General features: G+C 40.0%; 7 protein-coding genes and 3 pseudogenes across 10 annotated transcripts; 7 read left to right on the top strand and 3 right to left on the bottom strand.

Annotated features, from left to right (window-relative positions):
- The first annotated feature begins 13,644 nt into the window (after positions 1-13,644).
- Positions 13,645-21,318, top strand: LOC149118048 (rhotekin-like). The gene is made up of 2 exons (XM_089288673.1): positions 13,645-13,830; positions 16,544-21,318. The coding sequence occupies exons 1-2, from the start codon at positions 13,669-13,671 to the stop codon at positions 16,766-16,768; spliced, it is 387 nt and encodes a 128-aa protein (XP_089144799.1). The 5' UTR covers positions 13,645-13,668; the 3' UTR covers positions 16,769-21,318.
- A 1,956-nt stretch (positions 21,319-23,274) lies between these two features.
- LOC110047378 (rhotekin-like) lies at positions 23,275-89,739 on the top strand. Of its 2 annotated transcripts, XM_020753156.2 has the most exons (10): positions 23,275-23,460; positions 26,174-26,382; positions 34,422-34,486; positions 34,970-35,023; positions 35,781-35,898; positions 37,415-37,623; positions 70,118-70,269; positions 77,587-77,715; positions 84,762-85,050; positions 87,001-89,739. In XM_020753156.2, exons 1-10 carry the CDS (start codon positions 23,299-23,301, stop codon positions 87,183-87,185), a joined length of 1,572 nt encoding a protein of 523 aa, XP_020608815.2. In that variant the 5' UTR covers positions 23,275-23,298; the 3' UTR covers positions 87,186-89,739. The 2 variants fall into 2 exon arrangements, with proteins under 2 accessions (XP_020608815.2, XP_020608887.2); XM_020753228.2 differs by lacking the exon at positions 77,587-77,715.
- On the bottom strand, positions 44,915-45,876 carry LOC149118047 (uncharacterized; annotated as a pseudogene).
- Positions 53,899-58,890, top strand: LOC149118046 (uncharacterized; annotated as a pseudogene).
- LOC149118045 (uncharacterized) lies at positions 59,151-59,952 on the top strand. The gene has a single exon (XM_089288665.1). The coding sequence runs from the start codon at positions 59,159-59,161 to the stop codon at positions 59,645-59,647; it is 489 nt and encodes a 162-aa protein (XP_089144791.1). The 5' UTR covers positions 59,151-59,158; the 3' UTR covers positions 59,648-59,952.
- A 7,817-nt stretch (positions 89,740-97,556) lies between the features above and the next one.
- On the top strand, positions 97,557-113,272 carry LOC110049916 (uncharacterized). Of its 2 annotated transcripts, XM_089288634.1 has the most exons (4): positions 97,557-98,001; positions 100,562-100,685; positions 101,758-101,842; positions 112,854-113,058. In XM_089288634.1, the coding sequence occupies exons 1-4, from the start codon at positions 97,592-97,594 to the stop codon at positions 112,919-112,921; spliced, it is 687 nt and encodes a 228-aa protein (XP_089144760.1). In that variant the 5' UTR covers positions 97,557-97,591; the 3' UTR covers positions 112,922-113,058. The 2 variants fall into 2 exon arrangements, with proteins under 2 accessions (XP_089144760.1, XP_089144753.1); XM_089288627.1 differs by lacking the exon at positions 101,758-101,842 and having other exon boundaries at positions 112,854-113,272.
- Positions 101,849-107,814, top strand: LOC110058016 (uncharacterized). Of its 2 annotated transcripts, XM_089288620.1 has the most exons (4): positions 101,849-102,997; positions 103,139-104,104; positions 104,616-105,106; positions 105,534-105,669. In XM_089288620.1, exons 1-3 carry the CDS (start codon positions 102,880-102,882, stop codon positions 105,050-105,052), a joined length of 1,521 nt encoding a protein of 506 aa, XP_089144746.1. In that variant the 5' UTR covers positions 101,849-102,879; the 3' UTR covers positions 105,053-105,106; positions 105,534-105,669. The 2 variants fall into 2 exon arrangements, with proteins under 2 accessions (XP_089144746.1, XP_089144747.1); XM_089288621.1 differs by lacking the exons at positions 101,849-102,997; positions 103,139-104,104 and adding an exon at positions 106,794-107,814 and having other exon boundaries at positions 104,967-105,106; positions 105,534-105,927.
- LOC149118044 (uncharacterized) lies at positions 107,793-110,445 on the bottom strand. Its single transcript, XM_089288642.1, has 2 exons — positions 109,419-110,445; positions 107,793-109,248 (listed from the first exon to the last, which is right to left on the bottom strand). Exon 1 carries the CDS (start codon positions 110,441-110,443, stop codon positions 109,961-109,963), a length of 483 nt encoding a protein of 160 aa, XP_089144768.1. The 5' UTR covers positions 110,444-110,445; the 3' UTR covers positions 107,793-109,248; positions 109,419-109,960.
- On the bottom strand, positions 107,793-110,579 carry LOC110058109 (uncharacterized). Its single transcript, XM_020764697.2, has one exon. It carries the CDS (start codon positions 109,823-109,825, stop codon positions 108,950-108,952), a length of 876 nt encoding a protein of 291 aa, XP_020620356.2. The 5' UTR covers positions 109,826-110,579; the 3' UTR covers positions 107,793-108,949.
- Positions 113,273-113,335: 63 nt separating the features above from the next.
- Positions 113,336-115,352, top strand: LOC149118043 (uncharacterized; annotated as a pseudogene).
- The last annotated feature ends 14,648 nt before the right edge of the window (positions 115,353-130,000 follow it).

Below are 130,000 nucleotides of genomic sequence, written 5' to 3'. Positions count from 1 at the left end.
AGCCTGGGGATGAGTTTTTGCAAAGGTGGCATGAAAGAGTTCGTCATTGTGGTAGTATTCCGTGTAACGAGGGGCCTTTGGGTCTTCTGTGACTGGTCTTGCTTCAACATTGTTTTTTTCCTTTTCTTCTTTTGCTGCAAGGCTCTTCGCCTGCATTGGTGCGGACTTTCTTGAACATAACTTTCGATGCCTTGTTTTCTCTGTTTTGGGACACAAATTCAACCAACAGTTTCATTTTCTCGGCTACAAATACCACGTGTTGGCAAAAACCATCCGTTGACAGAAAATGCTTACAGCAGCAGCGATATAGTATCGGGGCTGTCTGCTTGACAGTGTTACTTTCATGGCGTTCAGTAACACAGAAAATGGAGTTTTCGAGTTGAATGACGTTGTACTTCTCCAGGATGATATTCGCTTGGGCCCAGACATCTTTAACAACAGCACTCGGTAGATCTTCCAAGTCACATCCGCTGATAGGAATGGACATGCAGTTAGCTTCACCAGCAAATCTATGCTAAATTACGTCATGTAGCTTCACGTGAGTCAGGTGGTGGACACTCAAGGAGATCTAAAGCCCCTAACCTGACGTTGTGAACACACCACCGAGAAAAAGCTAAAATTAAAGCTACCAAACTAACCTTAAGGATTCACAAAATTTCTAGCAGTCTAGCACATACTAACGACAATCCGAGCATGCGAGCAGTTCAAACATTTTGCGAGCACGAGCAAGCGAGCACTCATCTAATTTTTGCGAGCAATTCAAGCAAAGGCCAAATTTTGCGGGCACTTTTCAATTGAATGGGACCATTCGATACCCCTACTAGACAGGACAAAAGTCGAAAATATAAAAATAGTTGGCGAACCTTGTTTCGTCGATTACCAATCAACCAGTATTGATATTTTGCGAAAGGCAAGGCATCTAGCGAGAACAGTTTTTGAAAATTTCTCGCGTCTTCTGTAAGCCAGCATTTTCTTTATCGAACAGAATAATTTTCGAAGGCAGAGCGCTAACAAAAAATAGTTGTCGAGCCTTGTTTCGTCGATTACCAAACGACCGGTATTGGTATTTTGCGAAACAAGGTGTCTAGCGAGGACAGCGTTTGAAGGAAGGGAATAATTCTTAGTGCCATAGTGTCATGGTGCACTTTTGCATATATGTGTAATAAATAACTTTTCGTTTCATTTCGTTTCGTTTCCCTGAATACCGTAAGCCCCTCAATAGGTATATTGAGGAAGGAAATATAGAAAATGAAACACATTTGGGCGCCAACTATTCCCTAATTTGCGTTAATAAAACTTCGGGCGAACTAACTTTTGGTCGAGGGGAATCGACTTTTGGTCGGGACGAATCGCCTTTTTTGGGGGGCGAAACGACTTTGAGTTGGGCCCAACAGCGCATGTCCAAATTATGTTTCTTTTCAAGGATAAAAAAATGCAGGGTATTTGAAGACATTTTTTCCGGGACGTAGATGAATAAACAATCAAAGAAAGTCGAACTCTCTGTGATATAACACGCTACATTGAAAAATAATCGAGCTTATTTGTTGCGCACGGAAATTACCAAAAGTCACCTAAAAAACCGTATTTGTCAGCGTTGTGGCGTGAAAACGAACACAGTGACCCCCTCGTTTTACTACGTTTTTAATATCTCCTTGTCCTGGAACAACAGCATACCAAGTTTCATTTTTGAGTTATTTTTTTGTAAAAAAAATACCTCTTAGTCGGCGCGTCGGGTATGTTATGGACGGGTCAATGGGTGAGTGAGTGAGTGAGTGAGTGAGTGAGAGATGTATGTATGTCACACCAATCAGACTGGATCTACTATGAACAGCCAATCAAATTTCTTGTTGTAAAGGTAAATGGTACGTGAGAAACACAAGGTATGTATAAACACAAGGACTTTGGTAATTGAAAAATAAAGAGTGACGTGTATGTTGCCGGTTTGTGATTTTTAGTCCGGTTTGGAGGGGAGTGTGACAGTTACATACGTACATTGGGCTGTTTTAGAGTACATAATTTTCAGTGTAATGGTGGCTAGTTATGAACGAGATGAGTCTTGAGTTTTGAAGCAGTTCATGAGTAGTAGGCAAATGGCACGAGACATTTTTATTTTTAATTACAAAGGGTAACTTGATACTTTTGTTTTTCACAAGGAGTTAATTCAATTAGAGGTCACGAATCGTCGGTTCTAGTTCTTAGGACATGTTTTAGAGGAGACGAGACTATTTAGATTTGAAGCAGTTCTAACGTTTACAATAGTAAGTGCAGGTAACGATTGTTTTGTTCTTATTGCATGCAAATATAACGAGATATTTTTATTTTTTAGTTACAAGGGTGATTTGACACTCTTGTTTTTCACAAAGTAGTAAATTCAATTAGAGCTGACGAATCGTCGCCACTTGTTCCCACGAGATGTTTGATATTTTTAGTTACAAATGGTAACTCGACACTTTTGTTTTTCATATGGGAGTAAATTCAACAAGAAGATCTGTTAGATCTTAAAACCGCGCTTTTAAAATTTAACTATTTTCTTAGCACTACAGTTGCAACGCAGTGTACATTCGAAAGTAATCCTTGATGATTCATTGATTACTGTAGACATCACATCACTTGATCAACACAGACTGTATTATTATTATTCCCTTTGAATCCAACGCTTCGATAAAACCAAAAGAAAATATATTTTACCCACAACAAAGGAAACAATATCCGTAAAATTATCCGTGTATTAATGTTTTAACAGCTTCTGGCGGAAAAAACATCACACGTTGCGTGACTCGGAATTTGGCCGAGCGGAGGTCTGCGTCTGGTCACCGACAAAAAAAAAACAAGAAGATCTGTTAGATCTTAAAACCGCGCTTTTAAAATTTAACTGTTTTCTTAGCACTACAGTCGCAACGCAGTGCACATTCGAAAGTAATCCTTGATGATTCATTGATTACTGTAGACATCACATCACTTGATCAACACAGACTGTACTATTGCACCATCAGTCGTAGCCGTTGCGAAATCTCCGATGACGTAATAGTGTTAATCTGGAACTTTCTTTGGGATATGTATGGGCATGAAGATACGAACACTATTAACAACAGCTTTCTTTCTTAAAAGTCAAGTTTAAATTTAATTTTTTCCTTGAGTAAAGGGCTAGCAAAGAAGTCACACGAGTCACATTATTCAAGAATTGCGTTATCTACGGCTATCTTTAGTACGGTGGATATTTCCCTACCAATGACGTAATCATTGCATGTCCTGACATGTTCTTTGCTTGGCTTGCAAATATTTCATTTTCCTTCCGATCTATGAACTCGCTGCGATGAAAGAGCCAAAGAATTTACTTCATTTGCCTAAAACCACAAGAAATACTCGCAAACTTGCAAATAAATTGATGACCGTCGCTTCTGGCGAAATAAACTTCCAAAGTAAACACGATCTTATTAGTCACGTAGCGAAAGTGAAAGCTGCAACGTCAACGCATTCCATGGCTGACGTAATACCTTTTTTTTAGCGTATTTATTATTCCCTTTGAATCCAACGCTTCGATAAAACCAAAAGAAAATATATTTTACCCACAACAAAGGAAACAATATCCGTAAAATTATCCGTGTATTAATGTTTTAACAGCTTCTGGCGGAAAAAACATCACACGTTGCGTGACTCGGAATTTGACCGAGCGGAGGTCTGCGTCTGGTCACCGACAAAAAAAAACTAGAAGATCTGTTAGATCTTATAACCGCGCTTTTGAAATTTAACTGTTTTCTTAGTACTACAGTCGCAACGCGGTCCATATTCCAAAGCAATCTTTGATGATTCATTGATTACTGTAGACATCACAGCACTTGATCAACACAAACTCTATTATCGCACCATCAGTCGTAGCCGTTGTGACATCTCCGATGACGTAATAGTCTTAATCTGGAACTTTCTTCGGGATATGTATGGGCATGAAGATACGAACACTATTACAAACCGCTTTCTTTCTTTAAAGTCACGATTAAATTTAATTGTTTTTTTCCCTTGAGTTAAGGGTTAGCAAAGAAGTCACACGAGTCAAATAATTCAAGAATTGTGTTATCTACGGCTATTTTTAGTGCGGTGGTTATTTCCCTATCAATGACGTAATCTTCGCACGTTCTGACACGTTCTTTGCTTGGCTTGCAAATATTTAATTTTGCTTCCGATCTATGAACTCGCTGCGATGAAACAGTCAAAGGATTTACTTCATTTGCCTAAAACCGCAAGAAATACTCGCAAAATTACAAATAAATTAATGACTGTCGCTTCTGCCGAAATAAACTTGCAAAGTAAACACGATCTTATTTGTCACGTAGCGAAAGTGAAAGCTGCAACGTCAGCGCATTCCATGGCTGACGTAATACCTTTTTTCAGCGTATTTATTACTCCCTTTGAATCCAACGCCTTGATAAAACGAAAAGAAAATATATTTCACCCACAAAAAAGAAAACAATATCCGTAAAATTGTCCGTGTATTTATGTTTTAACAGCTTCTGGCGGAAAAACATCACACGTTGCGTGACTCAAAGTTTGGCCGAGCGGGGGTCTGCGTCTGGTCACCGACAAAAAAAAAAAAAAAACAAGAAGATCTTTAAGATCTTACAACCGCGCTTTTAAAAGTTAACTGTTTTGGTAGCATGAGTGACCCGAAGAAAAAAAAACGAAAAAAAAATATCGGTTTTGAACCTATTTCCAGCAAATTTGGCACACTGGAAGCTGAGAAAATTACTCTATTTCCGGTCATCATTTTTCAGCTCTTTTCGTCATATCCCCCCCTCGGGAGGGTTTTGTAAAGTTAGCGAATTAGTTGCAAGCCACCGTAATGGTGATTGCTGTCGGCGAAATGTTTATTTGCTAAAAAATTGCGGCCAAATCTTTCGGAGATGGAAGTCAGGACATTTGTAAGGATACAGAAAGTAATTTGGGACCAGTTGCTGACTTGTAAGGCTGAAATTATCCAGAAGTAAGGTTTTTTTATCGTGAACGTAACGAAGGCCACGCGGTGAATAAATTATCGGCTCTTCTCACTGTCTCGTTCTGTTTTTTGTTTCGTTCTCTTTTGGAGTCCGCCGAGGTCATTTTTTCGTCTAAATAACTTGAGAAAAGTTCGAAAAAGATGTTCCTCTTGAATTTTCAGCTTTCAGGCAATAAACCTGGATTTTTTTTTACCGAAACGTAGGTTCACTGGTTATGTTAATGTGTTTCGGTGGCTATGGGCGACCGTCGCTTCCTTTGTCGACTCACGCAATGAAGCTAGGTTACAAAAAAAATCTAATAATATTTAGTTCTGGTTTTGTTCGATTTCGTTGAAATTTTAATATGATGAAGCTGGATTGTCAACGAATAGATTTTAATACTGCCGATATGAGGTAGCTATTAACGCTAAAGTGATATATCGCTTTGATGTCAGGGTTTTGAAGAGATTTTTTTGCAACGTGTAGGTTCGGCGTGATTTTGTAATCTGAGATTTCTGTTGACCCTGAAGAAACAAGGTTTGGCGAGTAAACATTACAGATTGCGTAATTCAAAGTTGGCCGAGTGGAGATCTGCGTCTGGTCAAAAAAAACAAGAAGATCTGTTAGATCTTATAACCGCGCTTTTAAAATTTAACTGTTTTCTTAGTACTACAGTCGCAACGCAGTCCATATTCCAAAGCAATCTTTGATGATTCATTGATTACTGTAGACATCACAGCACTTGATCAACACAAACTCTATTATCGCACCATCAGTCGTAGCCGTTGTGACATCTCCGATGACGTAATAGTCTTAATCTGGAACTTTCTTCGGGATATGTATGTATGAAGATACGAACACTATTACAAACCGCTTTCTTTCTTTAAAGTCACGATTAAATTTAATTGTTTTTTTCCCTTGAGTTAAGGGTTAGCAAAGAAGTCACACGAGTCACATAATTCAAGAATTGTGTTATCTACGGCTATCTTTAGTACGGTGGTTATTTTCCTATCAATGACGTAATCTTCGCACGTTCTGACACGTTCTTTGCTTGGCTTGCAAATATTTAATTTTGCTTCCGATCTATGAACTCGCTGCGATGAAACAGTCAAAGGATTTACTTCATTTGCCTAAAACCGCAAGAAATACTGGCAAAATTACAAATAAATTAATGACCATCGCTTCTGCCGAAATAAACTTGCTAAGTAAACACGATCTTATTTGTCACGTAGCGAAAGTGAAAGCTGCAACGTCAGCGCATTCCATGGCTGACGTAATACCTTTTTTCACCGTATTTATTATTCCCTTTAAATCCAACGCTTTGATAAAAAAAAAGAAAATATATTTTACCCACAAAAAAGAAAACAATATCCGTAAAATTGTTCGTGTATTTATGTTTTAACAGCTTCTGGCGGAAAAACATCACACGTTCCGTGACTCGAAGTTTGGCCGAGCGGAGGTCTGCGTCTGGTCACCGACAAAAAAAAAAAAAATAAACCACGGGTAAACCTAGAACCGCGCTCGGCCCATGGCCGCGCGGTTAAAAATAAAAAAAAATAAACCAAGGGTAGAACATGAACCGCGCTCGGCCCATGGCCGCGCGGTTAATAAACCACGGGTAAACCTAGAACCGCGCTCGGCCCATGGCTGCGCGGTTAAAAAAATAATAAACGACGGGTAAACCTAGAACCGCGCTTGGCCCATGGCCGCGGGGTTAATAAATAAACCACGGGTAAACCTAGAACCGCGCTCGGCCCATGGCCGCGCGGTTAATTAGAGCTTACAAGTTATCGGCTATTGTTCTCAGGATATTAAACAAAAAAAAAAAGCTTTCCTTTCTAGAGTGTTTTTACGTCTCTGCAGTAGCAGTTTAATATTTTTATTTGATGGGCATTTTATGACATTCTTTTCAGTCCGATATTTTTAAAGGTAAAAAGTATGAAAACTGTTCAAATGTTCTTTGAAGACTGTGTGGCACCAAGTTAAAGTGCAATTTAATTAAATCAGACTTTCAGCGTGTCAGAGAGGTTTTTTTTCTCTTTCTTTAAATTTTCGGCGAAGTAGTGTTGTTGCGTTGTGTTGTGTAAAAAGAGTAAACTTACTACTCGTATAAAATGCGAAAAGTTCTATTAACTTGAGTATTTTTGAGCAAAAATTCCTCTTGGGGGCTGGAAGGGCTCCCGAGGGGGTACTCCCAGAAAAATTGGTTGGGGGTGTGCGGCCCGCTTCCCAAAACCCTTACCCTATTTATGACCAAAATCTGCGATATTCCTTACCCTATTTATGACCTGACCAAATACTCGAAACCCTATTTACGACCTGACCCTCAAATCAAAACCCTGTTCCAGAACTGCGTTATAATTAGCTCCCTAGTTCAAACCAATGTTAAATTACCGTAAACATATAAATTTGTGAAGGGCTTTTGTTGATTTTCTTTTCGATAATGATGAAAAAGTGGCTTCTTCTTAAAGCATACCCATATCAAGGCTAGAGTGCAAAAACCGTACCCTATTTATGACCAAAATGGCCAAAATCAGCTAAAATCGATACCCTATTTATGACCAAAACGGCTGAAAAACCATACCCTTCGGGGCCGCACAGACCTATATAGCCCATATAGAGGAGTCTCCCCCCTCCCCCGGGGGAAGGACTACGTCATCGGTGAGTGAGGGAGTTATGCATGTGCGCGTGTCAGACCAATCACAGTGTGGGTTGTATCAAAAAACGAGTAAAATTGCCTGTTAGAAAATAAGATGGTATCTACATTAATCTGGAGACGTGTCAGATTACTGTAGTTTGTTCGGTCAAACATTTTATGGCTTACTATTTAGTTATCTTACCATTACCGATGTAACATCGTATGTACATCATAAACTCCCAGTTTCTTTCTTGCTGTACATCGCAACCAAAAAAAACTTGTCAAATCAACCAAATCATTACTGTAAACAGTTCCACGAATGCTCCTATCTCCGAGACTTATAGTTCACAAAAAAATAACTCTTACACGCCTTGCGTGCCTATGTTTAATCTATGGGGGGTTCTTTTACTAGGGAATCACCTGAAGTCTTAAAAAGTGGGACAGCATATAATCCTTCTTAAATCCGCAAGCACGCGAAACTACTAATGGTTTGAGCTAAACAATTTATTGAGTTATTTTTGAGTTATTTTTTTGTAAAAAAAATACCTCTTAGTCGGAGCGTCGGGTATGTTATGGACGGGTCAATGGGTGAGTGAGTGAGTGAGTGAGTGAGTGAGTGAGTGAGTGAGAGATGTATGTATGTCACACCAATCAGATTGGATCTACTATGAACAGCCAATCAAATTTCTTGTTGTGAAGGTAAATGGTATGTGAGAAACACAAGGTATGTATAAACACAAGGACTTTGGTAATTGAAAAATAAAGAGAGACGTGTATGTTGCCGGTTTGTGATTTTTAGTCCGGTTTGGAGGGCAGTGTGACAGTTACATACGTACATTGGGTTGTTTTAGAGTGCATAATTTTCAGTGTAATGGTGGCTAGTTATGAACGAGATGAGTCTTGAGTTTTGAAGCAGTTCATGAGTTAGTAGTAGGCAAATGGCACGAGATATTTGTATTTTTAATTACAGAGGGTAACTTGATACTTTTGTTTTTCACAAGGAGTTAATTCAATTAGAGGTCACGAATCGTCGGTTCTAGTTCTTAGGACATGTTTTAGAGGAGACGAGACTATTTAGATTTGAAGCAGTTCTAACGTTTACAATACTAAGTGCAGGTAACGTTTGTTCTGTTCTTATTGCATGCAAATATAACGAGATATTTTTATTTTTTTAGTTACAAAGTGTAATTTGACACTCTTGTTTTTCACAAGGTAGTAAATTCAATTAGAGCTGACGAATTGTCACCACTTGTTCCCACGAGATGTTTGGTATTTTTAGTTACAAATGGTAACTCGACACTTTTGTTTTTCATATGGGAGTAAATTCAATTAGAGCTTACAAGTTATTGGCTATTGTTCCCAGGATGTTAAACAAAAAAGAAGCTTTCATTTTTAGAGTGTTTTTTACGTCTCTGCAGTAGCAGTTTAATAGTTTTATTTGATGACATTAATTTTAGTCCGATATTTTTAAAGGTAAAAAGTATGAAAACCGTTCAAATGTCCTTTGAAGACTGCGTGGCGTCAAGTTAAAGTGCATTTAATTAAATCAGACTTTCAACGTGTCAGAGAGGTTTTTTTCTTTCTTTCTATTTTTGAGTTATTTTTTTGTAAAAAAAATACCTCTTAGTCGGCGCGTCGGGTATGTTATGGACGGGTCAATGGATGAGTGAGTGAGTGAGTGAGTGAGAGATGTATGTATGTCACACCAATCAGATTCGATCTACTATAAACAGCCAATCAAATTTCTTGTTGTAAAGATAAATGGTATGTGAGAAGATTTGATCCCGATAGAGTTCAGAACAGCCATATTTATTCTTCCATAAAAGAGGAGGAAATATTCATATATTGGGTTTATTTCGACATTTTCTGTGGGTTAGGCTGAGGATTTTAGTTATGAACGAGATGAGCCTTGAGGTTTGAAACAGTTCGTGAGTTAGTAGTATGCAAATGTACGGGATATTTTCATTTTTAGTTACAAAGGTAACTTGATACTTTTGTTTTTCACAATGAGTAAATTCAATTAGAGGTCACGAATCATCGCTTCTAGTTCTTAGGACATGTTTTAGAGGAGACGAGACTATTTAGATTTGAAAGAGTTCTAATGTTTACAATAGTAAGTGCGGGTAACGATTCTTTTGTTCTTGCTGCATGCAAATATAACGAGGTATTTTTATTTTTTAGTTACAAATTGTAATTTGACACTCTTGTTTTTCACAAGGGAGTAAATTCAATTAGAGCTGACAAGTTATCAGCTATTGTTTCCAGGATATTAAACAAAAAAGAAGCTTTCATTTCTGGACGGTTTTTACGTCTCTGCAGTAGCAGTTTAATAGTTTTATTCGATGACATTCATTTCGGTCCGATATTTTTAAAGGTAAAAGTAGGAAAACTGTTCAAATGTTCTTTGAAGACTGCGTGGCACTAAGTTAAAGTGCAATTTAATTAAATCAGACTTTCAACGTGCCAGGAGAGGTTTTTTTTTCTCTTTCTTTCTATTTTCGGTGAAGTTGTGTTGTGTTTTGTAAAAGGGTAAACTTATTACTCGTATAAAATGCGAAAAAGTCTCTTAATTAACTTGAGCATTTTTGAGCAAAAATTCCTCTTGGGGGTTGGAAGGGCTATGTGATCGGTAAGTGAGGGAGTTATGCATGTGCGCGTGTCACACCAATCACAGTGCGGATTGTATCAAAGAACGAATCAAATTGCCTGTTAGAAAATAACATGGTATCTAGATTAATCTGGAGACGTGTCAGATTACTGTAGTTTATTCAGTCAAACATTTTATGGATTACTATTTAGCTATCTTACCATGACCGATGTAGCATCGCATGTACATCATAAATTCCCAGTTTCTTTCTTGCTGTACATCGCAACCAAAACAACTTGTCAAATGAACCAAATCATTACTGTAAACAGCTCCATGAATGCTCCTATATCCGATACTTAACACAAAAAAATAACTCTTGCACGCCTTGCGTGCCTATGTTTTTGTCAGTCGGCGCGTCAGGTATGTTATGGACGGGTCAATGGATGAGTGAGTGAGTGAGTGAGTGAGTGAGTGAGTGAGTGAGTGAGTGAGTGAGTGAGTGAGTGAGTGAGCGAGAGATGTATGTATGTCACACCAATCAGATTGGATCTACTACAAACAGCCAGTCAAATTTCTTGTTGTAAAGGTAAATGGTATGTGAGAAGATTTGATCCCGATAGAGTTCAGAACAGCCATATTTATTCTTCTATAAAAGAGGAGGAAGTATTCATATATTGGGTTTAATTCGACATTTTCTGTGGGTTAGCCTGAGGATTTTAGTTACGAACGAGATGAGCCTTGAGGTTTGAAACAGTTCGTGAGTTAGTAGTATGCAAATTGAACGAGATATTTTCATTTTTAGTTACGAAGGTAACTTGATACTTTTGTTTTCACAAGGAGTAAATTCAATTAGAGGTCACGAATCGTCGCTTCTAGTTCTTAGGACATGTTTTAGAGGAGACGAGACTATTTAGATTTGAAAGAGTTCTAACGTTTACAATAGTAAGTGCGGGTAACGATTCTTTTGTTCTTGTTGCATGCAAATATAACAAGATATTTTTATTTTTAGTTTCAAAGGGTAATTTGACACTCTTGTTTTTCACAAGGAGGTAAATTCAATTAGAACTGACGAATCGTCACCACTTGTTCCCACGAGATGTTTGCTAACTTTAGTTACAAATGGTAACTTAACACTTTTGTTTTTTATATGGGAGTAAATTCAATTAGAGCGGATAAGTTATCGACTATTGTTTCCAGGATATTAAACAAAAAAGAAGGTTTCATTTCAGGACGGTTTTTACGTCTCTGCAGTAGCAGTTTAATAGTTTTATTTGATGACATTCATTTCAGTCCGATATTTTTAAAGGTAAAAAGTATGAAAACTGCTTAAATGTTCTTTGAAGACTGCGTGGCACCAAGTTAAAGTGCAATTTAATTAAATCAGATTTTCAACGTGTCAGAGAGGTTTTTTTAATCTCTTTCTTTCTATTTTCGGTGAAGTAGTGTTGTGTTGTGTTGTGTTGTGTTGTGTAAAAAGGGGAAACTTACGACTCGTATAAAATGCGAAAAGGTCTCTTATTTAACATGAGTATTTTTGAGCAAAAATTCCTCTTGGGTGTTGGAAGGGCTATATGATCGGTGAGTGAGGGAGTTATGCATGTGCGCGTGTCACACAAATCACAGTGTGGGTTGTATCAAAGAACGAATCAAATTGCCTGATAGAAAATAGTATGGTATCTACATTAATCTGGAGACGTGTCAGGTTACTGTAGTTTGTTCAGTCAAACATTTTATGGCTTACTATTTAGCTATCTTACCATGACCGATGTAACATCGCATGTACATCATAAATTCCCAGTTTCTTTTTTGCTGTACATCGCAACCAAAAAACTTGTCAAATGAACCAAATCATTACTGTAAACAGCTCCATGAATGCTCCTGTCTAGGACACTTCACAACAAAAAAAACTCTTGCACGCCTTGCGTGCCTATGTTTAATTGCGCAAGCATCACAACGAATAAGTTGAGATTTCATTGTTTTGAACCGGACATTTGATTGGCTGGGTTTGAAAACGCTGGAATCTATTGTTTCAGTTCTGCCATCTGATTGGTTTTCATTGTCTGGGTGGTCCCGGTTTCAGTAAACGCACTGTATTTGCATAATTAAGCTTAAAGTTCTTGTTCGTAAAAGTTCTCATTTCCAGCAATGTGTATAATATTTCTGTTTGCTCGGCCCGTAGCAGAATATGTGAAAAGGTTTTTGTTTTGTGAAAGCACACTGTACTCCGAGCATAAGATCGCAGATTTCATTCCTAGCTTAAGCATAATATTTTGTATAATACTCAAACGGAATGATCATTTTTACTGCTGATTCCTCAAAATCATCTTCAATTACAATGTTTTCCTATACGTATAGGCTATTCTGTGACCAAGTTTCACGTTTGTTTAAGTTACCGATCACTGAAAAAGGCAATTTTACAGGGCGAATAGTCAAACTTTTTTCCCATGCACACAGTGCGATGACTATTACACTTAAAATACACCTTATGCACGATTTTTCGGTTATAATTAAAATCAACTTACCTCTCAAGAAAGAACAATGATAATTATTCCTTGAGATTCAAATACAATATCATTTGAAGCTGGAATAGCTGGTTTTTACATGACGTCACTAAAATTCAAACTACAAAACTATTGATCTTTCTGAGATTTTAATTTAATGATATATAAGAGCAACTGAAAGCATACAAATTTTCGCTCCGAATGGGTTCTTGGTTTTGTGATACACTACGCTTGAATTTCTAAGCTTTTGCGTGACGCGGCATTTACATGACAGCGTAGAGAGCTGTCATGATGGTTAAAAAAAGTGACTTATTTCGGGGAATTTGGCTATCTGAACAGTTCATGTCTTGGAAAAAAGTATTATTTTAATGTTTTAGAGTTCCTCGAGGGATAAATTCAAGCTTTTGTAGCAAAACTCAGTGACAGATGTTTCTGTTGGTTTCCGTCTGCCATGTTGGTGCTCATACGGATGGGCACCAGCATGGCTTCTCCATACAAATCTCTATAAATTTGGGTTAAAAATTTCTCGCATATCTTGCATAAGAAAAACTGCTGTGACCAGAAACTTGGCGAGAGTCTTTGCATATTTACCTTCTTTCAATTCCCAGATTCTGAACTTTATCTATTGCACGGTTTTGATTTTTATTTTGATCTGTTTTGAATGGCGTGACACTGAAGACCAGTCATAATCGGAGAAATCCGCTTGGAAAAGTTGTTTCTGCGAGAGGTAGCGACGTCATTTTCGAAAATTTTGTGCGTAGTATTTGCACGCTTCGCTCTCCTTCACGTCACGATGGCCATGATCATCAGGACAGCCACCTCTCCCTGGTCGAGATCGTCGTCGATCGTCGGGACGGGCCCCGTCGACCCCGTCGACCCCGTCGGGGTCCCCGTCGGGATGATAGAGTTCGAGAAGCACCGCTTCTTCCTGAATGCCGGTATCGCGGGCACCTGGTGGTAATTTATGTACAAAACATGGCCACCCGAGAGGTAGGTAATAAATTAGATAAGCAGAGACAGTATCGAAAGGGCCGCGACCGGTACGAACGAAATGAGACAGAGCCCGGTTCTTCGGTGAGCAAGAGAAGAAGAATGAACTCAGAGTTTGTTGAGAAATGGGATGCCGCCGCTTTAAAGGTAATTTCACATATAGTTTTGGTTTGAAAGTTTTTGGGCGGGCTTTAATTTGGAGAACACCGAAAACGATATTTGAATGAAGACGACCTCGTTTGACAGGTTCATGAGTGAAAGTGACCTTTTTTTATAGCATTTGAAGCTGAAATATTTAGAGAGAAACAATTCATTAATAACGCCAGAGTTGGTGTACGTTGTATTTGACTAATCCAAAATTCAAAAGTGTCAGGGTCGCCAGTTTAGGTCGATTAAGCATGAAAAGAACATCCGCTTCATTCGCGTGACATGGGGTCTCAAGGGATCACAGAAAAACTTGGTTATTAGAAACAGTACTAAAAAAAAAACTCTTTGCTTCACCCTTTGTCGAAGACATTCGTGCGAGAGGGTAATGATTCTTTCCAAAGCTCTTCGCGCTTGAATAGCCGTTTTTATGCTCAAGTGGTCTGTAAATTGTTATTGTTAAACATCGCTTTGTGTAAAGTGAATCCCCTGTAAGAACAAGTTTTTGGGACTTCCGGTTCAAAAGATAGTCCCATACTTTGAAGCTATGTTTGTAAAAGTTAAGCTGGGTAAAAATCGACGCATGTTGTTGTGGAGTTTCGACACGTAAGGGTTCGTGACAACTCGTGTGATGATCTCAAAGACGCACAATATCTGAATATCTGAATTAAACGAAAAAGGTAAGGTTATCGATCCAGTTGTAGCTGTAACGCCAAGCGCTTGTTTTAAACGTTCCATGTTCTTCTTGTGTTTTTAACACACCATGCACATTTTGTGATGCAAGTTGAATTTTGTATACCATAGAGTATTTTGCTATCCATGCGTTAGTCGTGAATTCGTCTGAGTTCCAGTTAAGCTTATAGTCCGCATCTTACTGGTTGTGCTGCGATCTCGAAAGGGATTTTATTTTAGACAAAGTTGATCTTGGAAGCCCGTAGAAGCCCTTTTGATCGTTTCAGCACTGCTTGTTTATATTGTAAATCTTTTCGCCGGCCGGTATATTGTTTTCGTGTAAACTACCAGTTTTGCAGTCAGTAGTTTAAGTGATTTATGTCTTTCTCTCAGGAAATATTTTGCGAGTATTTTGATTTTCTTTGATCAAATTACAGATATTAAAATATAAGCGTATGTTCAGTTGTTAAACCTGTGAAAATATGATGAACTGCAAAGATGCAGTGAAGTGATATTTGAATAAGTATATTTCGGGTGTTGTCATGATCCGTAGGTATGTAATATCTTATCACTACCACATTTTTGCCACTTATGTGGCTCGTATACGTTGAATGGTCTTAAAGCGCAAAAAAATGAGCATTACTATCAATATACGTGGTCAAATAGAAACTCTGCCTCTTAAAAGCAAGTGTTCAGCAGGCCGCAAATGACTGACAGCATGCTGCTAATGCATTATCAGCCCTACAGCTGATTGATTCTTGCTTCATTATCTGATGGATTTTAACCAATTAGAGTAAGCGTAGTGTTGATGGAGGAAAACCATTTACTTGCAAAACTTTAGTTTTCAACTGCAGTTTTTTCACTCGCCGAATTGTCGCCAGATGAAAACTGAAGTAATGGAAGAAATTAGCGGTCAAAACTCAGATTTGGGGCTGGAGCCTTTAGACAAATTAGAAGCAAAAGCTCAGGCGGAAAATAGGACGAGAGCCACTTCGTGGGTGATCAAAAAATTCAAGAAGTGGTGCGACGACTGAAAGCTGAAAGTGTAATACTGGTTGAGCTAAATGAATTACTGTGAAAATTCTATGCTGAAGTGAAATCAGAAAAAGGCCAAAAAAAGTCATGTCATTTTCATTATTATTAATATACAAGTATGCAAGGCCAAATCATGTCAAGAATGTTAGTTTTAATAATATACATTCAAGTGAATAACAAATCCAAAATCACTTCATATCATCGTGTAACTGTTGATTCAACAAGCTATTAAAGAATCAACACAATCCTGTGAACTTCTTAAAAATTACAGAAAAAAATGTTTAAAATTGTCTATAAATAAAAGACACATGACAACGTTATCCTAAAGAATTTTATGCTGGTAAGAGATGCAAGAGAGACGAATTGGCAAGTTCATGTCCTCACAGAAATAGATTTAATCTCAAGTTCTTTCGAATAACATAACATGTGAGTAATGGAATGGTGTGCGCTATGGCACACACATACCTTTGTATTCGTATTATATGGCCTGCATTGTCAGTTAACTGTCATTTGCTAATGTTACCTGATGAGTGTGGTCATTCTTGGCCATAGGAAACAGAGCTGTAGCAATAAAGTGATGAGTAACATCATGACCTAACCCTAAGTTACCGCTCCTTTTATGTCAAGCACTCTTGAAAAATTGTTCTACCCAGCTATGTATCCAGAATATGTATGTATGTATCTACCCCCGTACTCTCCTAGCTATGTACCTACCTATATAGCTACCTGCCCTCCGACCTACTACCTATCTACTTACCTATCTACATGTACCTGCCTAGTGAACTATTTATACCACAAACACCTTTTACCCATTTATCAATACCACACACACCTCTGACCCACAAGGAGTTAAAACACTCTCCTAATCAAGAATGGAAACAGCATACAGGAATTAAGCTATGAAACCTACACTGCTTTACTTGTTTGGCAAGCTCTCTTGCTGGCCTGTTGTAGTAGAAAATAGGCCATGGTCACGAACTCTGTTGGAATCTTTTTGTATGATCCTCAGGAACTAGATGACTCGGCAATTCAAGAAAAGATTGACCATGAGGCATGTATACGAGATGGAATTGTCAAGTTGTTGGCTGCTTGCCATGAAGAAGTCCAGGCACTTGAAGCATCTAAGAATCTTCTCACAATAAATGCTCGCATCTTAGCACTAATGGGGCTGCTACAAAGACACAGAGCAAAATCAGTGATGAGACGAAAAGGATCTAGGTACAGTACACTGTAGTGTCTTAATTGTTTTAGTTGAACACTGGCACTAAATTTGGGATGTGTGTCTGTACACATTGACGAGTTAGGGGAATAACCACATCATGGTGGATTTTGTACTATTTAGTTTGCTTTTCTAAGGAGTGAAAGAAAAGCTAAAGAGATGAAGATCTTTTCATCCAGTAAGGCTAAAAGATATCACTTCACTTCAAGCTTGACAGCAAAGATGTACATTTAATTAACAGAACATGAAAATTTGATTGGGACAGGAATAAATGAGTTGCCTCTCCAGTAGAATACCGATGTGACTATGTACTACATGCATTCTGTAATTTATGAAACTAGACCACTTCTTTAAAAGGGTACTGGTATTAAGTTTGTTAGAAATAAGGGCTACAGTAATGTATATAACGTTCATTTCTAAACTTGGAAAATATAAAGTTGTAGTGGTGGGATGATTTCACTCCATCACTCCTTCACTGGGTCACTTCCTGTTAGACATTTGGAATCATGGAACGGGGAGGGGGGGGGGTGAGAACTCCCATATGATAAGGTCAGGGATGATTGTTGGAAAATTTGAATTTAACTCCTAAAGACGACTAATGTGGGCATTGCTCAAGCTTCAAATTAATAATCTTAACATAATCTTGGCAGTGTGTATGTTTCATGTTTGTGTTTTCTTTCAAGGCCCAAAAATAACTTACAATTACTGTTTGTCAAGACGGTTTTAAATTTATTGTGGTATTTAATGTTGAGTTTTGTTCATTTTGTAGCAAATGTGACAATTTTACTTTTCATGCCAACGTTTGTAATTTGATACTTTTGTTTTCCTCACCAATGAATGCAACAAGATAGCTTTGTCTCCAAGAAAATAAAAGAAAGACGTGTATTCTTTTTTACTCATTGCATGAGATAAATGGAATATAAAAGTGAAATATCTGCTGAAAGGTCAAAGAGGAACCATTTTGTTTTATTCAAAACGCAAATTTTACAAGAACTTATCAAATTATCAAATAGTCATGTCGCGGAATAGTGCGTTCTTATTCTGTCGCCAGCTTTGATGTTAACAATAAAACCACGTCAAACTAATACACAATGCAACAAGTAATACATCTGAGGAACGTTTCAACGAGAAGTATTGAAGGTAGAGATCTTCATTTGACCGAAATTATATCCCACATTGGTGAGCGAGTCATCTCATTGACTGATGAAATGAATTGGCGGTTTCAGTAAGTACCACAGAGTCTGTAGCAATAATAACGAAGTTTCTTATGTCACAAATTTACTAGTTTTACTTGTGACTAATGCGGGAAAGTTTCAGCTGAATATGAACTTTTGGCTCTCTTTCATAGAAGAGGAAACAAACAAGCTGCTAAGGAGAACCAATTTTTCTATTCTTTATTTGAAGCCTGGCAAACACACTATAGTTATGAAACAGCAGACAACATTCCTTGAATCAAGCTAGGGAAGAGTCCAGAAGACATGCAGTCACAGTAGTGTTCTTATCACTAAAAAAAGGAGAACTGACATTACCTGAAATATACCTGCTATCCCCGGCCAAAATGAGAGTGTGGTATCTCTCATTACAAAAAATAAAAAAAGGGTGCCTCTGAACTCGAGAGCTGAGTTTATCACACTAGCGATGCTAGAACGCATATGTCTTACATGTTATGTTCTACAACAACGAAAAGCACTCAACGTTCGTGGGTAGTCCTGCATGAAATGTATCTTTCACCTAACATATAGTCGACTTTGACACTAACTAATCTGCACATGCGTTTGGAGCAAATTGCTTTTGTTCTTAAGAGAATAGCACCACAAGGATAGCATGAGTTTGCAAAACCATATAGGTATATATTTGAGTTATTTTTTTTGTAAAAAAAATACCTCTTAGTTGGTGGGTCTGAGGTTTGTTAACATGGATCATTGTATCAGTGAGAGATGTATGTATTTCACACCAATCAGATTGGAGCTGCTATAAACAACCAATCAAATTGCCGCTTGTTAAGGTGAATCATGTGTGTGGAGTTTTCATCCTGATTTTAGAATGGCCATCTTTGTTTTTCTACAAATAGAAACAGGTATTCTTCTGACATTTCCGATGCTTCATTTACTATGGTTGAGCCCAGGACTTTATGGATCAGTTTCAAAAGAGTTCAGAATTCGATAATCAGCCAAAGAATCATAGTCTTTGGAATACACTAACATGTCATCAAGGCTTTACCCTGGGAAATTTCGAATGAAACGAGTCTTACCCGCTCGGTAACTTGGTGAATTCTAGGACAGGAACGATTGTTTTTAGTGCAAAATGCACTATTGGGATAGTGAGAGGGCTTTCGTCCGTGATGGTATTCGCCAGGCTCCCATCAATATTATTATTTTGCATGACGTGCAGTTCACGAAAAAAGAATTAAGTCCAAACCATTTATGTTTGTGCAAAATTTTTCAGTTTCAATTAAGTAACGCTGTTCACGGAGCAACACTGTCTTCTCATTGAAATGTTCCTTGGAATCGATACTGACACTCATTTGAAGTGGTTTTCTTGGTCAAAACCAAAGACATTACAGATGGCTAGTTATGAATGAGAACACTGCTGAATTTTGAAATCTGTTTTTGTTGCAGGTAAATGTAACAAGATATTTTTATTTGTTAGCTTCAAATGGTAACTTGATACTTTTGTTTTTCACGCACTAGTGGTTGCAATTAAAACTGACAAACCAGTGACTCTTGTTCACACAGTCAGAACAAACAAACAAGAAGCCAATCTAGCGGCACGTCCGGAAACTTTAACTTGATATAAATGTTTGGAGGTCTCTTTTCTTAGTGTCTTCAGCGGCATTTTGATATCTGCCATTAATGGCAATTCTTAAAAACTGGGATTTTTAACAGAGATTTTCTTAAAGGTTTGTGGCATGGAACCTCCACGATGGCAAGTTAAACCATACATTAAGTAGATCAGACTAGGAGGCAACACAGTGGTTCTTTCAATTTGAAACAGATTCCTTGCGCAGTTCAAAAAGGTTAACTTATGTTTCCCATAAAGTGACAAAATGTTTTCTCTAACTGACTTCTTGTAACCAAAAAAACTCTCAGGCGTTGGGAAGGGTAATGTGACAAGGAAACGTCCCAAACTCTTTAGATTTCATAGGGTCTTACAAAATTAACACAGCTTTTCATGTGTCTGATTGTTTGAAGGGGTTTCATTGAATATCAAAACCGAAAAAACTATGATCATTGCTGGTAAGGGAGTAAGACTATGCTAAATTGGGTCTTGTTATAAAATGAGTTAAATTCAACAATATGTTGACCAGCAAACATGACCATTTTACTTTTCACACCAACGTCTGTAACTTGATACTTTTGTTTTCCTCATATAGGTATACAACATGAAACTCTTGTTTTCTCGAAAACAGGGGGATGTGCTTTTTCTTCATTTCTGGAGAAAACTGGTATAAAGTTAAATATCTAGTGAAAAAAAAATTTGTCATTTCAAGGATAAACGAAAACTAATCAACAATGATTTAGATAAACATATACAGGCAAAAACTAACGATAGATAAATCCGACGTTTCGGTGAGATCTTGGCGCCATTGTCAAGGGAAACTAATTAAATATGCGATTTCAAGAGTAAGAGTTCAGAGTTTCTAATTTGCATAAGTTAGACAAAGACTTTAGCGCGAACTGAGTCTGATTGTACATTTAAACACGGTCGTAATTGTTTAATGAGTAACATCTCATTAATGAGACAATCAAACTTGTTGTGGCATTTTTTCAACACGCTAAAACAATTGCGAAGGTCATCCGGAATCCTGCCTGCGTGTCTATTATCATAGTGATTGCGTACTGACGAGGTCTTGCTTCTATGTCCATCAACGCGTACGAACAGATGGCCACGGGTGTAACCGACATAACTAACGAAAACTAATCTAATTATTAGATAGTCACATCTGACATGTCGAGTAACAGAATAGTGTGGTCTTATTCTGTTGCTGCCTTTGCCGTTGACAATAAAAGTACTTCAAATTAATATACAACGATACCAATTAATACAACTGAGAAGTGTTTCAACGAGAACCTAATTTACAAACTTTTTTCAACCACTGACTCTGGAAAGCTGGTACACTAACTTGGGACAAACGCCGATGTCAACAACTACCGGCACCTTACAAATGACTTTATCGACATTGTAAACAAAACCAACAAATGGACCTCTAACAGGCAAACTCAAATTGACTAACAGTAGAACTGATTTGACTTAAAATAGATGGATCAAAACTAATCAATGACTGATGACAACTTTACACGAGTCTTACAGCCAATACCATAATGGCTAAACTGACCAATCACTTTCAACGGAGCAGATTTATAACACCATCGACTGACAAACACTATTCACTTGACTCTGAAGATGACTTCTGCTCAAGTTGTCAAAACACCAGTTACCAATAACAGTTCTTTTCAGAACCTTCGCGAACAGCAGCCCCCTAAACCATCCCAATAGTGCACTCTGCACTAAAAATCACTGATATCGCCTGGGAAAATAAAGAATGAAAAAAATAGGAATGAAAATGAGAATCTGATTATATTTGCCTTGCTGATCATACAAGAAGCCGGGTTTGAGATTTTAGGGTCTGAGTTTTCAAAACCTCCATGGGAAAGTCTGAGTTTTTGAAACACCATCTTAGAAATGCGTTGACAAATGCAAAGAAACAAATTAAATATGATTGAGGCTGATGAAGAACTCGTCCTCGTAGGTCACAACAAAAAACGTGTGTCATGGTCATGTTGGAGACAGGAAGGTTTGGAGATGCTTCAACAACTTTTCATGAAAGTACAGATTTTTCATTCCACAACATGCAGGTTTTTCGTTTTGTACAGTACATTTCGTTTCGCAAAGTACATAGTTTTCGTTTCGCAAAGTACAGATTTTGCATCTCACAAAGTACACATTTTGCATTTCGTAACAGATTTTTCATATTACAGAGTGCAGATTTTTATATTGTTTTGTTTCGTGTTGCAAAGCACCATTTTGCAAAGTACAATAAGCCCTTGGTCACCACAGGTAACTGTTATCTGGGTATGGTACTGGGTCATACCATGACTTGGTCTTGGACTGGTGCTGGAGCAACAGGACCGTGTCATTGACTTGTATATTGTGGGGCTTAACATTTGCTTTGGAATCTTTGTAGCCCTTTTGCCTTCCTTTGGCTTATGCATTTTGTTGATGTATTTAGGGGTCTGTACTGGGACCTATAGCTCTGGTAGATGCACTGTGTATTTGTGGTTGAACAGGAGCTGGGGCCTTGCTGGTGGTTGTATGTGGTGTCACCATGTAATAATAATAATAATAATAATAATAATAATTATAATAATTTACAATAACTTCTAGAGCGCTATTTACATTTACTGATCAACAGTGCTTTACAACTTAAAATACTACAGTAATATTTAAATGTGGCATAGAATGAACTTTTATCTCTCTTGTTTAGCATTCTTTCTTGCAATGTGGGCAGTTTGCCACACTTTGCTGAGTGGTTTCACAAAGTTCTCAGCCAGACAAAAAGGTTCAGGGTCCTCCAGGTTGACAACAACGGTTATGAAGCCAGCCCGCTTCATGTACAGTTGGTTTTGTGGCTGCCAGTGGTGGTCCTCCATCAGTTTTGACAGATTCAGGGAACCCTGTCGATGTGTGGTATGACAGTTCTGACGCTGGTGCTGTTGATGAACTCTACTTCTGGGTACTTTGGTATATTCATCAATCATTACAAGCAGGTATTCTCCATTGAGTAGTGGCACCCAAAAGTCCATATCAATGTATGCTGCCAGGGGCAATCGGGAAGTTTAGTTGGCTTTAGTGCGTCTCGAGTGGTAACATGTGGTGGCTTGACAGGCGAGGCAGTTCTTGACTTTTGTGTCTACCATTTTGTAAAGCTGTGGGAACCAAAGGAGGTGCTTCCATGTAACTGATCCTTGGTGCACTTCACGTACAATGTCAACCACATGTTGAAGGGTCCCTGTGTTTGGTGTCAGTTCTGTGTTTGGAATAAGTAGTGGTTCCCCTCGTAATATTACTGCTTGGTAGTAGCCAAGCTCCTGAAATAGCTGGCAGTACTCTCTGAGCTCAGGGTCATTGGTTAAGTGGCCTTTCTGTCTTTGCATATTTACCTTCTTTCAATTCCCAGATTCTGAACTTTATCTATTGCACGGTTTTGATTTTTATTTTGATCTGTTTTGAATGGCGTGACACTGAAGACCAGTCATAATCGGAGAAATCCGCTTGGAAAAGTTGTTTCTGCGAGAGGTAGCGACGTCATTTTCGAAAATTTTGTGCGTAGTATTTGCACGCTTCGCTCTCCTTCACGTCACGATGGCCATGATCATCAGGACAGCCACCTCTCCCTGGTCGAGATCGTCGTCGATCGTCGGGACGGGCCCCGTCGACCCCGTCGACCCCGTCGGGGTCCCCGTCGGGATGATAGAGTTCGAGAAGCACCGCTTCTTCCTGAATGCCGGTATCGCGGGCACCTGGTGGTAATTTATGTACAAAACATGGCCACCCGAGAGGTAGGTAATAAATTAGATAAGCAGAGACAGTATCGAAAGGGCCGCGACCGGTACGAACGAAATGAGACAGAGCCCGGTTCTTCGGTGAGCAAGAGAAGAAGAATGAACTCAGAGTTTGTTGAGAAATGGGATGCCGCCGCTTTAAAGGTAATTTCACATATAGTTTTGGTTTGAAAGTTTTTGGGCGGGCTTTAATTTGGAGAACACCGAAAACGATATTTGAATGAAGACGACCTCGTTTGACAGGTTCATGAGTGAAAGTGACCTTTTTTTATAGCATTTGAAGCTGAAATATTTAGAGAGAAACAATTCATTAATAACGCCAGAGTTGGTGTACGTTGTATTTGACTAATCCAAAATTCAAAAGTGTCAGGGTCGCCAGTTTAGGTCGATTAAGCATGAAAAGAACATCCGCTTCATTCGCGTGACATGGGGTCTCAAGGGATCACAGAAAAACTTGGTTATTAGAAACAGTACTAAAAAAAAAACTCTTTGCTTCACCCTTTGTCGAAGACATTCGTGCGAGAGGGTAATGATTCTTTCCAAAGCTCTTCGCGCTTGAATAGCCGTTTTTATGCTCAAGTGGTCTGTAAATTGTTATTGTTAAACATCGCTTTGTGTAAAGTGAATCCCCTGTAAGAACAAGTTTTTGGGACTTCCGGTTCAAAAGATAGTCCCATACTTTGAAGCTATGTTTGTAAAAGTTAAGCTGGGTAAAAATCGACGCATGTTGTTGTGGAGTTTCGACACGTAAGGGTTCGTGACAACTCGTGTGATGATCTCAAAGACGCACAATATCTGAATATCTGAATTAAACGAAAAAGGTAAGGTTATCGATCCAGTTGTAGCTGTAACGCCAAGCGCTTGTTTTAAACGTTCCATGTTCTTCTTGTGTTTTTAACACACCATGCACATTTTGTGATGCAAGTTGAATTTTGTATACCATAGAGTATTTTGCTATCCATGCGTTAGTCGTGAATTCGTCTGAGTTCCAGTTAAGCTTATAGTCCGCATCTTACTGGTTGTGCTGCGATCTCGAAAGGGATTTTATTTTAGACAAAGTTGATCTTGGAAGCCCGTAGAAGCCCTTTTGATCGTTTCAGCACTGCTTGTTTATATTGTAAATCTTTTCGCCGGCCGGTATATTGTTTTCGTGTAAACTACCAGTTTTGCAGTCAGTAGTTTAAGTGATTTATGTCTTTCTCTCAGGAAATATTTTGCGAGTATTTTGATTTTCTTTGATCAAATTACAGATATTAAAATATAAGCGTATGTTCAGTTGTTAAACCTGTGAAAATATGATGAACTGCAAAGATGCAGTGAAGTGATATTTGAATAAGTATATTTCGGGTGTTGTCATGATCCGTAGGTATGTAATATCTTATCACTACCACATTTTTGCCACTTATGTGGCTCGTATACGTTGAATGGTCTTAAAGCGCAAAAAAATGAGCATTACTATCAATATACGTGGTCAAATAGAAACTCTGCCTCTTAAAAGCAAGTGTTCAGCAGGCCGCAAATGACTGACAGCATGCTGCTAATGCATTATCAGCCCTACAGCTGATTGATTCTTGCTTCATTATCTGATGGATTTTAACCAATTAGAGTAAGCGTAGTGTTGATGGAGGAAAACCATTTACTTGCAAAACTTTAGTTTTCAACTGCAGTTTTTTCACTCGCCGAATTGTCGCCAGATGAAAACTGAAGTAATGGAAGAAATTAGCGGTCAAAACTCAGATTTGGGGCTGGAGCCTTTAGACAAATTAGAAGCAAAAGCTCAGGCGGAAAATAGGACGAGAGCCACTTCGTGGGTGATCAAAAAATTCAAGAAGTGGTGCGACGACTGAAAGCTGAAAGTGTAATACTGGTTGAGCTAAATGAATTACTGTGAAAATTCTATGCTGAAGTGAAATCAGAAAAAGGCCAAAAAAAGTCATGTCATTTTCATTATTATTAATATACAAGTATGCAAGGCCAAATCATGTCAAGAATGTTAGTTTTAATAATATACATTCAAGTGAATAACAAATCCAAAATCACTTCATATCATCGTGTAACTGTTGATTCAACAAGCTATTAAAGAATCAACACAATCCTGTGAACTTCTTAAAAATTACAGAAAAAAATGTTTAAAATTGTCTATAAATAAAAGACACATGACAACGTTATCCTAAAGAATTTTATGCTGGTAAGAGATGCAAGAGAGACGAATTGGCAAGTTCATGTCCTCACAGAAATAGATTTAATCTCAAGTTCTTTCGAATAACATAACATGTGAGTAATGGAATGGTGTGCGCTATGGCACACACATACCTTTGTATTCGTATTATATGGCCTGCATTGTCAGTTAACTGTCATTTGCTAATGTTACCTGATGAGTGTGGTCATTCTTGGCCATAGGAAACAGAGCTGTAGCAATAAAGTGATGAGTAACATCATGACCTAACCCTAAGTTACCGCTCCTTTTATGTCAAGCACTCTTGAAAAATTGTTCTACCCAGCTATGTATCCAGAATATGTATGTATGTATCTACCCCCGTACTCTCCTAGCTATGTACCTACCTATATAGCTACCTGCCCTCCGACCTACTACCTATCTACTTACCTATCTACATGTACCTGCCTAGTGAACTATTTATACCACAAACACCTTTTACCCATTTATCAATACCACACACACCTCTGACCCACAAGGAGTTAAAACACTCTCCTAATCAAGAATGGAAACAGCATACAGGAATTAAGCTATGAAACCTACACTGCTTTACTTGTTTGGCAAGCTCTCTTGCTGGCCTGTTGTAGTAGAAAATAGGCCATGGTCACGAACTCTGTTGGAATCTTTTTGTATGATCCTCAGGAACTAGATGACTCGGCAATTCAAGAAAAGATTGACCATGAGGCATGTATACGAGATGGAATTGTCAAGTTGTTGGCTGCTTGCCATGAAGAAGTCCAGGCACTTGAAGCATCTAAGAATCTTCTCACAATAAATGCTCGCATCTTAGCACTAATGGGGCTGCTACAAAGACACAGAGCAAAATCAGTGATGAGACGAAAAGGATCTAGGTACAGTACACTGTAGTGTCTTAATTGTTTTAGTTGAACACTGGCACTAAATTTGGGATGTGTGTCTGTACACATTGACGAGTTAGGGGAATAACCACATCATGGTGGATTTTGTACTATTTAGTTTGCTTTTCTAAGGAGTGAAAGAAAAGCTAAAGAGATGAAGATCTTTTCATCCAGTAAGGCTAAAAGATATCACTTCACTTCAAGCTTGACAGCAAAGATGTACATTTAATTAACAGAACATGAAAATTTGATTGGGACAGGAATAAATGAGTTGCCTCTCCAGTAGAATACCGATGTGACTATGTACTACATGCATTCTGTAATTTATGAAACTAGACCACTTCTTTAAAAGGGTACTGGTATTAAGTTTGTTAGAAATAAGGGCTACAGTAATGTATATAACGTTCATTTCTAAACTTGGAAAATATAAAGTTGTAGTGGTGGGATGATTTCACTCCATCACTCCTTCACTGGGTCACTTCCTGTTAGACATTTGGAATCATGGAACGGGGAGGGGGGGGGGGGGTGAGAACTCCCATATGATAAGGTCAGGGATGATTGTTGGAAAATTTGAATTTAACTCCTAAAGACGACTAATGTGGGCATTGCTCAAGCTTCAAATTAATAATCTTAACATAATCTTGGCAGTGTGTATGTTTCATGTTTGTGTTTTCTTTCAAGGCCCAAAAATAACTTACAATTACTGTTTGTCAAGACGGTTTTAAATTTATTGTGGTATTTAATGTTGAGTTTTGTTCATTTTGTAGCAAATGTGACAATTTTACTTTTCATGCCAACGTTTGTAATTTGATACTTTTGTTTTCCTCACCAATGAATGCAACAAGATAGCTTTGTCTCCAAGAAAATAAAAGAAAGACGTGTATTCTTTTTTACTCATTGCATGAGATAAATGGAATATAAAAGTGAAATATCTGCTGAAAGGTCAAAGAGGAACCATTTTGTTTTATTCAAAACGCAAATTTTACAAGAACTTATCAAATTATCAAATAGTCATGTCGCGGAATAGTGCGTTCTTATTCTGTCGCCAGCTTTGATGTTAACAATAAAACCACGTCAAACTAATACACAATGCAACAAGTAATACATCTGAGGAACGTTTCAACGAGAAGTATTGAAGGTAGAGATCTTCATTTGACCGAAATTATATCCCACATTGGTGAGCGAGTCATCTCATTGACTGATGAAATGAATTGGCGGTTTCAGTAAGTACCACAGAGTCTGTAGCAATAATAACGAAGTTTCTTATGTCACAAATTTACTAGTTTTACTTGTGACTAATGCGGGAAAGTTTCAGCTGAATATGAACTTTTGGCTCTCTTTCATAGAAGAGGAAACAAACAAGCTGCTAAGGAGAACCAATTTTTCTATTCTTTATTTGAAGCCTGGCAAACACACTATAGTTATGAAACAGCAGACAACATTCCTTGAATCAAGCTAGGGAAGAGTCCAGAAGACATGCAGTCACAGTAGTGTTCTTATCACTAAAAAAAGGAGAACTGACATTACCTGAAATATACCTGCTATCCCCGGCCAAAATGAGAGTGTGGTATCTCTCATTACAAAAAATAAAAAAAGGGTGCCTCTGAACTCGAGAGCTGAGTTTATCACACTAGCGATGCTAGAACGCATATGTCTTACATGTTATGTTCTACAACAACGAAAAGCACTCAACGTTCGTGGGTAGTCCTGCATGAAATGTATCTTTCACCTAACATATAGTCGACTTTGACACTAACTAATCTGCACATGCGTTTGGAGCAAATTGCTTTTGTTCTTAAGAGAATAGCACCACAAGGATAGCATGAGTTTGCAAAACCATATAGGTATATATTTGAGTTATTTTTTTTGTAAAAAAAATACCTCTTAGTTGGTGGGTCTGAGGTTTGTTAACATGGATCATTGTATCAGTGAGAGATGTATGTATTTCACACCAATCAGATTGGAGCTGCTATAAACAACCAATCAAATTGCCGCTTGTTAAGGTGAATCATGTGTGTGGAGTTTTCATCCTGATTTTAGAATGGCCATCTTTGTTTTTCTACAAATAGAAACAGGTATTCTTCTGACATTTCCGATGCTTCATTTACTATGGTTGAGCCCAGGACTTTATGGATCAGTTTCAAAAGAGTTCAGAATTCGATAATCAGCCAAAGAATCATAGTCTTTGGAATACACTAACATGTCATCAAGGCTTTACCCTGGGAAATTTCGAATGAAACGAGTCTTACCCGCTCGGTAACTTGGTGAATTCTAGGACAGGAACGATTGTTTTTAGTGCAAAATGCACTATTGGGATAGTGAGAGGGCTTTCGTCCGTGATGGTATTCGCCAGGCTCCCATCAATATTATTATTTTGCATGACGTGCAGTTCACGAAAAAAGAATTAAGTCCAAACCATTTATGTTTGTGCAAAATTTTTCAGTTTCAATTAAGTAACGCTGTTCACGGAGCAACACTGTCTTCTCATTGAAATGTTCCTTGGAATCGATACTGACACTCATTTGAAGTGGTTTTCTTGGTCAAAACCAAAGACATTACAGATGGCTAGTTATGAATGAGAACACTGCTGAATTTTGAAATCTGTTTTTGTTGCAGGTAAATGTAACAAGATATTTTTATTTGTTAGCTTCAAATGGTAACTTGATACTTTTGTTTTTCACGCACTAGTGGTTGCAATTAAAACTGACAAACCAGTGACTCTTGTTCACACAGTCAGAACAAACAAACAAGAAGCCAATCTAGCGGCACGTCCGGAAACTTTAACTTGATATAAATGTTTGGAGGTCTCTTTTCTTAGTGTCTTCAGCGGCATTTTGATATCTGCCATTAATGGCAATTCTTAAAAACTGGGATTTTTAACAGAGATTTTCTTAAAGGTTTGTGGCATGGAACCTCCACGATGGCAAGTTAAACCATACATTAAGTAGATCAGACTAGGAGGCAACACAGTGGTTCTTTCAATTTGAAACAGATTCCTTGCGCAGTTCAAAAAGGTTAACTTATGTTTCCCATAAAGTGACAAAATGTTTTCTCTAACTGACTTCTTGTAACCAAAAAAACTCTCAGGCGTTGGGAAGGGTAATGTGACAAGGAAACGTCCCAAACTCTTTAGATTTCATAGGGTCTTACAAAATTAACACAGCTTTTCATGTGTCTGATTGTTTGAAGGGGTTTCATTGAATATCAAAACCGAAAAAACTATGATCATTGCTGGTAAGGGAGTAAGACTATGCTAAATTGGGTCTTGTTATAAAATGAGTTAAATTCAACAATATGTTGACCAGCAAACATGACCATTTTACTTTTCACACCAACGTCTGTAACTTGATACTTTTGTTTTCCTCATATAGGTATACAACATGAAACTCTTGTTTTCTCGAAAACAGGGGGATGTGCTTTTTCTTCATTTCTGGAGAAAACTGGTATAAAGTTAAATATCTAGTGAAAAAAAAATTTGTCATTTCAAGGATAAACGAAAACTAATCAACAATGATTTAGATAAACATATACAGGCAAAAACTAACGATAGATAAATCCGACGTTTCGGTGAGATCTTGGCGCCATTGTCAAGGGAAACTAATTAAATATGCGATTTCAAGAGTAAGAGTTCAGAGTTTCTAATTTGCATAAGTTAGACAAAGACTTTAGCGCGAACTGAGTCTGATTGTACATTTAAACACGGTCGTAATTGTTTAATGAGTAACATCTCATTAATGAGACAATCAAACTTGTTGTGGCATTTTTTCAACACGCTAAAACAATTGCGAAGGTCATCCGGAATCCTGCCTGCGTGTCTATTATCATAGTGATTGCGTACTGACGAGGTCTTGCTTCTATGTCCATCAACGCGTACGAACAGATGGCCACGGGTGTAACCGACATAACTAACGAAAACTAATCTAATTATTAGATAGTCACATCTGACATGTCGAGTAACAGAATAGTGTGGTCTTATTCTGTTGCTGCCTTTGCCGTTGACAATAAAAGTACTTCAAATTAATATACAACGATACCAATTAATACAACTGAGAAGTGTTTCAACGAGAACCTAATTTACAAACTTTTTTCAACCACTGACTCTGGAAAGCTGGTACACTAACTTGGGACAAACGCCGATGTCAACAACTACCGGCACCTTACAAATGACTTTATCGACATTGTAAACAAAACCAACAAATGGACCTCTAACAGGCAAACTCAAATTGACTAACAGTAGAACTGATTTGACTTAAAATAGATGGATCAAAACTAATCAATGACTGATGACAACTTTACACGAGTCTTACAGCCAATACCATAATGGCTAAACTGACCAATCACTTTCAACGGAGCAGATTTATAACACCATCGACTGACAAACACTATTCACTTGACTCTGAAGATGACTTCTGCTCAAGTTGTCAAAACACCAGTTACCAATAACAGTTCTTTTCAGAACCTTCGCGAACAGCAGCCCCCTAAACCATCCCAATAGTGCACTCTGCACTAAAAATCACTGATATCGCCTGGGAAAATAAAGAATGAAAAAAATAGGAATGAAAATGAGAATCTGATTATATTTGCCTTGCTGATCATACAAGAAGCCGGGTTTGAGATTTTAGGGTCTGAGTTTTCAAAACCTCCATGGGAAAGTCTGAGTTTTTGAAACACCATCTTAGAAATGCGTTGACAAATGCAAAGAAACAAATTAAATATGATTGAGGCTGATGAAGAACTCGTCCTCGTAGGTCACAACAAAAAACGTGTGTCATGGTCATGTTGGAGACAGGAAGGTTTGGAGATGCTTCAACAACTTTTCATGAAAGTACAGATTTTTCATTCCACAACATGCAGGTTTTTCGTTTTGTACAGTACATTTCGTTTCGCAAAGTACATAGTTTTCGTTTCGCAAAGTACAGATTTTGCATCTCACAAAGTACACATTTTGCATTTCGTAACAGATTTTTCATATTACAGAGTGCAGATTTTTATATTGTTTTGTTTCGTGTTGCAAAGCACCATTTTGCAAAGTACAATAAGCCCTTGGTCACCACAGGTAACTGTTATCTGGGTATGGTACTGGGTCATACCATGACTTGGTCTTGGACTGGTGCTGGAGCAACAGGACCGTGTCATTGACTTGTATATTGTGGGGCTTAACATTTGCTTTGGAATCTTTGTAGCCCTTTTGCCTTCCTTTGGCTTATGCATTTTGTTGATGTATTTAGGGGTCTGTACTGGGACCTATAGCTCTGGTAGATGCACTGTGTATTTGTGGTTGAACAGGAGCTGGGGCCTTGCTGGTGGTTGTATGTGGTGTCACCATGTAATAATAATAATAATAATAATAATAATAATTATAATAATTTACAATAACTTCTAGAGCGCTATTTACATTTACTGATCAACAGTGCTTTACAACTTAAAATACTACAGTAATATTTAAATGTGGCATAGAATGAACTTTTATCTCTCTTGTTTAGCATTCTTTCTTGCAATGTGGGCAGTTTGCCACACTTTGCTGAGTGGTTTCACAAAGTTCTCAGCCAGACAAAAAGGTTCAGGGTCCTCCAGGTTGACAACAACGGTTATGAAGCCAGCCCGCTTCATGTACAGTTGGTTTTGTGGCTGCCAGTGGTGGTCCTCCATCAGTTTTGACAGATTCAGGGAACCCTGTCGATGTGTGGTATGACAGTTCTGACGCTGGTGCTGTTGATGAACTCTACTTCTGGGTACTTTGGTATATTCATCAATCATTACAAGCAGGTATTCTCCATTGAGTAGTGGCACCCAAAAGTCCATATCAATGTATGCTGCCAGGGGCAATCGGGAAGTTTAGTTGGCTTTAGTGCGTCTCGAGTGGTAACATGTGGTGGCTTGACAGGCGAGGCAGTTCTTGACTTTTGTGTCTACCATTTTGTAAAGCTGTGGGAACCAAAGGAGGTGCTTCCATGTAACTGATCCTTGGTGCACTTCACGTACAATGTCAACCACATGTTGAAGGGTCCCTGTGTTTGGTGTCAGTTCTGTGTTTGGAATAAGTAGTGGTTCCCCTCGTAATATTACTGCTTGGTAGTAGCCAAGCTCCTGAAATAGCTGGCAGTACTCTCTGAGCTCAGGGTCATTGGTTAAGTGGCCTTTCTGTATGCAACTGATATGTTTCTGTAGCTGTTGGTCCTACTTTGTAGCCAACTGTACCATTGGCAGGGCTACTGCATCAGGTAGGTCATCCATTACTATCCTGCTGATGCAGAGTTCATCACCTTCATATATGACTATATCTGCTAGTTGCTGTTTGGAGTTGCTGTTTAGTAGTTTTGCCACTGTTTGAATGAGAGTAGATGTCGAGGGCCCTTAAGCTGATGCTGATGCAAGTTCAAGTTCCCAGCATTTCAACCATCCTTGTCTCAGTTATTCAATATCCAGTTCCTCAGATTCCAGTTGCCCAGCCTGCCATCAGTCAGATTCAGGATTAACCATCCGTAATTGTTCTCATCCACTGTCTTGGCAACCTGGTGGCCCAAGTACTTGTTCCATGATAGGCTGAGGCAACCTCTCACTCCATATTTGCATGCCCACAGCCTTCCCAAGCAAGCCGCTCTTCCCTCCATTCCTCCTCACCAGGATCCTTCCCTTTCTTTTCTCCAGTGCACCCTCTGGCTGTTTTCTCACCCATCAAAGTGGAGAAGTTGGAATTAGAGTTGCATTGCTACCTAGACCAGGATATGGTAGAATATGTTAAATTACCATTCATGTGGTGGTTTCCATTTGGGGTTTGATTCTTCGTCTGTCTCTTTAAAATCCGTGGCAAGTAGCATGTCCTCAGCTCTGCTTCAGCCTTCCATTACTGACTCCTACTTGCAGAATGAATTGGACAAAAGGGACTAGCCAGTCCCTTCCTTAGCCCACCACTCCAGTCTTCATATCAGTTGCTCTGGTATCCTACCCAAGAAACATCAGCCTGGCAAATGGGATCTTATTAGGAAAATTTTACGTTAAGAGTTCATACTTTATTGTGCCAGTGCACCCAGATCCCTGCTTTCTCATGGGAATGCAATGGATGGGGAAATTTTTTCACTGATTTAGCCCTCCCTTTTGGCCTGTGATTGGCACCTTATATTTTCACAACCTTTGCAGATTTATTGTAGTGGACCATAAAGCTTAATTACAGGGTTGTTTTTCTTGAGCATTACTTGGATGAATTTCACACTTTAGCCCACCAAACTTGTCACAGTGCAAACACAACCTTGCTGCTTGCATTAAACTTTTCCCAGGCGAGGGTTCCTGTAACCAACACACCGGCAATAATTTATGTTGTAAAGAAGTTTAATACAATTGCGAACAACTCGAATTCTTAACTTAATTTCACATGACGTTGCCAGTGGTTTCTAGGATAAAGGTAACAAACATAATACACTGAGAGTGGAACAACTAATTACAACAATGGAAATAACATATAGGACATACGAATAACATAGGAAATACGAGACAAACGAAGTCATCTTAGCAAAATTTACTTCCCATTACCCTATAAAGGTTGTAATCAAAACTATAACAAAATTCTCGAACGTGATTGGCTATCAGCAGCCCGATTTGAGCATTAATTGAACAGTGTATGCGTCATGCTTGTAATTGGACAGTACTCGTCATTTTGCGAGCACTGTTGCGATGCACTTTGTTGAGTTAACTGCTGTGTTTTTCAGCATTCATAACGATGTTTAATCGTTCAGCACTCAGTTGATGGTTTGTTCGTTTCTCAAATTTTGTCATACTTTTGATTAATTGGTAACAGGACATTATGTCGTCCAATTCAGTCTGTAATCATACTTGTGATTAACAAATCGGACTCCTGCTTGCAGTCGTCCGATTTTGTTAATCACTTGTATGATTACAGACCAAATTGGACTCCACTCAGTCCTATTACCATTATTAATGACTGTATTTCAATGCAGTTTACCAGATATGTACATGTATACTCTAACTTATTACTACAGGTGGCTTCAAATGATAGTTGTTTGAATATTTTTCTCTAGTTCAACTTGCCCATTTGACTTGGATGATAATGAAGCACCTTGTAAAGGAAAACTTTCACTTTCAGGTAATTCTTCTTACCGGTAAGCCTAACTTTTTTAGTCAGTTTTAATTGTGCGGCTTACTATGGAAGCCCACTTACATTAAAAAAAAACGAGACAAATACAATGAATGGATTAGCTTAAATTGTGTAGACATTGTATTAGGACACCAAGAGAAGGTACTGTAAACCCGCTGGCCACTGATTGAACAGAATTATTCAAAGGATTTTTTCTGCCCAATCAGAAGACAGCTTTCATAGAGCTGTTAGGAAATGGTGCAGTAAGACTTTGTCCCCCGTGGCTCCTTGCTTTCTTTCCAACATTTCTTTGCCAATTTTTCCCCACCTTTTTGATTTTCCCTCACCCTACTAACTGCTGCTGGGTCTTTGAGGATGGTTGATAGGTACCATTGATGATTAGATATAATTATACTTTGCTATTTCATCTTCCCTGATTAGCTCATACTTGGGTTTTATGTGGCTAAGTTTGTGGGTTAATTCTTTCCTTAGACATTCGTGTTCCTTTGATGTGGACCCAAGATGATCACAATAAAACCAAGACAGGTCTGTGTTTCACCCCAAAATCCAGCAGCACTGTAATGTATCAATAAGGGTCATGCATCAGTTTATCCTTGATGTACATGTATCAAAATGTCAGTTGAAAGTTTCTTTAAAAATACATACATGTATGGAAAATACTTGATACAAAACTTTCCTAAAGTGGGCATCCAAAATAATACCTCTGAAGATAGGTCATTTCTGGATGCTCTTGGTACTGCAGGCCAACATTTTTTTCTAATGGTGTGGGAAACATTTATTTTGAGCCAGTATCTTTATCAGTATCGCATGATTTACAATAAATGACTTTGGTTTTGTCTGATATAAAACTGAAATAAAAAAAACCCTGATATGTTAATGTCACTAAGATTTTTTTCTTTTTCTTCTTTTGTACCTTTTTTTATTTGTACTTTTTCCTTATTGTAATCACAATAATGTACAATGACGGTGGTGCAGTAACATAATTCATGTCATTAAGTTTTGTTGTTGTGCAGCGCAATAGTAATTTTTTGTAATGTAATGAAGTGTGAGTGAAATAAATATCAGTCTAAAAAAGGAAAAAAGATCTTATAACACATCAGTTGTACAATAAAAGTCTTTAATTTGTGTCATCACAACCATGGTGTCTCTGGGTTCTCAGTTTTCAAGGTCTTAGGGCCTTGGTTTTTATGACAACCACTAGCTGGTGGCTATTTATCATTATCGAACTAAACATAGTCATACCTTACTGACTGTATTTTTTTGTGTCTCTCCAAAATTGTAGAGCAACATATTTACTATGTGTTCTGCTTGTTAAAGCTTGATGGTCAAGTGCTGGACACAGCTCTTGTAGAAACTGACGAGTCAGAAACAGATATTTCCTTCGACAACATTATTGTCTTGTAAGTGTTTGAAGTCTTGAAGTCTTAGTCAGTGGTATTTCATTACAAACGATGCGCACAAGCAAAAGTATCCATGCATAACATGTAAAACCAGTACTGTAGCTTTTATTTTGTGCAAAAAAGGTTGAAATTGGCTCAATTTTGATTTTTTTTTACAAATTTTCTTTCATATTTGTAATTTGTGGTTTCTCGACTTCCAAATGTGAGGGAAAGGCAAAAAAATGCTAAATATGCAGAACAATGCCAGTTTCTTTACCTCGATATAAAGAATGTGTCATGTTGTAGCCGCTTGCCAAGTTTTATGTCACTCAGATAAGTTTGAACTTTGGTAGTCACGATTGCAGCCAGAACTAATTGGTCAACCTTCCCCTCCCCTTTGTACCATAAAACACTCTTGCCAGCCCATGATAAGATGGTTATTTCTTTCAAAAACTACTTAGATTACTCCCCTTATTAAAACCATTCAAACACACCAAGCATTTCTTTTCATGAAAATTGCCAATTTCTTGCAGCGGCTTTTCTATTTTCTTTTGTTGTCATGTTATTTACAGGTCAGAGTGGGGCTGAGAGAAAAAAAGCAAAGTCAAAATCACAGTGGCCTCAATGCAAAATACATTTTTGAAGATTAGCAAGTGAATATGTTTAAAAGAACTACTGTGATTGCCTTTTTACAAGTGCAGCTGTCTAATTGGCTGATTGACAGTTGTGAAAAATGTTCCTTGTAGAAATCTAACTTGTTTGAGGTGTCTGAATTTCAACTTTCGTATCTGAGAAACAATTTCATTTAATAAAGCTTTAAAAACATGAAAGGTTGTCTGTTTAAATAAACGTTTGAGAAATGGGAAGAAAAAAATCGCCACTAAAGCACTTTGCTAAATAGAAACAATTTTTTTTATTAACGAAAGGTAGACTGTCCCCTTGTTTTAGCCACTTCCAACTCCAGTTTCTAGGCAACAAAAAGGCTTAACTTTGTCCAATGTACTGAAAGTCTATCTCTTTAAGAGTTCTAGAAGACTGCAATATAGCTTATCTGATATACCTAAAATTAAAACTACTGGAACCAATTATATGCCAATGAACTTCGTGCACAGTTTGAAGTTTAAAATTTCAGCTTGTGTTATGAATTGACAGCAACACCATATCTTTACAGTGGACATCCTTGTGCCAAATCACACTAACTTGCTGCATAGATAGCATGCATTAACAGCATTGCAAGATGTCTGTTTGAATGTAGAAATTTATGAAAAATTGTCCAAAATTAGAACATGACATAACCAGACAAAATTATCACACTAAGAATTCAGGCGTCTCTTGCCCGGGAAATAGGCTGAGGACATGAGATGACTTACATTTCAGGCTAGGCACTTCATCAGCTGGTTGTGACATTTTGAGGGACTTATATTACTGTACTTATATATACCTTATTAAGGCTTGTGATTATTTGATCCAACTTGTGATCATGAGTGCACATATATACAGATAGTAATAGTTGCTCTTTTATTTCATACATTTTCAGTGAAAATGTGAGTCATGACTTCAAGTTGGACATGGAGATTTACTACTTGGTGTCATCAGATAATGCAGCGAACAGAGCTTCTGGTTTAATGAGACCCCTAAGGAGAACTCCATCAGGGCATGAAGTTCCCAAATTTATACTTGCAGGGCACACTCAGTTAACAGTGGATCACTTACATGAAGACATAAAATCACATGACCTCAAGACTGGTAAGATGGCTAAAAGACTGCTTAATGTGAAATTAAATTGTATTCTTTTTAAGTGGTACTCCTTAAAAAAGATAAAGTATCAAATTAATTAGCAGTTGTATGTGTGCATGGAGACATACTGCTGTAACCCAACTAAAGCATTGGTCAACTACACTGCAAGTATCTGCCAGCACAGTTCATATGTTTGAGAAACAACTATTGCAATTGAGTTATATAATTATCAGCAGAAGTGTTTATTTGCTTTGACTGACACATTGCTGACAAACAACTGAGGTGCCCCCAGTGCCGATCATATGCAATGACTGACATACTACTAACACACAACTGGGCCCTATATGAGCCAAGAATCCTGCTAACATTTGCAGATTTCGGGAGTATGTTGCAATTCTTCATTGCTTTCCACCAATTTCTTTGTTGTTATCTTCCTGAAAACAGGCTTGCTTGTAATTTTTTCTGCAGCAATTGTGCTTTATTTTAGAAATTAAACAAGGCCTACCTGCATGTTGAAATCTAGCTGATTGAGTTTCAGAATGCTAGCAGATCACATGAGATAGCTTTGGCATGCACTGATCAGTATTCAAAGACTTTGAAGGGTTGGTGGGTTTGGCCTGTGATCCTCAGCCGGCATTCTGTAACTCGAAGTCTTGTTTAGGAGGCTGGCAACAGTTTCCAGCACTGTTGCAACAGCACTACTTTGAAGGATGAATACTACTCCTCTTTAACAAGTGATGATACAATAATGGTTGTACACAAAAAAAAATGCCTAATCATTGCTTTGCAAGTTGCTGTCATCCTTTTTATAAAACGGGTTGCCATACCAACAATACAATCTCTTAAAAACACCTTAATTTAAGCTTTAAGTGCTTATAACTCAAAAATGACCTTGGTGACCCCCACTTTTTTTCCTCAAATTGCGATAAAAATGATAAGGAGCAACTTATTGCAAAGTTTAAAAACCAGAACCACCATAACCATAAAGTTTATTGCAATACCGGCCTGACCGATGAGTGTGGACAAGCTGAATGTTCTCCAACAGTGCTGTTCCAGGTCAGAGTCACAGTGTGTGGCATCATCAACACAATCTTCTTGTGCTCAAAGGTTGATAGAACAGCATCGAAAGTAGCAATTGGAGCTGTCTCCTGATGAGAGGAACCCTAATGTGGTGCTCCTGTGTACTGCTAGCGGCCAAACATCAAGATAAAAGTGGTCAGGGGTGATCTGATGGGCACAATGGAACACTGTGGTAGCTGTTCGAAGCATCTGTGACTGTCTGATGCATTCTGCAAGACCAAAGGGAGACTCCATAGCAAAGGTCTCCTGTTGACCATGCTTGTTGAGCAGTGAGAGATCAACAGTGCGACAAGGAGCCATCATGCTTTTGTGTGATCACCATGTGGTGGCACCAGGTTTGCCATATGGCACAAGGTCATTGATGCCAAGAGCTTCATCACAAAGGAGATCGTCATATACTCGCTGCTGTCATTGTAGGGGTGTAGGAGGAGTATGACTTGCATTTGGTTGACCAGTTGGGTCAATGTTAATCTCTATGAATGTAGTGGAGGCATATTTGTCAAGCGGCCATACTTTCATCTGCCTATTATTTTTCTGGTGTGCAGGGGAGAGAGGGGCATAGTAGCACTGCTTCGTGCTGAGGGCATCAGCATGTTACGATGTATATTTTGATTGACTGCCGTAGCATCCTGAGATCTTCTTTTTGAATCCAAGCATCTACTTCTGGGACTTCTGATTTTGAACTGGAAAGGTGGTTCTGCTGGCAACTAGCACTAACACTAATGGAGCATATTACTTTATCATGCTTATTTTTATGTTGGTCCAAATAGCAAGGCCAGTGAAGTACTAGAAATCAACTTTTCCGCTTTTGATTCTTCCGCACATTTGGAATATTAAAACTATCAACTTTTGCAGGGAAATTACAGCTTGGTTAAGATTGAGAGCAAATTAATTGATTTTTGACAAACTTACCGTTTTCAGATTTCACCAAATAAATTTATTGAATTAACAAGCAGTAAACATTACATAAAAACTAAATTTTACAGACACTGTTTTATATTGCAATTTACGGGGGCCTTCAGCCACATGTGTAATCAAACCTATTTTGCAACATGTTTACCTGATATTTTACACATTTCAGGTTGATGTATTTTCCATTTTTTAAACGCACCTGCATTTCTTTACAAATCAGATATGAAATTTGACCTATCAGCGATTGGCCCAGAAACGCTGAGAAATGGCAGCCTTGTCACTTTGCTCAGTTTATTTTTTTGGAAATAGATTCGCAATGCTTATGAATAAATACACCATTGCAACATACTGAAATCCTTCTCCGCTTTTTATAAAGCCATCTAGTATACGGAATTCAGTGCAAAGTGCAAGATTTTAGAATAATTTATCCGTGGCTGATAGGCCAAGGCGGACAGGGAGTATGTCATCACATGAAAACCCACTAGCTAAGAACTCAGCCGGTTACCATAAGTCGGACTGTACGTTGGTGTGCACACCTTAGTGTGGCTAGGGTGTGTTTATGGTGATGTCGTTGTCGTACCAACTAGATTGAAATGCTGCAACTTAGGATATCGGGTCTGTTCTCAGGGCCTGACTGGTAGGTTGGAGAATGGGGCTTTATGCTGTGGGTGCTTTGTGCACCAGAAAGCTCTCTAACAGCTGAGGCAGGCTTGATAAGGTTTGGTGTGCCAGCCTCTGGTCCACTCTGTGAAAATCTTGTAGAGAAGTAGTATGTGTGGTATTCTACAAATACTGGCAAAATTGTTGACACCTCACCGCCTTGGCGTCAACAATTTTCCAGTATTTGTCAAATACCACATATACTACTGTGGGCGTGCACCTTTTGAACATTTCTGGTATCTTAGAAAAGGGATGTATCAAGCACGCCACAAGAAACATTTTATTAAGAGCCCCTTTCGTAATAGAGTGGCGCGCCACCCCCCTGGCTTATTGATCTACAAATTGAGGCCTTGGAGCAGTACATCGCCCACGAGGGGGTGGAAGAGGGGGAGGAAAAAAGGGGCAGGCGGTTTATCAGATGGACTTTTTCTAGGAGGCTGGGCGCCACTCAAACACCTTCTATTATGGAAAAGTTAAGGCAACGTGTCTGCTCAGCATTTTATATTCGCTACAGATATGCTTATGTCATTGTGAATGTCGAAACAGGGTTTAAAATGGTCTATTATAAGCAGCGCAGGGGCTCGCCTTGGATTAACAGATTTGCAAATGCAGAAACCTGGCTGAATGCGCAGGAAATCGAGCGGCTAAATCCCAGCAACATCGAGCGCCCGAACACCAAATGGGCATTTGTTAAGTTTTCAAATGTCCAAGTGAAGGTTGTGCTGGACAGGCAGCCAATGTTAGGCACAGGCCCCCTGCTAGACTGGTTGCACAACCTCACATATGGGCGCCAAATGTTGGCGCTGGACACCTTTGATGACAACTTGTGCCTCTGGCACTACATAACCATGCATCGGGGAGTGCACCCCAATCGGAGCACACAGGCAGTGAGAGAGCTAGCCCAAAGTTTTTTGAAAAACCCGCAAATCTTGAAAACGTTGCTAGATGAGTTGGAAAAAGTCAAGATGTTCCTCAACCAAGGGAAACCTGTTGCAGAGTGGCTTGGGCTCTGAGTCTATGGACCAGAGCGCCAAGAAAACAGTGAAACTGTATGGCATTTAAGAAAGAACCCTTCAGACAAGCTGCAGAACATAACGATTGGAATTTATGATGGGCACGTGTTTTTGATCAAAGGAATCAAGAAGCTAGCCAGGTTGTATGCATGCGCCGATTGCCAAGCGCGCTTTACACAAGCCTGCAGCCTTCAAAAACATACCAAACATGCTCGCAAGAGGGGATGGTTATTGTTTGCCCGAACGAGAGAGTTGAAGCCCTGCAGACCGCTTATGACACAGTTTTCTATGGCAAACTGTGTGCTTCACCGTCATTGATTCACTGGCTAGAGCAAGCAAGCAAGTAGCTGGGTCGTTATATTCACCATGCATTATGCGGCCACAGTGGCGAGCGGTGGATCAAAGGCTTGCCGGTTGATGGATATGATTCCAAGACCAACACGGTGTTCCAATTCCACAGCTGCCGCCACTGTTTTCCAAACAGCTGAGACGAGATTATCAACCACGGCCACACGTGAGAAAACTGTTTCCTCGCCACGATTGCAAGGATGCGATTGCAAGGAGCGATGTGCAAAAAACACACGAACCCTGCCACAGCAGGAAACAAAAACATACCCACACATGATTTTGTATGGTTTTGAATCGTACTTTATCAAAGCCCAGAAACAGGTGGTAACAGATGGGCTGACGTACGAAAGTGTGCACATCCTTATTTCAGTGAGCATCGCCAACACGCTGGAATGAGAGCCCACACACATCTGCAAAGCAAACAAAAAAGAGCTCATCAAAAAATTCATGGCAGAGCTAGAGAGGCACGGTGCAAACATCCGTGCCTGTGTAAGAGGGCAGTTCATGCCCGAAGACGGCCACTTGTTAAAAGGAAAGGGGCGCGGCGCGATCGCAAAATGGTGCGACCAGTTCCCCATTCTCAGGTTCAACAGCGGGCATTATGATTTGAATCTGATAAAAGAACATTTTGTTGAGCTGCTGGCTAATACAACGGCCAAGATGCTATGGGGGAAAAAGGTGAACCGACGATGTTCGTGAAAACCAGCGGCTTGTGCTTGGTACACCTCATCAACTATCTGGGGCGGTGCACGAGCTATGACAAGTGGGTGAAAGTGTACTGTGGCACTGATCTTAAATCTCACATGCCTTATGAGTGGTTCGACTCTCCAGACAAACTAGATTTCCAAGGGCTGCCGGATTACCCAGCCTGGTCTTTGCGTCTGAAAGGCAAGTTCATTCTCAAGCTCTCGGAATGGAGAGAGTGCAAAAAGGCCTTCAAAGAAAAAGGATTGCACACGTTTGCTGACTGGCTCCGTTATTACAACAACCTCGACGTGGGGCCGGCATTGGAAGCCCTGGAAAAGATGCGCACCTTTTACATAGCCAAAGGCATTGATATCTTAAAAGATGCTGTCGACCTCCCTGGCATGAGCCTGCATTACCTGCTGAGAGGCACGATCGAGCGCAGCGCCGAACTGTACAGCCCCAGCAAAGAAGCATACAAAATGTTGAAAGAAGCGGTCGTGGGTGGACAAAGCCTGGTGTTCACGGGGTACCACGAAACCGATGTGATGCTCATGTGATAGCACCGCTACTGCAGCCCGCGACTTTGCAAGCGGCTCATAGGGTATGACACCAATGCGCTCTATCTCTCGACAATGTTGAGAGACATGCCATGTGGAAAAGAAAAGGTCATGCTTATGGTTTGGTGGCCTGGGGCCAAGCATATAAATCACACCTTGAAAAGCTTCTGAAGCTCCAAAAGCGAGCTCTTCGCTTTATTTATTTTTCTGAGCGAAATCAACATACGATTCCTTTATTTATTGATGCCAGTGTTTTACCGTTAAAATTTTTGTATTATGAGCCTTTAGCTAACCTTATGTTTGAAATAAGACACAGAAATGCTCCTGGAAACATTCAAGATCTCTTTCAAGACATTTCTGATATTCATTCTTACAATACTTGATCCTCTGTGTCAAATAATTTTTACACACAAAGTTCTAGACTCTCAATTCAAGTGAATTCATTTTCTAGAATCGGAACAAAAATTTGGAATGAAATGCCTATATATTTAAGAAAGCTTCCAAAAAATGTCTTTAGGAGGAAAATAAAACAAATACTTTTTGAAATTCTAGCTTCAGAAGACTGTTATATTGATCTTACAGAAATCGTTCAAAAAGTAAAGCTGAATTTATTTTCCTCCTAGTATGTATTCATTAATACTCAATAATTTCGCTTTAGTGTATCTGTAGTCTCTCGTCGTAACTGTTGTTAATTATTATTTGTAATATCGTTAGTTTATTAGTTGTTTTTAGTCATTGTTGTCAATTCTAGTCTCTTTAGTTCTCTTGTTACCTTCAGTTGTATTTAGTTCTACCTAGTTGTATGTTGTAATAACTCGTCCAAACATGACCCGCCTAGATTAGCTCAGCTATCCGCGGGCATGTTATAATTGTAATTTTAATTTGATAACAAATAAAATGTATGTATGTATGTACAACGAGCATTACGCTGTTGAAGCCGTGCCAAGCTTCACAGAATGTCCGAAAACCGGAACGTGGTTTGGCTTCGCAGAAGTGGACATTGAAATCCCAAAAGATCTGTGCATGAAGTTTAAAGAAATACCGCCCTGCTTCTTCACCAAACAGATCCCCGAAGAAGCGGTGCCCTGACACATGAAAGATGACACCGCTCGCACCGGCAGAACAAGAGGCTACAGGAAAAAGCTGGTGGGAGCATTGTCAGCGCAAAAGCTGCTGCTGTATGCACCACTGTTGCGCTGGTATGTTGCACATGGGGCAGTCATCACAGCCGTGCACCACTTGATCATCTATCAGAAGACCGAAATCTTCCCCTGGTTCGTGGAGCAGGTGACCGAAGCCTGCTGGACCAGAGACGCCGACAAGAGCAAGGCCCTGCTGGCCGAGGTGTTCAAGCTGCTGAGCAACAGTGCATACGGCGAGCTCATCAAAGTGCTAGAGCAGCAGATACGGGTGATGTACACAAGGATGAGAAGGTGGTGGACAGGGCCCTGCAAAGCACGCTTTTCAGCGATCTGGATGAGATCAAGGGAACCTATGAGCTGGAAAGCAGGAAGGCTCATGTCAATATCACTCGCGTGTTCCAGATCAATATCGCGGTGTATCAGCTTGCCAAGCTGAGGATGCTCGAATTCTATTATGGCTTCTTGGATCAGTACCTCAACCACCACAACTTTGAGCTCATTCAGATGGACACCAACAGCAATTACATCGTTATCTCTGCCAATTGGCTTGAGGACATCATTTGGCCAGATCAGAGGGAGGAATTCGAGGCAAAAAAGGAAAGAGTGGCTTGCATGGGACAAGTGGAGCGGGCACACGCCAGGACTTTTCAAACTCGAATGCGAAGGCAGCTGGATGATCGCGCTCGAAGTGCTATTTTGTAGACGAACAAGACAGCGAAAAAAAGAAGTTCGGCACGAAGGGCATGTCAAAGATGCAGAATCTCAAGACCTGGCAGAGTTTCAAGGCGGCCCTCGACGGCACCATCAACAGCGCTGAAAATAGAGGATTCCGTATGGTTCACTCTGCTCGAGCAATGCAGATGGCCACTTATGAGCAGCAGAAGCTGGGGCTGAGCACGTATTATGACAAACGCTGGGTGCTGCCAGATGGAATCCACACGGAGCCAATTGAATTTTGCATAGCATAAGCAGGTGGATGCTGTGTGTTTGGTGGGACAACCAACAGCTCTTTGTGCACAAAACCCCGCTTAGGGCCCTCATGCAAATAATATAAAACAGGCTCATCTGACCTGGTCACAGACCTTTCAAGCATGTAGACTTTCAAAGACCAGATTGGATCTGTAGCTCTTTTAGAACGACCTTCGAGTTGACCGGGCTGGTAGAGATACTGAACATTCATGTTGGAAGGAAGTTTTTTTTGGTTCAGACCGACAGGTCTTGAGTATGGAGTGGAAGGTTTTGCTGAAACAACCTCGGCTTTGATTGCCACAGCAGGCTTTTTGCCAGTCAGGTGAATGACCTCATTGTTAAGAGCAGCAACAACGTCGGGGAGCCTTTTGACCCAGGCAGTCGACCGCTGACCCAAAGGCAGCAGCATTTCTATGGCATACTGATGCCCAAACAATCGCTTGGCGAGCGTGCAGTTAAACTGTTCCACGATAGCCTGGTCTCTGTGAATTTCAGACCGCCCCCGACAAATAGCAGTTTTATGGTTTTCCATTTCTTTGGTCACACTTCCCATGAACTTGCGCCCAGGGTCGACCTGCAGCAACTGAGGCCACGTCAAAAGGCTGCGCTTGTAAATCGAATGAAAAGCTTTCGCAACCTCTGCAGAGTCTTTGGAGGTCAGAGGCTCTGCCTCTTTGTAACGGCTGGTCATGTCGACAACGGTCAGCGCGTATTTGTAAACTTTACGGCCACGTGGAAGCTTGTCATGAGGCAAAAAAAGAAGGTCTGCTTGGTGGACCGCGTTAGGCAATGATACGTCGAATTTGGGCTGTGGAACGTATCGCGGCTTGGGAAGATAGATCTGCCAGATAGCCTGTTTAACAAGCCAATGCTTAGCTGTTTCTTCAGGGACATTTGCGGCGTCCGCTAATTTTTTGATTGCAGAGATGCCTTTCCAGTAGCCCTGGGGACTGTAGTAGATTTTTGCAAGCTTGGTGTCCATTACAACACCTTCACCTTACTTCAAATTCAAAGAAAACGGAAAGCTGCGTAACCTAGAGTGAGCATGCTGCCACCCACAAAAAGCAGCTCGCCTTGTTTCTGCTGCTCACTGGGCTGATAAAAGTCAGCGAAGCGAGGCCCTTTGATTGTGATCTGCTTGTCTGGGTGGGCCTGGTAATAGAGTTTGAATACTTAATCGGTGTTTGTGAAGTTTTGCTTCGCCTGTTCTTTGATTTCTCTGTTGGTTTTGATCCAATCAAGAAGCATCGTGCGGTCGCACATGTATTTGGCCATAAGCTTCAAGGGCTTTGTTGTAATGCGTCTTCTCCGCCAACGTGGCCTTCCTGCTGTCGCCAGAAAGATATTTGGCAAGATAGTTGCCACCAGTGAAAGCAGCCACATTAAGAATTGCACCTCCAATCATCAAGCCAATGCTCGCCATTGTATGTGTTGTAAAAATGTGTTTTCAATTATCATATGGCGGTGGGGGTTCGTGCGTAGGAGGTGTAGGGCATTTGTCCATTAATGGAAAGTGTTCAGTATCGAGATCCTCAAAATCAGAGTCTTCATTATCGGAATCATCGATAACATCCAACCAAATAAAATTTAAGGCCTCAGCGGAATAATAAGATATCGTGTATACAAATTGTAATACGGCAACAGTTGAGAGGGCTCTGAGATAGAAATAAGAATGTGCCATTGGTATTATGACAACATTCTTTTTTCTAAACCAAAGTTGGAAGAATTTTTTGGTCTTCAAGGTATTTTTTGAGTGCGATTTTTTGAGTACAGCCATGAATTTTGCATAGTTCATGGTGCTGCTGCTGGGGTCAGAGGTAAAGTTCTCTTTCACCACTTTTTTCGCAATCCAGCTGTTGCTGGTGGTTAAGCTGGTGAGAACGGCCGCATCCATGATCGTATTAATGAGCTTGTTGTCTGACATCGTATAATGTGCGTCTTTTTTATTTTCAAATATCAATCCATATGCCATAGCACTCTTCTTTGGACAGGCATTGCCTCAACCGGTCGAGTATAAACAGATGGATGAGGCGTAGCAGGCTGTCGATTGAAACCTTTTTTGTCTCTTTGCATTTGTATTAAATTCCAATGATGGAAACCACAATGCTGACTATACCAATCCACTGAGTCATGCTTATAGTGTTTTTTTGTGTCTTCCTTGGGCGCCTCATCAACGTTTTTTGTGTCTTCCTTGGTGTCTGATGAACATTTTTGGTGTCTTGGGCGTCTCATTGATCGAATCAACGCGTACCGCAGCTAAGGCAGCTTCAGCTTTTTTTGTACTTCGTGCGCCGCAGCTAAGGCGTCTTCTGTGGCTTTTTTTGTTCTTCGTGAGCCTGTTTTGTTTTCGCAGCGACGTCTTTGCCCACAGCCACCCTGTTCGGGTTTTTTTCTTTCACAGGTGCAGTATGTGGTGTTTTTGAAGTTACCTGATCTCGTGTGTCAGGTGTGGTTTCTGAATCTGCCATTATTTCATTCAACAAAAAATATTTAATTGAGAAATTGCTGAGCAATGCTTACTAATTATTCAGCAGTTTGCTCAACAACTTCTTGGCAATTCTTAGCAGGACTGAAATCGATATGTTTAGTTGTGATCAGCGCTGTGTTGGCTACCATGAGCAGCCGGCCACATTTCAAAGCAAGACTTCTGACAAGTGTGGACAACTCTTTGGTGATGACAATCTTTTTTGAGATCTTTCTGCAGAGCTTCAATGTCTTTAATCGACAAAAACATACCAACCCCCCTGGTGTAAACCGAGATAAAGCTATCGACAAAGGTTTCAGTGGTCTTGACGTCCACGTAAGTCTCATACCTTTTGTAGTAATTTTCAACATCTTTAGGTTCTAATCGCTTAACCTGCTCTTGTGTCAGCTGCACTGCGATGGCTTCCTTTGATTTCCCTGTAGAAACCAGAATTGCAAGCTCTTCTTGGAGGGCTGGGATATCTGGCTGAAAAAGAGTGGGGGTGGGAGAGTTTGAGGGCTCGGTTTTGAGCATCTGAGCAACTTCTTCCATAACTTTCATATGGTCATCTGTAATGGGTGCCATTTAGTTAACTTTTTTCTTTTTTTAATTTGAAAATTTAATCTTGAATCTTGTACGGGTAGTGAAGAGAGAAAACAAAGTGAGAGAACTTTCTCTCTTTAAGCCTCGCAATCAGCTGCTTGAGGTCATCCTGCAAAAGCTTTCCTGCATATTCTTCAAAAATTGCCTTTGTGGTCTTGGCCGAAGGGGTGTAGAACAGCATGATAGCCGCTACATTTTCACAGAATGGCTTCGCGATGCTTTAGAGCTGCTGGGTCAACACCCACACGCTGATGCTCGCGTGGTGGGTAGAAAAGCCGAGTTCAACGAGCTCGCCGGTGCGCCCTTTCACATCTTTGGAGGCCGTGCAGTCATCAAGGACAATCAGCGCGTTAGCGCCTTCAAAAACAAAACTCGCCCTTTTCAGCCAAAGTTCCGCTTTGTGCTGCTCGCAGATGACCACAAAAAGCCGCGGATCTCTTTCAGCGAAGCGGAAAAGCGTCTTGTTTTGGGCAAACGTCGGGCAGATGAGTGCGATGTAATCAAATTTGCCACGAAAAGGGCCACAGAGCTGGTTCACGTGAAACTGCGTTTTGCCTGAGTTGGTAGGGCCCATGATGAGTTTGTTAAAGGGGATGTTGCCAGGGTCCATTTTAGTTTTCAGATTTTTGTTCAATCAATTTAGTACAGATTCGAGCTGTCTTCCAATGGTGTTAAATTTGGCGTTGCAGATCAAGAAGATATGGCAATTCTCAACGCTTGAGCTGGTGGTCTTCCGCTCAATTTCCAGCTGGATGCCATCTGTGGTGTTCATAAGCCGCGTGCTGCTGCTGTGCATCGTTTGGTCGGCCATGGAGTGCAGGTCGATCAGCAGCCCAAACCGGTCGCCGGTGTAGAACTTTTGCAGCATCATGTGTTCGGTTTTGCTTTTTTCTTTCGCGAAGAAGCAGCTCGCCTATTTCCACATGTCCTTGCTTTCGATGCCTTCATTATACAGCATGCTCGGCAAGCCGTTGATGGTGACGCTGACTTTGGTGATGTCAGGGAAGATGTATTTTTCCAAGTCCCAGGCACCTGCGACATAAGGCTCCATGAAAAGCAAGAGGATCCCTTTCAGGGACTGTCTCTGAGCATCGACTTTGAATTTTCAGCCGTGAATCTGCTCCTCTTTCAAAGGACACGGGTTTTTGGTGCATCATGTGGTTGCAAGCCAACTCTTTGCCAGCCTGATACATGCTGATCGCCTCAGCTCCGAGAAACTCACTGCTTATCATTTTGTGCTCGACCTGGATGTTGGTCAGCTTGTATTTCAGCTTGGTGGCGTCTGAGCCTCTGACCACCTGTGAAGAAGGGGCGAGCGTCACTTTGTTGTACAGCGCCTTGGGGTAGAAAATGCGTGGTCGGTTAAGATCTGGTGGTCGAGCCTGATGTAGCATTTGCTTCCGAAGATCTCATTGAGCTTGGTTTCAGCAGGGTCGCTTGCCTTGTCGCCTGCGTTTGAGCGTATCTTGCTCAATTTATTGCTCTGGATCCCCTCCTGAGTCATGTTGTCGCGTTTTTTGACAGAGAGGAACAGGTCTTCGAACGTTTTGTAGATGTCGTACCCCACCGTGTCTTGAAGGGTGGTCCCCGCAAACTTCATGATGAGCTTGTTGAGCAGCGCCTGTGTAACGTTCTGAATGAGAAAGTTAATGGCATGCCCGCCCTCCAGGTCGGTGTCAAAGTGCAGCGCCAGCAAACCGGGCACCAGCACCTTGTTTTCGTTCAGCTTGGGCACCGAAACTTACAGGGTCTCACCGGGGGCGGCTTTGGATTTATCGAAGGTAATTTGTTTGACGGCGCATGGCCCCTTCATGGGCCCCAAAGATTTTGCCGTGTATCTTGGAAGCAGCACGTCCGGGATTTCACCAGGAGGAGCGGAAGGCAGAACGTTCACAGACGACACGGTATATTAAGCCTTGATTATTTTCTAATTTAAAAAGAACATACATGGAGTATATATTGCGATGGCAGAAGGCTGCGGTGATTTTGGTTACAATGACCAAGACCTTGACTATCAGATTGAAAACGATGATGATGACGATGACAAACAAGAAGTCAACAGAACACAACCCTTTCAGCCGGGCGCGTTGTCTACTCCCTACCACGGAGGCAAAGAAATAGAAATACAATTGAGGCAACATGAGAGGAGCAGCCTGCCTGACACTTCTTATGTTGAAGAAACCTCTCTGTTGGGGGCGTAAGCTGAAAGTCAAACTTCATGGGATGCTTTAATGCATTTTCTTCCTGAGGCAAGCGTGACAAATCTAGAATCTTCTTATAGCGAGACAGGGCGCATACAAGTCAAAATGGTTGTTGGATTTGTTGAGGGTTGGGTGGTCTGGCAAAGCGCTGATGCTCTGAATTCTACCAAGCTGGTACAAAATTCGTCTTACTGTGAAATATAGGTGGAATTTATAAAAAGCCCTGATTTGTGGCGGCATTGCCACCCCGCTGTCAAAGATTTCTCTCGAAATTCCACAGCCCTGTGTTGCACAAAACACAGCAAAGTTGAGCTGCTGTGGCCAATATTGCATGTGAGGGCCACCCAGCCACTGCCTTGATTCAGCTGCCATTCTGTGCATTAGCTTGGTTTGTTGAAAGATTTCTCTGAATTTGTCACAAAGAATACGTCTGTGGTCACGTAGAAGGTAATGAGTTTGTTGAAGAGTTTTCCCAGGCTTGCGGGCGTTTCTTCAAAATTTACTGGGGGGATTGGCAGCGCTTTTTTTGTGTTCATCGGTGACCATTGATAAGGGAAGCCTGCTGTGCTTGCCAAACCAAGAGCAGATTTCATTTTTTGGCTCCAGTAACGCCTGTCTGACCCAAACACGCTTTGGAGAGAGCCTTTCCCTGCCTTGAAAAACATTTCTGCCGTAATTTTGTGCTTTCCATCGATGTTGATTTGTGCCACAAATTGGTTTTTATTAGCATTCGGGAACTGTTTTGTGAATTCAGCCCACGCGTTTGTCTGTTTGTCTAGAGAAATAGATCCGCGACAAAGTTGAAGCCAAATTCATAAAAAAAATAACCAACCCCACGGCTTCGAACTGACATTTGAAAACACATGATGCCATTTGCATATTATAAAAACATGACGGTGTGTTTACACTTGATTGCGTTTCTTGTGAAAGAATATTTCACGCCAGAGTGGCCAAAAAATGTGAGTGATATTGCATGCACACACTGTTTTCAGCTGCTGAAACGACCCCCCACTGTTAAGGCGTCACACAAGGCTCAGCTTTAACGGTAGGGGGTCGTTTCAGCAGCTGAAAACAGTTATTTGTTCACATGCTGTACCCAGAACCAGTAGTCTCTGTGTGTGTTACACAACATAAAAGAAAACAAAGCACGGATGTGACACCGAAAATGCCTGCACTGATTATATACAAAAGTGGCCCAGAAATATTTCCTATTGAAGAAGTATCCGCACAGTATATACGCCGAGATGGCTGCTGAACAATCAAGCAACTGCCAACTTTCCGATGCCATAAAAAACCTCCCTCCAGATCTTCGTGAGATAATTTACAAGGATTATGTCGCCAAAAAGATTTGCCAGCGAGCAGATTTGGACTGGGACAAGGTACACGAGCATATTTCAAAACTACCTTTCTGCCAATACATGCAGCAGATTGTGCCAATGATAATTTGCTTTGAATATGCAAACTGCCGTTTCGAGGGATGTTTCCCCTGTTTCGAAAGGGAGGGAACTCTTCATAAAGCATCGCTAAGCCCGCCGATGGAGTTAATACCTCTCATAAAAAACAGCCCAGAGTACAAGAATTTTTTAAAAGTATGCTCCTGGACCTATGATTGGCACGAGTGGTTCCTTTTTTGCAGGGAGCATTAGCGAAAAGGGTGGGGTGCCCTAGTAAAAAACCTCAGCGTCATCACACATAGCAGCAATGATCTCTCGGGTAATATCGCGAACATTTTTTTGCCACTCAGATGTGAAATACTCGTGGGCGAGAAATGCAATCAAGTGGAAACTGACGAGCTGTTCTTATAATATGCAAATAAAACCGTCTGTTTCTAAAAGTCAGTTCAAAGTGGGGGGGTCTGTTATTTTTTTTATCAGTTCAGCTTCAAGTCTGCCGCGGATGTCTTTCTCCAGTTTCCAAACATCAACATCAGCAAGCTTTCTCTTTGACGGTTGGCGAAGCATCTTTGCTTGGACTTTTTCCTTCAGTGAGTTATATTCTTGAAACTTGGAAAGGATGGTGTCAAACTCGTGGGAAGACACTTCGTTGTTATTCAAAGCTTTGGAGAGCAATCTGTTGATTGTATCCTGCTTGGCAATGGCAAGCGTGGTAATCTCTTGATGTTTTTTTATTTTCGAATCAAGTTTTTTGCTGGCGATTATCAGCCCCGAAGAAACGAGAGCGAAACACCCCCCAGCGCCGCCTAAAGGAACTGTTGCCGGCAGGCCAACCACAGACAGAGCAGACCAAAAACTAGCGCTGGAAAACGCTGCGGAGAGAACACTGGAGCCGGCAGCACTCCAATTAACGAATTTTCTTGCCCGTTTGTATTTTTTGGCAACGAGGCGATAGTGGCCGACCTCACAGTCCAAAGCGTTGGAAATCTCGTTTATTCAGAAGGCGCCGCCAGTACTGGATAGAGAGGCACGGCAGGAGGAGCGGAAGGCAACAGATTTACTGAAGACATTGTATATAAAGAAATTTAATTTAACTCTAATTCAAAAAGAAGCAGGAAGCCTTTGAAATCAAAGAGTTTGCCATTTTCATCTTTGATTCTAATAGTGATGCTTTTTATAAACTTGTCTGTAGAGCAGTCACGCAAAACCTGGTAGCTTTTCTTTTCAAAAGGCTTCCCTTTCACATGAAACAGGGCTAAGATATCTGACCTTTTGCCATTGAACAGATTCCGTTCTTTGTCGATCAAATCACAATGAATAAAATATGTCATTGGAGAATTAAGACTTTTTACGAAGGTTATAGGCAGCAACTTTCTCCCAATACCAAGCAAATTGGCTAAATCGCAATCAAGTTCAATAGGTTTTGCCCCAGTTCCAAAATTTCTGATTACAAGCTGGCCAACAGGTTGATTTATTGCTGTTCCCAAATGTTTATAGCCATATTTGTCGAAAAGACTGTCTATTTGTGTTGCCAATCTTTGTAAACTATAATGCCCTGGGAGTAATTTACTAATTGATAAAGCATTATCTTTGTCTTTATCTCCCAAGGGGGGTGAACCTTCTTTTTTCAGTGTCCCAGCTGTTGAATAAACTACAAGATATGAGTTTCATGAAATGGACTTTCGGTATCCGCTCTTCAAAATAGATAGTCTTTCCGTTCTCTTGTGTGACAATAGTGAGAACAACCATTTTATATTTAACAAACAAAATTCTGTTCAAATACAATGGCGAATTTGTGGAAAGATCTTGAGTTTGTGAAAAAAGCGGCAATCACAAAGGAAAAGGCGTGGACAAGTTTTTTAAACCGCTTTCCAAAAGTGGAAAAAAGCCGGTTCGTTTCACAAGAAAGCATCAGCGAGAAAAATAACGCAACCGCAGAGGTGTTTTTCAAAGAAAGCGAAGGCTCATTACAAAGCGTCTTCGGCTCAGACAGGTGGTATGGGAGTGCGGAAATGAAACAAGCGCTTTGTTTGGGAGACAGCGAGGGTTTTCCTTATCAATTGTCGCCACTTGGTTCAAAAGTTTCTTTTGCACTCCCTGCGGAACCTTTCGACGGGAAAGCGCCAAGCTTGAAGAAAATATTCAACGACGCAATCCAAATCTATGTCACGCCTGACCAATATTTCACGACAAAATTCAGAGAAATATTTCAAAAAACCAAACTCAGGCACACTTCTACAGTCGAATCAAAACACTGGTTAGGAGGGCCTGACATGAAATATTGGTCGCAACAGCTCAACTTCGTGGTTTTCTGCGCGACACAGGGGTGTGGAGTTTCTCGTGAAATCTTTGACAACGGAATAAATCTGCCCCCGCAGAGAAGAGCTTTTTACACATTCCACGTGTATTTCACCGTCAGGCGCACTTTGTACCAGCTAGGACGAATTCAGAGCATGAGCGTTTTGCCCAGAGACCCTCCTTTCAACCAATTCAACAATCATTATGACTCTGTTTCGTACAAAAGGCTATGCAGTGAGTTCGGGATAGACCCCTCGAGCGATTTTCACTTCACTTATGGGCCAAACCACGGTCTGGGAAGTGTTTACGTCTATGCGAGCGGCGCCACAAAAACTGATTACCTATACCCGGGATGGAACAAATTCAGTGATGAAGGAGGGAAAGCGATAAAAGGAAACCTGATTTATTACATCGAGCCGGGTCCCGCTTCTGATACCCAATAGGACTGGTTCACGCCAAACACAGCATCTGGTTTGACGCAGGCGGGCTTGTCGAGAATCAACCAGTCAATCGAGGTTTTCGTTTACTGCATCCTGGGCGTGCAGGTGAACGTGAGAAGTAGCATTCTCGGCTCTGGCGGCCGGGCGAGAGAAGCCCAGAGAGAGTTTCTTGTTCTGGTGGAAGACTCGATCAGACAGACTGACCTGGCCAAGAGCGTGCAAAGGTACCAGCTCGCGGTAGATCAAGCGAAGGTCAGGTTCAATCTTGCTGTAGCCTCCGTGGCCTGGCTTATGCCCGCGCAAATGATAATCAACACCGAAAGCACAATCGGTTACAACAACAAGCTGAAACAGGCGGTCTCCGGGTTGAAACCTGGGGTCAACTATGAGGTAAACCCAGAGACAAAAAAAGCTGCGCTCAAACTCATGGCAGGCGTCCCGTCAAAAATTAACCCTCCCAACAGCCATCCTTCCAACCCGATACACAAAGCCGCAACAGCAGAATCTCGAAACTCAGCAAGCACAGCCAACGGTGCAAAAAATTGAGCCAAAGGCTCTAGATAAAACACTGCAACACGAAATAAACAAAACAGCTGTCATTGCCGGTGTAGTAGGATTATTGGCTTTGCTGTTCATGGCTTGGCGGTAAAGTTAACGCTGCTTTTTAAAATATGCTTCGAACAAAAAGGCCACCGTGGCAAGAGTAAGCAGCCAGGTGTGCTTGGCCAGAAACCTGATGACTTGGCCAGCGGCTTTGAATAGAAAGCTCACAATCGAGTCAATCAGCCCAGGCAGAATAGAAGCAAGTTTCGCGCCAATATCTTTTAGGCCTTTCCCCAAAGCCTTACCGGTGGCTTTCAAACCTCTGGTGAGGGCTGCGATGACAGCTCCGATTGTGGCCCCCGCAGCAAGAAATATTGCTGTTACTGTCACCCCATATTTTTTGCAGATGTGTTTCACTCTTTCCCAAGGGGTCTTCTCTCCATCTTCAAGCTGAGTGGCATCTCTCCTGATTTCTTCAATCCGGGCATCAACTTGACTGATCTCTTTTTCACACCACTCCACTCTTCTGCTGCATCTTTTTCGTAAGGTGCCGCATCTTTATCGTTCATAATCTCAAGGTCTTTTTCCTGCGACTTTTCCAGTTCTTCTTTATCAATTTGTAGAAGTTTCATTTCTCTTTCCATGTATTCATTTTTCACACCAAGTATTGCTTGGAACTCTTTTTCTTCTTCGTTCAGTCTTTTTCTTTCTTGATCAATATCTGAAATTTTTTTTTCTGCTTCTTGTTTTCGTTCGGGTGTAAAGTCTGTTTCTTCATTATCCAACAACTTTTTGAATTCAAACTTCCTTCTCTGCTCAAGTGCTTCTTTTCGTTTCTTTATTGCTTTCAGAGCTTCACGCACATCTTCCTTTTCTTTTTCTGCTATATCTACTGCTTGTGAATCTTCCAGCACCTGAATATCTTCCTCCAATATTGATCTATCTTTTTCCGCTTGAACACTTCCCTCATATGCGCTTCTTGCCTTTTGATGTTCTATTTCGAGACTGCTCACTTCTCTTTTAAGTTTGTCAACTTCTTCTTGTGAACCACCAGCATTTTCAATATCTTCTATCTGTTGATTTTTCTTCCTCATGACTTCTCTTATTTCATCCATTTTATTTTTATTTTTTTCTTTCTGTGAATCCTCGTATCGCTTCTTTTTGAGCTCTTTTTGTTTTTTTGTAACTCCTGTTGATCCTGCTCATATTTGGAAGCCCTGAGAGCTTTTTTTATTTCTTTCGAAAGTTTTGGATTAATCTGATCTCTTCCCGTCTTGTCTTTGGTAAACAGGTCATACGTTTTTTTGCCAGCTCCAAACATTTTGACTTGGAGCTTATTCTTTGAGCTGTATGAAACCTCAAGCTCGCTTGAGCTCATGTCTGGGAAGAGATCTTTTGCAGCAACCCACACATGTTCACTCAGGGCCTGAGCTCCGGTGAAAGGGGTTTCCGCATAAGAAGTTTCAGACATCCCGCTTTTTTCATTCTGCATTGTCTGCATTGGAATTTCTTCACCAGAAGGGCCTGTTGAAGAAGCAGAGTTTGGATGAAAGGATTCGTTTTGTCGGCATCTCTACTTTCATCATCGTCATCCCAATAGTCTGGGTCAAAAGAAGGGTTTTCAAAGCCAGTCCCTTCACGTTCCCCCATAGCAATATATTCCAATTATGTTTTTTTAAATTAGAAAAATAATCGCCAGTGTATTAATACAATGTCAGTGCCAGAGAACCTTCGCCCAAAGTACACAAAAAAGGAATTACGTGCCATGCAGGCCGAGTGCGCGGTCAAGCGAATCACCTTTGCTCGCTCTGAAGCCAACCCCGGCAATACGCTGTTTGTGTCAGTGCCCAAGCTGAACGTGAACGAGGTTCTGGTGCCGGGCTCGCTAGCGCTTGTCTTTGACATCGACCTTTCTGGAGGGCACACCAACAACTTCCTTGTCCAGAATGTCACGCGGGCGCTCGTTGATAGGCTGGTTGTGAAGTTTGGAGGCAATACCCTGCAAGACACGGTTGGCTATGGCATCTACAAAATCTTTGATGACCTTTTCCTTTTGCAGGAAAAGCGAGACGGCATGATTCTCGAACGGATTCAGAGTGAGGATCTATGCAAGATCCGCTCAGGCACAGGAGACAAGAAAACCTCGGGCGTCAACGCTGAAAACAGGCTGAAAGAGGTATACGGAAGCAAGTATCGGATCAGGCTAAGACCATCAGATCGTATCTGACCCCGGTGTTTTCTACCCCCAGGCCCTTTACAACGACCTCGTATTCGAAGTAACCCTTGCTGAAGCTGAACATGTGGTCAAAGGCTCTGAAAAAACCGAACTGAAATATAAGCTGACCAACATCCAGCTCGAGTACAAAATGATCCGCTGCAAGACTCTGGCAGATGAGGCGTGCAGTGTTTACTCTAGCGGCAAAGAGTTCGCCTATGACCACGTGATGCGTTCTGAAGTGGTGATCTTCAAAAAAGACACCGACACAAGGATGAACATCAAAGTCAACGCCCAAAAAAGGTCACTAAAAGCCATCCTGCTACTGTTCATAGAGCTGTATGGTGATGGCACCAGAGATTCAGAAAAATACGTCTTCCCGGATCTGACGAAAGTCAGCGTCACGATCAACGGCTCGCCCAACATGATTTACGACAATGGCCTCGAAGGCAAGGACATGTGGGAAGAGGCCCACCGCTTCTTTGTGAAAGAAAAAAATAAAACCGAGCACATGAATTTGGAAAATTTTTACACCGGTGATAAGTTCGGGCTTGTGATTGATATGCGTTCCATGTCGGATCAGTCAATGCATGGAAGCAGCACGTGCCTTGTGAACAGTACAGACGGTGTCCAGCCGGAAATTGAGTGGAAAGCCGAAGGCTCGGGCAATGTGAACTGCCACATATTCGTCATTGCCGACTCCCAGTACAACATTATTGACAGACAGTTTGATTCTGTGCAGAATTGTATATGAACATGGACCCAAGCAAGATACCCTTCAACTTTCTCATTGTGGGGCCGACTAATTCAGGCAAATCAAGGTTTGTGGTGGACCAGATCTACAGCACTTTCCGCTTCAAGTTCGACTACATCATTCTAATCTGCCCAACATTCGCGCACAACAAGACCTACCACAGAATTGGTGAAAATGATCCAAGAATGAATGTGATAGTATGCGAGCAGCACGACGTGGAAAAGTGGTTGGAGCTAGTGAGATGGCTTTTCGAGGGCACCAACGCTCTCATAATACTCGATGACTGCACAGCCTCCAAAGATGTGAAAGGCCATACAGGCGAACTGGTGAATCTCGCCTTTTCTGCTAGACATATAGGCATCAGCGTTTGGGTGCTGACTCAGAAGATGACCGGCATAACAGCTTCCTTCCGCGAGAACGCGGCGGCAATCGTTCTCTTTTACACCCCCTCGGCCAAGACCACGAAAGCTATTTTTGATGATTATGCTGGCGAACTCTCTCAGGATGAGTACAAAGGTCTGATTTCCAAACTGAAGGAGCGAAAGTTCTCTTATCTTGTGTTCTCGCTTCGCCACCCCTACAGGGTAAAGTTATTTTGAATAAAAAAATGAAAGTTGAATATAGCCTTGAACAATGGCTGAAGAAGAGGCCGCATTAGCAGAAGTTATGAACCTTCATCAAACCGAGCCCGATCCGCTGAGTGGTCCAGCAGGTGGCCTTGTTCCAACCGCCCCCGGACCTGACATTCCTGCTCTTCGTGAGCAGCTGGCCATGCTGGTATCCACAGGAAAAGCCAAAGAGGCCATCAGAGTGCAGTTAACCCACGAGCAGGTGAAGCGCCTGAGTGACAAAGATGTCGAGAAATACACCAAATGCTACGAGACGTACATGGGCTCAAAGACAACAGAAAGCCTGATCGACAGCTTTATTTTTCTTGTATCCAAAGTGGTCGGAATGACCCTTAACATCAAAGACATCGACGCTTACCAAAAAGAACTCAGAAACGGCTACATCATAAACAAAGAGCTCTCCAATGTGGCCTGCAACCTTGCTTTGAAGTGCAGCCAGTTTCTTGCTGCAGCCAACGTGGCGCTGATCACCACAAAACATATTGATTTTAACTCGCATTTGGAGAGAAGGGACGAAGCAAAATTGGAAGAAATTCCTCAACAGCATCCTCAACGCCCGCTGAGTGATTGCAGAACGACAGCAGAGTAATTTCTAAGCATTATTATATTTGCTCAGCATACGCATTTGTTTCAGAATGTCTACCGAACAATCTGAGACTGCACCTCAGGGCGAGACCCAGACAGCACCTGCCGTCGATATCACACAGCAAGCAACAACTCCGACTGCAACAACGACAACGCAGCGCATAAAAAATCCCAAGCGTGTGGCTGCTGGAAAAATTTTTGCTGAAAGAACGCAGCTGGCCCGGGAACAACAGAAAAAAGCTGCTGAGGCTTATATCGCAAGTAATAAGGCGAAAGCCACCACAGCAGCCCCTAAGCCAGCCCCGACTACAGAAGGCGAAAGCCCAAAGTGCAGCGGAGAAAAAAATAGCAGCCTCGGCACCACCCAATGGCTTGCTGTTGGCAGCTTAGTCGTTTCACTGGTCAGGATTTATTACAAAAGGGAAGAGCTCAAGGCCGTATTTGCCAAAAAAACGCCTGAGCCCATGCCTGAGCCCGCTTGTGTTGAGCCAGAACCTGCTCACGCGACACAGCCAAAAGGTTTTAAAAAAATGATTTAAACTTTTCCGAGTGGAATATAAACATGCTTAAAGTTGACGTTCCCCAGATTCTCATCTCTTCAGCCGCAATTTTTGGCATCTTGTTGTTATGGCACGACTTAACCATAAAGGCCTATGATACAATCATCAATCTTCTGAGTGCAGCATTTATTGATAAGGATGGAGAGGAAAGAAGAAGAATAGAAGAAGAAGAAGAAATAAGAAGAATAGAAGAAGAAGAAGCCGCGGGAAAGACAGATTAATTTTATTTTAAACTTTTGTTATTTTCCTAATATCGAACGCACCATGTCTGAAAAAAACAATAAGCTTGTCAAGACCATCATTGACGCCGCTACTATCACTGGATTAGCTGCTGGCATCGGCTGGGCCGCAAAAAAAGTTGTAAAAGAGAATTTTACTTCTGATCCCAGCAGTAGTGCGATGAATTACTTCAAGTCCACCGCCGTGATGGCGGGTAGCATCGCGCTCAAAGAGTACCTAGAGGACCAAAAAATCCATCCCACCAGCATCTGAAATTAATGATTTGAAGAAAAAAAATCTCTTATATTGCACCATGGCTATTGTAAGCATCAGGGATAATGTTTACAAGGCTGTTTTGAGAGACGTGAGAGAAAAAGAAAAGAGCTACGATGAAGCAGTCAAGGATTTTCTAGAGGTTTACGATGAATTACTTCTCAACCGCCAAAAAGAAGTTTTCGGCTAGGCTGTGGCAAACATGCATGTAAATGCAGAGTCTCTTGAAAAGAGCTACGATCAAGACGTCGAGGCATATCTAAAGGTTTGAGAAAAAAACAAGACTGAACCCAAAAAACTTCTCAACTGGATTTCGACCAACGTGCAAATGCGTGCGGAAGACAAGAAGAACCTCGAGGATCAAAAAAAGATCTTTCCCACCCCACAGCATCTGAAAAAAGCTTCCAATATATATAACCATGGCAAGCATCGCGATTATGGTTGGCGGGGCTCTATTGAACGCCGCGGCTTTTATCGGCGGAAATTATCTGGCGAGGTCGCTTGGCGGGGGCGACAAAGCTGCACTTGAAGAAAAAAAGCGCCATGACAAAGCTCTCGAGGCGTACCAAGCGGCCTATGCCAAATACACGCGAGACTGCACTGGATTGCAACCAACACACAAATAAAGGCAGAGGCCAAGCAGAACTTCACCAACACTGACTATGCGTTCAAACTCTACAACCAGGCACATCCTGATGAACAAATGATACCCCCCAAAGAGCCCAAGTTCTCAGATTTCTATCAGCCAAGTGAGCAGCAGAAAAATGGTGAACTCATGTTCGTGGGCACCGGGGTGCTCGCTCTGGGCTACGCAGCCTTCCGGTTCCTTTAAACTTTTTCACACATACTTATAGAACGCTATGGACTCCAAACTCGCAAAGATATACTACGGCCCCGGGGGCTACTGGAAAGGTATCGCCACGATCAAAAAATTAGGCGAAGCTGCCAAAGTACCTGAAGAAACTGCAAAAAGGTGGCTGATCAAGCAAGCACTCTGGCAGATATTCCTCCCCGCGCCGAGGCGAATTCCTCGGCTGAAATTCGACGTTCCCACACCCAACAAGGTCCACCAGGCGGACCTTCTTTTTCTGCCGCATGGCAAACCGCCCCAGAGGCGCAAAGTTTTCAAATACGCTGACCGTTGTCGACGTGGCCAGCCGCTACAAAGAGGCCGAACCCCTGACTTTGAAAAATTCTGATGAGGTCGCCCAGGCCTTTCAGAAGATTTACAAGTGCACGCCTCTGAAATGGCCTCAAATGCTGCAGGTTGACCCCGGGCGCGAATTCATGGGCGCTGTCACAAAAGAGATGGAAAAGCACAAAACATATATCCGGCGCAGGCGTGTTGACATTCACCATGACCAGGCCATTGTTGAACGTTTCAACCGCACCCTGGCTGAGCGTTTTTTCAGGCACCAGTACGCTGTGGAAATGCGACTCCCTCAGGGCCAGCGGTCCACTGCCTGGGTGAAAAGACTTCCAGAAGTTGTTTTGGCTTTGAACAACGAGGTAACAAGCCTTATCAGCAAGAAACCCGCCGTTACCATCAAAGAAAAAGCTGTTTATGCAAGGCCATCGACATCTTATTCAAGGCCTGTTGGAAAAAACGAAAAAATACTCCCCTCTCTTGTCCAAGTTCGTTATTCCTACCAGCCCAGAGAGCTTGAAGGCGGTGTAAAAAGAGCCACAGATCCAATCTGGTCTTTGAAGGTTTACAGCATTGAAAGATCTTTTATGAAACCGGATCAACCCCTTCTGTACTATTTACGTGATGGTCCCCAGCGCGGCTTCGTGCATGAAGAACTGCTCGTTGTCCCTCCAAACACACAATTACCCCCTGAGCAACTTTGAAACTTCGGTTTCCAACTCTCTAAGTTCATCATCTGTGAATGAAGGCAATATATCCATGTAGATGTTGTACCAATAAGCTTTTGTACGGATACCATCATCACTTATCCATCGCTTCGAATCAAATGGTGAAAGGGAAATTTTGTTTAGATGCATGTCATAGATCTCGTGTCCCTTGCTTTGAAGAATGTTCATTCCATGCGTTAGCTGCTTCGCACCAAAAAAGCATTTCCTTGTACTGTTCATGCATTATTTGTTTCTTGACAACGTTCTTTTTTACACCCTTTGCTTTTTTGATATTTTTTTCGTCCGCCTTCAGGATAGAGTACATTTTCGGTCTCAGACACACACACTCTGCTATTGGGGTTCCGGCACATTCGTCTTTCATTTTGCCCAAGACCTTTTTGTTGGTGTTTGAGTGGAGTGGATGCTCCTTCGGATAGTCGCTCGTATCATACAGATTTTTGTTCGTTTCGATGTCTTTGTAGACGTCATCCGTTTTGATCTCAAACAGAAGGCTGTCAGTGTCTGTGTACAAGAGCTCGCACCTTGAGCCGTATTGTTTTTAGCTTGTAAAAGAAGTCGTACATCAGGATCTTGCTGTTGTCAAGGATCGTCATCCCCGTGTAGACCGGCTTGTTGAGAAGGAGCTTGCTTTTTTGCATGTCAATTCCAACCAGGTCATTTGAAAAGAAAACATGCCTTGAGAACAAAGGGCTGACAACCAATTTCCTTATTTTCTTCGTCTCATTGGTGCGCACTATTTTTATGTCAACACGGTTACGCAGGTTTTCCATGGTTTTGCCGAAAACTGAGTTATTCATGAGCTTGTAAAAGTTCTTTTCAAAGTCACTCTTTGCGTTTTTTTCTGAATTGTGTATTCATCCTGATGTACGGCTCCATCCAGCATTGTTGTTCGAACTCCAACACCCTGTGCACGTGCTTCAGTTTCATGCCCTGCTTCAGATAAAACTGCAAGTTTCTGTAATGCACGACGTAGTTGCTTTTGTCTTCAAGTGTCAGCAGCAGCTTCTTGCTGTCCGGGGGTTTCAGCTCCAGGTCTTTCATCAACCTCTTTTGGTAGGCCGACATCCATTCCTTTTTCATGGCCTTTTTCTCCGGCGCCAGGGGATAGCTGTTGTGCTCCTCATGCAGTTCTGCTGGATATTCAAGATGAACTTCAAGAATCCACCCATTCTTTGCATTTTCTTTTTTCTTCAGGATCTCCTCCTCTGTGGGCATAACACGTTTCCATTTGAAATCTCTTTTTGGGAGGGGCTTGCTCATTGCCCATCCGTAAAGGTTGTTTGCATCGAGATACATGATGTATTTTTTTGGCTTGCTGGGGTCGTATCCCGGTACTAGCGGGTTGTTTGCATTTGCGTATCTCTTGCTCACCATGGAGATTCCGCCCTACATTCCCCTTTCCACGAATAGATGCATTTCAAGGTCTGAATAACTCAAGCTCGATCCCCGTCTTTTTCAGGAGCACGTCCCAGCTCAGGCCTGGTGACGTGAAATAATGCGCTGGTTCTAACCCATACTGCTCTTGGCACAGGTTTCGGAAGTTCTCAAAAACATCCGCAAGAAGTGCGACATCCGTTTTCACATAAAGGTCGTGATAATCGCCCAGCGTTTTGCATTCAAAAGCCTCCCAGATGGTCTGCGCGTGCGCGTACTCTTCGTCTGTTATGTGCTCGTCATTCAGCTTGCTGTAAAACTTCTCTTTGTCCGGAAGCCTTGTCTCGCTAAATCTTTCCCATGAGTCCATGTACTCGTAAGGGTAGATCCCTTTTTTGTAAAGGATGCTGTCTTTTGAAATCGTTGATGTTATTTTCAATGACTCCTTCAGTGTTGTGCTTACAAGTGAATCAAGGCTTCCTTGCAAAAAGTTCAAGCTGTCGATGAAACGCAGACCTCCGACTGAAAATGTGATATATTTCTCCATGTTGTTGGCGACGCATTTCACCTCTTTCTGCAGCTGCAACATCGCTTGCATTAAATGGTGCACGTCGTAGCCCCTCAGGTTGTGAAATACAACTGGTATTTGGTCCGTCTTGGGATTTATTCGCAATTTCTTTTTGCATTCGTTGTGCGCGGCTCTGCAGTACCTGCCCGTTATGTGGCAATGGTCCTTTACTGCGTCTCTGAAGTTTTTCTGAAGTAAAGGGTTTCCACAGTACTTACAATTTTCCTGTGATTTTGCTTCCAACTCGTCTTTTTTGTCTGCCAGTCTTTTTAGCCTTTGAACACCCCATTTCTGCTCTTTCTGTGCCATGTAAAAACATTTTTTGTGGCCTTAGCCCCAATATGCATTTTTCACTGCCTTCTTCACCGGCTTCTTCGATGTTCCAAACAGGCAAAGAATCTAAGAATTCGTCTTTTGTCAGACTTTTGTTACAAATGTGGCAATCAGGTGCTTTTTTGAATTTTTCCCAGTCTTCATCCGCCATCACCATCGGCTTTGGTGCGGCCAAACTCTCTCTTTTTTTCACCTCTTCCTGCAGAATGTTGCTTAAAAACGTTCCCACCGCGTTTTCGCCCCTGTAAACCTTTGACCCTGAAACCTCTCTGTCGCTTGTCACCACCATGTAAGAATACCCGCATGCCTCGTGCCTTTCAGACTTCTCTGTGTAGGTTGTTTGCTCTCTCTGGCCCACGCTCACAGCCGGGAATCTTTCTGACTAAAGCCTTGAAGTCCGCATAAATAACGTAGGGCATCTTCATCTGTTTGTGATGATTTTGGAAGGAAAGGGTGTTTTTCCCCTCCTCTGGCATCTTGATCCTTGTCGGCCTGCCATTCACACCATTGCAATATTTTTTGTGGTCCTCAAGCAAGTTAGCTTTTGTGAAATGCGACAAGCACATCAAGCAATAGTGAGTTTTATTATTCAATGACTTATCAAACAGCGGAGCGCTCACCCATTTTACACAACAGTAGTGCTGTATTTCCCCTGACTCAATTAGTATCAGGTTTACCTGCTTCACGTTCTTTTCTTCTCTTCTGCCACTAAGCCTGAGCGGGAACACATTTTTGTTTTCATAGCCAAATAAAGTTATTGCGAGGTTTTTGTTTTGAGCCTCAAGCTTGTCTATCTGTTTTACCGGTGTTGGGAAATTGATGCCTTCGTAGTTAATACCGTTGTTAACCGAATATTTGCTTGTTCTTTCCGCGTGATTCCCATCTTTTGGAGGAAATAAAGCAGCTCTGATAGCCCACTTCAGGCATTCGTTGTCTCTGTTTTTCACGTTGATTATTGCCTTCTTGTTTGCCAGCCAAGCTGGAAGAGGCAAATAGGTTCCTCCAGGAATTGGTATATAGATTTCCACATCCACGTATGCGATCGTTATCCCTACTAATACCCATCCTGATCCTCTCGCTGACCAGTGCTCTACTTCTCCTTGTGTGATTCCGATAAACTCGTCGAATTTTTTCTCCATCTCCGCCTTATCTGCCCTAATGAAAAGGTACGGTTGGTTATTTTTGCCATGAAAATAGTGCATTATTTCTTGCGTTTTTCCGTCTCTTTCTATTGAAAACTTTGCTTCTAACGCAAAGCTCACTTTTGCGCTTTTTAACCTTTGTAATTCTTGTTCTACCAAATCCGCGAACTTTTCTTTATTTTCTCTTGCGAACACTAAGATATCACTCCTGTCTGGATTTCTTTCGGATACATCCATTCTCCATGTACGAAGATCTGGGGAATTATATTGGTATGTTTGGAACCCGCTGAATAATGGGTTTTTTTTCTGGTTCTAATGATTCACGTTGGTTTCTTTTTTCACTCACAGGTATTGGGCCATAAAACATTTGCAGAACATCGGACGAATATCTTTCGGCAGCCATCTCGACGTATATACTGTGCAGATACTTCTTCAATAGGAAATATTTCTGGGCCACTTTTGTATATAATCAGTGCAGGCATTTTCAGTGTCACATCCGTGCTTTGTTTTCTTTTATGTTGTGTAACACACACATAGAGACTACTGGTTCTGGGTACAGCATGTGAACAAATAACTGTTTTCAGCTACTGAAACGACCCCCCACTGTTAAAGCTGAGCCTTGTGTGAAGCTTTAACGGTGGGGGGTCGTTTCAGCAGCTGAAAACAGTTATTTGTTCACAGCTGGCCCAGAACCAGTAGTCTCTATGTGTGTCATGCGAGGTCGTCGATGCCTTGTTTGAAGCAGCTAATTAATACCCGGCAACAATTACATCTATACAAATTAATTTGTCATTTTTCTGCGCATGTGCAACGAATGACAGAGAAAGAGTACCATAAGTATGCAAAAAGCCTGACCAAGCCATACAAATATGTGATTTGCATAACCAATTATTAGGGAAGCAAATGGCGGTGCTTTTGGATGTCAGGGTGGCCACCTGTGATTCCTAATACGGCATGTGAAGGCGCTTTTTTAGGAGTAGTGGGGGATGTCTTCCAGTAGATGGTACCCAGGTGAACCCGCTCTGGCCCTACTGGCAACAGGGGTGCTCAGAGATCCCTCGCTATTTCGAACCTCTGTCCCAGAGGTTAAATGGGAATGACAGTTGCCTTGTCAGTGGCAGGAGAAGTCCTAGCCAGGGCTAGGCAACAACAGCCACTGAGCACCCCCAACGAGGGTTTTGCCACCTTTGTTGGTCTGTCACACAACGTCAAGCGTGACAGTAACATAACTACAGGGTAGATAAAAAAATTTTTGCTCAAGGTATCTTTATATTTTTTTTGACAAGAGAATATTGGCTGATTATTTCAAAAGTGCCTTGACCGCTTCTTGTGGGTCTAAACTTTGCATTAATTCAACCGACGACTTTTCCAACAGATAGACCTCCTGTTTGCCGCTTTTCTCTTTATGTATTTTTACCAAGCCCCAGTAAGGCCCTTCTTTCCTTGCCTTTTTCAATCTTTTGTTTTTCATCTGGCTTGCATTGAGAAAACCATTCCTGCTGCGTCCCATTTTGCTAAATACTTGCAAAGCTTTAATTGCTTTGTCTTAAATAGGGATAATGTATAATAGTGGTGTTTAATAAGTCCTCAAACAAAGACCCTCCCCCAAAGAAGGCAAGAAATGCTTCTTTTTCATTATCTTCCATCTCTCCCATATATGCTGTAATAATGGCGTACAAAATTCTTGAATATCTTTCAGAACAATGAAGACCTTCAAGATACTCTTTCCCAAGAGCAGCAAATTTTCTTAAAAATTCTTTAGGACCTTTATACCTTTTCAAAAGATTTTTCATTAATATGAGTTCTTCAAACTCATTGACATGCGTTTCTTGGCCCTTGTTCACTGACCTTGCATTTGCAATAATACCAGCTTGCATACAAAGACTTGGTTTGTCCGTAGTTGTTTTATATTCCTCTTCTGAAAGATTATTCATGTTTTCAGATGACTGGTTGATAATATCTGCCATCACTATACAATTAACTTGCAAACCTTCAATTAACTTTTTTCGGACAGCCTTTATTTTTTATGCTTGTAAACGGTCATTTTATGCAACATTTTACCACATCCTGGGCAGCTTTCTTCAGGAAGCATTTCTGTTTCCAAATTTTTACAACTATATTTTCTGTGCCTTTTAAGCGAGTTCAATTGAGTAAATCTCTTGCCACAGGCGTTGCAGCAATAATTTTTCTCTTTTTCTTGCTGTGGTTCAGGTTCAAGTTCGACTTGTTGATTTGTCGTAACATCGGGTAGATTTTGTTTGAGTTCTTGAAAATCCTCTTCCATGAGTATGTTGTTTGCAAGCGACATCGTTATTCTACCTTCTGTCTTAAGTTCAAATACTTTTTTTCTATTGCGCATGTTAGAAAAAAGGTCGCCTTTAAGTATTATGTCTGGGGTGAAGAGCCTCACCCCCACCGAGTTCAAGCCTCCAGACATTCCTCCTCTCGACTGATTCGAAAAAACTGAGTAACTCTTTAAGTTCAGACAATGTCTTTTCGATTTGTTTTATATCAATAGACATATCTTGGAAAAGCTTGACGTCAATTGGGCAGTTTTCAATAAGCTTCAGCAGTAAATCACTTGTGGTTTTGAGTCGTTTTACCAGTTCCATTGCTGTCTCCATATACAAAAATATGAAACTGTTCAAAAGGTGCGCGCCCACAGTAGTATATGTGGTATTCAATAAATACTGGAAAATTGTTGTCGCCAAGGCAGCAAGGTGAGCGTGAGTCAAGCCGAGCCGTGGCGAGGCGTCAACAATTTTGCAGGTATTTGTCGAATACCACATATACTACTAGAGATTTATCCAGTTTGGGCATGGTGCTTGTTTGGCCTAATCCACTCCCAGTGTTCAAAACACAAACATGACCGACTTACAATAGTCCCCAGTCAGCAGGTTTACTTAAGGGGAGTCCTGGGACCAGGAGTAGACTCTGCAATGCCAGCTTATGCGGTGAACCTGTAGAGGTGACAAAATTAATCGATTTTCTTGGGTAATTAGAAAAGAGCTGGTCTATTTCCCCCTTATTCACTGATTGTTTTGCTGTTGTTCATAATTATTCATTCCATCATCTTGTTCATGTAAAACAACATGACAGATATAGTGGCAAGAAGATGGCACAAAGTACAGATTGTTCTTGATGGGAAGCAAAGCGCATGGCACAAATTGTGGTTGCAGAAACGGAGAAATCTCCAATAAAAAAAATGGTAAAATCAAGCACACCAATGCTCAAACTTTTGTAACAAGTAAGGGTTGTAACTATAGCCCAGTTGTTCCTTCTCTATTTCCAAGGATTGTGCACTGACTCTGCAACCACAGCTTTACAAGGTTTTCATTTCTCCTAGGCTGTCTTCTGGTTTAGTCCTTGTCAGCATCACTTGATGGATGTAATTTATGTAAATAAAATCTTAAATTAAAGTACATAAATATCTAAAAAACATGACAATGAATCAGAGAGAAGTTATAAATAATTATAGAAACACTTAACACCAACAGTAATTACTGTGATGGAAACAGATTTTGTTTCTACCAACACTTTTGTCTAAACTGGTGACCTCTTTAGTTGAGAAAATGATTGGTGTGACCGTGGTGTGTCTGAGTAAATGATTGAGGGTCTTTAAAAAGCCTACAGGAGCTTTCCTAGTGCTACAGGAACAAGACATTCCTACTATTGTTCATGTTTATAACATAATTTCATTTCTTATGATTGTCTTTATTCTTTCTACTGTATGTTAACCATTTCCCCTTTGGGAACTCTGAAGACCTAATGGCTACAAATAAGTAGCTTACACTGTATTCCAGATAAAGTGATCTGGGGTCAAGCCCTGGCTGGGGTTATTGTCTTATTCTCATGCAAGGTACTTAAGTTTCAGGGCCTCTCTTCACTCAGGTGTACAAATGGGTATACTGGAGAATAAATTCTGGGAGGTACATGTAACTTGCACACTTTCATCAAATTAAAGGGGAATTAGAACAAATGCTCGTAGTTGCTTCATGTTGAGGAAATTGCAGATAAGGGCTACCTTGTTAGGTTACTCTGGAGCTGTTCAGTAAGCAAGGCAAAGGTTTGTGGCCCAAATTATGGCATTGTTTTTCCAGTCTCCAGGACCAGTCACATGACCTGAGTATGATTAACGCTATAGTAACAGTCTGTAATAATTATTATCAGTTCACCACAGGGTGATTGTTTTCACCCTTTTTGAAAAAAACTAGTAAGTAGTAGTACTATACATTGCAAGTTATACACAAAAACTAGTGAAAACCAGGACTTGTGGAACTTCAAATGAAACTTAGCTACTTGTTGAAGCAATTTGAATCCAGTATGCTAGTTGCCTGAGTAACTTTTAAACAGCATGCAATGGAACACTGTTAAGTTGAAGAGGGAAGAACTTATTCTTGTTTTGATGTTAAGTGCCAGTAAACACAATTAATTCATATGATATGACTGACACACTACTAACAGAACAACTGAAGTGGCTGTTTAACTATATGTGAGTTAAATGTGAGGTAATTTCAAGGTTAGTTTCAAGGTTTTTAGTGCTGTTTTTAATATTGAGTGCTTGTTTGTGTACTTACCAAGTCGCTTGCAATTTAAGTAGGGTTCAGTTATTGTAAGAGTTCTAGTTTCACATTTGAATCAATGTTGATACCATTTTATCATTAGGTTTGGTTGGGGCTAGTCCCCTAGCGACCACTGTATATACTGAGGACTCAAACATGCCATTGTTAGCTCTGTGGGGTCAGATTTGCTGTCGTCTAGCTGCTAGACCAACTTGTGTGGAACAAGTTCAGATGAGTGGGTTCCTTGAAGTACAGGTACAGTTGTGCAGATACAGATCGCCAACAGATACGAGCCAACCTTTTCAACTTGTGAATTGCAAGTTACAGGTTGTAGTGGGGGATCAGACTATGCAAGTTAGAGTATCATTTGTTACTTTTTTCGCAATTCCACTGTTTTGCAGGTCATGTATAATTTGACATCTCTAGGGCAAAGTGTTACGTTTGAGCATACATCATGTACAGTGAAAAAGTTGTTGCGAAGGAGATTAGGAAAGGGTCAATTCAAGTTACGAAAAGGTTGGCTTAGATCTGTCAACATTATCTTACAGTGTTGGGAACAGTTTTTAAATAACCTTTCTGTTGTGATCTTGAAGTCCAGAGGAAAATCTTTGTGAAAGTTTACTTTCAGAAGCATTATTTTCAGCAACAGAAGCTTTGGTTATTGCTTATGTCTAGTTCACAGTAATTACATAATGATATCAATAACTTGGTAACCAATCGATCTCAAAAATTTTGGTTGTCACGTGACTGTCCGTACGTCGGTACGCCAGGCCCCATTTCTTGAAAAATAAGAGAGTAGCACATAGTACATCTTTGATATTGGACATCCATGTTATGATTAATTGATAGCTGTCAAAACTTGGTATCCGCTGACCAGTATCACGCGACTTTATCACGAGCTCAGGTCAAAAGCTCATCGAGGTCGCGGGTTTTTTAAGTTGACCGCTGACCAGGCACTGGGTTTTCGATTGGATCGCGGGCTCAAGCCAGGTTATTACTCTGGAGGAGAGGGAGGGAGTACATGCAAAGGCAAAATTGCGGCGCAAATTAAAACCCTGACGCGTTGTTGACTTTTCTTCCGACATATTCCTTGCACAATCGTCTCTTGGAAAGTCCCTGGTATATTGCATACGTAATTTCAACGATCTTGGGCACACTCACTAGGTATGGTTTGTCAAAATGTAACTAGAAAAAATAGTGAAATCACACACTGAACAAGCACATGCTCACAATTGATCATTTTTCTGATCCAGAGGGGAAAATTCCTCTTTTCATCTATGGTTATTTATTGTAATCAGGAGCTCCGCTTTTTGGCTTGGCTAAATCTATATATTAATGAAAAAGAAGGATGTTGTGTCATTATGTTTGCAGTGTGAACATACTGACGTAATAGTATTATTAATAACAGCATGAACATGACGACATAAAAAAAGGATCTTTTCCTTACAATGTATGTCGTTACATATTTTTTGTGTTCACATTACTCACATAAGTTTTGGCGAATTTAAACGATTCGACAGCAGCATTTATCGCAATCTGAGGGAACTGTCCTTGTTTATTAACACGACCTGGCTTTGGGATGATAACCGTGGGAACAGCTACATTTTGATTGCATTTGTTGATTAGTTCCAGTCGCGACAGATAGCTCAGTCTTTATCCGGTCGAAATTTTATTGTTTGGAATCGGTGGAAAAGTACTCTGAAGGCAAGATCCATAAGACTACTTTATTCATCAGGGGAAATACTCAAATTAGTCACGAAACGAACACGCGACTGCAAATGCTAGCTTAGAATAATGTACGTAATTTAAATATTCAATGAAACTTGAGAGACTACAGAAACTGGCAGCGTCACGCAACGTATCAACAAATCGTGACCTCTTCACTAGCATGGACTTTGACACTATGCGTATCTGACTGTAAAACCTCGGTTGCTGCTGAAAAATGTTGATTTTAGTAATAGACAAAGGTTGAAAGTCAGCTAGTGAAATCATTCATTTACGATATATAATTATATATTAAAGTGAGAGCGTCGAACGCGCTCTCATAATCTCTGATCACTACTAGTATATTTTTTATGTTCACATTACTCAGATAAGTGATAACGTTCTTATGTCATTATGTCACTAATGTAAACCAGGCCTTATTGTGATAATATGGGACCCTGCTAATTTGCACTCACTTATTTAAAATTCCCCGTTATTTCGAACTCAAAACCACTGGAATCTACTTTTCAGGCATTTACGTTCAGTTATTTTGAACTTCTGCTATTTTGAACTATTTTCCCCGGATCATGAGAGTTCAAAATAGCGGGGTTTGACTGTCTTACCCTTTGAAACATCAGTGTTCTTTACAAAATGAGTAATTCCATATTTTATGCAAAGGTTCGCTCATATCAATCATCACTTGATTAATTCCACTTTTGCGAACGTTATAATCAGACTCAGTTTCAAAACTTTAATCTACCACAGACAAAGGTTAAAAAGGATTCATCCAGTTTTCTGTTAATGAACATGTTCGTGCCTACTGACATGTTCACAGGGCTGTACAATCTTTCCAATCAAGTGACTTCTATTAAAGAAATAGAGCAAAACAACACAGTGGCAGACGAAAGTGAAGAATGATCATTGCAGTAAATTTTCCAATTTAAGCAATTGGAAAGAAGAAGCCTGAAAAAAAAAATCAGGGCTTCAACGGGATTCGAACCCGTGACCTCTGCGATACCGGTGCTATGCTCTACCAACTGAGCTGTGAAGCCACACATTGGGAGCGAGGTCAATTAATTGAGTTCATATCTTCCCTTGAGGAGTGAAATGATGTGAAGTATATATGAAATAATTAACATATGAACTGCGGTTGTAGATGAAAGTGAAGAATGATCATCGCAGTAAATTTTCCAATTTAAGCAATTGAAAAGAGGAAGCCTGAAAAAAATCAGGGCTTCATCGCAGTAAATTTTCCAATTTAAGCAATTGGAAAGATGAAGCCTGAAAAAATTCAGGGCTTCAACGGGATTCGAACCCGTGACCTCCGCGAGACCGGTGCGATGCTCAACTAACTGAGCTATGAAGCCACACATTGGGAGCGAGGTCAATTAATTGAGTTCATATCTTCCCGTGAGGAGTGAATGATGTGAAGTATACATGAAATAATTCATATATGAACTGCGGTTGTAGATGAAAGTGAAGAATGATCATCGCAGTAAATTTTCCAATTTAAGCAATTGGAAAGAAGAAGCTCTGATTTTTTTTTCAGGCTTCTTCTTTCCAATTGCTTAAATTGGAAAATTTACTGCGACGATCATTCTTCACTTTCATCTACAACCGCAGTTCATATATGAATTATTTCATATTTACTTCACATCATTTCACTCCCCACGGGAAGATATGAACTCAATTAATTGACCTCGCTCCCAATGTGTGGCTTCATAGCTCAGTTGGTAAAGCATCGCACCGGTATCGCGGAGGTCACGGATTCGAATCCCGTTGAAACCCTGATTTTTTTTCAGGCTTCTTCTTTCCAATTGCTTAAATTGGAAAATTTACTGCGATGATCATTCTTCACTTTCATCTACAACCGCAGTTCATATACGAATTATTTCATATATACTTCACATCACAGTAGCAGACGTTACATAAAAAACAACCACAATAATTGAGTGCATTAACATTCATTCAAAATTCCTGTGAAGTACGTATCAAGGCTTTTTGTATAAACTGTCCCACATACCTGCAGTTAAGTGGTTGTGTGAACAAAAAAGGTTGATTTCATTTAAACTGACAGTTCTCAATTTTACAAGAGTGCTTGAACTTAAACGTCGCAGACATTATAACCAGTGTCGTGGGCGTTACACTGTAAATCACCGCCAAGTATAGAACATAAATCAGCTTTTCTGCATTGTCTTTGGTCATATAAAGCAAGATAGGTTAATTGCATTCGAGAGAACACAGTTCTAATCAGGCAGTGCGGAAAGATTCGAATTTTTGTGTATGTATCTTTCTATGGATACCAATTTGGGCCCCCAAAAAATTCTTCAGGGGCGAATGACATCATCTCCATGTTCGTCCATGTGCTTTCTTTCGATTGTTGTTCGATATTGCGGACTTTCGAGTGTCGAGGCAGCTTATTGTGGACTGTAGCGGATAAGCTGTTTATTTAAATTTCGAAGTCATTGTTAATGGTATTTAAAAACCTTGCAGACATGTCTTCGCGAAACGTGTACAACTTTTCGTACGAACAGAAAGCTGTGGTTGGGCTGCATGTTGTGAACCCTCATCTCTTCGACCAAAACCAAAGCTGCTTTCTACTGAATAAATCAAAGGAGGAAATGTGTAGTTTCACTTCGCTGGCCTAGATTGCTGTGTGCAAAATATGTAACAAAAACCAAACAAAAGTGTTTACATAGGAAAAGAGTTCAACTCCCACAGGATTGCTTTGGTACGCTAACGTGTCCTCTGTTTCATTGTTTCGGAAGTGAAAATGCCCTGTAGCTGTTCCCCCAAAGCCAAGGCGATTCAAAGTCATGTTCGTAAACAGAATAATTGTCCTAGTTTTGGTAATACAGGCACGTCGTCTCGCATACCGACGGAACAGGCATCGTTTGTGTTGATTTACACAGTCAGTATAAAACACGAACTGCAGACTGCGGACTGCAGACTACGGACTGTAGACTGCGGACTGCGGACTGCGCACTACGAACTGGGTATAAAACATGGACTCGGGTATAAAACGCGAACTGCGGACTAAATGCAGCCTACCAACTGCAGTCCGTGTTTTTTACTGACCGGTCGTAACTAATATTACGTAATACATGTGTAAGCGAGAACAAACCATGCATGTGCTTTCGATCAATTCATTTGTTTTTGCCCCTGCTGGAGAGAGGCCAATTTCACGCCTACCTAACAGCTCAGGCCCAAAATGCTGTTCCTAGAATTTCTGCTTTTTTAACATACTGAACCTACCAAAACTTGAACGCACTCTTTAATCTACGATTACTGCTAGTATTTACTGTTGTTACGGATGAAACTGGTTACTATTTCATGTAAAAGCCATGAATTATCACAGCACAGTTTGGAGGACACAACATGGCTTTTACATAAAGTACCAGCTGCATTTGAGCATGCTCTTTACATTCTGAGCCTGGAAACATCTGCTTGTCACCAGAATAATAAGTTTTTTTCTGTCAGAGAATAGACGAAAATGGCAGTTTTGTTGAATTCAAGGTCCCTTCACAGAGTTTGCACAACTACTTATCATTGGCCTAGACAAGGGAATACAAAAGAGACCACTTTTCAAACATTTTTTCTGCTTCTGTTATTGATCCTCACTTTATCAGTTGACCATTTGAAATTCTAAAGCAACCAGCTGTGGAAAAAACTCTTGAACTTAAAAGGAAACATGAAAGGGTGTAACAACTGTTGGAAATGACTGTGTTCATCAGAAATATAGCAGAACCTCTTCTATTGCTGAAATTTGAGAATAGTTCCCAAGCGTCTTGAAAGCCGTTATTTGTGTCAAAATGTTTGTCACGTGAAACTAGCATGTCTAGAAGGACATAATGGTCTTGGGGTGTAATGTTTTGGCTTTTAGGATCCATTTCAAAATGTTTTAACTCAAAGTTCAAGAAATGTAACGTCCGCGATGTAACATCCAGAACAGTGTTTTACTGTCATTATTTGGTTGAAGGGAGTCATTTGCATGACACTCAAAATGAATAAGTTCAACCACTAGCTATCTTCAAATCCACAGCACAGGAATGGGTACTAAATTGGCTCCTACTTGTGCTATTTTTTTTGTCATTATTGTTATTATTTTGAAGCCAACGCTTTGGAAAATGCCCCATTTTAACCCCACACTTGCCTACGATATGTCAATGATATTTTTATCTGGACTCAAGGTCTGGATTAGCCAAAAATTTTCATTGATTGTCAACAACATTCACCTGCCATTAAATTCACAAGTTCACACACATCTACTAATGTAACTTTCCTTGACGTTAATGTCTCTTGAACTAATTATGGTAGCATCTGTTCTGACCCCTACACTAAACCCACAGACAAACACCAACATCCACTCTATTATTCATCTTGCCATTCCTTTCAGTCTAGCACTCTGTCTACAACATACTGGTTCTACATAGGCAACATTTAATACCCATGCAGCTCAACTTGACGCTCAACTTACCGCTTAACCTCCTCAATCGAGGTTACAACTGTAACTTCCTCACCAAGCAAATACAATGCGCCGCTGACATCCCCTGCAGACTCAATCTACAAACCAAAGACTTCAACAAACCTAAACATGTACCATTTATAACTACTTTTAATCCATCACTTCCCCACATTTCTAATATTATCAAAAAACATTTCAATTTGCTGCTAACTTCTAACCGTTGCAAACGCGTTTTTTGGTATAATTATGCCTGTTGTGGCCTTCAGACTCTCTCCCAACCTTGGTGACTTCATATTCGACTGAACCCCAACTCACCTATGGGTCTTTCCATTGTGGTAAAAACTTTGCTACTTGTCCCCACAAGTAACTAACTTCCTACACCTTCTTTTCTACTGGGAAAACTTGCCCCATCAAATCTAACCTGACTTGTGACACTAAAAACCCCATCTACATGATTCATTGTAACCACTTTAATTTAGGGGAGACTAAACAACGACTTAATGAACACCGCTGTACTATTAGATTGTCAACAGCCCTCCATTTTCAATCGTTGAAAGGGTGGATAGAATCGGGAGAGAATTGGACACCAGTGTAAAATGGGAGACTTGACAGGGTAGAGGGTGGGGACCAAGAAATATATAGGGACTGTGACCGTGGAGTGTGGACATCTTAGGAAAAAAGTGAATTCCCTGTTTCTCCAGAAGCAAGAAATTCCCATTGGTTGAAATGCAACAAACGTATCATCACCTTGACAATGGCTGATCACGGTTGCATCCAGGCGTGTTTTGTTGTTTGCAGAAGTTGTTATCACTGACACATGCCATGCTTCGTAATAGAGCAGTTGTTAGAATCCTGTTTAGAGAAATTTCCACATGTTGCTTAGCTCGGCGATAAACAGAAAGAAGCTGTTGTTCATCATCTTTGGTCTAAGCACGTTGTCACGGGATATTTTTTGCCTCGCCAAAGATCTACGAGGTGAATTAGACAATCTCTTAAATCGCTCATTGCCTTACCTTTATGGTGATTCTACGCCTTCTGTTGGTACGCACTGTGGACCTATTTTTGAGCCATCTCGTGATTATGCACCCACCATTGCACCCGCCTTTGCTGTATATCAAATAGTCTCTATTTTTGGGGGCACATATATTTGACTCCAAACATGAAAGAACAGTTTGATCGCTTTGACAGCCAGTTTGTTCATCATGATCGGGCATGTTGCCCCTCTTACAGAAGGCTATTGTTTATGAACTAACAACTGACTGACTGAGCGAGGGAATTTTTTCCTCAACTAACTGCTACATGTATACACCCCCCTATCTACATGTATGCTATCACTCGTTAACAGTGATGTATTTTTCTGTCATTTCTTTAATTGCTTGGTTTTTCATGTGCATTGTTTTTAGAGAATGATTGGCAACCAGTCTTCATGGTGTCGACTTTGGTGTGTTTTGAGACATGGGAGAATTAAATGCTGGAAAAGTAAAGAGGACTTTGATGAGAACGAACTGGTGGAGTGTATAGAAATCAAGCCAGTAAGACTTGCTTTCTGCTTTTTAGTATCAATCATTGTTTAACTCTGTCACACAGAGATTGAATATTGAGCAGAAGTGGTGGAAGCTCAAAATTATTTGTTCTAATTTATTTGTTTTTTATCACCCTTAGTTATTGCATCTAGCTAAAAGAAGACATCTATTCAAAAATCTGTCCCTGAATTTTACTTGAATCATTCCCCCCATGACTGCAGAACATGGCTGCAAAAATATTAATAAGTGGAAACGAGAGCAAAACGAGAGCATCCATGGACATAATGGAGCTTTTTTTTTTAAAAAGTAAAACTTGCTCCAGGATAGTTCTACTTCAAAGTGGTCTACACCCTGATACAGCTGCAGCACTGCTCAAATGTAAGTTACCACCTTTGGTCTCGTTTCTCTCGAGATATAACTTGTTTCTCTCGAAGATCACTGAAGCATTTAGTTGCTGCCGCAGTGACTGAGCCTGGAGCGAACGAACGAGGCAGCTCTCTAGTCGGGAATAGGTCACATTGTAGGGCCTTAAACACGTTTTTGCGAAATTCAAGGGATTGTGGTTGCGGTAAGATCAAAGGCGCCAGGTTCAACCTCAACATTTTTCAGACTGTCAATATTTTCCTTGAATCTCTTCCTTATTGTCTTCAATGTCGCAATAATCCCACTGAAAACGAGTGGGCAGCCTTTGCAATGATATTTATTTAAAAACTCTGCATAAGAGAGGAAACAGGTCTCGTCTTTTATAAGAGACTCGATTGTCAAAATTCCTTTTGCAAGCCATTCTCGAAAATAAACAGGTTTGCGATCAATTCTTTCAAAGAATTATTCCAGAGACGCTGTGCTTTATAATGCTGTAAGGAACAAATGTTGTTATAATTCACCTCGGCCCAAATCAGCAGTATTTCGTTAACGAACATATCAGAAGTTTGGAAGTGGGTTTTGGTATCTATTTTCTAGGTTACCCAAAAAAACAGCTTCCCCACCGTATCTGCCAAGTTCTAGGTCAAAGAAGAGTTCCCACTTTCTCATCTTTGTTTTATCAAGATATTTTTGGATCCAGATAGTTTTTAAAGATTTATTGAATGAGAAAAGATCAAAGATTTTAAGCCCACCATCGCTGTACTCGTTAATTATAACGTTTCTTTTAATCTTATCGGGTTTCCCGGCCCATAGGAAATGATAGAAAGCTTCATTCAATTCTTCGATAGCTTGGTGGTTTGTTTGAAGAGGAGAAAAGACATTAACCAGCTGGGAGCCGACTAGGCTTTTTAATATAGTGATTTTTCCAAGTACGCTTAATCTTCGTTACTGCCGGTTTTTAAGTACGTTCTGGACTTTTTCCGTTTTTTCTTTGAAATTCAGATTTATAGTTAGTTCAGGTTTTATTGAGAGCCAAACTCGTATTGTTTTAATTTTGAACTCTTGCTATTTGAAATCTTTTTCTGGACACAAGAGTTTGAGCTTCTCGCCTTTGAACCTGTCCATAACGCTTCCGTTTTTTGTTATTAAGTCTGAGACCAGATATCTTGCTGAATTTTTCTATAACGTCTAGCGAGGCTTCAAGCGTGTCTTTTGAGCCGTCTAAAATTAGTGTGGTGTCATCTGCATATTGACTTAATTTGAATTCATTTTGACTGATTGAAATGCCTTTAATGCTAGGGTCGTGTCGAATTGCGTAAGTTAGAACTTCAACGGAAAGAACAAATAAATATAGAGATAGAGGACAGCCTTGTCTCACACCTCTTTCAATTTTAAAACGTTCGCTCATCCACCGTTGTTTATTGCGCAGCTTTCAATATCACAATAAAGAGTTTGTATCCATTTTTGGATCGAGGGGCCGCAGCGATAGTGTTGTAAGGTTTTTTCAGTGAATGGCCACTCGAGTATGTCAAAGACTTTTTCGAAGTCTAGAAGCAGAATCAAACCAGTGATATTTTTGTCAGCGGTGTAGTTAATGATGCTATCGATCAGACGTATCTTTTCACCAATAAACCTGCCTTAAATAAATCCTGTCTGGTCGTGGTTGATGAGGTTTGGGAGAGTAGCTTGGATTCTATATGTGATTGACTTTGCGGCTATTTTGTAATCGCAATTTAAAAGAGAAAAGGTCGCCAGTTTTTTAAATTTTGAGGTCTGTTTCTTTCTTGGGAATAAGTTTATTACTCCTCAACTCTGAGTTATTGGTAGTTTACCGATCTCGTGTGCAAAGTTAATCGCGGCAATAAGAGCGTCTGAAATGTCGCACCAAAACATTTTATAGAACTCTGCTGGTAGTCCGTCTGTTCCAGGAGTTTTGCCGTCAGCTATTTGCTTCAAGGAAGAGAGACATTCTGTTTCTGTAAGTGGGCCTTCACAGGAAGTTTCTTCTGCTTTTGAGAGATGTACATCCTATTCTTCCGGAAAGAAAGATTTGATGATGGATGGATCTTGCCGATCAGTCAGTTTTTTTGTGTATAAACTTCTATAAAAAGAAAGGCATTCCTTTAATATCTGGTTGTCCTTTGTAATAAAGTTATGCTTGTTTATTCTCAGCTGGCTTACTGATGATGATGATAATAATAATAATAATAATAATAATAATAATAATAATAATAATAATAATAATAATAATCGATATTTAAACAGGGTGACCCCGTCAGTCGCAGGACTGGTATCAACGAGGGCCCTGTATAACGTAAAATAAAAAGAGCATGTATAAATAATATATATGTATAAAAAACTAACTACTTTAAAAGATACGCTGAAATTGTTCCTTGTTTATAATGTCTTTTTTCCAGATTAAGGAAATATTTGGTATTTTTCTGGCCTTCGTTGTACCATCGGCTCCGCGACCTCAAAATAGCGCCTTTTGTTCCATATTCTATCGTCTTTTCGTGTTGTTCTTTTTTGCTCTTCAGTACATCTAAAAGTTTTTCCCGTAATTGTCCTTCGATAATTTGGTCTTCCAGTGTTCTTTCGAGCGTGGCTATGGTCTTTTCTATTTTGTCGCCTGGTCGAATCTTTCTTTTTTCCTTTGTTTTACATAATTTAGTGATGTTTCTCTCACCTTTAGTTTTATCATTTCTCATAGGAGAGGGGGAGACACAGAAGGGTTGTTTGCACATTCACTTTTTGTTTCTTGGATCGTATTTTTGATTTTGGTGACATCATTATCTTTTGATAGAAAGACTGTATTTAATTTCCAGAATCCCGGGCCCTTAGGGTTTGAATTTGTCGCGATTTGCATGGTTATCATTGAATTTGGAAAGAAGGTGATAGTAGCTGCTTCCCTCATGTTGTGAGCAATTTCGTGCCATTGGCTGTTGTTGCCAAAATTCTTGGATCAATAGTTTGGCTCTTCTGGTTACTTGGACAGGAGTCCTATAGGTTTATAGCACTTCGACGATACTTGTAATACATTTCACTTGGTAACCAACTGCTGTGTGGACTATCTGTACTTGCGGTCAGGGTAAGAATATCCAGAAAAGGATTCCATTTCAAACCAAGAATGATCACAATTTCATTTGAATCAGATGTGCCATCCTTTGCAGCTTCCTCTCTAAGTGACGAGCTATTTGAGGACCAGGAGCGCAAGTTGAAGTGGGCTTCATTCATGATTGAGTGGGCTTCCTTGTAGTAGGCAACTGTTTCTAGGTCTTGATTGCAACCTGAGATGACATTGTTGACATAGATATTCCCCTTCATATCTTCAGCCACAGTTGTGTTGTAGCTGTCTAGGTGGTGGTATACTTGGAACTTGCTTTCTGGCTCCTCAGGGTTAGATAACCAGAAAAATCTGGTTAAGTCTCTATCACCTTTGTCAAGGCCAACGTGGAAGAATGCCTTTTTGATGTCTGTCGTCAGGCCATAAGTGAAGGTACGGAGCTGCAGAATAATCAAGCATATGTTGTTAAGGAATGGTGGGCCAACAAGGAGACAATCATTCAGGCAGGGTGTGTCAGGTGAAGAGTGGAAGCTGCAGTCATAAACAATTCTGATTGCGGTTGTAGCTGAGTCTTTCTTAACTGTATGGTGAGGGACATAGTGGGCTTAGTGTGTGGGCTGTACAGCATCAACTCTCTCAATGAATCCTTGTGCTTCATGTTCAGCTATAATGTTCTCTTAGGTAGTCAGGAGTTGGGGTGTGGCAGCAAGACAAACCATTTGGTGTAGTTTGTCGGGAGAAAGGGGGAGTCATAGTTCCAAGGGAATTGTGTGTTGTAACTACCATCTTGATTTCTTGTGATCGATTTGTTGATGTAGTTTTCCAAGAACACTTCATAATCATTCTTCTCTGATGGTGGGGAGATGCCCAGGGCTTCTAGAGACCAAAATTTTTATAGGTCAAGTTCACAACAGCAGTGGAAGGTAGGCAGGATGGTGTTTGCAATGGTCCTGAAAGGAGGTAACCCAGTTTTGATTCAACAGCTGTTGGTTCATGGCCAAGGATAACTTCATCTTCAACTAGATCCCAGAAGTGAACCAATAAGAAGTGACACTTCAAAGCTCTTGTCAGACGTAATTGGATGTGCAAGTCTCAGTCCCCTAAGGCGAGGGAGGTTTTCCACACTTTGATGCCTGTGAGTTTGAAGTGGTGTGGCTATCTTTGCTACTAAAACATGGAGGGGGATTTTTTTCACCGGAAGGTGTCACAACATTTATAGTAGCCAGAGGTAGGTGTCTGACAGCTTATGTTTGTCCTCTAAAGGCTGATAGATGAACCTCTTCCTTTTCTGAGGTTTCTAGGCCCACTTGACTGGCTAGGGTGTGAGCGATGTATCAAGGTTGAGCCCCTTCATCAAAACGAATGTTGGCTTCACAAGCTATGTAATCTGTGTACACTGTAACTATAACTTGAGTAGAGGAACACTGAGGGGTTGATATTGATAAGTACCTCTGAAATTGGGGTTGGTTGTGATAGGGGGTGGCCCTGTGTTGAGCCTGGTGTGGTGATTTCCTCGACATTTGAGGCATTGGTATCTTGATTGACAGGCATTAGATTTGGGACCTCCAAGACAGTTTTTCCCTTTTGACAATAGGCCACGCTCGCTACGAGACTTTCAGGACAAACCTCTATCTTTGATGGTGTTTTCTTTGTTTCCAAGTCTCTTTTGGGAATTGTAAGACAAAAGAAACTTTAAAAATTTACCATTTGACCCAACAATCAAATTGCTGTACATCATCATCTGACGAACCACAGAATTGCCTGGGACTCTGGATGACTCTGGAAAGCTGGTAAACTTAACTTCCAACAAACACCCCTTAACAGCAACAACTGCCGGTACAAAAATCTTATTGGGGACTAACAAACCTGACAACTGGGCCTCAAACAGGCAGACTTAATTTGACTAATTATTGATGGACCTCAAACAGACCAACTTTATTTGACTAACATCAGGCGGATCGAAACTTCCAAGAACTGATCAGTGACTGCTGAGAAACGTTAGTGCCCTCCATGTGGCAGAAACATAAATTTAACCTGGAACGAAGATACTTATGCTCGAGATAAATAGAAAAACTTTGGGTTCCTAGAACGTAAAATGCAACATTTTCATCATTGCAGGCGGGCGACTTAATATCATCAACAATTTTTTTATTAGAGTGCATTATTTTGTCAATTATTTTGTGGCCCACAATTTTTGTAATCATCTGTGAGTAGCCCGAAGTTGAAAAGTGGTTGAAGGTTGCGAGCTTGACACCAACACACTCATTATCCTCGACGACTGGGACGGACCAGAAGATTTTAAATTATCTTATATCATATTATGATAAAACGGCCATGGAATGCCGCTGCTTTCATCAGTGATAACTGCCTCACTTGTTCTTTGTTCTACAGATTTTATGTTATTAACAGAGCAGATTAAACCATTTTCCAACAAATCGTTCAAGTTTTAGATAGCCTTTTCCATCTGTTGAATTAACATATGCTAAGATCCACATTTCTCTAATAGGAAAATTTAAATCCTTCATACTTTTTTCCAAAACTCTGCTCTCTCGTAAGTAATGTGTGACGCCCACAACCCATACACACCTTATACGTATTCTTGATGCCCTTCCGACAATTCTTACATGGCTCTGTTACTGGTCCTTTTCGCAGTCTAGCAAGGTGTATGTACCAGGACTCCACCATACAACTTTTGTCACAAAGCTCTTTTAATTCAGTGAGTTTATAGTAAGCCACTTGCATCTGTTTTTCTTTCATTGTTTCTCTCTAAATGGGTACACCCAAAGTTGCAGATAACAAAAACATTCCCCAATATAATGGCAGCAATGACGGCTGTATGATACTGCGGCATTGATGAGTGGCGTGCCCGTGAGTTGAAATTTTATAGTATGCTAAAGCTAAGGGAATTCGTCTACTACAAAACCAAAACATTATTTAGAATCGCGGGGCATTTCTGAACAAATACCTGCAAGAAACTTGTGCTGTACGTCTGTAAGAAATAGGACTTCCTTCTCAAAATCGCCTAAATTACAATTTCTCATGTTTTAAACATTTCAAACAAAAAATAATTTAATATAAATTCTACCGAAAACCATTCCATGTTTGTTCTTTAACAACAATTCAGTACATCTACATGTATATATAAAATACTTGCTAAACAACCATTATCCTCATAATAACAGTTCATTCGCTCGTGATCTAGGTACAACTAGTTTTACCAAAAAAAATAACTCAAAAATTGTTAGGCAGCCACAGTGAGCCACATCGCTGTGCAAGTAAGCATTGAAGCTTGGGTTTGGTAAAGTTTGAAATAAAGTTATTGGGTCCCTTACCCTGCCATATTGAAAGAAATATTGTCCAGGTGTATGATGGCTTATATTTTGCCCAAATAAAACCACATAAATCACCTCTCGAACTGCCACAACACCAGCTTGGTTGTCCTTACTCAACTAATTTCATTCAGGGAAGAGGATTCTAATTGCAGTGACCGAGTATATATATAGTTAGTTTTATTTGCTAGTTTTGGGTCTGTTCTAAGGTTTGACTGTTGCGTTGGTTTATACGAACTTGCATGGTAGGCTTAAAAGGTTAAATGTGTTAACGATGTTTTCTCTTGATTTATAATCAGCATATGGAGATAACAGACACAATCAGTCCTACCTTTCAGCACCGGCACATCCTTATTCTTACAAGTACAAGTTTAACGCCTGAAAAGGAGCCAGTGTTGGCATGTGAGTCAGATGAAGAATATGCATGCTGGAGGGATGCCTTGCACCAAGCTATTTTGGATGTTACAGCATGGAAAACAACCTGCCAACAAGAGATGAATATAGTTTATCCATCTCAACACAAACGTTCCTTTGTTGAGAACAAAACCTTATATGATTCAGTTGAGATTCCACTGTCATCTTTTGCTGGTGAGTTGCAACATTGCTCTTCTAGTTTTGTGGGTCTCCCATAGGCCCATAAGGAAAACCAGGAATCCGGAAACAGAAACAGAAACAGAAACAGACCTAGGGTAACCACCAAAACTTAGCGAGAGACAAATACCTTCTATGGTTCCGTCAATTCCAAGCCTGCTCATCTTCTCTCCCTCCCCCTCTCCCTTTCCCACACCCTGGCATTTGACATTTTGTTTTTATAAATTTGCAAATGTCCCATCGTGGGACAGCTGGCGCATGCAAAATGCCTATCGTGGGGCCGTGGGAAAAGTGTTGTTCAAAAGACTAGATACCCGGCAGTCAAAAATTTTGAACCATGAAGTTCTTGACTACAATGAACGATTTATTTTTTAAATTTATATCTATTATAAACACACTTTTTTAAAACTGGCCAACAGTTCTAAGAACTGCAAACTCCGCCTTCACTCAGTAGTTCTCGGTATCAACAATGTCACGCAACCTGTGGCTAACTTTCGTTGTGTTACAGTTATGTGCTCTTATGCCGAGACAAAATGAACAATTCAATGTAGACGCCTGATGTAATGTAATGTCATGTCATGAAATGAAATGAAGTGTAATGTGATGGGATGGGATGGGATGGGATGGGATGGGATGGGATGGGATGGGATGGGATGGGATGTGGATGTGGATGTGGATGTGGATGTGAATGTGATGTGATGTGAATGTGATGTGATGTGATGTGAATGTGAATGTGAATGTGAATGTGAATGTGATGTGAATGTTACTGATAGTGATCATGCACTTAGCTATACAAGCACTAAGCTTAGCTAGTTTACAGGCATGCCACTGAAACAAAGGAAACAAACATTTCAAATAAACGTAATGTAGTTCAAAATGCCGAGTGGCAGGAGGCAGACCAGTTGGCTATTTAGAAAGCGTGACCGAGGATTTGAACTCGGGAATACCGAGAAACAAATCGCGCTAGTGGCAGCGTGGAGGCCTTGAACCTGGGACCTCCGGATTACAACACCAGCGCCCTAAACCACTCGGCCACGCTGCCTCCTGTAAAGTTCGGAAATCCCTTGGTATTTCTACACAGAGGTTGGGCATTCTCAGCAGGGTCGAATGGAAATTTTGATGGGAAAACGGAAAGAATTTCTGACTGCCGGGTAAAAAATAGTTTTTTTGAAAAACCGTGCCCGTGAGCCACATAAAGTTCGGACAATTTGTGACTTGCAAACCCAAAGTATTTTTCAAAAATACATTTCCTCGTCAGTAATATAAGTCAAACCAGATATCAAAATAAGCTTGATTTTTCATAACTAACCTCTCTATAAAGAGGTCTCTTTTAATCTGTTTAATACGTGCTAATTTTCAGTACAACAGTATAAACAGTACTCTAAATAGCTCTAGGACTAAGTCAACAGACAAGTTAAACATAAAGTAATAACCACCAACAATGTGACAAATGAAGGCACAACAAATCTTAACTTACAATCCTCGGAAACATAATGCCCATGACATGTTTTCAGCATAATCCTAACTATTTGCATTTCTCGCTAGGCCCTTTTGTCTGAAACAACGAGTCACAAATTCAGAACTCTTCCCACAAATATTGTCAATCGTGCCATCCACCATCGCTGCTCACCTCGATTTTCTCGCACACGGAAGACCAGCATGAATTTATAGGATTGTTGATGGGGCACGAGCTAATTTCCAGTGGGTTAAATCTTGGAAAAAGAGTTTACATCTACGCTCTTTACTTGGAGTAAATCCTTCTGCTGTTTAGTAAAGCAGGCTTACATTTTAAAAAAAGTCGTGAAGTGTAATCCTTCGTTTTTGACTGAATTGTTAAATGCCCCACCCCTGGGCAGCCTTTGCAACCAAATGCCACATAGTGGGGACCTACAACCTACACCCATAATGACCTACACATAATGTGATAATGTCCTTTTGACTCGACAGAAACCGTTATAAATGATGGTAAACGTCAACCCCTGTGCGAACTGAAATCAATTCCGGCAGATTCCCCAAGCATTGAATGCACATATGACATCTGGCAAAAAAGAGACCCCCTAAACAGAAGCTTCAGAAAGGGAAAGAAGAAAGGAGCTGATGAGAATGTGTTAAATTATGAAACTACAATTTAACTCTTTATTCATGGATCCGGGAAGTAATCGTCGCAGAGAAAACAGTCGCACTAAAATAGTGTATTAGTGACAGCACCCCTCACCTCTCACCTCCTTGTCTTCTCTGTTTTCCTCCGTCAAGAGGTACGCCAGTCTTAGAGGAAATCACGCTCTAGCTATACGTGAAGGAGCATGACTGTATATAGAATTAAGTGTAACCCATGTTCTTAAGTATTGGACTGAGTGTGCACATTAGTTGCAGTTTTAACTGTAGACTGGAAGCAACCTTCGAGTTGATCGTTCGCATGAAGGCAAGACTGCAGACTTTCTAACTGTCTAGATAAAATTTGATTTGTGATTTTCGCCGCGTCGGAAAAAGAATTCTATCCCAAAAAATTACACTTTACTGAAGTAGATTGAAAATAGACCAATTTCGATATATTAAAATTCAGCCTAAAACGATAGACCTCAGTACGAGGCTCTGGGGAATAACTATAGAGTTTGTGGGGTTTATTCCCTCGTACTGAGGTCTATTGTGTTAGGCTGAATTTTAATATATCGAAATTGGTCTATTGCGGCTAAAATGTCAGCGGAAAATAAGCATCTTATATAGCACGTAGCCTGAGAGAATTTTCTGGATGTATCAATCACTGTTCTCCTCTGTGTTATTGCACTACAGTAAAACTCCGCGTGTAAGAACCTACATTTATTAAGTATGGCAAAATAGGTTCTTGTATTTTGGGGTAGTTATTGGTAATCTAGGCTAAGTAGGTCCTTAATTAGGTTCTTAATTTCTATAACGGAAATGAAGTTGTTGATTAGCAGAAAAGTAACTACACTTGCGTTTGGTCCTTAAATACAGTATTTATTCAAAGCTGTATTATGATAAGCCAAATTATGACACAAATGATTACAGAATGCACAGGTAGTGTTGTCTCTATAACGAGTTGTAAAATGAGTTGTAAAATGTAAGTGATAACCCTCTGTATACGAACCTGTTTGATCATGCTTGGCTAAACAGGTTCTTATATTTTTCGGTTTTTAAATTGCAAATTTCTACCAGCAGGTTCTTAAACTACTAGGTTCTTACATGCTAGTTTTTACTGTATCTCTTCCGGGGGACCAACCGCTGACCGGGCCCTGTTCACGGGCTAATTTAACAGCTTTGATTCAACTGTCTCTTTGCACCATGTGTAAAGGCGTGGAAAACTAGTCGTGGAAGTCATAAAAAGTCTGAAGGTTGCGTGATCACACTTATCTTTCAGCTAGCTGGCCATTTCCCTAGCAGTGACGTAATCCTCCAAGTACCTTTATCTTAGTTGCAATATATATAATTCTACTGAACTTGCTTGAATGACGCAATAAGAGAGAGAATTATTCGGAAAACTGTAGTGAGATTCATGATTGTGGCGACTGGCGAAATAAGATTTCAAAAGAAGAATGACTTGATTTAGCGAGCTGCCTGAGAAATGTTGCAAAGTTGACACATTGTATGAATGACCTGGTCGTCTTTATTTCAAAGTCTTGCCCGGCCAAATAAGTTTGGTTTTTACAACGTAAATTATTAGTACTCGTTCTAGTTTTAGTAGTTTATACGCTTCAACAACTCGAAAAGGTAGTATAATCACACCAAAAGCAAATTTTAGCAGGACTCTTGCAAAGTATAGAAACGGACAGCGGATAGCTGAAAATAATAAGTAAATTAATTAATTAATTTTAAATTATTAAATTAAAAATGAAGGAATGGATTGTAGGCACACGGACAAGACTTTTTACTGGTTTATTGTGTCAACGAATTTTTCTGTAATACCCCGAGGCCGAGAAAATAAAATTATTATTAGATAGAGCGTTGCCTTTGGAATTGTCTTTGTTATGTCGATCGTTTCCCGCAAATTTCGCCATCCTGCCACATGTTCCAACCACACCAAAACCGCTGACACAACACACAATAAAAGCATTATTACATACTCTTCATTTCCTATGTATTGTTATTTTATTTTTTCAGTCTATTATTTTTACGTAATTATACAATTAACTATTCAAACTCGTTTATATATTGGATTTATTTTTTATCGTTTTGTGCCATCCGCCATCCGTTTCCTCGTTTTGCAGAGTCCCAATGTTACCAGCACTCCATTTAGCGTCCAGACTCATTCAAAACAGCAGACTTCAACAATAACTTAATTTAGTGTTACTGCTATGAGAAATAAAGATATTGTTATTCGTGGTATTGAGGCCTTTTAAGGCCTAAGAAAAATAATAATTGAAATTGTAAAATCAATCACAGTATTCTTCTCCACAACATGCCGCTTGTGAAGCTCGGAGAAAACTTGAAGCTTCGCATAAGAAAATGAAACAATCTAGAACTATGAAAACTACCAAATCTCTCAGAATGACATCAAAATATATGTTAACAGCAATTCATTTGGACCGTCGATAAAACCAGGAACATGGAACATCCCGGAGCATTCCGGAACATCGAATAATTATGTAAAAAATATGAAAAATATGTAAATTAAATTTTCAAAACTAAAATAAACAAAAAATAAACTGGTGTCAGCTCGAAATATGAAAAGATATTATTGGGGATAGGGGAGTCGGTAGGGGAGGGGTAGGGAGCGTTGGGTATTCATTCAACTGACTACAATGAGTGCAGGTTCCTCTAATTTACCTCGGTCTGTACTCACGACCTCGGTCAAGATTCTCCCATACAGACCTCCTGCTCGGTTAATGAGAGCTAAGTAATCAATGATTAGAGCAGCGCGGTCACGCGCGTACTTCTTATGTCTGGTCTACTTCGGTGGTGTTCGAATGACTCGTTAGAAAACTAAGTTTGATCGAATGTCCCATTGTCAGATAACGATTTGCACGTGAAGTTGAACTAGCGATGAATAGATTATAGCCTGCGGTAAAAGCATTTTAAATTAATTAAGTATTAACTTGTACTGGACAAAACGTTTTCCGGGAAATGCATTTGAATTGTTGGCGACACTTAGAATTCAATTTCAGATGGCCAACACTTGTAACAAATATTTCTTGAGACAATAGATCGTTTTCATGTGACTCATTATTTTTTAAAATCGAAAACTAAAGAGCCACCAAAGTTTTTATCCCCATCAGGCATAAGAGGGGGTAAATTTATATCTGTATACAATGTCACAGCTCAATGGTGTGCTTCGTTTGAGAACCAGCGCATTTTGAATTTCAGAGTTAAGGCGGTGCGTGACACAAAGCTGCAATCGCATTTGTCGAAAAATATATACCTGTGTCATGATTTTTAGCTTTTCTAGAAGTTAGATCATTAGGAAAAGTGCTTATGTAAATGTTTGTTTGTTCAATACAGATAATCAGTCGCCTAGATAGCCATTGTAAGTTTCAGATGTTTACACTATTTTCTGGCCGCCATATTGGTGCACCACAGAGGTGCACCTGCGAAACATTTCGACAAATATCTGCAGTATGGGAAAATGCACAAACCTAAAACTTGGAGAAGTGTCCTCTCTATCTATTTCCTATAAAATCAAAATTTATTCACTTTATCCACCGAATAGTTTTCGATTTATTCTTTTTTTATTGCGTAACAGTGAAAACGATCTATAAAGTTTTGACCAGCGACCCTGCAAGACAGTGCGCGCGTCGCCAAATGTTTGTAAATTTTGTGTTTGTATTTGTTTACACTGTCATCAGAGCTCGAGCAGTCCGAGCTAGTTTACACAAGAGACTCAGTGCCGAAGAATTTCTATTTCTATCTCATGGAAGAAACTATTTCTTCATCAGAAATCGTGTATACGCATATCTTTGTATTGACGTAATGAATTGAATAAAGAAATCACAATCGCGTGTACCCATATTTCTAGGTCTGATTAAGGAGTTCGGACGCCACCACCTTGGTTTTTCTGTGAAGAACGAAGTCAAGGAATAAGGGACAGTCACGTGATTAAACTGACGGCGAACGACTGAAAGGAATGGGTTACTCTTCTTAGTTGCTAGCCTTCACTCATTGCAATCACTTTCGTTTTTCTTTCTTTTTTTTCCTGTTTTTTTGTTATGTTGTTGTTTTGTTTTTATTTTCCGAGCTGATACCAGTTTATTTTTGTTTGATTTAATTTATAAATATTTAATTTTACATATTTTTTGCATAATTATTATAATTATTTGATGTTCCGGGATGTTCCGGAGTGTTCTGGAATGTTTCGGAATGTTCCATGTTCCTGATTTTATCGTTAACGGCCGTCGATAAAACCAGGAAAAATGGAACATCCCGGAACATTCCGGAACATCGAATAATTATGATAATTATGAGAAAAATTTAAATTTAAATTTTCGAAAATAAAATAAGCAACAATAAACTGGTGTCAGCTCGAACTATGAAATGATATTTTTGTGGGTAGGGGAGTTGGTAGGGGAGGGGTAGGGAGCGTTGGGTATTCCTTCAACTGACCACAATGAGAGCAGGCTCCTCTTCTTTCCCGCAAATAGCGTCGCGTGGTTTTAGAGCACTCTGTTTTTCAAAACAAACATGGACGATTCGGACGATGAATGCCAGGTAATTCATTGCGTTTCCTTTGTTGATGCCTGATTTCTTCAACATCTGAGGTGTTCGTATCATACAGTTGCTTGTAAAGTCAGTAGCCATAGTTTTGTCACTGTTCCGTCTTCACGTTGCAATTATCATCCCAGTTTCGCGCTCTCCGCTAGGAACGTCTGGCACTATGCCCACCAAGTGCAGACTCAGCCGGTCAAAGATTAGGGTAGTGCGTTCACGCGCGTACTACGCATGTTTGGTCTACTTTGGTGGCGTTCGAATGACTCGATAGAAAACTAAGTTTGATCGAATGTCAGATACCGATCCGCACGTGAAGTTGAACTAGCGATGAATAGATTATAGCCTGTGGTAAAAGTGTTTTTAATTAAATAAGTGTTAACTTGTACGCGAGAAAACATTTTCCAGGAAAGGCATTTGAACTTTTGGCGACACTTAGAATTCAGTTTCAGATCGCCAACACTTGTAACAAATATTTCTTGAGACAATAAAGTTTTGACCAGCGACCCTGCAAGACAGCGCGTCGCCAAAAGTTTTCAAATTTTGTGCTTGCATTTGTTTACTCTTACATCAGAGCTCGAGCAGTCTGAATTAATTTACACAAGACACTCCGTGCAGAAGAGTTTCTATTCCTATCTCATGGAGAAACTATTCGTTCATCAGAAATCGTATGCACATATATCTTTATACCCATATTTTTCGGTCTGATTAAAGAGTCTTGGTTTTCTATGAACAACGAAGTCTGGAAATCAGGGACAGTCACGTGATTAAACTGACGGCGAACGACTGGAAGGAATGGATTAGTCTTCTAAGTTGCGAGCCTTTACTCATTCCAGTCATTTTCATTTTTCTTTCTTTCTTTTTCTTTTTTTGTTTTGTTTTTTTATTTTCCGAGCTGTGATCAGTTTATTTTTGATTAATTTAATTTTTGAAAATTTAGTTTTATTTATTTTTCTCACAATTATCGTAATTATTCGATGTTCCGCGATGTTCCGGAATGTTCCTGGTTTTATCAACGGCCATTTTTAACTAGATTAACAAAGGTACATAATTTGTATACGTAATTACGTCTTTTTATTGTGTATAAACATGACAAAATCATGTGATGCAGGAGATATTGGGGTGTAAAACTTTGTCACTCACTCTCCTGCTAATTTGGGACAAAGCTGGAATCCTTGGTATTTGTACAATGAGGTTGTTCCAAATTAAAGTAACCTTTCAAGTTGTGTAGAGGCGTAGTTCCCAACCCGAAGATTGAATTTTTGTTTTGTTATTTCCCGGGTGCTAATGCTTATCTGAGCAAAATCGGACATGAAACGTGGATTTTCGCGTATTACCTCCCAATTCCCTCAGGCGGCAATCAGAACTTGTAGAGACACAAGGCTATCAGAAGTTGTAGAGAGACAAAAAAAAGCTATTTGGCTCGAAAGCGCATCCCTGAGCGAAATCGGACAGCCGATTTTCCCTTTATACCCCCCAATTGCCTTAAGGACCATTCATTTTTTATAAGGTAGTGGGGCTGGTGGGATTTATGGGGGAGCCATGCCAAAAAAAAATATGGTTTAAAAGGGGGCAGCAGCAGAAAAATATGATGTTTAAAGGGGGGCCACTCAAAATATTACCTTATTGACGGCTTCCACAGTAGTCCTGCCAGAATGCCTGAAATAGCGTTCCCGAGGGTTTAAATGCCCCCGGACCCCCTACTTTGTTAGGTACCCTGCACTAGGAACTAAGTCCCTACTAGGCATTTGGTTTCTAAATATATCTCAAACTCCACAAATAACTTCTTTTTGGTAAAAGAGAGGCAATGTCACCTTTTCATTCCTTTGTTTATTTTACTTGAATATAAGTATTGTAATGACAGCATCTGTAATAGTGCAAATATTCTGTCAGAATACCTAAAATAGCGTTCCTGGGGTTCTGAAAGTTCAAGATTTTCTGGGGGAGCATGCCCCCCTACCTCCTACTATGCTAGGTACCCTGCAGCAGGAACTAACCCTCTAGTGCTTTTAAGGATTTGGTTACTGGACATAGCTGGACCTCCACGAGTGACTTACCTTAAAAAAAGAGGCAATGTCAGCTTTTTTTAATTTTTTATTATTATTATTTTGTCGTTTATTTTGATTTGAATATGGAAGCTGCGATGACAGCGTCTATAATAGTGCAAGCGTTCTGCCTGAGTGCTTTAAATAAGCACGTTCCTGAAGTTCTAAAAGTTCAATTTTTTTGCTGGGGCGGACCCTCTGCTTTGAACCCTGTAATTACACTCAAACCTTCACCAACAACCATGTAACTCACTTTCATAAAACAGTAAAGACAATATCAGCCCCGATCTAGGTGCTCTTTATGTATTTTTTATGACTTGACAGGCATAACTGGTGCAGTGTCAAAAACTGCTTAAACTGGCTTAAAATTGGTATATTGTTCTTCTATGTTTTCAGACTGCAACGATTTTACTTTTTAATTTTCTTGCATGTGGTCATCCCAAACATTTAGGGGTATGGGGAAGGGAATCAGGAAAAAAATTGCTGATGAAGAGTGGGGTCATTATATATAACGGGGACTAACTATCAAATCCCACCAGCCCTCCGACCCCCCCCCCCTTATCACCACCACCCCCATAAAAAAATGAACAGTCCTTCAGAAACACAGTTACAGCTATCAGAAGTTGCAGAGAGTTATTTTACATGTGCTAACCGTAAAAAAGTTTGTGCTCCATTCGGCTGCCGAATCTCTTTGTGAACAAAAGTATTCTATGTTTTGGACACGGCAGAAATAATGTAGCATTCTTAATCAGCAAAATTCGACTTTGAACCCCGATAAGGCGGGTAGTTTATTTTATAGGTTATTTTACATGTGCTAACCGTAAAAAAGTTTGTGCTCTATTCCGCTGCCGAATTTCCAAATTGCTGCCGAACCTCAAGTAAGCAAAGTAACTCTAGTAAACAAAGCACCTCAAGTAAGCACCGGGGTGGGGTACTCCCTTATATGGGCTACATAGGTATGTGCAGCCCCAAAGGGTAGGGTTTTTTAGCCGTTTTGGTCATAAATAGGGTATCGATTTCGACCATTTTGGTCTTAAATAGGGTATAGTTTTAGCACTCTAGTCTTGAATTGGGTATTTTTCTTAGAATGAGCTACTTTTTCATCATTATCAATAAGACCGTCAACAAAAGCCGTTAGGGCAACGGTGCAATTCGCAATGTTCGAAGTTAGGGTATCGAATTTTTGTTCATTTTGGGAGTTTATAGGAAGGCAAAGTCGGTATTGAGTCCTCCTCCTTAATACCGACTTTGCCTTCCTATAAACTCTCAAAATCTACGCGCGCTAGTAACATCGAAATTATGTTTGTTTTGAATGTTTACATGCGCGCTCTTTTTAGTCAGCACGCGCAAATAACTTCAAATCCAAATTTTTCGTTGTGTCACGCGCACAGTTTACAGTTGCTTTTTATCCACTGATGAAGAGGCAGCAGCCTCGAAACGTATGGATGTTTACGTACTTTTCGCGCAATAATGAATATTTACTAAGTTTCTTTATCTAACAAAGTTTGCGCAACACAGTTTTCTTCTTGTTTTGACTTTCTGTTACCTTAAGGATGGTGCCTACTTTTGTTAGTACGCATACTTTCTGCGCATTACGCAAGGCATGGTTTAAGCGCCACGCGCGCACTGGGATTGACATGGACGCAATCAACTACGCTACCAAGTACACGACTAAAAGAAAGCAAAATTTTCTTACTGTGACCAAATCAAGTTTATAATGAACCTGTACTTAAACCAGGAACACTAAAATAGCAGCATATCGCTAACCACTGACTGTTAACGTCTTCCAGCTGGAAAACTAGCTGTTATCTGGCGAAAATTATACTGAAATCCAACTGTAAACAAGTACCTGCAAATGGCGTAATGCGCGCGCAAAACAAGTGCGAAATACGCAAATGTGTTAGTTATTGGGGAAGTGACAGGAAAAAATGTAACGGGCACCGGAAAAGTTTTCAAACCCGTGGTTACCCCTACATTTTGTGTTATAGAATGGAAGTGGCAAGTCCATTCAGCACGTGATTAGTTTCTGGTTGTGAGCAAAAGGTATTTACACTGTATTTTGGCTGAACCAGAGGAAGGCTGTCCGAGACGCTAAAAGCGCTATTGCAACGATTTTGTTTTTAAAAACATACCAAAAATGGTTTTTATGTTACCATTTACCATGCAGTTTTAAGATCTTTATAAATGAGTTTGCTTTTCTGTTTGTTAGGGAGAATTCGAAGGAAATCTGTGAAGAAATACCCTTTCCTTCTTTCTTCAGAAAATGCTGATGTCAGCATTTTTGTTGAGATTCAAGGCTAATTATCTCGAAAAAATGCGTGACTACCCCAGTTTTTCTTTGTGGATTCCAATGGCCCTTTCAAAGATCTACTTTTTCCGCGTAACCCTTAAGGGCCCATTAAGCGATCTTTTCGAGCCGTTGCTAAGGAAAATTTATTCTCATATAACCTCATCATTCCTAGTTAGTTCAGAGTTATTTCCTGTGTTTTAGCTTTTTCATGATCAGTAACACTAGTGATGACGTCATCAGGCCACGTCCATGATCACATGACTAATACAGAAAAAATGCAAAGGCTCCCAGGCAAATTACTTTATCGAGATTTTTTCATTGATTAAATATTTTAATTTAAATCCTCATTACGCTATGCATCGATTTTGTTTCATTTCTACAAGGTCAGATTTTGAGAGCATTTCAAAATATTGAAAAGTTCGTAATTTTCAGGAAAAAAGGATGATTTCGAAAAAGGAATGCATAGCTATGTTTCCAAAGTTAGCTTTAATCGAAAGTCGAAAAACCGCGTTTCCTTTAGCATTTAAAGAAACCGGAAGTGCGCTCGATATCTATTGGAAGTTACCCTATCAGCGCGTGCGCGATTTACACTACCAGCGCACTTCGCTAGATCAAACAAAGCCACACGGAGTTAGTTTTTCTCTTTCTATTGCTCTTGTTTTTCTGTCTTTCTCTTATTTTGTCTTTGCTTGTACTTTTTTTACTTTGCATTTTGTGAAAAACAAAGAAAAAAATCTAAAATGTAAGCGAATTTGCAAGTTATTGAGTTGTTTTTATTTTCCGCGCTCAGGCTGACGTAAGTAACCGGAAGTGAAATTTCACCTCCTTAGCAACGCGCGCATAAATTGATTAATGGGCCCTCAAGGGCGTCATTAGCGCGCGCTCGTGCATGCGCATATTGAAAACATGACGGATTTGCCTTGATATTGAGCTCTGTCAGTTGAAAAATGGCTCTAGCTCACCAACGAGCACTGGCACCCCAATTTTTTTCCAGTCATTGTAATCAACTAATCATAAGATTTGCGTGAGAAAAGACTGATCTAATTTCTATTGCTGAAAATTGAATAAATAAGAAAAATAGCAGATACACTATGGTCTTTTCTATTTTGGTTCAAATTTTTAATCAAGGGTTTAGCTTTCTGTCTGAATCAAACTTAAAATGTTTATTTGTGTCCGACACAACGTATTGACTGTAGTTTAATGCGTGTTCATATGAGTCTGGGCTCACAAAGATTCTACTATTACTGAGAATGCGTTCTTATAATAAGCGTTAAATAATGTCAAAATGGGGCATTTTCAATGCCTCGCTGCTCCTTAATGAGCATGGGCACCCCCTTTTTATTTCAAAATTGAAGTTATCATATGACAAATATTCAGTGGACAAAGTTTGAACAAAAATCTATCGTCACTTTTATTTCAGAGGAATTACCTTAAGTGATATGCTTCCGGCACGGAATGGTCTAATGTTTGTCGGTACAATTGATGTCCCCATACACCCCGTACCTACGTTCCATTGCTCTTGACTGCTCTTGACTGCTGACCACCCGATATGGCCATTTGTCATGGCGGTTTCAAGATGGCGGTCGCGATAGCAGCCAAATCGCCGTTGAGTTTCCTCTGGAACAGGTTATATTCTAATCATTCCGCTTGTCCTATTTTATACCTGAACCTACGTCGGATCTGCGTTGCTACAACGGTTGAAAATGAGGTAGAAAAACTAACAGCGAAAGAGGAAGAGGAGAAGATAAGAAAGAGGGAGACCGGGAAACAGCTGCATGCCGTATATCACCTCAAAGTGAACGAAATTGCCGAAGAGTTCCGCGTGAATCGGCTTGAGCAGGAAAAGTATCTCAACGATGAGAAGCGCAAGAAAGGCGAGCTTCGACAACTGGAGAAAGAGATACATGACAGGGTTATCGAGAGTGTCAAACTAGAGAACGAGAGAATTCAGAAATTAAGGTGATTTAAGCTTATATATTGATAAATTTCCTGTATACGCAACAACTGACACAACTCTCGCGCGCTCATAGCTCGATGAAGATAAAATTACCTGCAGTCTTTACAGCATGTCTCGGTTGATATACGCACAGCGGTTTTTACCTTACCTGTGAGGAAGCCCCCCACCCCCCTCGAAACAGAACACAGAGACACTGTAGCATAAGCTATCAACTTAATTCCAGTCTGGATCCGCGCAGATCCAGACCTTGAGCTAAGAGGAGGGGGGGGGGGGGGGAGGGGGTGTTGTTTTACTTGCCCTGCTGGCTTTTCTTCCCTCTGTCATGTCTTCTTTTTTTACCGAAAATAAGGTGGGAAGGGGGCCCAGGCCCCCGAGTTCCTCCCCTAGATCCGCCACTGAATTCAACTTTGCATATTGACACCTGTGGTGGCCATAGCCAGACTACTAAAAGCGACACCAGCGTGTGGTCAAAGCCAGCCATGAACCCATGAACTCTAGACCTCAAATTAAGTTTGGTTCCCTAACCAGTCAGCCCTGCTGCATTTTTGTTTCATTGTTTTATAATAACGTTTTACATCTTCAAACAAGTTGACCCTTATGGCATGTACAGTATATTATGGAGGACTGTAAGTGACCTCCTCAACAAAATGTCTTCATTCTTGTTTTGCAATTTCCTTTCAACCCATTGACACCTCATTTCACACTCAATTGACTCTATCACTCTGATCTGGTATCATTGGAAAGATGTTTTCCTGCTGCAAAACTTGAGTGTAGGTGATGCCACATTTTGCCAGCAGTGGAGCAGAGGCTAACACTCGTCACAGCTGGTTACGGCCGGCAGAGGCCTCAATGGGTTAAAGAGTATCTGAATTCCTTCACCAGAAACACACACCTCATGGTAAGGTAAAGATAAAATCTGCATGCTGGCCCATACCCTCTCTTCTGTTTATTTGCTGTGATACTGTTGTCATTGATCAAGCTCATAAATAGCTACATGTTCATAGATAGCTACAACCATGGACAAACTGTGTTGGAAAATGCCAAAAACATAAACTCGTAACCGTAATGTAGAGAATAAGTGCCAGCACCCCCATTCCCCCTTTCAATGTTGGAAAATGGTAAAATGAAAACTTGTGTGTAGGGAGGGGCAAAATGTGTATAAAATGAATTTTTTCAACCCTTGTGACCAACTCTGTCAACGCCTTTTCACTTGACTAATCACAACGATATTTGGCTTCTGTAACAGCCAGAAGCTAAATATGAATTAGGGGTTAAATGGAGATCATGTGATCAACGGGTGACATCACAATGATGTCAGTCAATTTCACAGAGTAGCATTGGTGTGACATGTAAGACATGCTGGCTTTTTGAAATTGATTGCCATCTATTTTAACACAATTCTCACCAGAACACAACGAATACATGTCGATCTTTGTGTTCTTTTCAAAATCCAATGAGCGGCACAAATTTGCACTGTTTTACCAACGTGTTACAGTGTTGTGTGACGCTTTTGAAACAGAGTACCATTGAAAAGGACATAATGACGTCACAGCTCAGTTTGTGAATCATTTTGATGGCGGCATTCAACTACGCACACAAAAGAACATAAAATTACAGACTCTTGCTGATTGTAACATAAATTGCATGGTTTACAACTGCGTTATAAAGAAAAGGTAAAAGATTTCTTTTATATTCAAGGGTTTAGCATTTGTAAACCATTTGAAATTTGTGACAGACAAGTTATAAGTACAGCAAAAGATGTATTCTTATACAGGTCGGTATCCTGTTTCCAATTCCTTAAACAATTTTTTCTAACCATATTTATGACGTCGCAGTTGCATCATAACCACTTGTTCAAAAACCAATGTAAACCGTGCCTTCTGACCCTAAAAGGTGTGTCTGGAATGACAATAGCCCATAGCAACACCCTTTGAAAGATCTTAAAGTACTTCTTACCTACGTACAACATTTTGGAGGAAAAATGGGCTTTTTTTGAGATATTTTTAGCTGAGATATATTTTATTGCTTGTTACATGAGGTAGAAATGCTAAAAACCTCAATTTTGAAGGAATACGAAAGCAGCGAATCAAGTTAGGGAATTAGGCCATAACCAGATATTAGCAGTCATTTTATTGAGCAAGTAATACATAGTGCGTGAGCCGTGTTTGGTTCGAATTTGTAAATTTCAGTGTAAGTTATGGGCATTTAAAGTATGTGAAAATTTAGACACCCATGGACAAATTGTGTTGGAAAATGCCAAAAACATAAACTCATAACCATCATACCTAGAGAATAAGTGCCAGCACTCCCTTTCCCCCTTTCAATGTTGGAAAGTGGTAAAATGAAAACTTGTGTCAGATGAAGGTGTTTTGTCGACATTGCACAGGGGTAGAGAGGGGCAAAATGCGTATGAAATGAATTTTTCCAACCCTTGTGTCCAAGGTTGTTGGTCTTTCACTTGACTGTCAATGCAACCCAACAGTTTCTTTAGAAACCAATACTTTATTCAAACAATTGTGCAGATAGCTGGAAGTTATTTTTATTACTAATTTGTTTTTTCAGAGAAGAAAGAACTGAAAAGCAAACTCTATCAAATGAAGAATGCAACAAAGAAAGGGAAAAAATCAGGAAACATTTTGAAGAAAGGCAGCGACAAGAAAGAATTCAACTTGTGAGAAAAACTATAGTAAGTATATTATACAGTTTAACGGTGATATTTCAGACTCTCAGGTCAAAAGAAAAATAGTAAGAAATAGCAAAGCTTCAGATTAACTAGGTCAGTGTTATTAAGTACTCAAGCAGCATGATGGAATGACTTAGTCAGTGTGTATCTCATATACAGCCTTTCTTTTAAAGGGAATCTAGGCTAAAAAAAGGATTTTGTTCCAAATCACAAGCTGGTGTTCGTGTTTAATTGATTCAGCGATTCGAAGTTGATACCTCATTGCCTGTTTTGCTGGGCATTTCCCTTCAGCTATTTCAGGATTTCAAATTTCATGTGTGCCACCATTGACGTCAATGTGTGGTTGGACCTTTTTAAAATACAGCATTGCATGAATCAAGAGATGAACAAAAGACCCTTTTGGCCTACCTTGTGTCACTTGTTTTAGAGCACAGGGAAATCCACTGCTAAACCAAACAAGTGTAAAATGCAAGCATAATGCTAGATAAAGTGAACAGGGGTGCATTTTCACTTCCTTTTTTTTTAGAAATACTATTCAGTCGATTCAACTCTATCTGGCCTGATCTGACCGGATTTGATTTGAGGCAAATTTTAATGCAATATGGTCTAAGATCTCATAAGTGACCACCTCATGTAAGCTACCACCTTCGGTTGACATTTTGGGTGGTCACTTATGGGAGGTTCAACTCTATCAACAAGCAAGTAATTTTTGTGATTTATACCTGCTTGTTTATTTGCAGAAAATACGCATTTATTGTTAGTTTTTAATACACTAATTGTGATCTTAAGATTTGTCTACATGACTAAAACCTGTCACTATAACGTTTTAGCCTGTCATTTGTTGTCAAAATTGATTAAATCACAAGCTAGTTTTGTGAACCATGGACTCGGACACAATAAAATTCTTTAAACAGCTTGCCACAGTCTTTAAGGTCTATATGCATCCCTGTTATAAAAGGAATACATAGAGTGTCTTGAAACTGTACAGCATGGTTGCCAAAATCAATAGCACCAGCTGCTGTCAATTCAACATTTGTTGCCTGTCTTTTGTAAACAAAGTTTTTTAACCCTTGAGTTTCCAGAACAGCCCTTCACAGGAATCATCCATTGGGAACACAAAGAATGGTTACCAGGAATCAGCAAACAGGAATTCAGCAAAGGTCCACTTATACCTCGTGTCCACATGACTTTGGTCATGTGGACACAAGACTAAAAGGGCTTTTAATCATCTATAATTCACATTCCAGATGAATATGCTCAGTTCCAATGACAAATCTTCTTCCGTAGACTCCATATTAAGATCTCTGCCAGCACAAAAACATCATAAATTACCATAAAGTAAACATGGCGACACCCAGGTCATTTAAACTGAAAACCAAACACTCTGTATTCGAACCACTTACAGACATATGAACTTACACCTTGTTTCAGTGTTACATGCATAACCTTAGGAGACATCTTGCAACCATCTTTTGACTTGCCATCTTTTGACATGCTATGTAAACTGCTGAAAGACTTTAACTGTGAAACTGGCGATTTTTCCGGTTATTAGCAGAATGAATGACAAATAAATTACTGACCTCAAATGGCTGAAGAAGATGGTGGACTTTCCATGTTTCCAGATTAACACAAGATGATTCAAATGATTTGAGTGTAGCTGATTGGCTCACAATAATGACTTCCACTAGAATTGGGCTGATACTAACCTTTGAAAGATGAAACATCCAAAACAGTTGATTCATCTCTCACAGAATGACATCATGATACTCCTAGCTATGGTTGCCGGATTGTTGCAATATTTAATAAGATACAATTTATATTCAGTAATTCATATTTTTATTCAGTAATCGTCATTTTATATTCAATGTGTCATATTTTTGTTCACTAAACTCATTTTTAATTCGGTGATTCATATTTTTGTTCAGCAATCATCATTTTATATTCAATGTGTCATATTTTTGTTCAGTAAAACTCATTTTTAATTCAGTCATTCATATTATTGTTCAGTAAAACTCATTTTATGTTCAATGATTTTTATGTTATTCAGTAAATGATAATATAATCAACAATGTTGTTCAATAAAATTCCCAATTTTTGTGCACGCTGTCAAAATTTTATTCAACTCGTCCGATTTTTATTCAATAATTTCCGCTGTCCTATTGGTCAGCGGATCACTTTCGCGCCTTTTTGAAATCACATGACCCTCTGTTGTACCAAAATGGCAGAACATACTGAGCCGATGTTTACCGCAAAGGACATGGAAGAGGCTGTTCAAAGAGGAATTCAGAGAGGTATCGCTTCATTTAGAAGCGAAGGTAAGTCTTCCAGCACTTTATGTTCCATTTCAGAGTGTCTGGTGGAGAAAGCGAGAGTAGCTTTCATTTGTATTTAGTGTACGTGCGTGTAATTGAGAATGGTATTTTTTTTCTCTAAAAGATGTCTTGCTTTAACCACAGATATGAGACTCCCTGGTGTTACATCAACTCCTTTACCTGGACGATCACTTGTAAGTGGGGCAATCAGTCGAGCTAGGGACCTTCTGCGATCAAATATTGGAAGTGTTAGTAGCTCCTTGGAAGCATCAGTAGCTCAACAGCCAAAGCATAGAAGAATTGGTCATCATTACACTAAGAAGTCAGAGAAACAACCAGAACAAAAGACCTTAGAGGTTTCGGTGGTTGACTTTATGGCTCTTGAAGAATTTGTCAATGAAAAGGGAAACATCCCTCAAGTTGTTCCAGACTATAATTTAGGAAAGGAGGATATTCTGTTTTGTGGAACTGTTGATCTTATGACTAATGATAAGGAATATGCAATAAGATCAAAGATAACCGAAGTATTGGCCACACGAATTCCTGGTATATTGCTAGATGATTTTTCTTTTGTTAAAGTGTCCAGGAAGCAAGTGTGTACACCAGCATGCAAAGAGGGGCACAAATGGGATTTCCCTCAAGTCAAGACTATAGCTGGGCAGGGTAAGCTGTATGTTCGCCTGCAAAAACCAAAAGCTCTAATTGGTGTGGAAAAACCATCAACGCTGAGTGACCTTCCATCTACTTGTCCGCTGTCTGTTCCTGAGTCTGCACCAGATGTACAGCTGGTAAATGAATGTTTTGCAGGAGGCAACATGTCTGCATCCTCACTGTGTGACCCTCAGCCATCAACCTCAACTGGCAGAGTTTCATCAAGCACCATGAAAGTAAGTCCTTCCAGCATCAGTAACAGAGGAACAGGATCACAATCTGCAGCTGTCAACATCTTGACCTGCAACCAGTCTCTTGATGAGGATGAGCAGAAAGACATAGAAAAGCTCAAAGCAATGTTCCCTGATGAAGATGAGTCATACCTCTCTGATGCTAGGAGAAACAACATCACTCTAAATGACACAATTGATGATATTCTTGGCGTTGAAGCTCTTGAAGGTTGGTTTTGCTTTAGATAAAGTAAATGTGCTGATAAGATAACTCTTAGAACCTTGGTCATGGTATAGCCAACATAGATATCATGCTGTGCTATTGAACAAATTTGTTCTGCACAATTAGGGTGGAGCTGTACAGAATCTGTTATTTTAGTTAGAAATTTAAAATTAACTTGTTATGGCTAATAAAATTATTTACTCGAACATCATTATATGGTTAACTTGAAAGGTGAAAACAATAACATCTGTTAAAAGCTGGTAATTGTGGATATGTTAAAGAATACCAGTGAAGTGGAGTTGATGTAAATGGTGGGTTTGCCTTTTTCAAGTAGAGTAGAATATCAAGTCAAAAAATAATTTAGAAATTGCTCATAGCTGTAATATTCTTGATATTTCTTTCATGGTCAAGTATTTCCAGTGATGAGGACTAGTTGTTGATAAGTATTATTTCGTTTGCAACATAAAGTTACATGCATTTGTATTTCTTACTGTATGTGTTTTCTTTTAATTCTCAGTTCCAATTTGTTTTAAAGATGCACTGGCATCGCATCGTCGGAAGTACGGACCAGAAGAAGGGGTTAATCGAATAAATGTAGACAGAGAAACTCTGTGGGAAGATAGCATCATTACTTTTAAAAGCCCAAAATTTGACACCCGAGGAACTTTGTGTGTAAGGTTTGCTGGCGAGGCAGGATTAGATGCAGTAGGTTTGAGGATGGAGTACTGCTCACTACTTGCAAAAGCCATTTTTTCGAGGGAAGCATCCTTGTTTGAAGGGTCAACTGACAGATTTGTTCCCATCTACAATACATCAGCCATCCAATCTGACATTTTTGGATTGGCTGGAAAAATGATGAGCTACATGATTGTTCATCATGATGTGTCATTTTCTTGCATGAGCCCAGCTGTTTATGAGTATTTGGTAACAGGGGATCTTGATAAAGCAGCATGATTGTCTTCTGTGTTGGATGTGCCCGATTGGGATATACGTGAAATCATTTCAAAGGTAACAATGTATCCAAATTATAACTGAAGAATTACCCTAATAGGTATGATTATCCACTTGCTGTATTGCCTTTCTCTTCTTCAAGTAGGAGTCATCAGATCTGTAGTAAAGAGGGTAAAGGGGGTTCCCTAAAACTGTGTTATAAGCAAGTTCCTCTGCATACACTTCAGTTTTATGAAGGCCAGTATTGGATATAAGACTTGTATAGCTATCATGAAGTAATAAAGGATGTAGAAGAGCAACACATGTTGTCCTTGGTTCACAAGTGACAACTCAACATAATCCATTCCGAATTTCTAAATTTAACTCATTCTTAGTGTTATTTTCTTATCCTCCTCTCTGATGGTGACACAAATAACTTGCAATGTATAACTTTGATTTGAAACATTTGCCATCATGCAAAATTTTTGTTTTTACAATTTGACAGCTAAATGACATCAAAAGTGATGAAGACTTGAGAAACTTCTTACTGGAGAATCCTAATGTTCGTGACATATTGAATGTGGCTGGCTGGGTCAAAAACATCACTATGGCAAACAAAGGATATGCTGTAATGAATCTCCTCATTCATGAAGTGCTGACAAAATGGAAGGTTGCTTTGGATCAGCTACGAAGGGGACTGGATTGCTTGGAAGTTCTGTCTCTGATTCAGAAATACCCTGAGGAGATGAAAGTTTACTTTGTCAAGGCAGATGGTGAACACTTAACACCAGATATCATGATCAAGAAAGTCTTCGCAAATGCAACAGGTGAAGAAGACAGTGAAGAGAAAGAAAGAGCACAAAAGTTCTTTGTACAAAGTCTTGGTGCCTTGTATGATGGTAAGTATTTCTAAATTAAGGAGTAACAACAATGATGCTGCAACCTTCTTTGAAGCAGTGTATTGAACAAGAAATTGGGTTAATGACCAAGTTTTGGAGGAAAGCAGACAAGAGATCTCCCTTGCTGAAGGCACATAGCCTCCTGGGAGGGTTGTGGATATTGGTCCTGAAGCAAGCCTGTTTGCCACAATAAATGATGAAATACGTGATGGAAATTCATGCACACATTATGGGTATTTTGTATTTACACACTGTATGCCTCAGGGTTTTTTAATGAAAATGTGAAAATGGTTGATAAAGTGAGGAAACAAATCGCTGCAGAAATTACTCAGAATCCAGGCAATACCATTTACAGTGAGCGTTATTTTGCATTGGAGCATGTCTTCAAGCTTCCCCCTCTCTCCCCCTCCCCCTTCCATGGTTAATTCAGCGTGATGGGCACCTGTCTCCCTCGCTCACGACTCAGTTTCCAGGATTTGCCAGGATTATTATTATCATCGTCATTATCATTAATATTATCATTATCATTGTTATTGTTGTTGTTGTTGTTGTTGTTATTATTATTATTATTATTATTATTAGGGTTAGAAAACAGAGGAAATTCTTAATGCAGAGTCCAACATTATATGTTACAACCATTTAAACCTGAATTTCAGTGTGAACTACAACTTACACTGATGGGTAAGAGTTTTCCTGTTGATAATGATTGTAGATGACCAAAAAGGATTTTGACTATGTTCATTCTACATGTAAGTGAATGATTGTTTTACTTTACATTTTTAGACTTAGACAGAAGTTAAGATCTTGTTTAAGGTGACTCGAGTCAAGCAACTACTTTCTTTCTGAAATTTAATTTACATCTGCAGATCAGAAAGATGATGGAATGAGAAGAGTCCTTATGTATGTGACTGCACGAAACAGTCTCCTGCCATTAGGATTAGAAGAGAGGGTAGAATTAGTCTACAAGATTGATGGTTCTTCCACATTTTTTGCCGAAACCTGTCTGCTCAAGCTTCAAGTCCCAGTGGTGTTTGACTCTTTCCGTAACTTTTATGAACAGTTCATCTTTGTTGTTGATTATGGGTACAGAGGCTTTGGGTGTGTTTAATAAAATACCTTTGTGAAAATATTTTTGGCAGTTATTACAGCAAAATTAAAAGTAAGCTGCCATTGAATTAGAGCCAATGTTTGCACTAACTTGTATAGTTGACAGTTGTGTTACATTAGTTGAACAGTTTTGTAGTTGGCCTTACAATGAAACTTAGGATTATAGGGCATAGCCATCAGTCAGTAATTTCTTTCTATTTCCATGACAGAAATTACAGCAATTGAACTTCATTTTTTAAGCAGAAGATTTATGGGCACTAGAAACAAAAACACAAAAATAGGCTACAATTAAGTTTTCCTTGTTATTGTTCAAGTTATACTGATGTTTCTCTTAATCTTCATATCCCCAGAGTGATTGGAAATGATAAATCTCCTTATATCAGTGCTTTCCAATGTCCAGCACAAACTTAACAAATGTATAAGGAAATGTGTAACAGATGGATAAGAGAGTATGAAAGGTCCTCATGAGAGCCCTGAGATCTTAAGATTTAGAGGGTTAACAGTAGAGATCATTGCTTCTATTGGTCGGTGGTGGGATGTTAAGATTAAGAATTTCTTACAAGTAGAAAATATGTTGATGTTGATGTTGATAACTTATCTTGACTTATAATAATTATGCCAACAACCAAAACATAGACTTGTCGTTTACAAGATACCCAACTGATAAAGGGAAATCGGCATCTCTAAAAGTAAAGGAAGGAAACCTCAATAATGCACTGTCTTTGTACTTGAGATAGATGTGGAAAGTAAATAAAAAGTTTGTTCTTGAATGTTAAACAATTGCTTTAATTTTCCAGCCTTCTTCCTTTTCCTACAGTACAGCCTGATAACAGTATTTTTCTAATTGAAGACGGTATACATCACTAGCCTTTCACACAGATGTTTGAGGGGGACGAATTCATGACAAAGCCGTAAAAGCACCTGTGCCTGTGTGGGAGGCAATATGCATAACAACTAATATACAATTAATATAAGTGAAGTTAAGATATAATAACAACATAATTATACATGATTGATTAATCTCATGGTATACTTCAGGAATAGGGCATTGAAACTGTATAAAACAATACAGTACAGTGAACAATGACTTCCATGTACCCAATGCCCAATTCCCAAAACAACCTTTTTGAAATGATTGTAACATATTTTTTTGCAAGTATACAGTGCATAATAACACCCAGTAAACTGAACGAATTCGAACACCTGAATATTGCAGTTTTCTTTGTCCTAATAATAAGCCTGACCTCCTTGAAAAAATGGCCAAGGGGGATGGAACTAATGGATTAATGGACTATGGATGGATTAATGGACACAGTCATTTTCCTTTAGAGTCTGGATTAACCAGGTTTCACTGTACCTGAGCATTTACTCAGAGCCCCCAGTAATGTGATACAAAAAATGATGGATCAAAACAGACTATAAGATGATAAAACTAATAACTGATAAAAATATATTTTAACCCTAGGTTGGCATAAACCTGCATTCAAAGCAGCTTGGCCAAGTTCAGTAAAAAACCTAAACCTGAAAGGAACCTCTATCCATGGCCACTTGATATGGAAGGCCAAAGTACCCACACGTATAGTAAATTTTCAAAGGGAACTCTGTATTATGGGGAGAATTCCCAAGGAAGAGGTAGCATACATAATTCATGTGTTATGGTAAGAGTTAAGTACTTAAAATATTTGCAAGTGTTGGGAAATCTGACTGGATTAACATTGTGATTCTAAACCCTAACCCTAAAAGCACTAAACTCTTCACAGACCAGACCAATACTCTTCCTGTTTTGCTTGTGAATGGAGTACCATTTTCCTTGGAGGGTATAAAAATGTGCAGAGGTACATGCCTAGTATACGACTTTGGCAAGTCACTCCTGATCCCATACAAACTACCTTGAGGATTCTGTGTACATTCAGTTTTACAACAAAGAAACCACTTGCATGTACAGGTCAATCCCATAAACATTTGACTCCTGAAGTGGATTTACATTTTGTTGCAACAAATTCAGCATGTCTTGTTGAATTGGGCATCGTGGTGGGTCTACCTCAACCATGTTTACTCTTTCCACTGGAAGAGGCCCATCCCAGTCCACTCCATATAGATCAATGTTCTCTGGAACTTCTTCACCAATAGCTGGATCACGAAGGGCCGTTTGTCCTTCATTACTTGGGTTGATCATTCCATTGATCCATATCTTATTAGGACTCCAGTTGTTTTCTGTGCGAATGGGACGATTATTAAATGCGGCGGCAAACTCCTTTAATGCATAATTAATGCGTGCTTTAAATATGTAATGCAAAACAAACATATGCTCACTGTTCTCCAAATCAAGACTTCCACTTTCCTCCAATGCGTAAAATACACAGTAAAATAGGAAAACAACACACCTAAACACCTCACGCCAGAGTCTCTCTATCCTCTGGTTCCTAGTAGAGGAGCCGGCAATAAAACTACCACGGCCTTCACCCCTTACTTGTACCATCAATGAAGCAACAATAGAGTTCTCACCCCCATGATCTCCTCGAACACGTGAAGGCCATCCACATTCTTCTGCTGCGTTTTGAAACAGATCACCTACTGTTTCTGAACGGTTGTTGTCAGCACAGAGTAGGTATAAAATTCGTCTTGAAAAACCATCGATGCAGCCATGAATAACGAACTTCCATCGAATTAGGGAATGATGGCCGTCAATGTGCCACAGAGAACTTGGCCCAGGAATGCTATATACCCTTCGTGTTATCACGCATGCCCACCTTAATGCAGTGTTTTCTGGATCAACACGAGTGAGTGACATCCTAATCCTATCTCTTTGAACCCTCAGCCCACGAGACCTGATAAAACCAATCAAATAGGATTCTCCTGTTGTGTTTCCATGCCGAGAAATATATCTAATTAGGGCATCTAGTTCATCATCTGAAATATCCGAATATCAACTTAAGTGCTCCAGATTGTACTCTCTTACCCTGCTATACAAGGTCCAGCGCGAAATTCGTAACATCTTCGCAATATCTGTCAATGTGTAGGAAGCGCTCCGGAGGTCCTCTAGTACTTCCTTCTCGATGACAAAGGGTGGTCTTCCTGGGTTTGCAGCATGATTCATCTCGCGCAATCCAAAATCTGGCAAACTTACAGTCCTTCGTCTCATTTGGCTTACTTTGGCTCCCCAGTATTGGCATATATCTGTAAGCAAACCACACAGCTGCCCTAACACTTGACCAACGTTCCTGTCTAAATCCAGTTCCATATCAACTATTGCACGCAGGACAGATACCGCCATTTCTAGTCTGTTGAGGACTAGTGCCGCTTCGTGGAACCCTAAATCAGAGTTATTATCTTGGATTTCCGTCTCCATCAACAGGTTATCAATGGAGAAAAGTACTTCCTCCCACGTAACCTCCAAAATCGCCGCCATGATTTTTTTTAATGTAACTTTGTTGATCCGCTGACCAATAGGACAGCAGAAATTATTGAATAAATCGGACGAGTTGAATAAAATTTTGACGGCGTGCACAAAAATTGGGAATTTTATTGAACAAAAACATTGTTGATTATATTATCATTTACTGAATAACATAAAAATCATTGAACATAAAATAAGTTTTACTGAACAATAATATGAATGACTGAATTAAAAATGAGTTTTACTGAACAAAAATATGACACATTGAATATAAAATGATGATTGCTGAACAAAAATATGAATCACCGAATTAAAAATGAGTTTAGTGAACAAAAATATGACACATTGAATATAAAATGACGATTACTGAATAAAAATATGAATTACTGAATATAAATTGTATCTTATTAAATATTGCAACAATCCGGCAACCATACCTAGCCTTAAATTGATGTCAAATATATTTCAGTCTTTCATGACTAAAAGTCAAGTCAGACCATAAAGAAGTCTGTTGTGCTTACATTTTTGATGTAGGCCAGGTTACATAGCATGTCAAAAGATGGTCGAAAGATGTTGCCCATACATATAACACTGAAAGCGGGTGTAAAACTCCAGGATCAGTCAAACAGAACCGTTACGTAAGTACGTGCACTGCTTTTCAGCAAAGATTCCCTGTAAGTAATGTGAAGTAAGACCTTTGAAGTTAAAGGCAGATCATGTAGGAATGGATGCTTTGATAGTCAAATGATGCCTGTAAATTTTCTTTGGCCAAGAGCCAGAAGAGAACATCTAGAAATGAAATTAGTCACGGTGCAAGATTAGAACAGTTTTCAATTGACTGTTGTAAAACCAAAACCAAAACCAAAGTAATCATTCTAGCCAACCACAAAGGACATAGACAATACAGTGCACCAATCAATACTCAAAGTAGTTATATGTAACTGAAGCGAAGTGAGGGAAAACGTATGCAAACGAGTCAAAATTGGTGTGGTTTTACTTATGACTGGATGAAAAAGTAGCATAAGTTTTTAAGCCAATAACAAAGCAGAGTGAGTGCAAAACCAATTTTTGACACTCAAATGAAAACCGCTTTATTAAAAAGCAATAAAAAGGTCAAATTGGTTGAACTTGCTCTTTGAACTCTACCATGGCCATTCAACTAAATTCAAAACAAAGTGTAAAATAGCTGGTAGTAAATCATAATAAAACGAAGGCAAATTTTAAGGAATGGGTTGAAGTTCAAAATAGACCCTATTCATAAATGGCTGTTAATTAAAAATGATTTGTTAGTATTGAAATTAGCCCAACTAATCTCATTTCCGAGTTGATAATTCAAAAGAATTTTTACTCTCAAACGAGGTTAGTTGGGCTAATTTTAATGCAGACAAAATGATTTTAAATTGGCAGCCATATATGAATAGGGTCTATATTGGGTGTTTAGGATAACTCCAACTTTATGCAGAACCATACTAAGAAATCCTTATGTGGTGGAGGTGTTGTTTTAGAATAAGTGTATGGATAGATAGAACTGTTAAGATTTTTAAAAAAACAATTGCAAAAGGGAATGCAAAGTCTTTCTTCTCTACTCCATGTTCCCCAAACTAAAGGTATCTTCACTCAAACTTACATGTAGCCTGCAAGCAGGCTAACCCCTTTTTACCAGACTCCTCCCACCAAATCACTTTGCCTGAATGAACTTGCTCTTCACTGCTTGCGTGTGTCACTCAGAGGTGAGGCTGCAAACAGGCTATGCTCAGACTCAGGTCAAATTGTAGTGTACTAACAAAACAATCATTGAATATAAACATATTTAATTTTCCTGCCAGTTAGGAATTTTTTTTACGTTAATTTGCAATATTTGTTTTGTCTGTTGGAGTGCCATCCCTGTTTTGGGTGTCTACTCAAAGCTAAGTGCATCGCCACTATAGTTGCACATTTAATTAAGTGTCCCATTTAAACTTTTTAATTTTTGTAATAAAACAATATCTTTTGTTTTATGATCTGATAAAAGGTCAGATGGGTCTATGAGGCCCCTTCTATAAGTCACTAGTTGGCATCCTCAATTAAGTTTATTATCATTCATCCAAACATGAAAACTATCAAAGCATTTTAAAAATCCAAACGGTTAAATAAATAAAGCGAAGCTCTGTTAAAAAACAGAGGCTAAATGTACCTGTGAACTGCTGAGTCCTTGGATGTGGTGGTGGGGAGGGGGTGGTTAGTGCATATCAAGCTGTGTAAACCAGGTACTTGTGTAGAAGGCGTTTTCAGTGCTGGCTACATGTAGTGTTAATTGTAGTCATTGTACACATCAAGATCTTTATGAATGTAACCTACAATTTGATGGAATGTATAGCATTTATGTATAAGAAACTGGCAGAACACAAACATTTAAATTTCCATGTTTTTTTATCTTGTGCAGGAGGAAAGCGAGAACTGGGTAACCAGGGAAAACTTAGAGGAAAAGATCACTTATTGTCTGGAACATGAAACAAACTACAACTTTGCTCTTTCACCGACTGGAGAGAAACATTACTCAACTTCCCCACCAGGTTGTATTGATACTGAAGAAAATGCTCCTGGTCCAGCTGCTTATTACCCAACAGGATTACCCTCAAGATCTGCAAATTAACTTCACTTACTACCTGTATTGTACACAAAAATAAGTGCCATAGCAGTGAATGGAACTGTAACTTGTTAAATTTAGCATACACTTGCAATCTATTTTTTGTGGAGCAGCATTTTTCACATATTGTTGTCTGACCAACCATTGGGTCACAGTCACTAATGGGAGTAGAAGATACTGGAGACAATTTATTAATAAAAGATATGTGTATTCTTGGTTCGTTTGCCTTTTATTAGGGTTTATTGTGGGCTTATGCAATATATTGCATAAGCCCATACAGCTGGCAAAATTTTGTGAGTTTGAGGACGTGATGTCACGTGACAGAGCTTTGGGAGCATGAATATTCTGACAGGTAGACTGGTTACAAGTAATTTCGAGTGATTGTTTTCGAGAGAAAGCGGCCATTGGTATATTTGTGGGACGTAGTCGTTGCCAGTTCTTGCTATATTTCGTTGCCATTTTACTCCTTTGTACAGCTTTTTGCGGAGATGTGGTTGCAGTTTTCAAGGTAAGATATTTCCATTTTTCAATCGCTCTGTCGTACTGTTTTGCTATTAGTCTTCTTCCTTTCATCGGATATCAACTTCACTGTACTCGTGAAAAGCTTACGAGATGTCTCCTTTATTCTTTGTTTTTTCATTCAGGTGTGGCTGAGCACGTTTCCTCGGCGATACAGGAGTTGTTTTGGGAAAGATTTCCGTATAACCCCATACATTTATTATGCATGCAGAATTATTAATTATGTATGCGCTTTATTGTTTTTGAAGACAATAGGAATTCCCGAGGGTATTGAATATATACATTGATAATTACTACTTACTGTATGAATAAAAGAGGATTTCATTGCGCGCTTTTGCGCGCTGTCTTTTCACTGATTCTTTTCTTCCCCTAGCTCCATTCTTCTCTCTTTCTCTTCTCCATGTTATCCAGGCTCATTGCGCATTTTTTTCCTTTTTTTACCTTGTACCCCTGCAGGTCTCGAACCACTTACCTTTCGCATACCTCTCGCTTACCAGTCTCTCTTCCACACCACTACACTACGAGATTCAGTTGAGAATTTGCACTCGAAAAATCATTTTTATTTTACTTCACTCGTTCACATTGTCAAAAATTTACATTACAATTGAATTATTCCTCTGTTTAAAGCATGTTTCACGCTGCACGAAAACACGCATCGCATGTTTTTATCACTAGCTCCCTCGTGAATATAAAGGGGATGATTTATTTCTTTCTCTCTGTTGCCTCTACTCTCTTGTCATTTACAGTTAACCGTTTTTATAGGAATGTCTTCTCTAAATTTTTTTAAACTGTGTAAAATTTTGGCGGATCACGATCAGTGCATACAGTGGTGCAAGGAACACAACCTGCTCGCGTCGTCAGTTATGTGTCCTCGGGAAAATTGTAGCAATACATTGACGTGGACACGACGAGCTTCATCGCGAGATGGGTTCGAATGGCGGGGTTCGAGAAGAAAATGTAATGGCATGGCATCAACGCGCCAGAACTCATGGTTTTCTGGAAGCAGGCTGTCCATTGAAAAAGTATTAGCCCTAACGTACGCTTGGGCGCACAAATTTACAATTACTCAAGCAGTGCACGAGACCTCACTAGATGACGAAACCACGTCAACAGAAACGGTGATAGATAGGTATAACTATTGCCGAGAGGTTTGTGCCGACAGAATCATGAATCATCATGCGGGGCAGATAGGCGGACCAGCTAAGACTGTGGAGATTGACGAGTCCAAGTTTGGCAAAACGAAGTACAACCGCGGTCGCTACATCGAAGGACAGTGGGTCTTTGGCGGCATCCGCCGCGAGACCAAGGCCTGCTTTCTTGTTCCGGTAGCGCAAAGGGATAAAGACACACTTGCCCATAATACGCACCCACATATTGCCGGGGACACGCGTGATGAGCGACATGTGGAAAGCTTACGATTGCCTAAAAGACGAGGGCTATAGTCATCTCACAGTTAACCACAGTCTAAACTTCGTAGACCCAGACACAGGTGCGCACACCCAGCGCATTGAAAATACATGGTGGGGAGTCAAACGAAGTATGCCTCGTACAGGAACATCCAAAGATCTCTTTGAAAGCTACCTACAGGAATGGATGTGGCGTAAGCACTATGGAGATGATCCTTTTGGAAACATTATCAAGCATATCGCCGACTTCTACGAAATGCGCAAAGATGCGTAAATTGTTCCTCGTACCACTGTATGCACTGTTCGTGATCTGATCGCCACTTCATGGAGGAAAGAAACAAAATACACAGCTTCATCGCATGGGTCAAAACTTGAGGAAGGAAATCAAGGGGAAAAAAACGCCGAGAGACGCGACAGGTAAGCTATAATTTTTATTTCGCTTTGATAACATTTACAAAATTAGTATAATAGTGGCTAACCCGCTCAACAGATTATCGCTAACCGCAAGCAGCCGGTTTTGCTTAGGCCTAAAGCAGTATTTTTAAGCTTTTTTAAACTAGCGAACAGGTCTAAATCGCTATTATTTTAAGCAGTTTTAAGCCTGCGTTCAGTTTAAAAATACGGTAAATGCGGCCCAAATTATCATATTTCGCATCGGATGTCCGTATTTTAGACCTAAAACTCGAGAAATTATTCTAAGTCTCCAAGAAATCGTTCCATTTTTGCGTATCTTAGATAGAAAATTGGAAAAAAAAGTCTAAGTCTAAAAGTATGCGACACTTAGAAAAAAAATGGTAAAATTTGGAGTTATTCAAATCAAATAAGTCTCAAAGGAGCGCTATTGTTTACTCTTTTGTTTAGTTAAACAAAGAACTGTATGCATAATAAATGTATGGGGTTATACGGAAATCTTGCCGTTGTTTTGCTCATGCAAGCTGGGCTTTCAAAATACCGACGTCGATTCACGTAGAAATATATCTGTCACACCATCGATCGCGAGAAATCGGGTTGTGCATTTCTGTGTATTTCCAAAGTTTTAATTACTCTTTCGATCTCCTTGGTAAGTGAAATTTTCCTAACTGTCTTTTCAAGTAAGTCGTAATGTTTTTTAAGTCTCAGGGAGGAGTGTGCATCTATTGATGTATATATCAAACGGCAAATTAACTCGCCGTTTTGTTGTCAATAGTCTTCTCGCCTTCGATTCTGTTTTGGTGAATCAAAAGAAAACAGGAACTGAGCAGTCAGTGTTGTCAGCAGACATTGAGCAACATGACCATGACTTGTCACAAAATAATTGTACCGAGTTGTTTAAATCGGCGGCCTTTGTGCCACAAAATAAATGTACGAGTTGTTTAGCTCGGCGGCCATTGTGCCACAAAATAAATGTACCGAGTTGCTTAGTGAATTAATTAGCTCGGTGGCCATATTGTGTCACAAAATAAATTTGCCGTGTTATTTTATTCATTGTGTCTTGAAACCCGGCAGCCGGAAGTGTTAAAAAAAAAACTACATACTCGGCGGTCTGAAATTACTATTAATAGCATTTCCATCGGAACCAGCTGAGAATGCTCGACCTCTGTGTACGAACTAATAAGGCTTCTATCTAGATTGAATTGGTCACATTTCCTCGGCATTGAGGCACATAACATGACGAAGTCCACCACAAGTTGCCTGCCATTGTTGACACCAAGACCTACTGAGTGACAGCGGAGTTTGCAGTTCTTAGAACTGTTGGCTATAAAGCTACATGTATTAAAGCACCTTATTTGATATTAGACGGTCAGTTTAAAATGTGTTTTTAATAGATATAAACTGAAAAAAAAATGCAACACTCATGATAGTCAAGGACTTTATGGTTTAAAATTTTTGACTGCTGGGTATCTAGTTTTTTGAACAACCATGCCCTTGAGTCGAGACTTAAATAGTATGCTGAAGCTAAGAGAATTCGTCAACTACAAAACCAAAACGTTATTTAGAATCGCTTGGCATTTCTGAACAAAGATCTACTATTCTAAGAAGAATTGGATTAGTTTTTCCGTGGAAATTCTATACTATGTGACAACTGATGCGTTATTGAATACTGCTATAACGTGACGAAAATGATCACTTGAAAATCCAATCCAAAGAATATCAAAAGCGGACGTTTTTAGAATGTTATTCCGAAAAGTTCCTCTTTTAGTGCGAAGCCCGAAGAACGGAGAACTATTTAGGTTAGAATATTGAGAGCGCGATTAATCCTTTGAATAACAAATTTTCGCCAAAAAATACCGTTTTTAACCGTTTTGTCAGGTTTTGTTGGCTGCCATGACGCTAAATAAGCCTAAGTTTTACTAACAAAGCTTTTTCTTCGACCAAAAGGAGAGATTTTTCGAGGATTACGTACAACATTGAGCAATATTTCAATTCTGGGCATGCGCATAAGCCAAAATGTGGACTTCTTTTGCCATTAACCATTCTCAATTTTGTTTGTTACCCCTTTCCTTTCTTTTTTTCTCCGCCCTTTTACTCTGGCTACCTTTTGCGTTGCATGTTCTTCCTGGCTGCCGTTAAAAGTTGGATGTTAATTATGGGCGAAGCCTAGAAATGGACCTTGATCAATCATAGGCATAGTGGACCATTTTACCACCGTTTTTGCACCAAAACAGATAACGTTTTTCGATTTGCGACGTCGGAATGTCGTCGATATCTAAACCTGACCATTGTAGGGAAAGGCCTACTACTATCTGCTTATCAAGAATATCTGATGACATTTAAATTGATGACGTCACAAGTGGTACAATTGGGGCTCAAAAGTCGAAAGTCGAAAACGCGCACGTCGGGGACGCTTTCTATTCAACCAAAAATTCCCAAAATTTCGAAGCGGGGAAAATGATGTGAATTTCCTGGGAAAGGTTCCAGCAAATCCGGAAATTGTTGAATTTCCGAAAGGCGAACCATGTAACCGAAAGTTCCGGAAATCCAGGGAGGAAAGTCAAATGGAACGGAATTTCCGAAAATTTCGGTTTACCCTCAAAGTTGTTGGAAGGCGCCCCAGATGTCAGTACCTTTATCTGTTTTTAACTTTTCTCAGTGGGTGGGGCTGTATCGTTGGATCCTGGTCTGGCTGCAGTATTGTCTTTGTGATGCCTTGTGGTAAATGATGTGGGACCCTTGGTCCTGTTGGGGTATCTGAGAGCATTGCTATACTGGGGGTTTTATCCAATGACGGTGTGGGTCACTGCAGTCGTTTCCGGTCTTAGTAGGGACCGTGTTCTTCGATAGAGAGCAGCTGCACTGCTGGACCTGATGATGTAAGACCGGGTTCCCAGGTTTGCGAGTGGTGATCATACACGCAGACGGTTTGGTCAACCTCGAATGCTTTCTTGTATGGTGGAGATTTCTGGTTTTAATAATGAGCTTGTTTGTGGTTCTTGACAGTTAATGAACTGATTTTCACGGCCTTATAGTTAGGGCTGTTGAGAAGGGCCTTGTGGCACACGGGTAATCTAGTTATGAATTTTCTATTGGTATGAAGTTCCACCGGGAGCAGCTGGTGACCCAAAGGCGTGGTTCGGTAGGACAAAAGGACGAGATATGGGTTTTCTTTGTTTTCGTTGCAGTCTAAGAGAATGTTTTCCAAAGACTGGACCATTCCCTTAGCATTCGTACTTTGGGGAACTATTGATGTACTCTTCTCCATAGGCATTCATGAAGTTCCTGAATTCTGCTGAACTGTACTGTGGCCCATTGTCAGTGATCAGCCGTGTAGGAATCCACGGTCTCCAAAGGTGCTTTTCAAATGTTAATAATTGCGATGTTCAAGACTTCGGGTCTGAGGGTGGAGGGTACCGCAATGTGGTCCCTTCTTGTATATAGCCATTCTCAATACTCAACTATTCTCTGAAATTCCAATAACCAACCAACGGCGGAAGCACTCTTCCCTTTACTGTCGCAACCTCCAAAGATCACTTCTCTAAGTAATGGCAATCTGGGATCCCTCACTGTCTCATCACGGATCTGTTGTTGCTTTTGTTGGGAATTTGGGAGATTCTTTCTAATGGGGAAGACGGGACCAAATGGCACGGAATTTTCTTAGAAAAGTTTCCGGAAATCCGAGATTTGTTAAATTTCCAAAAATGCGAACCATTCAAACGAAAGTTTCGGGAATTCCGGGAAGAAAATGAAATGGAACAAAATTCCCGGTAAGAAATCTGCGAAATTTGAATATACCTCTCGAGGCTCTACTGTTTTCCCTGAAATTCAGAAAATGCTGTTCCATTCGTCACTGGAAATTTCATCGAATGCAAATCGCCCAACATTTTCCTCTGTACTAGTGTTAACCTTGAAGGTAAGGGTATAGACCCCCGTGTATCGTGAGTGTCTGCTGTGACTCGCCTTGCATTGCCTTACCTTTGTCGTAGCTTGAGCATTCGCTTGTTGCAACATCAGGCTGTTCTTTCCGTAGGGTCTCGCGGGTCATAACGTCTGACCTTTTGGATTGGCAAGCTTTGCTGAAATGACCACAGTCGATTGATCAGCATGTTTTGGCAGCCATTGAAGGAAAGTATTCTTCACCAGCAAGGTTTTTGTGACTTTCTACCGTATAATTGTCTGGAATTTAACGTTTGCCCCGTCAGGGATCATGGTTACGGACGCCAGCTAAGTCTGGGGGTAATGGTTCCTTTCGGCAGTTCTGAGAAAAAGGTCCAGTGGTTATGAATGATCTATTGAACAATTCTTTACGTACTGTGCTAGCTGTGCGTTTAAAACGCATCACATTACCATCGTTTTCATAGAAGAAGCATAAAAACATTTGTCATCCTATGTCCTCGTCAAACGTTATCAAAACCTTTCTTACTTGGGTGTGAGCAGTCATTAACACGCGTAGATCTCTTGCTTCTCTGCCGCTATGCCTTTTGCAAAACTCTTTTCTCTAGCCCGAGAACTTGAAAACGGTAGTGCGCGGCTGTCAGGTTCTAGAATTTTGTATGTGGGAAATAAACTCAGGTATAGTAATAGACTGGCTGTTACATTTTTTATTTTTTTCTGATGACTTTTCCATTGTTATGTTAAATGGCAGAACTTGTGAGCAACAGATCAGCCGCACGATCGGATTCGACAACTTGTACACGCCTCTCTTAAATCGCTGTTAACTTCCTTAGCCGGTTCATTCCATCCGGAGCATACTTGAACATTTTTGGTGTCTGGAGAATACTTTGAGTACGTTCGCTGCTGCTTTGGCTGAGACAGTTTCGTTTTTGATTTGCGATCCAGGTTCGTTCTTTTTAAACAATGACTTTCAAATATCCGAGCAATTCCATTCTCTCGTCCGAATTTTCCCAAATCAACCTATTTCTTCCTCTGTATTTTCAACCTAGCCCTTTTTTCTCTTCCTGAGAACGGTTTGTGCTGTACGTAGTTGCATCGAATTGCATTGAAACAATTTACAATGAGATGCTTTTCCCACCATCCAAACCAAGAGAATGTGTTGCAGAAATGTGGAGAAAGAGCAGAAAGAGCAGGTGCAAATTTATGGAAATTTTAAAAGACCTCTTTTCCTTTAATATGTTTTGCGGGGAAAATTACCCGTATTTGCGTAAAAATAAATAACGTAAAAATACAAACGAGACCTTCGTGGGGGGTCTAATAAGTGAGAAATCCGATTATCGCTAACTAGCTTGAATAAGAAAATTGAGCTTGGCACCATATCGGGAACTGATCATTATTAGAAGAGGGCCTGGAAGGGGGGCTCCTGATCCCGCATTCCCGCTATTTTTTCATGAGAATCCCGCATTCCGCACTTTTTCCATTACTATCCCGAATCCCGTTTTTCTTTCCCAGAAAAGTACATTAAAAAGTCAAATTTCTACAAAAGCTAATAAATGTAAGGTGTAGATTGGCCCTTTCGATTGAATTTCCACGTTTTTTTTCTGCAAAAAAGAATAGGTTTTTGTACCTCAGTATGATTTAAGAGCCGGGCTTTTCTTCGAGGCATTTACTGTTAGCGATTTCTGCTAACCCAGTGAGAGTTTTCAAGAGCTTCACGAAGTTAAACAGGTTTTTGTGTTCGTCGCCGCTTAGCGGAACATTGAATTTCTCTTTGTGGATCGCCGAGGAATTAGAAGTATTGTCGGTGGCTGCAAGATAAAACGAGACCAAAACTCTTACTGTAGCAGAGCTGGCATCACTATTTGCCATATCCAGAGCCATCTAGTGGTTAAACTGTTGGCAAAATCCCTTCAAGCTTCAATAAATGTGAACCTGTGAAGAGACTGAAGAGCTTGAGCAATTGAGCATCGAGACAATAACTGGCATGCTGTTACACCACGTGCACTTTTCTGGCATCTGGTTGAAACAAAATAAAATAGTTCCAATTAGATAACTATTAACCAGGCACACTCTATAGTTTGGTTTAAAAGGAGACACCACTTAGCACTCACCTGATTGGTTCGCTTTGGCCGCTAGAACGTTCATTTGGGTTGTGACAATTTCCCGAATTCCTGACAGACAGGTAAAAAAAAATCCCTCCTTCCGTGCCCAAATTTTGGCGAGTACCGCTTCCCGGAGAGCAGACAAATCGCGGATCCCGTCAAGATATTTATCGTTTTCCCGATTCCTGCACCATATTTTGGTCAAATCCCGGATCCCGAGAATACCCTTCTAGACTCTCTTGGAATGCCCATAATTCTACAAAGTTTGGTACCTGTATCAAAAATCGAACAATTCAAAAGCTTTGCCGCTGGACTAGGGACTAGAGACAATACACAACAACACACTCAGCGTGGCATGTTTGGGTAATGGTATGCTGCCGAAATTAGGTTCCCTGCTGAACGGCAGAGCGAAATCCGTTTAGAGAGAAAATGAGGTTTACGGCAAACGGGAAACATTAACCTTTTGCCGTCTGTCCTAAGTCTGTTTTTAGTCACTAGCACAGAAGAGGTGGAGTATCCTGTGACTAAGATATTTTGTTTGGACCGGTTTTGGGTTAGAGGAAAAGCAAACAAACTCAGAGGCATTTTTTTCCGCTTCACGTCAATCGTGAGATCTCTATCTATTACCAAAAAAGTCTATATTATGTTTTGACCTTTCTCACCACATTTCGTGTTTGCATGGAAAGGACATGAATTGATTTTTTCAAAGACTACAAGTATTTATTTTCCGTGACATGAAAATTCCTTCTCTTCCAACCGTCTTTTCTCACAAGCCTTCCACTTAAGACTTTCCTGTTGTGGCGGAGACGGCCGAGTGAGAGCACGGGTCTGGTCACTGACTAAACTAAACTACGAGCGAACAAGATTGACGAAGCCTAAAACTGGGCAGTTGTAAGGCTATATAATTAACTTTACTTTTGTCTGCCTGAGAATAATTAATCAGCTGTTTTTAGCTTTAACACGGTTGTGATTCCCTAGCGTGACACTCAGAACACAATATGCATTCCAATCCCAATTAGATCTCTTATTTATTACCTCATTTGAAACAGGTCGTAGTTGAAAGCTTGAAGTAATCACCAAATATACGTTTTTCATTTTCATCCTCCATTAAAAAACACTTTCTTACTGTCCAGGTGTGTGTTTCACGATATACATTAAATGCTGGTGGCAATGCTGAGATGTACGAGAATCCCACATCAAAGCACGGTAGCGATATTGTCATCCCATGTTGCTGACAACATGATGGGATGCTGTGCTTGGAATGTAGCACTTATCCACTGTCTTTTTCCATTCCTATTCAGATTTCAAGTTGTATCAACAACAACTTTAACTTTCATTTCAATCAGAATCAGCTGAATGAATCTATCAGGGTCCCAACGGTGACGTGGAAGGTGGGGGCCCAAAGTAAAAAATTCAGTCATTTTTAGTATCCAGTAAATAAAGGGAATCTAGTTAGGAGAAAGTGCACCAGACCGGAAAAATATGCATTTTTTGCCATTTGTCCAGCTTGTAACACAATTATTCAATTGTTTTTCCTTGGTTTCTGAAGATTTTAATCCTATATTTGCCCGCCTTATACGATAACTATAGCTTCATCCGCGTGGCGTGGCGAACTTTCGCTTCTTCACTCATTGATATATTTTCATTCGTTCTTCGCTGTTTTCGCTTTTTCGAACCGGTCCATGGTTTAAACGTGGTCTATGTTTACTTTTACTCTTAAGATGAGTGACGGCCGAAACCAGTCAGTTACCCAAACACTTACCAAGGCTCCCATATTGGATTTAAGGTTACAGTATACCTTCGGGTCGGCAATTTTCTTCAAATTTGGATGTTTGGGTCAAAATAGTGGTCGAAGAATAATCTCTAATTTCTGAAAAAAAATTTTGAAAAAGGCTAAATATTGGCGGAGAAATGGCGGTTTTACGTTTTCACCGGAAGTAAAAGTTTAACTCTTGATTGACAGCCCTATGGCGCGTATGCAATCAACCGAGACGATTTTCGCGGGAATTACCTATATGGATATCACGAATTGACTACTCAGTTGATCAGCATTGTTGTTCTGACTACCCAGCATTTTTGGTATTAGGCGTGTCTCTATTAAGTTATAAGTAAACATAGACCGCGTTTAAACCATGGACCGGTTCGAAAAAGCGAAAACAGCGAACAACGAATGAAAATATATCAATGAGTGAATAAGCGAAAGTTCGCCACGCCACGCGGATGAAGCTATAGTTATCGTATAAGGCGGGCAAATATTCGTGGTAAGAGAAAAGAAAGGTTCTGTAAAAATTTCGGAACTTGACAGCAATGACAGGGATGCTGGTTGAGACTCTTTTGATGGGTCCGATATCGACGAATCGTCGGACTCATTGAGACCATTTGAAATATTATCCATGCACAGTTGCCCACACACAGTTGCTCTCCGCGCTTTCTTTTGTTTGTTTCCTTCGCTCAGCCACTCTAGCGTTCGTATCCTTTTTAGTCTTCCCCATTTTGCCAGACCAGCTTCAAGAAAAACCGAGCTACAGAAAAATTATCTCTCTGCCTTCGGTTCCTTGAGCGCATTGCGAAACACAAGAGTTTTTTAGAAATTCGCGCGTAAATTTCACCAGGAGGTTAACGGTAGTAGACTTTCCCTGCACTGATTGGCTTAGTTATCTGAGAACCCAGTTGAAGGCGTTTGTGGGCGGAGTTTGTTTGCGAAGCAGAAAATTTTTCTTAGCGCTGTTTTCTCGAATAAATCTTTTCACTTGAAGCAGACACTTTAAAGAGTTATAACTCAAAGGGAATTTGTTCAATTGCTCTTAAATTTGGACAGTGGCTAGTTTAACATATAAACTACAAAAGCGTGCCTGGGAATTGTTAATTTCGAAATACTTTTTCTTCGAGAGCGATTTTTGTACGATCACTCCACATTTTTGTAATCCAGTTTGTCAAAGGAGGCGCCAAGATGGCTGCCACGATTTATGTTGCTCCGAGATTTTTAGCCTTCGTATCGCTGTTCATTGTTGTTTGCAGTCCCTTGTACGTCAAACCACTCTCTAATGGCAGCATCTTGCCAGTTTGGTCTCTGGTGAGAACCGGCCTCAACTTTCCATCGCCATTTGGATGTTTTTATCGATCTTTTAAAGGAATGCCACGTCGACCTGTTTCTTCTTGGCACAAACATGGCTATCTATGCGTTCATCTACCAAGGAAGGACTTAACAATATTCAATGACATCGAGAAAAACCCTGGTCCTCCTCTGATTATTAATAATAACCAAGTATGGCATCCCAACGCATCTACGGTCGCCCATCGCTTATCTCAGTGTTTGCTTGTATCTCCTTCGACTTCACACCTTGGTCTCCATTTTGTTCGTTATGTTAATTTGCCTCGAAGTTTTATTTACTCCAGGAACGACTTGCTCAAAATTCGCTTCAGTGGTGGCGATTTGAAACCAAGCTCTGAATTACTGGCTCGACTAAAGAATGCTTCCTTACTCAGATATCGCGGAAAACGGTCTGGTAAGAAGAGGAATATAAAATGTCTTCATTCTTCGATCACCGTGTTAACCGGCCGTCGTTGCGTAACACCTTTACGACCTCCTGGTCCGCGAATTCAAACTTTGATCCCTGTTTCATTTTCTGTGGATCTTGAAACTCCAACTGGATTGCGAGCTCAACGTTCTGTGGCTTTTTCACTTCTCAATGCACGATCTGTTAAGAACAAGCGCTCTTCAATCAAAGATAGAAGAACATCAAAGGTCGTGCCAAAGAACAATAGAAGGAAACTAACCTGCATGACAATGAACTGTCGGAGCGCTAAAAACAAAATAGCAGACATCGCTGCTGTAGTAGACCAATATAAACCTGATATCATCTTTGGTACTGAATCCTGGTTAAGTTCGAACATCGAAAGTAACGAAATATTTCCAAAGGGCTACAAAATTTTCAGAAAAGATCGCCCTGATGATTGCCACGGCGGAGGCGTTTTCCAGGCAGTGAAAAACGATATTATAGTAACACATCGTTCGGACCTGGACACCGACTGCGAAATTATTTGGACCCAATGTCAGCTAGCAGACAAGAAAACAAAATCACTGCTATTTGGATCATTTTACCGACCAAATTCCTCCAGCGTCACAAGCCTTGATGAACTAGATGCATCACTGTTAAAACTTGGGTCAAGCGTGCATAAAAATAACATCATTGTTTCTGGTGATTTCAATGCTCCTGATATCAGCTGGGATACTGAATATTCAAGTCACTCTCCTGCCTCTGACAGACTGTTAGAAATAATTGATGATCACGATCTGAGTCAACATGTCAAAGAACCAACTAGAAGGGACAGGAATTCACAAAACATCTTAGATCTAATTTTCTCAAATAATTCCAATATCATTGAAAATATCAGCATCGTCCCTGGTATTAGTGATCACGACATTGTCTTATTCACTGTGAACACTTCCTGCCGTAGAAAGAAAAATGCCAAACGCAAAATATACATTAGAAAGAAAGCCGACTCTACTCGCATCAAAGTAGAACTTACAAATCTATCACTTCATATGGATACACGGGGCTTTAATTCAGTCGACGATAGATGGAGCTGCTTCGAAAACAACATCCACCGTATAATGGATTCTTGCATCCCCTCAAAGTGGACTAGCTCAAGATATAATCTACCATGGTTCAATTATTCTCTGAAATGTCTAGCCAGACGTAAACAAAGGCTCTATAATAAAGCAAAATCTTCTGGAAATCAAAACGATTGGGAGGCATTCCGTTTAGCTAGAAAACAAATGCATAAAGGGCTTAAAGAAGCAAGGAATGCATATATCTCTGATTATTTAGGGGAAGCTATTGAAAAAAACCCTAAGAGATTCTGGTCCTATATTAAACAACTGAATAAAGAAGAGTTGGGGATTGCAGATTTCGAAATAAACGGCTCCATAATCAGTGATAACAAGTCAAAGGCTGACTTGTTAAACAATCAATTCTCAAGTGTCTTTACTCAGGAAACATCCCTGATATTGAATATGACAGAATACCAGCTATTGACAGTCTGTCTATCACCATCAATGGAGTTGCAAAGCAGTTATCGCTATTGAAGACAAATAAAGCTTCTGGACCAGATGCCATTCCACCGTGGTTTCTAAAAGAATATGCAGCCGAGATTGCTCCTATCCTAACTAATATCTTCCAAGATTCTATGGAGAGTGGAACCGTACCCAGTAGATGGAAATCGGCAAATGTATGTGGTGTCTTTAAAAAAGGGAAAAAGTCTGATCCTTCAAACTACAGACCCATATCTCTAACATGCATAGCATCGAAAATCCTCGAACACATTGTACATAGCCATGTGATGAAACATTTTGAACATTATAACATACTAACAGATTGTCAGCATGGCTTTAGATCAAAAAGATCTACAGAACTCCAACTGATACTTACTATTCATGACATTGCAAGTTCTCTACAACAAAACAAATCTATTCATGCTGCTGTGTTAGATTTTCCGAAAGCCTTCGATAAAGTTCCACATCAACGCTTACTAATGAAGCTGGAGCGTTATGGTATCCATGGTAACCTCTTATCCTGGATGGAATCCTTTCTCACTAAGAGGGTTCAAACTGTCATCTGTGAGGGTGCAACATCTACCTCCTCCCCAGTGACTTCGGGTGTACCACAAGGATCAGTACTAGGCCCGCTGTTGTTCCTAACATACATCAACGACTTGCCAAATGGTCTAACCTCTACAGTTAAACTGTTTGCCGATGACACCCTTTTGTACGGAGTGGTGGTTGAAGACTCAGATTGCGAAAATCTCCAAGACGACCTCAATAAACTAGAAACCTGGCAACATAAGTGGCAGATGCAATTTAACCCTTCTAAATGCAACATCATCTGTATTTCAAATAAGCAATGTCCTCCCCAACGGTCATATTTGTTCTGTGGGTCCAAACTTGAGCAAGTAGATTCTGCATCGTACCTAGGAATTACCGTTAACAGTAAATTAAGGTGGTCTGACCATATCTCATCTATATCAAGCAAGGCGAGTCGATCCTTGGGGGTGATGAAGAGAAACCTCTGGAACTGCCCCAGGAAAGTACGCGAAACGGCCTACACCAGCATCGTCCGACCCCAATTGGAGTACGCAAGTGCCTCGTGGGACCCACATTACAAAAAAGATATTTCAACCCTGGAGAGAGTTCAAAGGAAAGCTGCTCGTTTTTGCCTTCAAAACTTCAACAACACAGCAAGCGTGACAGACATGCTATCTGACTTGAAATGGGACACATTAAAAACAAGACGAAAGAAAAACAGACTGACTCTAATGTACAAACTTAGTCATAACTTAATAGACATAACCGCAGAAGAACACTTAATACTAAACAGTGAAAAAAGAACACGCAACAGCCATGCTTTTAAGTATAGGATGCCAAAAGTATCTAAGGACGTTTTTAAGTTTTCTTTCTTTCCTAGATCAATAACAGAGTGGAACCTACTGCCCGCTGACTTAGTAAATTGCAAGTCATTATCTGATTTTAAGTTAAATTTAGGAAAGCACGTGAAATGAGCAAAGTAAATTGTACTTAAGAATTATTTTTTAATTATCCTTTTTAGCTTATGCATATGTGCATTTATGTTTGGTACAGTTGATGTGATGTCTTGCGGGACTTTATCAACTCAATAAATGTACATGTAGATTTCGAAAATGTTCTGTAACTTTTTACTGCAATTGAATATGCCAAAACGCAGACACTTTTTTAAAGCGCTTTGGGCCCTGAAACCGAGGAAAAAATTAAATTGGCGAAAAACGAAATTCGCTTTGACTTGTGGCTTTCGAAAGGTGATTCGGGCGCTCGCATTTAGTGGTCGTGAAAAATTCGACAATTCATTCTCTTTCAAAATTCTTGGTATAGTTTGATAGCCAGCTCCATAAGCTTTAATTTGATATGGGGTTTAGGTATCTACAACTTAAACTGCACGCGCTACATCGCTAGCGCGCGAGACACCCCTGAAGGTATACTGTAACCTTAAGGGGCGGCCAAATATATTGCACCCCCTTGATTCATCTATATAGTATTTGAAACTCACTGTTTCAATTCAACCTGTTCTGAAGAGAAGATGACGTCCGAAAGCAAAAATCATCTTTTTAACAAGGGATAACTTTGATCAATTCATGAATGACAAGTCCAGGAGCCAAGTCTTTTTTGGCTATCTCATTGAGAGAAGTAGCATGCATTTTCATAGAGTGCGTACGGAGGAAAAGTTAAGTTAATCGGCGAAGAAATTTGCAGTTTAGGAGCTCGGAAATGCCATTTCCCTCGTGTTCTCCGGGGTACAGTTTCACAAATCCAAACAAGGAAAACGTTGCGTATTTAAGAGGCTGTCCGTGTAAGAACCGACCACTCGATTTTCGGCCGAAAACAGAATTTCTTCAAATTTTCTGTGTGAGACAGCTAGTCCATATGATAAATAAAAATAGCAATAGTTTGGCTTTAAGTGCTATTTTTCAATATTTCTGGCGACGATTTCCGAGTACGGTCCAAAACCGTAAAAACCGTTCTGTTTCGAGTCAAATTTAGGCGTTGCGCTGAAGGAGCGGAAAATTTCCGCTTTTACTCAAATACAATAAAACTAACAGATAATTTTATTTCGTGTTTTTTCTTTCGATTAACGGTAAAATATTTAAAATCGGCACAAAAAAATTAATTATGATTTTTTGAAAATGCCCCACAGAAGGTCTTTGCAAAATTTTAGCGAGCATACTACTGGTTGAAGGAGTGTTTCTCAAAAGTATAACGTGATCTGGAGCCCTGACCAATATCCATGTTTAGTACTAGGGCTAGTGTACCGGGAACAGGAAAAAAAACTTTGGGCACTACCCTTTTGGAACTACAGGAGTACGATCAACATAGCTAATATTCCGACGCGAAAGCTTGCGTGACAAAGTTTTGCACCGATTATTGTTCCTAAGTTTCCCACATAAATTCTTAAGTTTCCCGCATAAAATAATATTACCTTGAAGCAATTATTCTCAAAACGTACTCTTTGTTCGGGGTAAGGCATGAATAGCCTTAAATTCAGCAAAGATTCCTCCAAAATTGAGAATTTATTAGCTAACTGCTGCGGCGTGAGTTGCCTTAAGTTTCGCCTAAACACAATTGCTGAAATTGGGTCATCACAGGCCTTGGACAGAAATTCCATATTAAACATATTTAAGAAGTAAAAGTGTTTGTCATATGATTATTGCCAAGAAAAAAAAATAATAGTGTACCGCGAATGTACCTCAGATGTACAGATAAGAAGTCGATTTCAGTCGACCGCTGGAATGTCAAAGTTATTTTGGCAGCTCTCCTTATCCACTTTTTGCTTATTTTGTATTGCGCGTTAAAAAGCAATACCAGTCCTGGATACTTGAGAAATAAATTATTTTACTGTTGATATTTGATTTTACAAATGGCTTGGAAGCTTTGCCTTTTTTATTCAACATTCTTTTTTTTTCGTGTTGCTATTTTTGCGTAGCCCTTTGTGCTAAAATTGAATTATGCAAATTGTAGAAGTCTGACGTCGACAGCGTTTTACTCAGTTTACGCAAGAGATAACGAATTTATTTTTTTGCG

This window comes from Orbicella faveolata, unplaced genomic scaffold, assembly GCF_042242905.1.
Source record: "Orbicella faveolata isolate gen_17 unplaced genomic scaffold, um_ofav_v1 contig_1, whole genome shotgun sequence".
Lineage (NCBI taxonomy): Eukaryota > Metazoa > Cnidaria > Anthozoa > Scleractinia > Merulinidae > Orbicella > Orbicella faveolata.
Note: the sequence above shows the minus strand (reverse complement) of the source record. Positions and strands in the feature narration are given on the sequence as shown.

Bases quoted from the DNA above. Each gene is read 5' to 3' on its own strand.
- LOC110047378 (XM_020753156.2), top strand. From the start codon at position 23,299: ATGGCCACCCGAGAGGTAGGTAATAAATTAGATAAGCAGAGACAGTAT. The intron at 23,461-26,173 runs GTAATTTCACAT...TATGATCCTCAG, and splicing joins GGGATGCCGCCGCTTTAAAG to GAACTAGATGACTCGGCAAT. The intron at 34,487-34,969 runs GTAATTCTTCTT...TTCTTTCCTTAG, and splicing joins AGGAAAACTTTCACTTTCAG to ACATTCGTGTTCCTTTGATG.
- LOC149118048 (XM_089288673.1), top strand. From the start codon at position 13,669: ATGGCCACCCGAGAGGTAGGTAATAAATTAGATAAGCAGAGACAGTAT. The intron at 13,831-16,543 runs GTAATTTCACAT...TATGATCCTCAG, and splicing joins GGGATGCCGCCGCTTTAAAG to GAACTAGATGACTCGGCAAT.
- LOC110058109 (XM_020764697.2), bottom strand. From the start codon at position 109,825: ATGTCACTCACTCGTGTTGATCCAGAAAACACTGCATTAAGGTGGGCA.
- LOC149118045 (XM_089288665.1), top strand. From the start codon at position 59,159: ATGTCTACCGAACAATCTGAGACTGCACCTCAGGGCGAGACCCAGACA.
- LOC110058016 (XM_089288620.1), top strand. From the start codon at position 102,880: ATGACCCTCTGTTGTACCAAAATGGCAGAACATACTGAGCCGATGTTT. The intron at 102,998-103,138 runs GTAAGTCTTCCA...CTTTAACCACAG, and splicing joins CGCTTCATTTAGAAGCGAAG to ATATGAGACTCCCTGGTGTT. The intron at 104,105-104,615 runs GTTGGTTTTGCT...TTTAATTCTCAG, and splicing joins TGGCGTTGAAGCTCTTGAAG to TTCCAATTTGTTTTAAAGAT.
- LOC110049916 (XM_089288627.1), top strand. From the start codon at position 97,592: ATGGCCATTTGTCATGGCGGTTTCAAGATGGCGGTCGCGATAGCAGCC. The intron at 98,002-100,561 runs GTGATTTAAGCT...TTGTTTTTTCAG, and splicing joins GAGAGAATTCAGAAATTAAG to AGAAGAAAGAACTGAAAAGC. The intron at 100,686-112,853 runs GTAAGTATATTA...TATCTTGTGCAG, and splicing joins AACTTGTGAGAAAAACTATA to GAGGAAAGCGAGAACTGGGT.
- LOC149118044 (XM_089288642.1), bottom strand. From the start codon at position 110,443: ATGGCGGCGATTTTGGAGGTTACGTGGGAGGAAGTACTTTTCTCCATT.